This window comes from Megascapheus bottae, chromosome X, assembly GCF_031878675.1.
Source record: "Megascapheus bottae isolate mThoBot1 chromosome X, mThoBot2.hap1, whole genome shotgun sequence".
In the NCBI taxonomy this organism is placed as follows: Eukaryota; Metazoa; Chordata; class Mammalia; order Rodentia; family Geomyidae; genus Megascapheus; species Megascapheus bottae.
Window position 1 is genome coordinate 61,927,587 of NC_143547.1, and position 144,179 is coordinate 62,071,765.

The window sequence follows — 144,179 nt, forward strand, 5'->3', positions numbered from 1 at the left end:
ATCAAAAAAAGTATACACTATGATTAAACAGGATTCATCACAGGGAGGCAAAGCTGGTTCAACATACCCAAATCAATTAATATAATTCAACACATCAACAGGAACAGGGAAAAAAATCACATGATTGTCCCAATAGATGCAGAAAAGGCATTTGACAAGATCCAACATCCCTTTATGTTAAAAGCTCTGGAGAAACTAGGAATCCATGGAACATTCCTCAATATAATAAAGGCTGTGTATGACATACCCACAGCTAGTATTATACTTAACGGCAAAAAGCTAAAGACATTCAGTCTACAATCAGGAACGAGACAAGGATGCCCACTCTCTCCACTCCACTGTAACACAGGATTAGAATTCCTAGCCAGTGCAATAAGGCAAGAAGCAAGCATAAATGGATCCAAATAGGGAAAGAGGAAGTAAAACTTTCCCTCTTTGCAAATGACATGATCCTGTATTTAAAGAATCCTATAGGGGCCGGAGTTTGGCCTAGTGGTTAAAGTGATTGCCTAGCATGCATGAAGGCCCAGGTTCGATTCCTCGGTGCCACATAAATAGGAAAAAAAAAGCTGGAAGTGGTGCTGAGGCTCAAGTGGTAGAGTTCTAGCCTTGAGAAAGTCCAAGGACAGTGGTCAGGCCCTGAGCTCAAGCCCAGGACTGGCAAAAAGAAAAAAAAGAATCCTATAGACTCTACTCCCAAGCTCCTTGAGCTGATTCAAATCTTTGGAAGGGTAGCAGGGTATAAAATTCAACTGCCTTCCTCTCCACCAACAGTGAGAGGAATGAGGCAACAATCAGGAAAGCAACTCCTTTCGCGATAGCGTCAAAGAAAATAAAGTACCTAGGAATTAGCTTAACTAAGAATGCAAAGGAACTTTTTGATGAAATCTTAAAAACCTTGAAAAAGGAAATTAAAGCAGAACTGAGGAAATGGAAAAACCTCCCATGCTCCTGGATTGGAAGAATCAATATCATGAAAATGACAATCTTGCCAAGGGCTATCTACAAATTCAACGCAATACCCATCAATATCGCAATGTCATTCTTTAAATAAATAGAAGAGGCAAACCAAAATTTCATATGGAATAATAAAAGACCCCATATAGCAAAAAAACTTCTTAGCACAAAGAACAGCCCTGGAGGAATTTCAATACCAAACTTTAGACTCTATTACAGAGTTATAATTATCAAAACAGCTTGGTACTGGCACAAGAACAGGCCTGAAGACCAATGGAATAGAACTGAAGACCCAGATATTAAACCACAGACTTATGGCCACCTAATCTTATACAAGGAAACAAAAAAATAGAATGGACGAAACATAGCCTCTTCAACAAGTGGTGCTGGCAGAACTGGTTAAGCACATGTAGAAAACTAAAGTTGGATCCTTCTTTGTCACCCTGTACTAGAATTAATTTCAAATGGATCAAAGACCCGGAGGTAAAAGTCGACACTCTGAAAACTTTACAAAAAGGAATAGGAGATAAACTAGGCCTCCTTGGCACAGGTCGAAACTTTCTTAATAAGGACGAAGAATCACAACAAATCACAGAAAGTCTGGATAAGTGGGAATGCATTAAACTGCAGAGCTTTTCTATGGGAAAGGAGATAGCTAGTAAAATAATTAGGAAGCCTACAGAGTGGGAGAAGATCTTCACCAACCATACAACGGACAAAGGCCTCATATCTAAAACATATCAACACCTAAAAATTGAATCAATCCAAAAGTAATCTCCAAAGTAACAATCATCCCATTAAAAGATGGGCCAAAGACTTAAAGAGAGTCTTCTCTGAAGAAGAAACAAAAATGGCCTATAGACACATGAAGAAATGCTCAACATCTCTGGTCATAAAAGAAATGCAAATCAAAACAACTCTAAGATTCCACCTCACTCCAGTTAGAATGGCCAGGATCAAGAAAACTAATAACAACAGATGCTGGAGGGGATGTGGCCAGGAGGGATCACTACTACACTGTTGGTGGGAGTGCAAACTCATTCAACCACTATTGAAAGCCGTATGGCAGTTCCTCAAATGACTAAACATAGAACTCCCCTATGACCCAGCACTTCCACTACTTGGCATTTACCCAATCATCCAGAAACCAAGACATTCTAAATCCACCAGCACAACAATGTTCATTGCAGCGCTATTTACCATAGCAAAGATATGGAACCAACCTAGATGTCCCTCAGTTGATGAGTGGATCAACAAGATGTGGTATTTTTACACAATGGAATTCTATGCTGCTGTCAGAAAGAATGACATTGCCCCCTTTGTTAGGAAATGGAAAAGCTTATAAAAGATCACATTAAGTGAAGTAACCCAGACTCGAAGGAACTTAGGCTCAATGGTTTCCCTCATTTTTCATAATCAGTAGAAACCTTGGACTCTCCTAGCAGAGATTTGCAATAGAGCAAAATCTTGATACAAAAGGCTATACAGTAGGACGCTTAATGTAAGGATCTCTAGGATATAGTAACATAAGCCATATAATGAATGATTGTTGTTGTTAAGGTACTATGTTATCTCTCATCTCTTTTGCTGTCCCTTGGTTATCTCATATTGGTACAGTATCTCACTTTGTTACCTGATATATCGGATATATTTGTATTTGGTTATTTGAAATTGGATAGGGAACGGGGGAAAACAAGATGAGGGGTGGGGTGGGGGGGAGGGAATTGGGGACCAAGACATGTGAAAGAGTAATAATGTGTCTGAATTAATGCACCATCTATGCGGCAAATATCATGTAACCCCTCTATTAATTACAATAAAAATACATAAAAAGGAATAATTTGACTTAAAACCAGCAAGAACCAGTGAATATTGAGAAATAAGGAGAAAAGGAACATGAAAGAAATTATAAAAAGACTCTCTTTGCAGCCATATGAAGATGATTCTCTGCTGATCAATTACTGATGCTCAATTCCTACAACTTTCATCTTTTTTGAGGAATAAACCACGATACTACAATCAAAAAATAAATTTTGCCACAAGTTTAGCTTTTCCTTTTCCAGGGAAGATCTCTTTTTTCATTAAACAGAACTAATTTGGGAGTTTGTTCTTTCAAGTTCAATTGCTGTTGTGTTCTTTTTTAATAAAACATTCCAAAGTTAAAAACAACATGGCCACAGGAGAAGCATTAGGGAAAGCTGCACAGCTGAAAGTAAATTAAAAATAAACAAATTATGAGCACCACATGGTGTTAATGCCCCACTACCTACCTCTGTACTCTGTGCCATGCCTGCAGGTCAGGACCAATTTCTTCTTTCCTATTCACATTGGGAAATGTGTCTCCTGTGATGCTACCTAGAAATACCATTACCCTGTAGTCACTTGTTTTTTAAGAAGCATCTTTTCCCAACTGAAATGAAATAGTTGCTGTATTTGTTCTCGTTTTGTACCTCTGTTCCATTGGATCAAATGCTGCTTCGTTATTTACTTGATTAAAATAGAAAGGGAAGCAAGTGTGCATCCACGCATGTATGTGCACGGGCAAGCATATGCATTTGTGTTGGCTGCTTTGCCAAAAACAGGAGAATGAGAAGGGGTATCAAAATTGAAAACTAATGCACCACTACCCTCTATACATTACCCCAACAATAAAATACACAAATCAAAAACATAAACAAAAATAAAAAATTAGCTAGTAGTCCCTGAAAACTACCATTCTGCTTTCTGTATCCATAAATTTGCATCTTGGAAATATTTCCATACTTGAAGTGTTTGTAATATTGTGTTTGGCTTTTTCAGTTAGCCTAATGTTATCAGGGTTCACTGATGCTGTAGCCTGTAGAGAAATCTCTTTTTAAAGCTGGTAAATATTCCATTGTTTTTATATATCACTGTTTGCATAGTCATCTGTTCCATGGCTGTCTCCCTCTTCACTTGTGAATAATGGTTGTATGAAGATAGTTGCAACCCTGCTTTCATATCTTTTAGATATATATCCACAAGTGGGTTGCTAGATCACAGCAAACATGATCATTTCTTTTTGAGGAACCAGTATGTTTGTCACAGTAGCTATTTTGGATTTTGACCTGCAATATACAAGAGTCACAACTTCTCTAAATCCTCACTGTAAAGCCTTAAGAGAAACTGAGGCAACCATTGATTCTTTTAGTTGATAAAAGTAACCCTCAAGTAAAATTTATTTTTGCCAGTCCTGGGCTTGAGATCAAGGCCTGAGCACTATCCTTGGACTTCTCAAGACCAGAGCTCTACCACTTGAGCCTCAGCACCACTTCCAGCTTTTTTCTATGTATGTGGTACCAAGGAATTGAACCCGGGTCTTCGTGCATGCTAGGCAAGCACTTTAACCACTAGGCCAAACTCCTGGCCCCTCAAGTAAAAATTTTAATGAATTCAAGCATCATTAAATTCGTGATCTTTATTCTTTAAGATATCAAACGAATTTTTGTCAGTCCTGGGCCTTGAACTTAGGGCCTTGGCACTGTCTTGGGCTTCCTCAAGGCTAGAGCTCTACCATTTGAGCCAGAGCACCACTTCTGGCTTTTTTCTATGTATGTGGTACCAAGGAATTGAACCTGAGTCTTCATGCATGTTAGGCAAGCACTCTACTACTAGGCTAAACTCCTGGCCCAAAGATATCAAACAAGTTTTAAACAAAAAAAATACACAAATTAGATTGTGTCTTGCATCAGCTTTTTGTACCAGTTGTTTAACAAATATTTAGATTGAGCCCGGTGTGGTGGCTCATTCCTATAATCCTAGCTACTCAGGAGGCTGAGATCTGAGGATCAAGATTCAAAGCCTGCCCAAGCAATACAAAGCCAAGAGACTCTTATCTCCAATTAATCACTAGAAAATCAGAAGTGGGCCTGTGGCTCAAGGTTAGGGTAGCAGCCTTGAGCTTAAGAGCTGGGGACAGCACCCAGGCCTAGGGGTAGGGTGGTAGCATTGAGCAGAACAGCTCAGGGACAGTGCCCAGGCCAGAGTTCAAGCCCCATGACTCCGCCCCTCCAAATTTAGAGTGAGACAGACAATTTAGCAAACTCTTATAAGAGAAAGATTGTGTAAACTTGCTAATTTTGCGTTTTTAGTTCCTCTCCCACCTTCAATCTGTATTGAAATCACTAGTGTAAACCTTATCACTACCACCCCAAACATTCACAATGGGCTTGAAGTTTCTCATACTTGCAGTCATCAGTAGCTTCCTAGTTCTGTTGTGTCCATGACAGTAAATCTCAACTATTATACATTAAATTTGTGTTTCTATATCATTGATAGTCATCACCTTTATAATCTCCTATAATATTTGCACCTGCCTCTTCCTCTGAATCTTCATTTTATAATAACCCTCAGAAAATCTATGTCTTGATCACATAATTACTATGTGCATATCTACACATTTTTTATTTAAGTTTTGTATTGGTCTGCGGCTTTTATTTGCAACTAAATTCATTTGTTCGTGTATTTTTTATTGCAAGATTTAGATGTTCACCTAAGAACATGTGTAAATAGAAATCTTTGGTAGCTTTTATGAACATTTTATTCTAGGCAGATCACAGTGTATGACACATAAAAGAATCTCAAGTTATTTTAAATGAACAGAGGAGCAGATTGACTGATAGTTGCTGAACATACTATAAATGTGATAATAATAATAGCTAATATTCAAGTTACTGCATAAGTCCATAGTGTGAATGACTGAAATATTTATTCATTATGAGACCTTTGAAATGAGTATTGTTTTATTCTAACCCAAGATGATAAAACATTTAGGTTGAAAAACAAATTAGCATTATACAAAGTTACACAATTAGAAAAGAAGAATAAAACCAAGGTAAGAATTTTAGGAATCTTACTGTCTCTAACAACAGACTATAGAAGTGAGTAACATATATCCTGTAACAAAACTCTATTGATAAATTATTTTATACACCTTCTCAGTGGCACAAGACATGATGATTTACTAAATAAGAAAGAAAAGTTTTTTGTGTATATGTAAGTAATAATGAAACCGAAGTTTCTCACAGTATTTTTCTGATGGTTCAATTCTAAAAGAATAAATCTCAAGTGACAATGTCAGACATTATTACAGGATAATATATTTGTAAGGGTGGGTAGAAAATAATTGATAATCTTAAATAATTTTGAAGGATTTTACTAAAGAGGCTATTTAAAAATTGGTCAACATTTACTGGGTATCAGTGATTCATGCTAGTAATCATAGCTATTGAGGAGGGTGAGATCTGAGGGTCAAAGATCAAAGCCAGCCCATGTAGGAAATTCCATCTCCAATGAACTACCAAAAACAAGAAGAGGATCTATGGAACAAGTGATAGAGGACTGGCCTTGAGTCAACCAAAATCTTAGGGTCAGTGTCGAGCCCCTGAATTTAAACCTTGGGAGAAGTACCAAAAATTACTGGACGTGGAGTGAATATATTGTAGAATTCTGGTGTTGGTAACCTGGGGTGGAGAATGAAAGGATAGGTTACTTCCTTATATATGAAAGGACAAAAGGAAGGATTGATTAATGGACATTGGGGACACCAGTAACTATGGGTAGAAACCATTGAAGGCATAAGTTTTAGTTAATCGTTGCAGGCAACCCATAATAATTCATTGTCTCCTAATTCCTTCAATACAACTCTAAACCCAATGACAAAAGGGTCCTTATCATTATATGAATCACACAGGACAATGTCCTGACCTTAGGGAGGTAGAATGATAAAAGATACCCAGTAGAGTTGAAAATCCAATTTACACAGATTAAACCCCATCACTTTTTCTGCTTGTGTAGGCCTGTGTGGGTTAGTGGTACAGTGCTTGCCTAGAATGCACGAAGCCCAGGGTTCAATTCCTGGGCACCAGGTACACAGAAAAACTGGAAGTGGTGCTGTGACTCAAGTGGTAGAGCGCTAGCCTTGAGAAAGCTCAAGTACAGTGCCCAGGCTCTGTGTTCTGCCACAGGACTAGCAAAAAAAAGTAATCTTTTAGATACATATTAGATACATATTAGAACCAAGTTGTTCTGAACCATAGAATAAGTCATTTTAGCTTACTTGTTTTAAAGGGAATTTAAACATTTAGGAATGAGGGGCTATTCCCAATAGATTACTCTTTTTACATCAATGAACATTTAGAGTTTGGGATTTTAATCTGAAGATTAGAGAGAGAGAGAGACAAAAAAAGAAGACTTCATCTTTTCAGTTGTTTTCTACCTTACTATCTTCTCTTTAGATCTCAGTTTAGTTTGTATAATGATTGTTCGTCAATGGTTTTCTATTTACATATAAGGTACTAGGGGACATAATAACACATAGCTTGATTTCATACAGAGAACACAAGATAATTTTGTAATTAATGATTTAATGTAAATTCAAGCAATACTTAAAACCATATTAAAAACACTGAATAAGGGGCCGGGAGTTTGGCCTAGTGGTAGAGTGCTTGCCTAGCATGCACAAAGAACTGGGTTCTATTCCCCTGGTACCACATACATAGAAAAAAGGTGTAAGTGGTGCTGAGGATCAAGTGGTAGTGCTCTAGCCTTGAGAAAGTCCAAGGAAAGTGCTCAGGCCCTGAGCTCAAGCCACACAAAAACAAACAAACAAAAAAAAACACTGAATAAGAGGAGATAGATATTGAGGAGGACCATATAAAATAAAGCCATATTGAATTTAGGCTGAAATTTTTATTTGAAGAATTTCTGCAAATCTCACAAATTTACAGTAGATAATGATTTTAGTATGATTCCTTTGGTACTCTGATTGTAATCTCTTGGACATGATTGCAATACACAACATTTTTACATGAATGATACTAAATAACAATGTGACCAGATATTTTCAGACATTTCATTTATTTTTCATAATTTATCCTTTCTGATATCAGGGTGCTCCTAAAGTTGCAGTATGCCAAATTTTAATAGACAAGAGAGCATCTTATAAATAATAGCATTTTTAGATATGGGAAAATAGGGTATTAACCTTGCTATTTTTCCTTAATTCCTAGTATACTTTTGTTTATTTTTTGTTTATGCTCAGTCCTGAGCACAGGTCCTCAAACTCAAATTCTGGGAACTGTTCCTTAGCTTTTTCTCCAAAGACTAGGTCTCTGGCACTTGAACCACACCTTCACCTTCTGATTTTTGTTGATTAATTGGAGATAATAGTTTCACAGACTTGTCCTGCCTATGCTGATTTGAAGCACAATCTTGAGATCTCACTCCCCTGAATGGCTGGAATTACAGGTGCAAACTGCACATCACTATTGTTTGGTATGCTTGATATTCAAGCTTTTAGGAATGAAAAATTTCTGATCTTTTATTTTAGTTTAATATATTTAACTAGTTTGAACTCATACTAATTTAGTATAATGTTAATTTTCATGAACCATAAAATATTGTAAGGATTGACATAACACATTTGTACTCTAAAAAGCATTTTTTGTATGTGTAGGTTATTAGGCTTGAACTTGGCCTTGGGGCTGTCCCTGAGCTCTTTTTCACATAAAGGGTACCGCCCTACCCCTGGGCAGTGGGTGTTGTCCCTGAGCTCTTCAGCTCCAGGCTACTGCCCTACCCTAGAGCCAAGCCACACTTCCAGTTTCCTAGAAGTTAATTTGAGATAAGTGTACACCAGGGCAAAATCTAGATACATAAGGCCATATAAGATGATGCTAAATGAAAGGACCTCCAGAATAGAGAAACAAAAGCCATATAATGAGTGATTGTTGTCCTTAATGTACTATGTTATCTCTCATCTCTTTTGCTGTCCCTTGGTTATCTCATATTGGTACAGTATCTCACTTTGTTATCTGATATATTGGATATATTTCTATTTGGTTATTTGAAATTGCATAGGGAAGGGGGAAAAACAAGATGAGGGGTGGGGGTAGGGGGGAGGGAAATGGCTACCAAGACATGAGAAAGGATATTAATGTATGTGAATTAATGCACCTTCTATCTGGTGAATATAATGTAACCCTTCTACTAGTTACAATAAAAAATATATGAAAAAAATCTCACAGTCCATCAAATTGAATACCACGAAACTGGTATTTGAAAGATGGAGGGTGGAGTCTGAAGAGGGTCATGGGGAGTAAATAGGTGAAGAAAGGATGGGGAAGATAGAATGTAGTCATATTATTCAATATCCTGTGAAACTAGGAAATTGAGGGGAAAGGATAGGTTATGATGAATGAGGGAGGCTAATAAAAGTGGTAATAATAATCAACAGGTATTGCACTTATAAACCTATTTGTTGAATGATAATCCCTTTGTACAATTCAGTTAAAATAATAAAATATAATTAAAAGTGTTGTCACATTGATGTGAAATTATCTTGATAATGGAACTAAGGAGATTGTCTATGGCTGATGTTTGATCTTATGGTCAAGAATCAAGTGATGTATGAGGTTTAATAATACCAAATTATCAGGCTCCTACCTTCTTGTACAGTATGTATTACTTTGTGCACAAACCATAATGACCCTGTCTCATTCCTCTTTGCCCTGTTATTTCTTTCACAGTTTTCTCATTTGTGTTATTTCATGTTATACTTTTATCATCTTGTGTGATTTTATTTATTTTTTCATTTGGGCCAGTCTTGGGGCTTCAATCCAGGGCTTGGCCACTGTCCCGGATTCTGTTTTCCTCAAGGCGAGCACTCTACCACTTGAACAACAGCACCACTTTTGGCTTTTTCTGAGCGGTTTGTTGGACATAAGAATCTCATGGACTTTCCTGCCCAGGCTAGCTTCAATATCTGACCCTCAGATCTCAGTCTCCTGAGGGGTTAGGATTACAGTTGTGAGCCACCAGAGCTCAGCCATCTTTTTTTTTTTGTCAGTCCTGGGCTTGGGTTCAGGGCTTGAGCACTGTCCTTGGACTTTCTCAAGGCTAGCACTCTACCACTTGAGCCTTAGCACCACTTCTGGCTTTTTGCTATGTATGTGGTACCGAGGAATCAAACCCGGGTCTTCATGCATGCTAGGCAAGCACTCTACCACTAGGCCAAACTCCCGGCCCCGAGCTCAGCCATCTTATGTGTTTTTTTTTGGGGGGGGGGGAGAAGATATTCAAATATTATTTTCCAACAGCATCAGCAGGTACAAACCCCAGGGGACCTCCCACAGGCCCCCCATTAATTGGAAGTACGTTCAGCTTGGCTGGGCAGTGAGGAGGTCTTGGGGATGCTGGCCCTTGGAATGATGCTCACCTCACAAGGTAAAGAGCTGAGCCCCAGCAATATGAACACTTACAATTCTGGAAGGAAAGGCATGACTTGGTAGGAAACAATCCTTTTGGATCCTGAAGTCAGGTGCAATATGGAAGAGACAAAAATTGGGGAGCAATCTTTGTCCTCATTCCAATACAGAGGAGTTGGACACAGTAAAAAGGGGATTTCTCCCACCCCCCAGAGGCTGGGTCCCTCGGCCTCCTGAAACCAGTAGGCCAACCTCCCATTCATCCATCCAATATTGTCCTAGGTGCAAAAGAGGTCAATAATAAAGCCATCAAAGATGTCACAAAAGCTCTAAATGTTCCCATCCATAACATCTGAGCTTTTCAGATAAGGCCTGGGAAGACCTTTCTGGTCAAAGAGGAAAGAAAGAGACTGCAGCAAGAACAACAAAAAGAACTTAGTTTTTAAATAAAATGAGGTAGATAAATTCAAGCTATCATACACAGGACTTGGCCTGGCCCAAATCTTCAGCCTTCACAATTCTCAGGGCTAGAGGGTGGGGGGTTGCGGTATAAGGAAGGGGTAGAAGAGGGGAGAAAATCAAACTTCATGACTTGGCTTATGTTACACCAAGGAAACAAAAATCACAACAGCAAAGTTGGCATGGGAGCCTGGGATGGGGAAGAGTCTGTTGGTCCCACCACGTTTATACAAGTGCATCCCACCTATGTGAAAGTTGAAGTGCCTGGCACCTTCGTGGGCCCCTCCACGGCATCCCATGGCATGACACCCCTGCTTGCCTTCCAGCCACGCTGACAGGCCAAGCAACATGGTTGTACACGGTGTGGGAAGAGCTTCTCATCTGCTAGTGTCCTGCAGGTTCACAAGTGGACACACACAAGGGAGAAACCATTTGTGTGCAATATCTGTGGGTGAGCTTTCACCACCAAAGGCAACCTGAAGGTCCACTACATGACCCATGGCTCGAGCAACAATGCTGCCCGCCGCGGGAGGAAGCTGGCTATCGAAAACTCCATGGCACTGCTGGGTGCTGATGGCAAGAAGGTCTCCAACATGTTTACCTAGGAAATCGTGGCCCCCTCGGTGAGCGTGGACCATGTGACGTGGAACAAGTATACCAGCATGTTCAATGGTGGTCTGGCCACAAAGGCCAATGAGATCTCAGACATCCAGAGTGGTGGCATCTCCACCCTCCCTGTGTCCCTGGGCGCTGGTCCAGGGAACAACGCCGCCGTCACCAAGATGGATGGGGGGCAACCTTGGTTTCTACTCATGTGTTTAGGTCCTCTACCTTTCTCCCCAACCCCCATACTCCCCGTTGATTTGGGTATTTGGGGTCTGAACTCAGAACCTGGGTACTGACCCTCAGCTTTCACTCAAGGCTGGTGCTCTACTGTTTGAGCCATATCTCTCTCTCTATTTTCTGGTATGGGGGGGTGTTTGGTTAATTGGAGACAAGTCTCATGGGCTTTTCTGCCTAGGCTGCCTTTGAACTGTGATCCTTAGCTCTCTGCTTCCTGAGTAACTAGGATTACAGGTATGAGCTAGTAGTGCCTGTCTGGTTTTGCTTTTTGAATGTACTTAAAAAAATAGAAAAACAACAACAACAACAACAACAAATCCAGGGAGCTGAGGTTGTAAAATGAAAACTTGTTCCTCTGTAGAAGCTTAGTGTGGCGCCCTCCTCTGGGCTCCTTCCAGTCCTGAGGGAGCCCATGTGTGTATTGCTGCTTATTTAACTACAGTCCAAGTGGGGCCCCAAGTGTGCCTACTGTTCCCCATAACCCCAGCACCCTTGTCTTACCAGAAGGCAGAGCCAGGGGACAGCTATTGGGTGGGGGTCCTGGGTGAGGAGGGCCTGGCTCTGAGGAGCTTGGTCTGTTGAATAATCTCATGTGTTTTGAACATAAGAATGGTTAAAGAAAAGTTACACAACTAGATAACTTTAGAGAATATACTTATATTTATTTTAAGCCACCCCATTTGACTGAGGATTTAAGTATACTTAAATTGTAGTCCAACAGTATTACCTTTAGTGTTAAGGGAAGAGCCTGAAAGAATTTAAGAAATTCTTAGGAATTTCATTAAACTATATACACATATTTTTATAGTCTATAGATAACCTTGTAAGGTGATATATACAAGTGAAACATTAAGCTCCATAATAACTCAAAGAAAACTATACTTGAAACATTATTGGAAACATCCACAGTGACTGGTAGAAGTATATAGTCACATGTAATTTATATCACAAGGAGTTATAACTACTTCAAAAACACTTTGATGCAAATTATATCATACTGGGTTATAATTACTTAAGACAACACTGTGATAACATCTTTTAAATCCAGGTTTGTCCATTACACCTTTAACCTCAGTATTTACTCAGTATTAACTTCAGTATTCCAATTTATAAATACAGAAAGGGCAGTGATTATACTTATATCTAATGGGGTAGCAGAAAAATGGAATAATTTAAATGTTTTGTGGGTTCTCAATGTAAAACTTCAGGATCAAAACCATCATTTGACAATGTTAAGTCTGCGTTCTCTACGAAAGAACTATCAGGAATAGATTCATCCAGTAAGGTAACTAAAGAAATAGTTAAAGCTATTTGTCTCCCAGATGTCATTTCAGGATAACCACTAAGCCTCTCGTCTAAGACTCTGCTGGTCCTGGACAAAATAAAATACAGTGAGAACAAGATGAGGAGAAGGGGTTGGGGGAAGGAAATGGGGATAAGGACATGAGAGGGGGTATCAATGTGTGTGATGTAATGCACCTTCTATCTGGTGAATATATTTGTAACCCCTCTATTAGTTACAATAAAATATATGAAAATAATAAAATGCAGTGGAGTGTTAAATGCAACCTGTTTGGATTGATAAATACTTTTCCTCCAATGGAGGGCCCTGGAAAATGGAATGGAAAGCTTTCTCCTGTGTCCATTTGGTAAAATTTTCAGGAGCCCACTCAATTGGAAAAGGAGGTTGAATAAGGCCTTCAATTGTGTCGTGATATTGAGGGCAAAAACTAGCTCTAAACAGTCGATCTTGATCCACATCAGAAAAATCATTTTGAATAAGTCTAGTCTTCTGTAACCATATCCAAGAACCAGAGTAGAGAGACATGGCTCTTTACAATCAGGGCAACACCACTTATTATCAGCATTTTTTGAAGATTGTAGAATTAGCCAAGAAAAAAGTGCATAAAATTTTACAGATATGGAAGTTAACTTTCTACTTAAAATTGAAGTCTAAAAATACATCTGATACATCTGATATTTATTTTTCCCCTAGTTTGGAGCTTGTGTAACTTGAAAACTCCTGTCAGAGATATGGAATTATAACTCAACAACAAAATAATTATGATCTATTTAAAAATTGACTTTGTAAGCTCTCTATAAATTCATTCAGTGGTAGCTAAGTCTTTAGAGTAAAAAGAAAATAGAAATGGTTAAGTAGAATACAGTTAATATTAAAAAGAATATTTTAGCAATATGTTATAAGTCCATTTCATCTTGAAGAGTCTACAGCTCAGACAAATTTGATGAGGGCCAGTTGTCTTCTCTCAATTCTAAGCTCATTCTCAGTTTAGAAAAACCATTTCAAGACAGATTAGAAAACTGTCACTTGTCATTGACACTGTTCACAGATTTTGAATATTACTCCTTAAGATGAGGTGCTTTATGGCTGAATAGGAATGCTTTTTTTATTTGTACAACCACCTCAGTCGGTAGTATTATTATATCCATTTGATGTGATTTATTTAATAGTTGAACAATCTGTTGTTTTTTTGGGCAATGTAGCTGATTTTCACCAGTGAAGTGTAAAAGTCTGTACTGAATTTCTGAGTTTTGTGTGTAATGTGGAATCTATAGTCAGGCTTCTCAATATCTCTATCACAATTCTTTTTGATGTGCCCAAATCTTGACCCAATCCTGTAGCTGTTGTGGAAATAAATATGGTTGCACTTGGATTATCTTTAAAAGAAAAACTCATAAGTACTTTGAAAAATTCAATAACAATTTATATAAGAAGCTGCTGCAATTTTCAGAGTGTAATTATTGGCTTATGATAATTATAATATTAATTTATTTTTCCTAGTTGCACTATTGTTTAATAGTTGAATAAGCACAACTTTTAATTAATGCAAATGATAACTTTGTATAAATATGTGCCACCTGTTTATATCTCTTGAACTTTTAAATGAAGTGTTGCACTGCTTAATTTTAATCAATGTATTTTAAGAATCCCTCATACTGCTATGAAAAATTCAAAATTTATTGATTTTCATTTTATGATGCTTAACTTTAAATATATCCTCATTTAACCAACTGAAAGAATTTCTGTTATGGAAGCACTTGCAATAACTTATTTTTGTTGTTTTGATAGAGAATATATTTAAAATGTGATTTTATCATGGCATGGAGACTTTTTTTAAGGTGAATTTAAACTAAATGAGGAAAAGTTGTTGCCAAGGTGGTTTCAGGGGGCATGGGGAATTCTCTGATTCTGAGGCTGTCAGTGATGCTGAAACATGTTTTTGTTCTATGCCAGGTATTGATTTTAAGTGATCGATTTAAATATAAATGCAAAAAAAATATATTTTCATTTAGGCATGATTTTGACTATTAATCTACCTCAAGGTTAGTGAGAAATCTGTGTGTTCTAAGCTGATGCTCTAAAAAGGTGACAAGAATTTGAAAATGCTGAAAAAACAGTTTGCAAACTTTAAATGCTTTATATCTGAAATTTCAGCTATTTGAGGGGTTTTTAAAAACAGAACTTAATGCTAATATAATATAATTGCATAAACAAAATGGAATTTGTTGATGTATTTTCTATGACTGTATGCTATATAAAATGACTAAAATTTTTTTCCATATGTTTTTTATTATACTTAATAGAAGGGTTACATTATATTCATCAAATAGAAGGTACATTACTTCACAAATATTGATACCCTTTTTCATGTCCTGTTTCCCATTTCCCTCCCCCTGTCCCCCTTCACAATTTGATTTCGCCCCTTCCCTCTCTTATTTCAAACAACCAATTAAGCACATATAAAATATATCAGATAACAAGGTGTAATATTGTAACAATATGAGATAAACAAGGGAGAGAAAAAGAGATGAGAGATAACATAGTACATCAAAGACAATAATCACTCATTATATGGCTTTTGTTTCTATATCCTGGAGGTCCTTACATTTACTGTCATACTATCTGGCCTTATGTATCTAGATTTTGTTCTATTGTGAGTCTCTGCTAGGAGAGCCCAAGGTTCCTAATGATTATGACAAATGAGGGAGACTATTGGGCCTATGTTCATTTGAGTCTGGCTTACTTCACTTAATATGATTTTTTTCTAAGTCTTCCCATTTCCTTAAAAATGGGGCGATGTCATTCTTTCTGACAGCAGCATATAATTCCATTGTGTACAAATACCACATCTTGTTGATCCATTCATCAACTGAGGGACATCTGGGTTGGTTCCATACCTTTGCTATGGTAAATAGTGCTGCAATGAACATCGTTGTGCTACTGGATTTAGTCTGTCCTTATTTCTGGACAATTGGGTAAATGCCAAGTAGTGGAATTGCTCGGTCATAGGGGAGTTCTATGTTTAGTCTTTTGAGGAACTGCCATACTGCTTTCCATAGTGGTTGGACAAGTTTGCACTCCCACCAACAGTGTAGTAGTGATGCCTACTGTCCACATCCCCTGCCTAGGAAGCATATAGAGTGGGAGAAGATCTTCACTAACCATACAATGGACAAAGGCCTCATATCTGAAATATATCAACAGATCAAAAAATTGAATCACTTCCAAACTAATCTCCTAAGAAACAACCATCCCATTAAAAGATGGGCCAAATACTTAAGAGAGTCTTCTCTGAAAAAGAAATTAGAATGGCCTATAGACACATGAAAAAATGCTCAACATCTCTTGTCATAAAAGAAATGCAACATATTGTTGCAGCTTTTCCCTGGAATGGAATGTTTTTATTGTTCCCTCAGTTATGAATGAGAGCTTAGCTGGGTTCAGTATTCTTGGTTGGTAGTTATTTGACTTAAGGGCATGACATATATGCTTCCAGTCACTTCTTGCTTGCATGGTCTCTGCTGAGTAATCTGGGGTTATTCTGATTGGTTTTCCATTATAGGTTACTGAACCCTTTTCCCTGGCTGCCTTTAGGATCCTTTTTTTGGTTTCTATTGATCCAGTTCGGATTACGATGTGGTGGTGGGATGTTCTTTTCTGGTCAGGTCTGTTTGGGGTTCTAAAAGCTTCTTGTATCTGGATGGGCCTGCCCTTCTGGATATTTGGGAAATTCTCTGAGATGATTCCCTGAAGTATATTTCCAATACCATTGACCTCTTTCTCTACACCCTCCTCAATATCAATTAGCCTTAAATTAGGCTTCCTAATTGTATCTTGGACCTCCTGAAGCGCTCTCTCATTTTTCCTAGATTTGGATTGACTCATTTTCTGTTCTTTCTCTATAATAACTAAATTATCTTCAGCCCTGGAAATTCTCTCCTCTGCATTGTCTAACCTGCTATCAAAGCTATCTACTTTATTTTTCATCTCCCTTGCTTTTAATTGCTCATTTTTGATGCCTTGCATCTCTTCTTTTAGATTATGTATGGATTTCTTTAGCTCCTTGATTTCCACTTGAGTGGTTAGCTCAGTAGCTTTATTTTCTTTGAACATTTGCTGGAGTTCGGTCACCTTTTTATTTGTGGATTCTATTAATTCATCCATCTTTCTTTGAAAAACCTTTATTATGGCCTCCTTTATGGCTTCTTCTTTTTCACTTATCACCTTGTTTATGGTTTCCTCTTGTTCAGCTATGGCTTCCTCCCTTATCACTTTCTTTATATTTTCACATTTTTCATTAATGATGTTTATCAATTGCATTTGTACAGCACTTAGAAGACTCTCCTCTCGGATTGCCAGTGACTGTTCCATTGTCTGTTTACATTGGGTGGGGGATGTTGTTTCTTGATTTGACATTTTTCTTGAGTTTCTTTTTCTGCCCATTTGAAAATGGGAGCAAGATTAATACTAAACACGATTATAGTTTTTCAGATATAACCAACCTAGACCTCTGTAGCTGGCAGACTCTAGATGTTCACAAGTTTTGATTGGTGTTATCACTCTTTCTTTTTGTGCAGTTACCGACTAGTCTAATAATTCACTGATAAGTGATTTATACCCAAAACAATAAGCCTCTCAATCCAATCTCTATTGTCTTTAAGTCCCTCTGAGCCTAGAGAATAATTAAACACCTAGATATACAGTGTTGCTCAACAGCCATCAAGTGTAGATCCATGCAGTATAAGGGTTGAAAGATGAACAGAGGTCCAGAGATAGAAAAATAGAATGAGAGAGGTCAGGGGGTAAGTAGGTAGCGTTTTTGAGTACAAAGTTTGGAAAGTATTAGAATAAAACTTATGTGTTGCTGCATGACTAGCTCTTAGCCCAACCAGTGGCCTCACAGTGGACCATGGGATGGGTCTGCAAGCTTCCGTCTGAGCGCGGTTGGCAGACGTTTTATGTGCTGCTTCCAGGGGCGGCCCCAAGCCAAGGGTCTGGGGATTGAGAGTTTCAGGGGCTCTCAGCAGGACCAGCAGGAGACCCCTCTGTTCCCAGGGGCGGGGCCCAGCTGAGGAAGTGGGCTCCAAGGGCAGAGCCTCGCCTTTTTGATTCTCAGAAGGGGAGCTTGGCTGCTGGTTGGCCCTTCAGATCCCTGCTGTGTTTCCACTGCTTTGTCAGAGTCTGTGACTGTGGGGGGCCCCTAGGTGCTGTCTTGCTCAGGATTCCCAGCTGGAGGATGCCCCGCTCAAGAATTGAGGGGGGGCAGATGCTGGCTCCTATTTTCCCGCACCCCCTATCCACTGTTGTAAGGCAGGGTCGCAGCGCCTTCCACTCTCCAGATCCAGTGGCCTGGGAGAGGAGCCTGGTGGGCTGGTGGGAGCTGGGACAGCTCTGCCTCCCCTGGTGGGGTGCTGATTCTTAAGGTCTGCTCTCCAGTCAGAGGGCTGGGGGTTGAGCCTGTTGGGCGGGTGGGAGTTGGGACAGCCCCCCTCCCTTGGTGGGGTGCTGGGTCTTAGGTAGCCCGCCTGTCAATCTCCAGTCAATGGCCTGAGGGAGGGGGCTGTTGAGGGGAGGGACAGGATTCTAAATTCCTTGCCCCCCTGCTCCTGCCAGTCTTTCTCGGGCGGGGTGTTGGGGTCTGAGTTAAGTTCTATTGCTTGGCACCTTCTCTGCTTTCCCGATGTGTTTGGGGATGCGCTGTATTACTCACGCCTCTGCATCCATCTGCGGGTGCTCCACGGTGGTGGGGAGTCTTTCACTCCCCTCGGGTCCCCGCCGCCGCCTTGTTCCGCGTCTGTGTTCTGCTGCTTCCGCCGTTCGCTGGCCTGGTTCTGTGCTGGTTTCTGTAGCAGTTGGGCTCCCGGCCTGGAATTCTATGCTGCTGTCAGAAAGAATGACATCGCCCCATTTGTGAGGAAATGGAAAGACTTAGAAAAAATCATATTAAGTGAAGTAAGCCAGACTCAAGGGAACTTAGGCTCCATGGTTTCCCTCATTCCTCATAATCAGAAACCTTGGGCTCTACTAGCAGAGATTTGCAATAGAGCAAAATCTTGATACATAAGGCCATATAATGTGAAGCTAATTGAAAGGACCTCCAGGATATTGAAACAAAAGCCATATAATGAATTATTGTTGTCCTTAATGTACTATGTTGTCTCTCGTCTCCTTTGCTGTCCCTTGGTTATCTCATATTGTTATAGTATCTCACTTTGTTATCTGATGTATTGAATTTATTTGTATTTGGATATTTGAAATTTGATAGGGAAGGGGGAAAACCAAGATTGGTGGGGGGTGAGGGGGGGGAGGGAAATGGGTACCAAGACATGTGAAAGGGTATCAACGTATGTGAATTAACGCACCTTCTATCTGGCAAATATCATGTAACCCTTTTACTAATTACAATAAAAAAAGTGAAAAAAAATGAGTTGATCATATTATGATGTATATATACAATAAAAATCATACAGTCTTCCCTGTTAGTAAGTTATTATATTAAAGCAATTTAGGAAATAACAAAATATTAGAAATCTATAAAATATTTATAAAGGTATATGAAATACAAAATGTAATTTTATACCCATACTTGAATTATTTTACATTCCATGGCCTAGTTTTCAGACCAGATTTGTGAGTAGTCTGAAGGAAATACATGAAATCTAGTAAGTAATTTCATTCCCATATTTGAATTATTTCATACCCTGTGGCCTAATTTTCAGATCAATAGTAGATTTGTGAGTAGTTATGAAGGAAATAATGAAAGATGATGTCTGAGAAACTGATTTTGTTGTATGTCAGCTATTGAAACAGAAAGTCTAGATTTATGGATAGAAAATAGAGAATAATATGCTTATTTTATACTCTGACTACCAAGTTTTTTTCATATATTTTTATTGTAATTAAAAGAGGGTTACATTATAGTCACCAGATAGAAGGTGCATTACTTCACAAACATTGATACCCTTTCTCATGTCTTGGTCCCCATTTCCCTCCCCCATCTTGTTTTTCCCCCTTCCCTAAATGATTTCAAATAACCAAATACGCATATGTATAATATATCAGATAACAAGGTGAAATACTCTAACAATATGAGATAATCAAAGGACAGCAAAAGAGATGAGAGATGACATAGTATATTAAGGACAACAATCACTCATTATATGGCTTTTGTTTCTATATCTTGGAGGTCCTTTCATTTAGCATCACAGTATATGGCCTTATGTATCTAGGTTTTGTTCTATTGTAAATCTCTGCTAGGAGAGCCCAAGGTTTCTACTGATTATGACAAATGAGGGAAACCACTGAGACTGTGTTCCTTTGAGTCTGGCTTACTTCACTTAATATGTTTTTTTCTAAGTCTTTCCATTTCCTTACAAATGGGCCAATGTCATTCTGACAGTAGCTTTGAATTCCATTGTGTATAAATACCACATCTTGTGGATCCACTCATCAACTGAGTGACATCTGGGTTAGTTCCATATCTTTGCTGTGGTAAAAAGTGCTGCAATGAACATTGTTGTGCTAGTAGATTTAGTATGTCCTTGTTTCAGGACGATTTGTCTCCCAAGTTTTTAAAATCAGTCAAAACAATCAGAGGAACTCAAAGGTTTAAACACTAAAAGAATATAAAAATAAAACTGATAATATTTACTACTATGATCTTCAGTCCATGTTGTATTCATTCTTTGTATAACAGTGAAAGGATATAAGCAATATATAAAACATCCAGCATAACTTGTAGATTAAATTCTCTTTTGACATTATCCCATTGCTGAAATTTGCACAAAAATAGGAGGAAAAGATACAAGCATCATATCTAGAAGTCTTTCTGCCTCTTGCACTCTTATAATGAATTAACAGAAAAGCGTGGTTATTCCAGTGTCACTACTCAGATAATTAATTGATTTTATAAAAATATCAGAATTGTCTTCACAGAAGATGCAGATACGACACCAAACTGAAAGAGAACTTTACATCGCAAAACATCTACATTAGACTGAGGTTTATGCCACTACTAATTAATTCATTATAATGTCAACAAACTTAGTAAACCAAGTGATTTTGAAGCTCAAATTGAACATATGAATTATCTAGTAAGTTCTACTTATAAAAGAATTTCATGTTGGACACTGGTGTCTCACACTTGCAATCCTAGCTACCATAAGGCTGAGATCTCCGGATCGTGCTTCAAAACCATTCCAGGCACACAGTCAGTGAGACTTTTCTCTAATTAACCACCAGAAAACCAGAAGTGCCATTGTGGTGCAAGTGGCAGGGAACTAGTCTTGAGCTGAAGAGCTCAGGAACAGTCCCCAGGACCAGAGTTCAAGTCCCCTGATTGACAAAAACAAACAAACAAAATAATTTCATATTACTCCCACGAAATTATTGTATTTTCTAAGAGATAATTCATAGCTTGGAGAATGATTTAAGTTAATATAATATGGATGGCAGAAACTGGAAAAAGGAAATATAGCATAGATTTTTCTTAAACATAAAATATTCAGGAAATATTTTTGTGTAATATTCTCTCAATTGAATATTCTGTTATTTAAACAAAAACATGGCTTTTTAAAATAAATAAATAAAAGAAATGCAAATCAACACAACTCTAAGATTCTACCTCACTCCAATTAGAATGGCCAGGATCAAGAAATCTAATAAAATGACTAAAATTTTGACTTTTAGATTATTTGATAGTGCTACTAGCAATTACTACCTAATTATCAAGAATATTATTTTATTTTATAGTATAACTTTTATATTATGAACATATGTCTACCTATTTAATATGAATCATGTGTTTACACCAATCTTTTTTAGTAAAAACTCACTTGGTAAGAGAAAAAGCATATTCCAGTAGTGGACATGCTTTCCAAGACAGTTTTCTTTTCTTTCCTTTTCTTTTCTTTGGTTCTCTTTCTTTCTTTCTTTCTTTCTTTCTTTCTTTCTTTCTTTCTTTCTTTCTTTCTTTCTTTTTGGTGGGTCATGGGGCTTGAACTTGGCCTAGGCGCTGTCCCTGAGCTCTTCAGTTCAAGGCTACTTCCCTAGCTTGAGTCAAGCCCCACTTCCTGTTTTCTAGAGGTTAATTGGAGATAAGAGTCTCAGGTCTTTTGGTGCTTCAGCTGGCTTTGAACCTTGAACCTCAGATCTCAGCCTCTTGAGTAGCTAGGATTACAGGCGTGAGCCACCATACATGGTGAGAGATTTCTTTTAGGTATACAGTATTCTGGAATAAATATCTTTTTGTGTGGATTTGTACTACTTTATTTAGAAACCACAAAATTATAAGATATTTATTCTAAATGTATGTTTAGGGAATTAAATGAAATAGAAGAGTTGAGAAAAAGAAGCTTGGGCTTGGCAGATGGAACACAAGAGGCAATTGCCTCCAGTAGTCTCAGTGTGATTTTCATACAATAATTCTTAAGATTCTTACAAATGACATGGTAACTGTGCTGGCTGACCATCTCTGAAATTTGGTTAAGGTCATTTCTTATAGGGCAGTATCCTATTTGGAGTCTACCTCCTGTCACTCATAGCAGCTTGATACTTTTCTGTAGTCAGTATTGACAATATTGCCCAGTTTCTGATGATTTATAGACCTGTATGTTTCTCAGAGTATATAGACTAGTGGTATGAACTGAAGCTAAAATGTTCAGCTGTAATACAGTTTGTGCAATTTCATCCCATGTAACTTTGATTTTCTTGGCATTAAATTTCTTTCTTTAAGTTCTAGTGGATTTAGTATGTCCTTGTTTCTGGACGACTGGGTAAATGTCAAGTAGTGGAATTGCTGGATCATATGTTTATTCTCTATGTTTATTCTTTTGAGGAACCACCATAGTGCTTTCCAGAGTCATTGAATGAGTTTACACTCCCACCAACAGTGTAGTGGTGATCCTCCTGGCCACATCCCTACCAGCATCTTTTGTTATTAGATTTCTTCATCCTGGCCATTCTAACTGGAGTGAGGTGGAATCAAGAGTTGTTTTGATTTGCATTTCTTTTATGGCCAGAGATGTCGAGCGTTTCTTCATGCGTCTATAGTCCATTCTTATTTCTTCATCAGAGAAGACTTTCTTTAAATCTTTGGCCTATCTTTTAATGGGATGGTTGTTTCTTTGGAGATTAGTTTCAGAGTGATTCAATTTTGGAGCTGTTTATATATTTCAAATATGAGGCCTTTGTCCATTGTATGGTTAATGAAGATTTTTCTCCCACTCTGTAGGCTTCCTAGTTAATTTTCTAGCTATGTCCTTTGCCATACAGAATCTCTGAAGTTAAATGCAGTCCCACTTATCTAGATTTTCTTTGATTTGTTGTGTTTTGGGGTCCTTATTAAGAAAGGTTCGACCTGTGACAAGGAGGCCTAGTGTATCTCCTATTCCTTCTTGTAAAGTTTTCAGTGTCTTGGCTTTTACCTCCAGGTCTTTATTCCATTTGGAATTAATACTGGTGCAGGGTGACAAAGAAGGATCCAAATTTAGTTTTCTGCCAGTGCTTAACCAGTTGTGCCAGCACCACTTGTTGAAGAGGCTGTCTTTTGTCCATTCTATTTTTGGCCCCCTTATCAAAGATTAGGTGGTCATAGGTCTGTGGTTTAATATTTGGGTTTTCAATTCAATGCCATTGGTCCTCAGGCCTGTTCTTTTGCCAGTACCAAGATGATTTGGCTACTATAGCTCTGTAATAGTCTAAAGTTTGGAATTGAAATTCCTCCTGCACTGTTCTTTCTGCTAAGAAGAGTTTTTGCTGTATGGGCTCTTTTATTATTCCATATGAAATTTTGGATTTCTTCTTCTATTTCTTTAAAGAATGACATTGGGATATTGATGTGTATTGCATTGAATTTGTAGATAGCCCTTGGCAAGACTGCCATTTTCACGATGTTGATTCTTCCAATCCAGGGGCATGGGAGGTTTTTCCATTTCCTTAATTCTGCTTTAATTTCCTTTTTCAGGGTTTTAAAGTCTTCATCCAAAAGTTCCTTTACTTTCTTAGTTAAGTTAATTCCTAAGTACTTTATTTTCTTTGAGGGTATGCAGTCACAATGAATTTCTTACATGCTTTCTCTAACAAATCTCCAGCACGTTTCAATCTACTGATTGACTAGAAAATATTTTTCAAAATTAAAAAAGTTTTCTACAGAAGTTTGCAACTCCTTTTAGCAAGAGAATTTAAGCAACAAGAATATGATAGCAGTGAACAAATTCAAAATAGTAAAATATTAAACTGTTATAAATTGTGATTTATTAAACAAATTCATACTATATATTTCCTCTATAAAGTAAATTTTAATTAAAATATCAACGATGCAGGTTTCATTAGGTTTTTCATCATGATGAAATAAACAAATTAAATTTCCATTGCAATTCATTCAACTGGAAACCTAGTTTTCTTCCATCAGGAAGACAGGAATGCCTAGAAGAATTTTCTGGGACAATGTCTTCATATTTATTTATCCAGTTTTTAAACCTTTATTAGGGAGCACAGACTATAGTGTAGTTGGATAAACTATCTTCCAGAAAACTTGACCTAGATTCCTTTTTTCTATAAATCAATATGGTTCATGTACACTCTACAGTTTATGAAGCCTGATCAAGAAATCTTAAAATAGATAACTGTAAAAAGACTGCACTATGAATTTCCTTCATATCTGAAAGGAGATTATCCTAGCCCCAGTGACCAGTGAGACAGTAAATTATATTAAGTCTATGAATAAATTCTTTGAATCTCAAAAATACTAAAATGGGTTAGTATGTGACTTCTATTTCAATATTTTGATAACTGTAATTATATCACTAGTGTGCAATGAAAATCCAGAATTTAAACAAAGACAGAAGTGGTTCAGTAGACATGATGCTGAAATTGTGCTATACAACTCTGGGTGCAGCCACAGTGTGGAATTCTATGCTGTCATCAAGAAAAAAAAAGATATTACCCCATTTGTAAGGAAATGGAAAGACTTGGAAAAAAATCTTATTAAGTGAAGTAAGTCAGACCCAAAAAAACAAAGGCTCCATGATTTCCCTTATTTGTAACAATAAATTTATATATCTAGGATTCTCCTAGCAGAGGATCATAATAGCTCAAAAGCTATTTATATGTGTCCGTATAGAATGAGGCTAAGTGAAATGAGCTCCAGGATATGGGACAAAGAGTTTTATCTTTTTGTATGTTGTTCTTAATGTATTATGTGAAGCTATTTCTTTTCTTTTCTTTTACCCATATGGTTTATCTCATGTTGTTACTATATTGGAATGTGGTACCTGGTTTATTGTGTATACATTTACTTGTTTATTTGAAAAAGGTAAGGTAAGGGAATAACAAGTGTGTGAGAGGGGATGGGAAGAAAGACAGTGAGAGAAAAACAAGCTTAGGGGTAATTGTTCAAGAAGAAATATACCTATTATCTGATTAATGTAATAGTAAACCCTCTGTATATCACCCTGACAGTAAAAAAAACTTAGCAGTCATGTTTTAAAATATCATTTTCTCAAAATTAATTCCAGGAAATGAAAACCAGAGGTTTTCCCTTTTCGCTGGTTTTGTTTTCTTTTCCTCTTGTCTTGTTTGTTCATTAATATGTCATTGGGAGTATTAGGGAAGCACAGAATTGAAGAGACAAAAGGTAAACAAATGCAGAAGCGATATTCACTGGACACTGCGTTGAAAATGAACAATGCAACTTGCGGGTGGGGGAAGGAAGAAAAACTGGGAGAGAACAAGGGAAGGGGTAACATTATCCAAAAAGATATGTACTCATTACCTGACTTATGAAACTGTAACCTCTCTGTACATCAAATTTATTATAACTGCAAAAATTTAAAAAGCTAACAAGAAATAAAATACCAAGAAAACCCAACTGGGAGTGTGGGGTGGGAAAGAGAAACTGTGAGACAGTGAGGGAAGAGGTGACATTTTCCCAAAAGAAATTTACTCTTATCTGACATTTTTTAAAACTCTAACACCCTGCACACCACCATTGTAATAACAATAACAAACTCAAAAAAATGAAAGTCCAGAATTTATTGGCAGTTCTTGCAAGGAAAAAGAAATTCAGTCCAATGCAAAGTGCTATACTTTAATGATGCTATTGAGGTGCTCACGCATCATAAAATTCATCCATTTAAAGTACACAACTCATATGTATATATCACTATCTCATTTGGGTATTTTTAATTAATTTATTTTTTTTGCCAGTCCTGGGCTTGAGCTCAGGGCCTGAACACTGAACTTGGACTTTCTCAAGTCTAGCGCTCTACCACTTGAGCCTCAGCTCCACTTCTGGCTTTTTTCTATGTATATGTTAACAAGGAATTGAACCCAGGTCTTCATGTATGCTAGGCAAGCACTCTACCACTAGGCCAAACTCCAAGCCCCTCATTTGGGTAGTTTTTTATAGACAATATTTAGTGCATCTGTGTTTGCTGATTAAAATTCTATATTGTTTCTGAGTTCATTTACTGCATGGGGTTTTAAGTGATTTCCTTAGAATTCTCCACATGCAAGACTTTTTTTATTAATTTTAAATAAAAATAACTCTTCTTTACTTTTGGTCTGATGTCTTTAATCCTAGCTACTGAAGAGGCTGAGAACTGAGTGTTATTTTTGAAGCCATGGTAGGCAGGAAAGACTGTGAAACTCTTATCTCCAATAAACTAGCCCAAAGCAAAAAGTGGGGCTCTGGCTCAAATGGTAAAGTTCTAGCCTTGGTCAAAGGATGTAAAGGACAGTGCCCAGGCACTGAATGCAAGCCCAAGCCTGAGAAAGAATAAAAAGAAAAGAATAAAAGAGAAAGACTAAAGGAACTTGCTATAATTGAGTGATTTTTACCCCCCCCTTAAAATTCTCCTCATTATCTATGACAACCATTTAGCCATAAGTATATTAATTGCTATTTAACTCTATGGCTTAAATTGTAAAATGAGACCATATTGATTTTTCACCTCATGCTTTTTCATATTCTTACATTTTTATAGTTGCTACTTCTCAGTCCTTTATGCACAATTCCTTCATGTCAGCTTTTCACTCCCTGGGACCTTTATAGAAGAAACTTTTTCCCTGAAATATTTACCAATTCTTCATCAAAACTTCCCTGGCCTGTCTCACTTGCTTAAAGCTGACATCTAAGGAGAGTCTATTTGACAAGTTTACAAATTACAAGCTTAAAGGATGACAGCTTAATGTACCTTGATCTGTGAGTGAACTCTTAATTTAAACTGAAGCTACCTGGAGACGTAAGATAGGGTACAAGATGTATAAGTGGCTTGGGAAACTAAAGATCTTATTGTAATTCTAAAAAATTACTCTTTATATTATTGTTTTTCTGTTTATCTTCAGAGGTGGTTCTTGGTATTGAAAAATATAAGCAAAGTTACAAAATTCCCATTATTTTTCGATGGCTTCAGTCACAAAAATCATACATATAGCAATAGCCCCCAATGTGTATACATATTCCATTCATATTATATAGAGACTATATTTTATTCATCCACAATAGAAAAAAAGTGCATGCATAGGCTTTCTAAAGAACAATTTTTCTGAAAACACAAGAAAAAAATAAGATTATGGGAAATATATATAATTTTGAGAAACAGAATGTTCATAACTATCTTCTACTGCCCTAATTTGGGTATAAAGGCAATTGTTCTAAAAAAATCTCATCTCATTTTTCCTGCGAAGAACTGAAATTAAACTTCCTAAATTCAAATTGGTGTCAAAAACCACAAACAAACCAGAACTGAATAAGTCCAATATAAGCTGATTTTACTTATTAATTAAACAATTATAAATTTTCTCTTATATCCCAGGAACCATTCTAGGTACTGAGAGATATATCACGAAAGAAGAAAAAAGATTTATAAAATCTCATCTTATAGCTTCATCTTGTGTACAGTTGTCTTCTGTGTAGAATTTAAACAAAAACTACATAAATACATGTAAACTTCCAGAGCAGTGAACCTTTGAACATTAAAGAAAGAATCACATTTTCTAGAGTTGTTTTGTTCTCCTCACAAGAGTGAGTCTGGGATCAGGTGGTCCAATCATGTATGCATATGTATTATATGCAAATACAGGGTGTGGCATCCCAAGAAGATCTTTTTTTTGTAATCTAATATTTTAAGCAAGTATTTGGGAAACAGAACTGGAGAGGGAAGACAAATCTCTTAGCCAATCTACAAAATATAACTAGCCATAGATTTCATTTATCATAGGTTTCATTTCAAAACATGATGCTTAAATTATCTTCAAAATTGTAACCAAATTACCATATTGGGTTCATTCTAGATGCTGTATTTTTACTGCTAAATTTATTCTTTCCTTCTCACCAAACACTTGAGAAACTTTGAACCAGAAATGCATGCTAATGTTACAAATAATGCTTTTTTAAATGAAACATTAGACAAAATTGATTAAAATCAAATAAAATTTTGTTTAGGAAATTTCACTTTATAATCTTCCTTCACTTCCAGTTAAGTTACTGTATTTTTTCTTTTTATTATATATCTTTACTTGTACAAATGAGTTGCTATTTAACAAAATAGTTTATGGATACAATATATCTTGATCAATGTCACCCCTATCAACATTTTCAATGATTACTCACATTCCTACACCTTCCTTTACTCTTCTTAACTTTGTGGGTTATACATTGAATTTTTGACTGCATTCTCACCTTCTCCTTATTTATTTGTGTATCCCTGTTGAGCACCTTGTGTTTATTTTGCTGAATTTTGATTTTTATATTTCTTAGGAATTTTGCTATTTGAGATAAGATTTTTCCTTTAAAATATAGATTTTGGAAAAAAAACATTCATTTCAGGCATCCCATCAATTGCGGATATACTTATGTAAACTTCAAAATGTTTTCTCGAGGCCAGTGGACCATGTCTTAATCAGAACATGCTTAATTATTCAAATGGCTGAGATGTGAAGATGGTGATAGAAGCCAGTCAGGGTAGAAGAGACCATGATACCCTTATCTTCAGTCAGCCACCAAGAAGTCAGAAGTATAGGGTGGTAGAGAGACAGTTATCATTGAACACACACACACACACACACACACACACAAACACACACACACACAGAAAGAGCAAAAGGCCCTGAGCTCAGGCCCCAAACTGGACCCCACAAACAATCTCTTGTGTAGAAACTTTGGGATATCCTTTGTTCCAAAAATTATTTTCTTCCGAATTTATTTCAGTGATTTTCAATTGCTACCATATTATATAAACCCAATGAATTTAGATCATATTCATTGTAGGGTTATCACCTGCAAGCATAGTAGTGATCGGTATGATACGGCAATACCAAAGATAGAAATTTTACTATTTTTGTTACTTCTTAGATTGACATATTAATTGTACGTATTAATGAAGTTAAATGTAATATTCCAATCTAATTATTTAATGTGAACTAATCAAATGCAGCATCATTTATCCACCTTCCCCCCCGCCCCCCCCCCCCCGCATTCTCCCAGCCTCCGTGCTTGCTAGCTAGCATTCACTGGCTTTATAACAAAGACTCTAGATTCAACCTACCAAAATGTGGCTTCTCTGAATCTTACAATTAAATTCCCATATATATATGATATATGATATATAAAATAGAGATAAATATCCTCAAATATATCTCTATGTAGGCATGTATATTTTATCTATCAATCTACTTACCTACTTTATGGGGTTTATAAAATGTCCTTTGTTAAAATGGCATGTGTATATAATCTTTGATCTTTTGTATTTTTAAACTTTGTATGTTTTTATGACTTCATTAACTTATTGCCACCTTTTGTTCAAAGCAAGGTCACTTCTAGAGGAAAGATTTAGATTACAAATTTGAGTCTAAAATCTTAGCAGGAAGTTATTCAGGAAGTCACAGAATACAAAGGTAGTAATCATAAGCAAAAAAATATAACTTGTTCATTATCCCATGAATACGCACATGTATCTGATGCTAGAGTATTTTAAAAATTAAGCAGAAAATAATCTGTCAAACGCTAGTTTTATGTATGAAATTCCCCCATTAAATCTAATCCAGCCTTTTCATATATGTGTGCAGTTTAGGAAGCAAACTTTGCTCCCCGATATAGATATTAACATATTTCTACTATTTACTTGTTTGTCTAGATGAATTGATTTGGATGCAGAAACATTTTCAGAATCCGGGAATTTAAGAATTAGGATCAATACCAGAGAACACAAACAAAAGTGAGAGGAAATGAAGCTGTGGGCACAAATACACAAAACTTTGCATTGGAAATGAGAAGAAAAAAATTAAAATGAAGTTGCTTGGCAATGTAGGGTATCCATGCTGGCATCCTAATAAAGCTACAAGCAGACACATTGAATCTAGGGGAAAATGTTAACTCTATTCTGTGGCTGAACACAGGACACTGAGATTCTCTCGGATCTAGAAAAACAGTCATGTGAGGAACTTCTACAATGCTACAAAGTAGTCAAAGATTTGCTTCCCTGTCTTGAAGGAGACTACCATACAACTGATTCATGACCATGTCTCTTTAATTATTGTAAGTATAGGGACATACGGCTTTGTCTTCTCTATTTCTGGAGAGAGGTTATAGCTGAAAAAAACATTACTTAGTTGCAGTATAAAAATAATCCGTAAGTAATAGTATGTATTACCATTTATGTGGCCTGTCATCTGAACACTAGATTGTAGTATATAGGACAAAGGATGAAGAGATACTCATTTTGCTTTTGTCTGTATGAAAGTAACAAAAAAAACACATTTAAATCTACTGGGACTCATTGCTTTTTATTAGCTTATCTGCCTGTCTACTGAACAGCTTAATGGTGTCCAGTGGAGTTTTGAAGCAGCCAGCTCAGAAAACAAACCAGGGACATGTCATACTAGTCACCAAACCATGTAGTAAATATGTGCTTTTCATAATATGCAGCAACTTATGTATATCTTAATGTAAAACATTTATTGATCTTGACTAGTAGCTAGTTTTAACAAGAATCCAGTCATCCTTGAATAAGCAAATTATTTTTCTCAGGAATACAGGAAAGCAACTAAGGATGATGTAATGGATCTTTCCTACGAGAATGAAAGAAAGGAAGTTGCCAAAAATTCTGATACATAAGACTATATTCTGTGGGGCCAGGAGTTTGGCCTGGTGGTAGATTGTTTACCTAGCATGCACAAAGCTTGAATTTGATTCCTCAGTACCACATACATAGAAAAAATCCAGAATGGGGCTGTGGCTCAAGTGGTAGTTCTCTAGCCTTGAGAAAACCCAAGGACAGTGCTCAGGGACTGAGCCTAAGCCCAGAACAGGAAAACAAACAAACAAACAAACAAACAAATTATACTTCGTTCCATTAGCCTGAAGAACCATTTGGAATCTCAAAATGTTACTGGAATGGGTATGTTTACCAACATAATGTAATTTGCTTTTAGCATATTCTATATTTTTTAAAAATGTTTTTTGGGGGGACTTAAAAATTCCTCTTTAGAAATATTTTGAGGGCCAGGAGATTTTCCTAGTGGTAGGCTGCTTGCCTAGCATGCACAAAGAATGGGGTTCAATTCCTCAGTACCACATGCATAGTAAAAGCAGAAGTGATGCTGTGACTCAAGGGGGAAAACTCAAGGACCATGCTCAGGCCCTGAGTTCAAGCCTCAGACTGGCAATAAAAATGTATAGAAATATTATGAGGAAGAAGACTGAACTCAAATAATCAACACTGAATTTATGGTTAAACAGTAAATGTATTAGAATAGATAAGATGGACTACTAAAAGAATGGGTGACTGACATGAGGCAATGACAATGTGAAGTTCACAATTGACTCATCTTCCCTTCATTCATCTTCCCTTGCAGTCAAGTATAAACCATAGTAGGGCTACATTTACCCTCTTCTACAAATAAGAAAAAACCTACAAAAGAGATTATTAATAGACTGGACAGATCACTTGCCTTTTTGTCACCAAAGATACATGACTACTATGTACTCCCCTAAATCTTCTCTCTCATAAATAAACTCCAAAAAGGATTCTGGGAAAATATTCCTAGCTAATAGATTTATATTTTGAACATCAGTAGCAGATAAGTCAAGGGTATGAGTCCCCTTCCTCAGCAAGTTAAGGATAAATTTAAAGCTGCCAATTGACAGCAATTACCTTTCCTTGTATTTTCATCAAGCAAGAAGAAATTTGTTGTTTTAAAAAGCATTTTGGAAAAACATTTCTATTTCTGGGCTTCCAGGTTTCCTTGCATTCTGAGAAATAGATAATAGTTTAATTCCTAAAGATGAGTGAAGTTGACTATATTAACCAGTTTTGAACAGTCATGACTAGTGTTTGTCATTGTTATCATTTTAGTACACATTGACAAAGAAGGACAGATTTTTATCCTCCACTAAACTGGATCCACAGTTACAATTACCGAAGTCATTCAGGCCAAAAAATGTGCTTTTGCCTGCATTACCAAGGCAATTACACCTATCCCTAGAGTAGTTACTGATTAAAAAGTATAAGGGCCAGATTGTGACAAAGCTCTGATTTCTTTACTTTCCTTTGTCTTTCAGTATGTTATTCTTAATTTTCAATATTCAAAAACCTAAGATTTCAAAAGTTTCAGTACTGTATGAACAATAGAGAGCTAATTTGCAAATTAGAAATGACATGGCACTGTGAGGAGAACAACAAGAAGAAAAACTTTAAAGAAATGTTATCTAATTTTAACACCTGGGAAACTGTGTGTGATGTTACATGTATCTATGAAATCTACTGCTCTGTTGGGGAAAAAGTGGATGATATGTAGGGAGGTGGAGAGCAGGAAAGGTTTGTATTATTAACAGATTAAATGCATCATGGTCTCTGTTTAAATACAACCTTGATAAATTGTTCTTAAAAATGGTATTGATCTAGGTAATCAATCTTGGAGCTTTTGTCAAAAGGGATTTTTTCACCGAAACTACACTATCGATTACTCGCATCAGAACAGAACTTAAAAAAGGAGAAACATATTCAAGTCAAGGCTATTGCTGATGCTCTTGAAAATTCTGGAGTTGCACATTGACCCCCATTAAAAAAACCTGATTTCAGGAGCAGTCACTAGTGGGTCTCTGCATCATCCTCTATCTGTTCCTTGACAACTATTGTAAATCTTGTAACATCCAGCTAATTCCACTTCCCTTAAGGGTACAGGCCGCTGCAATTCAGCTCTAGCCTTGGAAAACAAAGGCAAAAACAAACCTACAATGATGTTTATTTAATGGTTAAAATAAGGATCTTACTAGCTAACTCCAGGATCAATACATATAAATTGGCAATCTAATTAGTCTTTCGGTTTCAGTATCTTGAATGATTCCAATATTAGTGTAAAATCCAAGAAAAGCATAGAAAACAAATGAATCCTGCATGCTATGTTCAGTTATTTGACAAATTTTCCTTGTTAGGTTAAGTAATCCGCAAAGGCCTACATTTTAATGGTTGTGCATTATAAGTTCTTTACAAAGTGAAAACAAGATGCTCCTGCCAGAAGTAAATGAATTGTGAATAGATAGACAGATCAATACATACATACATACATACATACATACATACATACATACATACATGCATGCATATTTACATGAGTGATACATAGATACATAGAAAGATAGATGGTGCCTGTCATGAGGCTTGAGCTCAGCATCTCAGTACTGTCCCTTACCTTTTTCACTCCATCATTTGAGCCACAGCTCAAATTCTGTTTGTGTGAATTTTTTTTGTTGTGTTTGGATTCTCATATATTTTCCTGTCCAGGTTGACTTTAAACCATGATCTTCAGATTTCAGCCTCTCGAGTACCTAGGATTAGTTGTGAGCTACTGGTACCTGGCTGTTCTGTTTATACTAAGTCCAATTATTGCTCTGACATTCACTCAAAGAATGATATCTAGGTACTTAGCACATAGAGGAAGTTTCAGAAAAAGGGGTTTGATTTAGATATTGCTAGTCAGTTATCTGGAAGGGGGCATAACATGGCTGAAAAACCTTATATTCTTCTAAGATCACCTCTAAATAAAATCAATATATGGAAGGGAACATATAGATCAAGTGGTAGAATACCAATCTTCAACAAACAATGTGAACTGAAAGTGTGAGGTACTGTGATATGAGACTACTTTCATCTGAATTCTTTTTTTTTTGCCAGTCCTGGGCTTCAGCTCAGGGCCTGAGTACTGTCCTTGGACTTTCTCAAGGCTAGAGCTCTACCACTTGAGCCTCAGCACCACTTCCGGCTTTTTTCTATGTATGTGGTACCGAGGAATTGAACCGGGTCTTCATGCATGCTAGGCAAGCACTTTAACCACTAGGCCAAACTCCCGGCCCTCATCTGAATTCTTGTACTTCACTGAATATTCTGAAATTCAAGCATGTAGTTAATACCATCTGTTTCTTTATAGTTCAACATAAAAATATTTGAAAATTTGAATCTATTCATAATCAGGCCCTTTAGTTTTATCTTTTGAGAAATTATAATCAACACTGTTACAAACATTCATATACAAGTCATGGTGTGGTAAAGATTTCCATTTCTCTTGGGTAGAGACTACAGGTAGATTTGCTAGGTCATATTATAAATACAACAAAACTTTTTCTTCTGAAAAAATATACAAACAGATTTCCAATATGGTTGATTATTTTGCATTCCTGTATTTAATGTATTAATATGTTATTAATGTTTTCCAATTCTCTTACTAGAATTCATAATTGTTTCTTATATTTGTTTTTATTATCATTCAAATTGATTTGAAATAATATCTTATTGTGATTTTAATTTACCTCTTTAAAGTGACAAATGATGTTCTACAACATTTCATATATAGGATGATCATTACTACATCTTTTTTTAATATTTTTTATTGTAATTAATAAAAGGGTTACATGATATTTGCCATATAGAAGATGCATTAATACACATACATTGATACCCTTTCACATGTCTTGGTACCCTTTACCCTCCCCCCCAGTATTCCCCCTCCCATCTTGGTTTTCCCCCCTTCCCTATCAAATTTCAAATAATCAAATACATATAAATTCAATATATCAGATAACAAAGGGAGGTACTGTAACAATATGAGATACCCAAGGGACAGCAAAGGAGATGAGAGGTAACATAGTACATTAAGGAGAACAATCATTCGTTATATGGCTTTTGTTTCCATATCCTGGAGGTTCTTTCAATTAGCTTCATACTATATGGCCATATGTATCAAGGTTTTGCTCTATTGAAGATCTCTGCTAGTAGAGTCCAAGGTTTCTATTGGTTATGACAAATGAGGGAAACCACTGAGCCTAAGTTCCTTTGAGTCTGGCTTACTTCGCTTAATATGATTTTTTCTAAGACTTTCCATTTCCTAACAAATGGGTCCAAGTCGTTTTTTCTGACAGCAGCATAGAATTCCTTTGTGTACAAATACCACAACTTGTTGATCCACTCATCAACTGAGGGACATCTAGGTTGGTTCCATATCTTTGCTATGGTGAATAATGCTGCAATGAACATTGTTGTGCTAGTGGATTTAGTATGCCTTAGATTCTAGATGGTTGGGTAAATGCCAAGTAGTAGAATGGCTAGGTCATAGGGGAGTTCTATGTTTAGCCTTTTGAGGCACTGCCATAAGGCTTTCAATAGTGGTTGAACGAGTTTGCACTCCCACCAACAGTGTAGTAGTGATTCCTCCTGGCCACATCCCCTCCAGCATCTGTTATTATTCATTTTCCTGATCCTGGCCATTCTAACTGGAGTGAGGTGGAATCTTAGAGTTGTTTTGATTTGCATTTCTTTTATGACTAGAGATGTTGAGCATTTCTTCATGTGTCTCTAGGCCATTTTTGTTTCTTCTTCAGAGAAGACTCTCTTTAAGTCTTTGGCCCATTTTTTAATGGGATGGTTGTTACTTTGGAGATTAATTTTGGAGTGATTCAATTTTTGAGTTGTTGATATATTTTAGATATGAGGCCTTTGTCCGTTGTTTGGTTGGTGAAGATCTTCTCCCATTCTGTAGGCTTCCTAATTAATTTACTAGCTATGTCCTTTGCCATACAAAAGCTCTGCAGTTCAATGCAGTCCCACTTATCCAGCCTTTCTCTGATTTGTTGTGATTTTTGGTCCTTATTAAGAAAGTTTCAACCTGTGCCAAGGAGGCCTAGTGTATCTCCTAATCCTTCTTTTAAAGTTTTCAGAGTGTCAGCTTTTACTTCCAGGTCTTTGATCCATTTGGAGTTAATTCTAGTGCATGGTGACAAAGAAGGATCTAACTTTAGTTTTCTTCAGGTGCTTAGCCAGTTCTGCCAGGACAACTTGTTGAAGAGGCTGTCTTTCTTCCATTCTATTTTTTTTTGCTTTCTTGTCAAAGATTAGGTGACCATAGGTCTGTGGTTTAATATTTGGGTCCTCAGTTCTATTTCATTGGTCTTCAGGCCTGTTCTTGTGCCAGTACCAAGCTGTTTTGAGAATTATAGCCCTGTAATAGAGTCTAAAGTTTGGAATTGAAATTCCTCCAGGGCTGTTCTTTCTGCTAAGAAGTGTTTTTGCTATACGGGGTCTTTTATTATTCCATATGAAATTTTGAATTGTCTCTTCTATTTCTTGAAAGATTGCCATGGGGATATTGATGGATATTGCATTGAATTTGTAGATAGCCCTTGGCAAGATTGCCATTTTCACAATGTTGTTTCTTCCAATCCAGGAGCATGGGAGGTTTTTCCATTTCCTTAGTTCTGCTTTAATTTCCTTTTTCAGGGTTTTAAAGTTTTCATCAAAAAGGTCCTCTGCATTCTTAGTTAAGCTAATTCCTAGGTACTTTATTTTCTTTGAGGCTATTGCGAAAGGAGTTGCTTTCCTGATTATTGCCTCGTTCCTCTCACTGTTGGCGTAAAGGAAGGCAGTTGATTTTTGAGGGTTGATTTTATACCCTGCTACCCTTTGAAAGTTTTGAATCAGCTCAAGGAGCTTGGGAGTAGAGTCTATAGGATTCTTTAAATACAGAATCATGTCATCTGCAAAGAGGGATAGTTTTACTTCCTCTTTCCCTACATGGATCCCCTTTATGCTTGCTTCTTGCCTTATTGCACTGGCTAGTAATTCTAATACTATGTTAAAGAGGAGTGGAGAGAGTGGGCATCCTTGTCTCGTTCCTGATTTTAGAGGGAATGGCTTTAGATTTTCACCATTAAGTTACTACATCTTTTTTTGTTTTGTTTTTTATTTATTTTTATTTATTTTATTTCATTTTTTTTGCCAATCTTGGGCTTTAGCTCAGGGCCTGAGCATTGGCCTTGGACTTTCTCAAGGCTAGAGCTCTATCACTTGAGCCTCAGTACCACATCTGGCTTTTTTTTTCTATGTATGTGGTACCAAGGAATCGAACCCAGGCCTTCATGCATGCTAGGCAAGCACTCTACCATTAGGCCAAACTCCTGGCCCTCCACATCTTTCTAAAGGGAAATTTCTACTCAACTTTTTTTTCCTGTTTTTGAAAACCTTTTAAAATTATTTAATTGTAAATACATGTTATATATCCTAAAGGGTTTAAAAATATTTTAGCTAGATGTAGACACTCATGCTTGAAATCCCATTTACATATCTGTAACAGATTTCACTCCAGTTATTTGGAGACACAAATAGAGGAATCATGGTCCCAGAACACCATCAGGCACAGAGTGAAACCTTAGCTGAAAAATTATCTAAAAGAAAAAAAAGTTGAGGGTATGAAACACGTATTCGTTTGCCAACCTATCACATGCAAGACCCAGAATTCATATCCCAGTACCACCAAAACCACCACCACCAACAAAAAAACAGACAGAAAGTGATATTTATTGTAATACTAGGCAATTCACAGGTAGACACTGGAAGGATGGAAGTTCAAGGCCTGTAAAAACAAAAAGTTACTAGAAACCCCGATCTCAGCCAAAAACTAGGTGAAGTAGTGTATATCTAGAGAATCTAAGTCTGGGCAAAAAATGTTTGTGATAACCCCCATTTCAACAGAAAAAAAATATATGGGTGTAGTCATGTGTGCCTATCATCCCAAGTATAGCAAAAATTATGAATAAGAGAATCATAAGCTAGGAAAAGCATATTTGTCTGAAAATGAGCAGAGCAAAGAGGGTGTGTATGTGGCTCAAGAAGTGGGTACTTGATTCACAAACGTGAAACCCTAAGTTCAAACACCAGTACTGACAAAGTGAAAATAATCTTCCTTGTGACTTCTCACTATCACCTATATGCTTTTGTTATCTGTAGTCACTCAACGGAATATAGCCACTCTATATTTATTTTCTGAATTTACAAAGAGGTTCAATCTAAAACTTTCTAAAATCCAAACAGATTCACAGTAAAATTGTAAGAAGTTCATATACTGTGGAAATCAAACTGATCCTTCTCAGGGTTTGGTGTTGATTTACTTTGATTGTTACTCCAATTTGTTTGTGGGATTCTTTATTCCTTCCTCCTTTTTGACTAATATTTGTAACCCTATGCCTTCTAGTCCTAAAACAATTGGATTTTTCTCCCTGTGTCTATGATTAAAATAGATACTCCTGTCAGTATTCTACAGTTCTTTAAAAAAAATTCATCTCTCTCTAAGCCAGAAATACTAGTGCAGTGCCCACATAAAATCCCAAATATTACACTTTTTTTGCACAATTTTCTTTTTTTGCATTTTTTAATTGAAGAATTTATTAACATTTATTTTTACATTATATTTCAAATGACATATTTAAGAAACAAGTATTCAAGAAGGGAATATCTGTATACAATCACTGGCACTTAGATTTTAGAACGTAATTAAAATTAGGCTAAGGGTTTATATGTCATAGATACATATTAATCTATGTAATAAAACATTATGTCTATAGAGTCATAGATTTTTATGTTTATGTAGCTGTGTTTATATTTCCGGTACCATGTCCATAGTATTGGGTATGCAAACATTGAGTCCTCGCTCTTGTACTGTTTGGATCTAATAGCCACATATTAAATACCATGCGCCTTATTCCTTTGGTCTTGACTTGTATCACTCAACATGATGTGCTCTAGATTCATCCACTTCCCTGCAAATGCCATTATTTTATCTTGTCTGTTGGCTACGTAGAATTCCATTGGATATATATGCCACATTTTTTGTTTCCATTCATCAGCAGTAGAGCATCTGGATTTTTTCCATTGCCTGGCTATTGTGAATAGTGTAGAGATGAATATAGCTGATCAGGTGTCCTTATCATATCCTGGGATATGATGTTCAGGATAGATGCCCAGGAGTGGTGTGGCAGGATGGTAGGGAAGGTCAATTTTCAGTTCTTTTTTTCATATATTTTTATTGTAATTAATAGAAGGGATAAATTATATTCACCCGATAGAAGGTGCATTACTTCACATATATTTATACCCTTTCTCATGTCTTGGTACCCACTTCCCTCCCCCCACCCCATGCCTCATCTCGTTTTCCTCCCTTCTCTATCGAACTTCAAATAACCAAATAGGCATATATAAAATATATCAAATAACCAGGAGAAAAATTGTGACAATGTGGGATAACCAAGGGACAGTGAAAGAGATGAGAGATAACATAGTATAATAAGGACAACCATCACTCATTAAATGGCTTTTGCTTCCATGTCCTGGAGGTCCATTCATCTAGCGTCATTCTATACGGCCTTATGTATCTAGGTTTTGTTCTATTGTAAAGCTCTGCTAGGAGAACCCAAGGTTTCTACTGATTATGACAAATGAGGGAAACCATTGAGCCTATGTTCCTTTGAGTCTGGCTTACTTCACTTAATATGATTTTTTTCTAGTCTTCTCATTTCCTTACAAATGGGGTTGTGTCATTCTTTCTGACAGCAGCACAGAATTCCTTTGTGTATAAATACCACATCTTGTTGATCCACTCATAAACTGAGGGGCATCTGGGTTGGTTCCATATCTTTGCTATGGTAAATAGCGCTGCAATGAACATCGTTGTGCTAGTGGATTTAGTATGTCCTTGTTTCTGGACAATTGGGTAAATGTGAAATAGTGGAATTGCTGGGTCATAGGGGAGTTCTATGTTTATTCTTATGAGGAACCGCCATACTGCTTTTCAGAGTTGTTGAACGAGTTTGAACCCCACCAACAGTGTATTGGTAATACCTCCTGGCCACAACCCCTCAGTATTTGTTGTTATTAGATTGCTTGATCCTGGCCATTCTAACTGGAATGAGGTTGAGTCTTGGAGTTGTTTTGATTAGCATTTCTTTTATGACCAGTGATATCGAGCATTCCTTCATGTGCCTATAGGCCACTTTTATTTCTTTTTCAGAGAGGCTCTCCTTAAATCTTTGACCCATCTTTTAATGAGATGCTTGTTTCTTTGGAGATTAATTTTGGAGTGATTCAATTTTTTGAGCTGTTGATATGTTTTAGATATGAGGGCTTGGTCCGTTGTATGGTTAGTGAAGACCTCTCCCAATCTGTAGGCTTTCTATTTAGCTTGCTAGCTATGTCCTTTGCCACACAGAAACTCAGCAATTTAATGCAGTCCCATTTCTCTAGACTTTCTCTGATTTGTTGTGTTTCTTGGACCTTATTAAAAAAGTTTGATCTATGCCAAGGAGACCTAATGTATCGCCTATGCCTTCTTATAAAATTTTCAGTGTTATCTTCCTTTACCTCAAGGTCTTTGATCCACTTGGAGTTAATCCTAGTGAAGGGTGACAAATAAGGTTCCAAGTTTAGTTTTCTGCAGGTGCCTAACCAGTTCTGCCAGCACAACTTGTTGAAGAGGCTGTCTTTCTTCCATTCTATTTTTTGGCTCCCTAATCAAAGATTAGGGAGCCATAGGTCTGTGGATTAATATTTGTGTCCTCGGTTCTATTCCATTGGTCTTCAGGCCTGTTCTTGTGCCAGTACCAAGCTGTTTTGGTAATTATAGCTGTATATTGAAATTCCTCCTGCACTGTTCTTTCTGCTAAGAATTGTTTTTGCTATATGTGGTATTTTATTATTCCATATGAAATTTTGGATTGCCTCTTCTATTTCTTTAAGAATGACATTGGGATATTGATGGGTATTACACTCAATTTGTAGATAGCCCTTGGCATAATTGCCATTTTCATGATGTTAATTCTTCCAATCCAGGAGCATGGAATGGGTTTCCATTTCCTCAGCTCTACTTTAATTTCCTTTTTGAGGGTTTTAACGATTTCATCAAAGAGGTCCTTTATATCCTTAGTTAAGTTAGTTGCTAGATACTTTATTTTTTTGAGGATATTACAAAGGAGTTGCTTTCCTCATTGTTGCCTTATTCCTGTCATTGTTGGCATAAAGGAAGGCAGTTGATTTTTGAGGCCTATTATTATAGCCTGCTATCTTGCCAAAGTTTTGAATCAGATCAAGCAGATTGAGTGTGATGTCTATAGGGTTCTTTAAATACAGAATCATGTCATCTAAAAGAGGGAACGTTTAACTTCCTCTTTCACTCTTTGGATCCCCTTTATGCTTGTTTTTGCCTTATTGCTCTGGCTAGGAATTCTAATAATAGGGTAAAGTGGAGTGGAGACAGTGGGGATCCTTGTCTCATTCCTGATTTTAGAGAGAATGGCTTTAGCTTTCGCCATTAAATATAATACTAGCTGCGTGTTTGTCATACACAGACTTTATTATACTGAGGAATGTTCCAGGGATTCCTATTTTCTCCAGAGCTTTTAGCATAAAGGGGTGTTGGATTTTGTCAAATATCTTTTATGCTTCTATTGAGACAATCATGTGATTTTTGTCCTTACTCCTGTTGATGTGTTGAATTATATTAATTGATTTGCGTTTGTTGAACCAGCTTTGCCTCCCCGTGATGAATCTTGTTTCATACAGTGTATAATTTTTTGATGAGTTGCTGAAGACAGTTGGCCAGTATTTTGTTGAGAAGTTTTGCATGAATATTATCAAAGAAATTGGTCTATAGTTCTTTTTCTTTGATTAATCTCTGTCTGGTTTTGGGATGAGGGTTATAGTGGCTTCATAGTATGAGTCTGGCAAAGAGCCTTCGTTTTCAATTTTGTTGAAGAGCTTGAGAAGTATTGGTGTGAGACCTGCTTTTGAAGACCTTAGAGAATTCAACTGTCAATCCATCTGTCCCTTGACTTTTCCTGGATGGAATATATCTCATTGCCATTTCTATTTCAGTGCTTGAAATAGGTTGGTGTAGTTGGATTAGGTCTTCTTGGTTCAGTGTGGTTATGTTAATATTGGCTAGAAATGCAACCATTTCTTCTAACTTCTCAAATTTGTTGTCATAAAGGTTTGAAAAGTATTCCTTTATGATGCTCTGCTTCTTGGTAATTTCTACCGTGATATTACCATTCTCAACTGTGATTTTTCTGTATTTGGATGTGCTCCCTTCTTTTTTTGGAAAGATTTGCTAAGGGTCTGCAAATTTTTAATTTTCTCAAAGAACCAACTCCTTGTTTTGTTGATTATTTCTATAGTTTTTTAGACTCCAATTCATTTAATTCTGCTTAGATTTTAATAAATTGCTTCATTCTACTGGGATTATGGTTTATTCATTGCTATTTTTCTGGGCACTTAAGGTGACACATTAAATTGTTGGTTTGCAATTTTTCCAATTTGTTGTTGTAGGCACTCAGAGCTATAAATTTTCTGCAGAGTACTGCCTTATCTGTGTCCCAAAGCATGCTATTTTTTGTGCTTCTTTTTATTAAATTTCATAAACTGTAAGTTTCTCTTCTTATCTCATCGATGACCCATTTGTGATGCAGCAAGGTGTTGTTCAATCTTCATGAGTTACAGAATTTTCATTGGTGCAGATTGGTGTTCAGTTCCAATTTGATGCCCTTTTGGTTTGAGAGAATGCAGGGAATAACATCATCTTTTGTGAATCTGCACAGGTTTGTATTATGCCCTAAAATGTGGTCTATTTTGGAAAATGTTCCATGTGCTGCTAAAAAAAGTGTATTGTGATGCTTCTGGGTGAAATAATCTACAGAAGTCTATTAGATCAAGTTGGTCTATACAGTTGTTCAATTCTGAGGTTTTGCTGTTGAGTTTTTGCCTGGTTGGTTTGTCCACAGGTGAGAGTGGTGTGTTAAAGTCACCAACAATCACTTTGTCTCAATCTATGTGTGGTTTTAGTGACAGTAAAGTTTGCCTGACGAAGTTCGGTGCTCCGGGATTAGGTGTGTAGATATTTAGGATGGTTATGTCCTCCAGGAGGAGAGATCCCTTCATTAATATTTGTAACCTTCTTTGTCTTTTCTTACTAATTTTAATTTGAAGTCTATTTTCTCTGATATGAGGATGGCAACTCCAGCCTCTTTATGGGGGCTGTTAGCTTGATAAACCTTATTCCAACCTCTCACTTTCAAAAGAAGGAGTTTTTTTGGCAAGCTCTGTCTCTTGAAGACAGCAGAAGGGGGGATCTTGCTTTTTTAGCCACCTGGAGAGTCTATGATGTTTCAATGGCGAGGTAAATACATTAATATTGTAAAATATTTACGAGTCCTTGCCATTTTTAAAAGCTTTCATTAGGGCCTGTGGCTTGACAGTTCTTGCGGTACTTAGCTGGTATGATTTCTTTATGTGCCACTTCTTTTTTTAAAATAATTTTTATTGTGATTAATAGAAGGGTTACATTATATTCACCAGATAGAAGGTGTGTAACTTCACAAACATTGATAACTTTCTCATAACATGATCCCCCTTTCCCTCCTACCCTCCCCCTGCTAGTCTTGATTGCCCCCCTTACCTATCCAATTTGAAATAACCAATTAAGCACATATAAAATATATCAGAAAACAAGGTAAAATATTTTAAAAATAGATGATAGCCAAGGGATGGCAAAAGAGATGAGTGATAACATAGTACATGAAGGACAACAATGACTCATTATATGGCTTTTGTTTCCTTATCCTGGAGGTCCTTACATTTAGTGTCATACTGTTCAGTCTAATGTCTCTAGATTTTGTTCTATTGTAAATCTCTGCTAGGAGAGCCCAACGTTTCTACTGATTATGACAAATGAGGGAGACTATTGGGCCTATGTTCCTTTGAGTCTGGCTTACTTCACTTAATATGATTTTTTCTGTCTTTCCATTTCCTTACAAATGGGGTTGTGTCATTCTTCCTGACAGCAGCATAGAATTCCATTGTGTATAAATACCACATCTTTTTGTCCACCCATCAACTGAGGGACATCTGGGTTGGTTCCATATTTTTGCTATGGTAAATAGTGCTGCAACGAACATCATTGTGCTTGTGGATTTAGTATGCCCTTGTTTCTGGATGGGTGGGTAAATGCCAAGCAGTGGAATTTCTGGGTCATTGGGGAGCAACAAGTTTGTGTTGGTTTTCAATGTGTAGAGCATCTTTGAGAATGTTCTGTAATGCTGGTTTCGTTGCTACATAATGTTGCAACTTTTCCTTGGAAAGGAAGGGGTCTTTTTGTTCCCTCAGTTATGAATGAGAGCTTAGCTATATATAATATTCTTTGTTGGTAGTTATTTGTTTTAAGGGCATGACATATATCCTTCCAATCTCTTCTTCCTTACCTGGTTTCTGCTGAGAAATCTGGGGTTGTTCTGATTGGTTTGCCTTTGTAGGTGATTGGTCTCTTCTCCTTTGCTGCTTTTAGGATCCTTTCTTTGGTCTCTATTGATCCTGTTCGGATTATAATGTGGTGGTGGGATGTCCTTTTCTGGTCAGGTCTCTTTGGGGTTGTAGAAGCTTCTTGTATCTGGATGGGCCTGCCCTTCTGGATATTTGGGGAGTTCTCTGAGATGATACCCTGAAGCATATTTCCAATACCATTGACCTCTTTCTCTAGATCCTCCTCAATATCAGTTAGCCTTAAATTAGGCTTCCTAATTGTATCTTGGACCTCCTGAAGCATTCTCTCATATTTCCTAGATTTGGAGTGACTCATTTTCTGTTCTTTCTCTGTAACAACTAAATTATCTTCAACCCCAGAAATTCTCTGTTTTGCATTGTCTAATCTGCTATCAAAACTTTCTACTTGTTTCTTCATCTCCCTTCTTTTAATTGCTCATTTTTGATGCCTTGTATCTCTTGTTTTAGATTATGTATGGACTTCTTAACTCCTTGATTTCCATTTGAGTAGTTAGCTCAGCAGCTTTACTCTCACTGGACATTTGTGGGCGTTTGGTCAGTTTTTTGTTTGTGGAGTCTGTGAATTCATCCTTTTTTTTGTAAATCCTTTATTATGGCCTCCATTATGGTTTCCTCTCATTCACATATCACCTTGTTTATTGTTTCATCTTGTTTAGCTATGGCTTCTTCACGTATCACTTTCTTTACTTTTTTTTAAATTTTATTAATCCTGTTTATCAATTGCATTTGTCTAGCATTTGGAGGACTCTGCTCTAGTTTTGCCACTGACTGCTCCATTGCCTGTTTATATTGGGTGGGAGATAGTATTCCTTTATTTGCCATTGTTCTTGAGTTTCTTGTGTTCTGCCGATCTGAAAATGGAAGCAAGATTAATGCTGCACCAGATTACAATTTTTAAGATGTAGCTCTTTAGTTGTCAGAAAATAGATGTTCACAATTTTAAACTGGTATTCTCTCTCTCTCTCTCTCTCTCTCTCTCTCTCTCTCTCTCTCTCTCTCTCTCTTTCTCTCTTTGTGCACTTACAGCCAAATCTAATACCACCACTGATCATCATTTTATGACCAAAAAAATCAACCCCTCAATCCAATGCCTATTATATTTAAGTCCCTGTCACCTACAGTATAATTGAATGCCTACATATACAGTATTGCTCTACAACCATCAACTGTAGATCCATGCATTATAAAAGTTGAAGGATGAGGAGATGTTAAGAGATAGAAAAATAGTATGAAACACAAGCGAGGAGTTAAGAAAGAGTAATATAGGAGAGTAAGCTTATTGTAGTAACGAAATTAAGAAGAGTAATAAGAAGAATATAGAGAGAAAATAGGAAGTGTATTTAGGAGACTTCAACGACAAAAATTTTTAAAGTAAAAATAAACAAAAAAAGAAAAGAAAAAAAAACAAGAAAAAAAGTGTGGGGAGATCCCATACAATTGTGAGTTCGTAGACAATAATTATTAGGGTTAAGAACCAACAGATTAAAAAGCAGGTGACTGTATCAATATAAATATCATTTGTATCCAGTCTGTGCCCAGTGCTGTCACTATGTTTCTAGGAATGACCACAATTTACAGAAGGAAAGTGGGGGAGGGGGTGAAGGAAAAGAATCATAACATTAAAAAAATGCTTAAGGTAAAATGGAAAAAAAAGAGAACACATGAAAATGCAAATAAAAAGGGTAGAAAAAAAGGAAGAAAAAATTTAAAAAAAGGAAGAAAGAAAAAGGGTATTCTTCAGCTTGTTTTTGGGGGGGGATGGAGGGCAGGACAAGAAACTTGAGTCTCCACTAAATTTGGGATCCAAACCCTTCAAAAAGTCTTTTTCTCTTGCTATTTGCCTTCGCAGTTTTTCTGATCAGTTTGCTTGATTGGGCAGAAAAAAAAAAGAAACCGGTGTAGTCATGAACGGCTTTGTTTACCAGGATTGTGGCCCTGCCCAGGGGGAGGAACTTTCACTAGCACCAGGGGCCGACATCTGGCTATGCTTCCTCTGTGAAATCCTTTGCCTTTTTGAGTGATGGCGCTGCCAGCACCAATTCTCAGGCTGAAGTTGGTTTGGCTGGGTCTTTGCCAGCAGTCAAGATGGTGCTGCTCTCGGCTGGTAGGGGAGGGGATTCCTTCCCAATGCCATTCCTTGAGCAGAAGTGAAAACTTCTCCACAGAGGTTCTCAAAAATTGCTGGGTTTTCTGGTTCCGTGAAGCTGGCAGGTATGCTCCACGGCCAGGTGACAGCTTTTGGGTCACGTAGGATCTGCCCGGCTCTGTCAGGAGCTGGCAGGTCTACGCTGCTGAGAAACGCTGTCTGCTCAGATTCCTGAGGGTGGCTTTGTCTCTGAGGCAGCCCCGAGTGGCTCTGAGCGGCTGGCACTGCCCCACATTGTGTTCTTATCCTGGTTTTCTGCCTTTTTCCTCTCTGGCTGAGATCTCTGTGGTGCTAAATCTTATTAGGATCCATCTCTGGATATGAGTTTTCGCCTACGATGCTAGAACTGGTATCTTGGCGAGAGCTCAGAAAGACTCACACTAAAACGTAGCCATCTATTTTCAGTTCTTTAAGAAATTTCCACACTGCTTTCCAGAGTGGCTGAACTTGCCTACAATCCCTCTAGGAGTGCAATAGTTTTCCTTCTTCTCCACAACCCTGTCAGCATCTGTCATTGTCTGAGTTCAAAATCTGTATCCATTCATCTGCAATAGGGCATCTGGATTGTTTCTATCGCCTGACTATTGTGAATAGTGCAAGATGAACATAACTGAGCAGGTGTCCTTATCATATCTTGGGTTATGATGTTCAGAGTAGATTCCCAGAAGTGCTATGGTGGGAAGGTCAATTTTTATTTCTTTATGAAACCTCCACACTGCTTTCCAGAGTGACTGAACTAGTTTACAATCCCACCAGCAGTGTAGTAGGGTTCCTTTTTTTCCACAACCCCACCAGCAACTGTCATTGTCTGAGTTCAGAATCTTGGTCATTCTTGTTGGGGTAAGGTGGTATCATAGGGGCCTTTTTATTTGCATTTCCTTCATGACCGTGGATAATGAGCATTTTCTCATATGCTTTTCTGCCACTTTAATCTCTTCTTTTGATAAGTCTTTAGTTCCCTTGCCCATTTAGTGATTGGTTTTTTGGGTTTGGGGGCAATTAGTTTCTTGTGTTCCCGATAGATACTGTATAGTAAGCATTTGTCTGATATATTATTGGTAAATATCTTTTCCCAGTTGATTGGCTGTCTTTATACTTTAGTAGCTATGCTTTTATCTGTGCAGAAACATTTGATTTTTAGGTAGTCCCAATTATCAAGTCTCTCTCCAATGTGTTGTAACCCTGGGATTCTGTAAAGGAAGTTTTTGCCAGTGCCTATGAGTTCCACTGTCTCTCCAACTCAGTCGTGTAGCTGTTTCAAGGTTTCCAGTTTGACACTGAGGTCTTTGATCCATTTTGAGTTAATGCTCATGCATGGAGAAAGACTAGTGTCAATTTTTAGTTTTCTGCATGTGGCTACCACATTTTGCCAGCACCAATAATTGAGTAGACTCTGTTTGTTCCACTGTATATCTTTGGCTCCTTTATCAAATACAAGTTGACTGTAGGTATGTGGTTCTATTTCTGAATCTTCTATTCTGTTCTATTGATATTCTGGTCTGTTTTTGTGCCAATAACATGCGGTTTTTGTTATTATGGCTCCATAGTAGAGTTTGAAGTCTGGTGTGGTAATTCCAGCTCCATTGCTCTTTTTTCCTAGAATTGTTTTGGCTATTCTAGGTATTTTCTTGTTCCATATGAACCTTTGGATTGTATCTTGTATTTCAGTAAAGAATTTCTTTGGGATTTTAATGGGGATTGCATTGAATTTGTATATCAATTTTGGCAGTGTGGCCATTTTCACTATATTGGTTCTCCCTTCCCATGATCATGGGATGTTTTTCTTTTTCCTGGTGTCCTGTTTCATTTCTTTCATTAGGTTTTTGTAGTTTTCATTAAATAATTCCTTTATATCTTTGGTTAAGTTAATTCCTAAGTATTTTTTTCTTTTGATTGCTATTGCAATTGGGATCATTTTCCTGATTTGGCCTTCCGTTTGTGAAATATTACACGTTTTAATGCATGTCCTACCTGATATTGCCATGTTGATGATATTAAAGGTATTCCATTGCTGCCTTCTGGAAAAATACAAGTTTTCATACATACTATTTGCTCATTACATGTTAGTCAAAACTAGTAATATATTAAATTTATATCAATTTTGCATTTTTCTAAAAGTCAGCTTCTGATAGTACTAGCAATCAGCTGTTACAGGAAAGTAAGAGAGATGATGCATTAGGAAATGGCTTCTGCAATAGTGCAGGGAACATGGGCAGCAAAGATGGTGCTGAGGGGAAGTTAGACTGGGGGAGCCCAAGTTGTTTACGTTAAACTCGATTGGACGCTGTGATCAGATGAGATGATGTCAGAGTGTGAACAGCTCATGGACAATGGGAAAAACGTAGGATGCCCAAGCATGTGATGGAATGACTTTTAAAATGGTTGTCTGGCTCCTTTTCCACCCCTTCATAACCCTGTGTTTTTTTTTGTTTTAAAAGATGCTCACTACTTGGTAATAAATGATTTCTTGTTTGACTTGCCCCCCCCCCCCCCGCTGCATCTGACTGTATCCAGGATCAAGGGAGGCTGGGGAATGGGAGAACATGCACTTACCTTTCCTCGGACCCAGCTCACTCTGGATCAGAATGGATAAGACCCAACACAACAGAAAATAGATAATTCTGATATTAATCTGTTAGGAAAAAACTGAAGACAGGATTGCCTTACCACAGATTGCAAAACATATACTACAATAATAATACATTTTAAAGCAGAAATATAAGGAAAGTTGTGAAAAGAAATCAATGAGAATCTTCCTTTGAAAATAATCCTCAAATAAGAGTGCAAAATAAATAATTGTAAACCAATGTCTGAAGCTGATTGTAGACAAAAGAACTTGCCTTGCTGAAAGAATGATGTGGATTTTGGTAGAGGAGAAAAAAAGATAAATTCCCATGTAAGGATTATTACTTCCTTCATTTGCAAAAGTATTCAGAAGTATGATGTTCAGAATTTAAAATGGCATCAACCCTTTACATTTGGATTGCTTAGCGTCTATCAGGCAATGCTTCTACGTAAAAGTAAATAATTGTCAGAGGATACAGTGAAAACCTTGAATTAGTTTGCAGCTGCCTACTTATTCACCATATTATTCATCAAGAGACGCTCTGTGTTTGTATTCTCAGCCCTGTTTTGATCAACAAGACAGATACCGAAGTATGCATTTTTTTTCTTGTCTCTTACTTCTTCCAGTTTTAGATGTACCTCAGACCTCGTTTTGTATTTAACCCAATTGTTTTGCTGAAGCATCATTAACCTTCCTGTGTCCATGTCTGTCAGGCTATTCTCAATAGCACCTCTGTTGTTGGGTTGTATTGATTGTACTTCTTAAATCTTTTCTTCGTGTCCTATGCACTTTGCACAAACTTTTGCAAATCGTCAATGCTGTGACTGTTCTTTCAATGATCTGCTTTGAATTTATGCATAGATTGAAACTAGATGGAAAGAGTAAAATGCCAGGATTGTATATATTCATTTTTAAAATTGTGTTCCCTTATAAAATCTGGAACTGCACTCCTACCATAATCATAACTGTAAATCATTAGCAAATTTTCTCTAGAGGAGATATAAAAAGGGTTTACAAGCAAAAAAAAGAAGACTAACTACTCTCTCAGTATTTTAAATATACCCAGAAAATAACTGAAAATAAGTTCATATTGAACAGTTTATAAGAAAATAATCAGCCATATTTTGGAAAACTTCAACAAGCATTGCAAATACAAACCTTTCTAGAGTAAGGTGTAAGGTACTAGATAATTTCACATATTTGTTTATACATTTGTTTAGATAGTAATATTGGCTAAACTAGATTTGTATAAGTTAATATTTGAGTAATACAGATTCAATTACATCAAGAAAACTGTGATCAAAGTCTTCCACCTTCATAACAATTATAAAGAAAATAATATAAGATGGGAGAGGATTTGTCCTCTAAAAAATAATAGTTAAAATAACAAGAAAAAACAGTAATTTATGGAAGAATCAGAACCGGCCATCACCATTATGAACTTTAATTCAATTTCACATAGGGAAACTCTGACATTTTTCTGAAAAATAAAAGTAAAAAATAGCTCTCTATATTTGAATTTGTCTTCTTATTTGTTCATCTATACAGTACTGAAAATTTCTTAAGATTTTAAAGAAAAAATTATTTTTGCCAGTCCAGAGCCTGAGCACTGTCCTTGGGCTTTCTCAAGGCTAGAACTCTACCATTTGAGCGACAGCACCACTTCTGGCTTTTTTTTCTACCTTCCATTTATTTTTTCACACCATTTTTATTCAGTTTGTCTATTTTTATCACAATGATTTTTTTCATATATTTTTATTGTAATTAATAGAAGGGCTACATTATATTCACCAGATAGAAGGTGCATTACTTCACATACATTGATACCATTTCTCAGGTCTTGGTCCCCATTTCCCTCCCACACATCCCCACCCCTCATCTTGTTTATCCCCCTTCCCTATCCAATTTCAAATAACCAAATACAAATACATCCAATATATGAGATAACAAAGGGATATACTGTATCAATATGAGATAACCAAGGGACAACAAAAGAGATGAGAGATAACATAGTACATTAAGTACAGCAATCACTCATTATATGGCTTTTGTTTCTATATCCTAGAGGGCCTTTCATTTAGCATCATACTGTATGGCATCATGTATCTAGGTTTTGTTCTATTGCAAATCTCTGCAAGGAGAGCCCAAGGTTTCTACTGATTATGACAAATGAGGGAAACCATTGAGCCTATGTTCCTTTGAGTCTGGCTTACTTCACTTCATATGGTTTTTTCTAAGTCTTTCCATTTCCTTACAAGTTGGGTGATGCTGTTCTTTGTGACAGCAACGTAGAATTCCATTATGCATAAATGCCACATCTTGTTGATCCACTCATCTACTGAGGGACATCTGGGTTGGTTCCATATCTTTGCTATGGTAAATAGTGCTGCAATGAACATCATTCTGCTAGTGGATTCAGTATGCACTTGTTTCTAGATGGTTGGGTAAATGCCAAGTAGTGGAATTGCTTGGGTCAAAAGGGGGCTCTATGTGAAGTCTTTTGAGGAACGGAAATACTGCATTCCATAGTGGTTGAACGAGTTTGCACTCCTACCAACAGTGTAATAGTGTTCCCTCCTGGCCACATCCCCTCCAGCATCTGTTGTTATTAGTTATTTTGGATCCTGGCTATTCTAACTGGAGTGAGGTGGAATCTTAGAGTTGTTTTGATGAACATTTCTTTTATGTTGAGCATTTCTTCATGTGTCCATAGGCCATTTTTGTTTCTTTTTCATAGAAGACTCTCTTTAAGTCTTTGGTCCATCTTTTATTGGGAGGGCTGTTACTTTGGAGATTGGTTTTGGAGTGATTCAATTTTTTGAGCTGTTGATATATTTTACATATGAGGCCTTTGCCTGTTGTTTAGTGAAGATCTTCTCCGATTCTGTAGGCTTCCTAATTTATTTACTAGGTCTGTCCTTTGCCATACAGATGCTCTGGAGTTTAATGCATTCCCACTTATCCAGCCTTTCTCTGATTTTTTGTTTCTTGGTGCTTATTGAGAATGTTTCGACCTATGCCAAGGAGGTCTACTGTGTCTCCAGGGTGACAAAGCAGGATCCAACTTTAATTTTCTGCAGGTGCTTAACCAGTTCTGCCAGCACAACTTGTTGAAGAGGCTGTCTTTCTTCCATTCTATTTTTTTGGCTCCCTTGTCAAAGATTAGGTGGCCATAGGTCTGTGGTTTAATATCTGGGTCCTCAGTTCTATTCCATTGGTCTTCAGGCCTGTTCCTGTGCCAGTACCAAGCTGTTTTGAGAATTATAGCTCTGTAATAGAGTCTAAAGTTTGGAATTGAAATTCCTCCAGTGCTGTTCTTTCTGCTAAGAAGTGTTTTTTGCTAAGGGTCTGCAAATTTTTAATTTTCTCCAAGAATCAACTCCTTGTTTTGTTGATTCTTTCTATAGTTTTTTTGGACTTCAATTCATTTAATTCTGCTTTGATTTTTAACAATTTGCTTCCTTCTACTGGGATTAGGGTTAGTTTGTTGCTCTTCTTCCAGGCGCAGGAGGTGACACATTAAATTTTTGGTTTGAGATTTTTCCAATTTGTTATTGTAGTCACTCAGAGCTATAAATTTTCCTCTGAGTACTGATTTGCTGTGCCCCAAAGGATCTGGTATTTTGTGTGCTCCTTTTTGTTAAATTTCATAAAATGCTTGATTTCTGTTCTGATCTCCTCGATGACCCATTGGTGATTCAATGATGTGTTGATCAATCTCCACGAGTTACATGGTTTTGGTTTGTGGAGAATGGTGTTCAGTTCCAATTTGATCCTTTTGTGGTCTGAGAGAGTGCAGGGACTAATTTCAGTGTTTCTGAATCTGCCAAGGTTTGTTTTATGCCCAAATATGTGGTGTATTTTGGAAAATGATCCATGTGCTGCTGAAAAAATCATATATTGTGTTGTTGCTGGGTGAAATAATTTGCAGATATCTGTTAGATCTACTTGGTCTATACAGTTGTTCAATTCTAATGTTTTCTGTTGAGTTTTTGCATGGTTGATCTGTCCATAGGGGAGAGTGGTGTGTTAAAGTTACCAACAATCACTATGTTTCGATCTATGTATGGTTTCAGGGAATGTAAAGTTTGCTTGATGATGTTTGGTGCTCCGGGATTAGGTGTGTAGATATTTAGGATGGTTATGTCCTCCTGGAGGAGAGATCCCTTTATTAGTATGTAGTAACCTTCTTTGTCTTTTCTCACTAATTTTACTTTGAAGTCTGTTTTCTCTGATATGAGGATGGCAACTCTAGCCTGTTTATGGGGGCAGTTAGCTTGATACAGTTTATTTCAATCTCTCACTTTCAAAAAAATGTTTGTTTTTTTTGAGCACAGTATGTGTCTTGAACACAGCAGAATGATGGATCTTGCTTTTTGATTCAACTAGACAGTCTATACGTTTAATTGGAGAGTTAAGTCCACTGATATTGAGAGTCAGGATTGAGAAATATTTATTAGTTCCTGCCATTTGTAAAAGCTTTCATTAGGGCCTGTGCCTTGAAGAATTCTTGTGGTACTTAGATGATATGATTTTTAGGTGCCATGTCTTTCTCTGTATTACATTTGTGTTGGTTTTCTATGAGTAGCACATTTTGGAATTTTTCTGTAATGTTGGTTTGGTTGCTATGTAATGTTGCAACTTATCCTTGGAAAGGAAGGGTTTTTTTTGTTCCCTCAGTTATGAATGAGAGATTAGCTGGGTACAGTATTCTTGGTTGGTAGTTATTTAACTTCAGGGCATAACATATATCCTTCCAATCTCTTCTTGCTTGCATGGTCTCTGCTGAGAAATCTGGGGCGATTGTTCTCTTATCCCTGGCTGCCTTTAGGACCCTTTATTTGGTCTCTATTGATCCTGTTCGGATTATAATGTGGTGGTGTGATGTCCTTTTCTTGTCAGGTCTGTTTGGGATTTTAAAAGCTTCCTATATCTAGATGGGCCTGCCCTTCTGGATATTTGGGGAGTTCTCTGAGATGATTCCCTGAAGTATATTTCCAATACCATTGACTTCTTTCTCCAGACCCTCCTCAATACCAATTAGCCTTAAATTAGACTTCCTAATTGTATCTTTGACCTCCTGAAGCATTCTCTCATAATTTATAGATTTGACTCATTTTCTGTTCTTTCTCTGTAACAACTAAATTATCTTCAACCCTGGAAATTCTCACTTCTGCAATTTCTAACCTGCTACAAAAGCTTTCTACTTTATTCTTCCTCCCACTTGCTTCTAATTGCTCATTTTTGATGCCTTGCATCTCTTGTTTTAGACCATGTATGGACTTCTTAACTCCTTGATTTCCATTTGAGTGGTTATCTCCGCAGGTTTATTCACTTTGGACATTTGTTGGAGTTTAGTCACCTTTTTGTTTGTGGATTCTATGAATTTGTCCATTTTTCTTTGAAAAACCTTTATTAAGGCCTCTTTTATGGCTTCCCCTTTTTCACATAACACCTTGTCTATGGTTTTCTCTTGTTTAGCTATGCCTTCCTCCCTTATCTCTTTCTTTATATTTTCACACTTTTCATTAATGGTGTTTATCAATTGCATTTGTATAGCACTTGGAAGACTCTCCTCTAAATTTACCAGTGACTGCTCCATTGGCTGTTTATTTTGGGTGGGAGATGCTATTACTTAATTTGACATTTTTCTTGTGTTTCTTCTTCTGCCCATTTGAAAATGGGAGCAAGATTAATACTAAACAAGATTATAATTTTTCAGATATAACCAACCTTGATCTCTTCACACTTCTGGCTTTTTTTCTATGTATATGGTACTGAGAAATCAAACCCAGGCCTTTGTGTATGCTAGGCAAGCACTTTACTACTAGGCCAACTCCTGTCCCAGTATTGCCAATTTTTTTATATGACACTGGCTAATCAGGATGGGAAAAAGTAAAATGAAAGACACTGGTGATTTATTATTATTCATGTTATACACAGGTAGTTAGAAAATGGTTTTCTATTCTTTTTATGCTATATCCTACCCCAACCAAGAATAACATAACCTCTGGCATACCCAGCAAAACGTGTCTTAATGAAAACTAGAGACCTATGATATCAGAGTAAGATTTTTTATTTACTAGACATGGAACATTGTTCAGTACATTTTGAAGGGGAAGAATAAGCTTAACTTCCAATAATTTGCTTTATGATGTTAAATCACTTCTGAGATTGTTATAACTGAACTGCCCATTTTAAACAGCATTTCCAAGATAATTGCCTGTTTGAATACCTGCACATGACTTGTGAAGTAGTCTTCATAGCAAAAAGTTTATGTTAATCTTCCTGTAATCCTACATTCCAGCATATTAATATTCTTTTTTTAATATTAGCCTTCTTTACAGATGACAATGAAGAGAGTTTCAAGGATTCATGTAGGCCGAAGTCCAGAATCCAGATTCAGCAGTTAAAATATTTGATGTCATCGCCCCATTTGTTAGGAAATGGAAAGACTTAGAAAAAATCATATTAAGTGAAGTAAGCCAGACTCAAGGGAACTTAGGCTCAATGGTTTCCCTCATTCGTCATAATCAGTAGAAACCTTGGGCTCTACTAGCAGAGATCTGCAATAGAGCAAAATCTTGATACATAAGGCCATATAATGTGAAGCTAATTGAAAGGACCTCCCGGATATTGAAACAAAAGCCATATAATGAATGATTGTTGTCCTTAATGTGCTATGTTGTCTCTCATCTCCTTTGCTGTCCCTTGGTTATCTCATATTGTTATACTATCTCATTTTGTTATCTGATATATTGAATTTATTTGTATTTGGATTTTTGAAATTTGATAGGGAAGGGGGAAAAACCAAGATGGGTGGGGGGGTATGGGGGGGGAGGGAAAGGGGAACCAAGACATGTGAAAGGGTATCAATGTATGTGAATTAATGCACCCCCTATCTGGCAAATATCATGTAACCCTTTTACTAATTACAATAAAAAAAAACTAAAAAAAAAGTTTGATGTCAAATTAAATTTCAGTCTATGTCCATTGTAGTCCGTTCAGCTCTATCATTATTTAATATACTCAAAGTTAGTAGAGAAGAGCATTTACTAAATGATCATTTTTCAAAGTGTCTTTTCCCACTCTCAACTTTATTTAAGTAATGGGCACTGGCAGTTTGTGTGGAAAATGAAGAGGAAAAGAGTAAGGAAATCTCATTTCATCAAACAACCAACTAGACCAAGTATGTCAAACACATGCATTTTCATTTTAGTAAAGAGAACAGGTTCAACAGAGCATTAAAGAACACATTACCACAGAGACAGCTCTATGCCAGCATATCAAATCAGAATGCATTCAGGTTACTTTCCTGATTTATGATTCCCATAGCATCTTTCTGCCAAGGTTGAATCCTATAATAAGAGAAGCAGATTAGTTCTAAAGGCATACGTCATCCTTCATCTTACCCCGAATTCCCCAACAGTTATGAATGGATATAACAGGCATCACCTAAAGACAATAAAACATACCCAAAACAGGTATCCCATGTTCCCCAAAATTATGATAGCCACAAGAACTCAACATTTGATTTTTCTACCCCGAGCAGCAGCAAATTCTTAGCTTCTACATTTTTTTGCCAGTCCTGAGGCTTGAACTCAGGGCTGGACACTGTCCTAGAGTTTTCTTCAGGCTAGTGCTCTACCACTTGAGTCACAGCACCACTTCTGGCTCTTTCTGTGTATATGGTACTGAGAAATCAAATCCAGGACTTCAAGTGTACTAGGCAAGCACTCTTCTACTAGGGCAGACTTCTGGCATTTCTTATCTTCTGTTTTTTTTTTAATACTTGTTAGTGTGTATTGGTTATGCAAGGGAGACCAATGTCTATGCAATACATTCAATACATCCTAAACTCAACACCCGCATCCCTCACTGTCAGTCTACTTCAAAACTTATAACAATTTCAATAGGCTTCATTGTTCTGTTGGTAACTGTACAGGGACCTAATATTCATTCATTTGTTTATTAATTTCTCCAGTAAGAACTCTCCAGTGGCTTCAGTTCAGTGTGTTTTGCATTAATGAGGAATAAGATCAAGTATTGGTCCATAAGAAAAGGTAACAACAGAAATGTGATGATAATATTTCAACTTATAAAGGACAATAAGTAGTTGTGTGGCATAATTGCCACACATAAGTAATGCTAAATATCCCTGATATTAGTTTCTTCATCAGTGGAAAGGAGCTCTATCAAAACATTTCAAACAGCTAATGATCATGAAATGTCTATGTGCAAGAAGAAAGCTTCAGTAAGCATATATATTTCCAATTGAGGATGAAGACAAAGATTTTTAGAACCATTTCTTTTCCCCACCTTAAAAATAAGTACTGTAATAATGTAGCATTCCTACGCACCTAGAATGTACTCTTCACCCAAATGAATAGGGTAAATGCTTTGGCTATATATCCAGAAAGAAGGATAATTTTTAGATTGATTCATTGTCATGCCTTGACCTATTACTTCCTTGTGAACCAGAGAACAAAGGATTAGGACTATGGTAAAGGGGCTAAAGGAGAGTGAGTCACATAATAATACAACTAACCAGCCTACACAGAGGTCGAAAGTGTATCATCGATAAATTGCTAGCCATCAGTACTACATTAATTTAGAAAAATACAGAGCATATAAATTAAAGTTCATCAACAGATGACATATAACAGATTGGGAGGGGCCTTGTGGGGGAAGAGTGTGGAGTGTAGAGCCTTTTGCTATTTGGTAATGCTGTAAGGGGCAATGATACCAAGGTTGTGAAGAAGTATAAAGTACACTTTGGGAAGACAACAGAGGTTTATAGGATGAAAATAATGGTGCATGTGAATAATGAGAGAGGGGAAGCAGGCAGTGTCTTGACCATCTCTCTTGACAAAAATATAGCGAATCATAAATATAAGTTTTATGTATCATTTTAAATTTTTATAAGCACATTTTAAAAGCAAAAATATCATTTGAGAAATATGTTGTATTTAATATACTATAATCAAACTTATAACACATAACAGACATAAATATTAATAATGACACTTTTCATTGTCTTTAAGCTATCAACTCAAGGGACCTAGGTTGTGTTAGAACCAAAGGGAAAAGTAACTCAAGCTAACAGAGGAAGGGGGCTGAGACAGGACTGTGGTGGATTCAGTAAAGCAGTCACATAAACAATATAATTGAGTGCATATTTTTCTCTATAAGAACATCTATGTTACAACATGTGTGAATAATGTCTATCAGTAGACCTACATTTCATGCTGAAGAAGATTTGATAGATATTAAATATGTAGTATATCCTTAACATTCAGAGAGTACTAGAATCTTGAAATCATTTTTTGCTTTCAGATATTTTCTGGTAAGAAACAAAGACAAAGATGAAACCCACAAGCTAATGATTATAATATGGAGGAAAAAATCAAATTTACTTAGATTCCTCTATGCATTGATTTTGTTAAAATGCAAATATCCTGATGGCAAAAATTAATTTTTCTCATATATTTTTTGTTGGTTGTGAAGCTTGAACTCTGGGCCTGGTTGCTGTCCCTAGCTCTTCTGTTCAAGGCTACCATACTACCCCTAAAGCCACAGCTCCACTTCTGGTTTTCTGGTGGTTAATTGGACAAAAGAGTCTCATGGACTTTAGTGCCTGGGCTGACTTTGAACCCCAGTCCTCAGATCTCAGACTCCTGAGTAGCTAGGATTACAGGTGTGAGCCACTACAACCAGCTTCCACTCATATTTTTATTCTAATCTAGCAGAATCTTTTGTACATAGTAAGAACTTAAATATTGAATAATAACATAAAGCTAGTAAGTACACATTATAGAAAAAGATGAATACATAGAAGACAATGTAAGGAAAGTGAGCTTTAAAAATAAAAGAAAATTTTATTATCTTGAAGTTGTAAAAAGGAGCTGGCAATTATCGAAGCAGTTTATGAGTATAATGTATCTTAATCAATGTCACCCATTTTAGCCCTCTCACCCACCCCTCCTATCTATTCCTTCCCTCAGTCTCTCAACTTTTTACAATATATGTTGGATTCGTGACTTTATTTTCCCTCTCTTCTCTTCATTTATCTACCTCTTTCCCTTTGATCCTTGCTTTCTGTGTTTTATTTTGCTGAACTTTGATTTTGGATTTCTAAGGTATCTGCCTTGAATAAACTATATTTCAGTTAATACATTTGTATACATTTACATAAATCTCAACATATTTATTTCTGAGTTTGTAGGCTAAACCTAGGTTTTACACATAAAGGAGACTAAATGGATCTTCTTTCTCTCTTGATCTCTCTGGGCCTGGTTTACTTGACTATATATTTGAGTAAGATTTGAGATTTGATGATGGGAGAATTTTAAATACATAGCATATAAATGGATTTTACTAAGAATATAAAGATTAGGGTAGGGATGGAATAGATATAGGGGAAGAATGATGGAAGAGATGACACTGACCAACATAGAGTTTGAAAAAATGAATAAAAAGTGAAATGAGATTTAAGGGGAGACAGTAGGTAGGAGTGGATGAATGAAAAAGGAACAAGGGACAAATAAAAGAACACAATATACATATGTGACAAAAGATATGGGAAATGAGTCTAGTGGGAGAGAACAGATGAGATGGGGAAGAATGATCAAAGGGGTGATCCATTAAATTGTAACCCTCTTGTAAAAACTTTGAAGTCAAGAAAATAATTCAGATTGAAATCAGAAGATAAAAAAATTAAAACCACTTTGAGTTCAAAGGCTAAAGATAACAAGGATAGAAAGAAAAGGGACCACATATACACTGTTGGTAGGAATGTAAATTTGTATACCTATTACAAAAATAGTATTTTATTTTAGTATTTACATTTTTTGTTAGTCCTGGGAATTTTTTCACTCTTTTTATGTTTATTTAGTATTATTATATATCTGTTTATTTGTTTGTTGGAAATGGGGAAGGGAAGGAGAAAACAAGATGATCGGAAAGTCCTGGGTCTTGAACTCAGGGCCTGAGCACTGTTCCTGAGTTTTCTCAAGGCTAGTGCTCTACCACTTGATCCACAGCACCAGTCCTAGTTTTTTCTGTGTGTGCTACCGAGGAATCAAACCCAGGGCTTTGTGCATGCTAGGAAATTACTCTACCACTAGGCCATATTTCCAGCCCCCCAAAATTGTTTTGAGCAGCCTCAAAAAGTACAACTTCCATATAATCCAGTTATTCCAGTGTGAAGTATTATCACAACAACTAGGATATGAAAACAGTCCAAGTGGCAATTGATGAATGAGTAAAGGATATGTGATGTTGTGTCTATATAAAAGGGAATACTGTTCAGTTATTTAAAAGGATGTGATGGTCCCGGCACCAGTGGCTAATGCCTGTTATCCAAGCTATTCACAAGGCAGAATTCTAAGAATCCAAGTTCTAAATCAGCCTAGGTAGGAAAGTCCATGTGACTCTTATCTCCAGTTAACCACCAGAAAACCAAAAGTGGTGATGTGGTGGCTTAAAGTGGTAGAAGACTAGCTTTAAACAAAAAAGCTCAGAGACAGCGCCCACGCCCTGAATTCCCAACACCAAAAACAGAACAGAACAAAACAAAGGAGGATGAAACTATGTAATTTGGGGGAAAATGCACTGTACACATAAATGGATATGTTAAATTGAAACCTGTTCATGTAACTTTTTGAAAATAATAAAAATGAAAAATTGAAGAATATGAAGACTAAATTGAATAACAAAACTGAAATTGTTCTGGAAAATATAAACAAATATAGATATATTTATCTACATCTGTATCTGTATCTATGTATCTGTACACGTATCTGAAACGACATGTGGAGATTCTGATATTGGCTGACCTTTATATTCAGTGTCATCTTAAAAACAATAGATCAGTCTACTGGGCTGATTAAGATATTGCTCCAAATAATAAATAAATCTTCATGTTGTGTTGCCACAAAGCAAAAGGGAATTCCTAAGTAACCTGAGAATTGATAAAAACTAACTGGTATATCATAAAGTAGCCAAAGTAGATTAAAAATTATGAATTGTTCACATGTTTGCAATCAGATCAAAGAACCTCATACAGATTTGTCCTGCAGTAAGATGTAGGTGAAATCTGTCTTAATTTACCAGAGTTAACTAGTTGAACTCAGGTGAATTTTGATTAAGTGCTCTTATTTCTGGACCCATACAGAATTAGCTACTGAAGCAAACAAAATATGTTTATGCCAATGTTTATTTCAACTAAGGAATTAAATAGACTTTCAGGGCCAAGAGTTTGCCCTAGTGGTAGAGTACTTTCCTAGCATGCATGAAGACCCAAGTTGAATTTCTTGGTACTACGTACATGGAAAAAGCCAGAAGTAGTTGCTGTGGCTCAAGCGGTAGAGCTCTAGCATTGAGAAAGCCCAAGGACAGTATTTAAGCTGAGTTTAACAAGTTCAAGCCAGTTCACAAACAGTGTAACAGATATTGTAACATTTAAGGTTTGTTCTATAGTCTGATTCCGGTTTTAGAAGTTATGTAAGTTTTACTTTTTCAGTTCCAGTAAGTGTATTAGTCGCTTTTAGTTTTAGAACATAGGAGAGAAAAGGAGTTCAACTGAAAAAGCAGGGTTATTTAAGAACTCTATATATTGGATATATTTAGCTAATTTGCACAAATTCATTATTTGTCTTTGGTGGGCTGAGTTCATAATCAGTTCAAAGTTCATGTGGCTACACATTTTATCATCAATTATGTTATATAATGTTATTAAATTATGTCAAATCAACTATTTCTGTTGATAGTAGTCTATCCAATCAATGCATACACATGGAATATATGTAATATTACATATATTTACATGTTGAAAATGTGAAAGTCCACCTTTAAATGAGTTAGGTACTTTCTATAAGAAACAATAGTGGGATCAAACTTCATCTTACAGTTTCATAAAGTCTGGACTAACAGTAGGAATGCATTTGTACAATTACTGTATGTGCTCTTGACCCAACAAAATGTTTTATGTCCTGATGCTTCAGATTTCTTCTAAAAGACTGGTTATTAGTTAACCTCATACTTCTCAGACTTTTTCTACTATCAGTATCCTTATCTTCATATTAAGAGAAAATAAATTCCTGAGCAGAATAAAGCCATTAAGCAATTATAACATTAGAATAAAAATATTTGAAGAAATTAAGTTACTAAAAACAAAAGAGATAAACACTTGTGAAATAATCAAGTAAATGTAACTCCAGATTGTTGTGAATATCTAATTTAAATAGAAAAGCAAAACTGGATGTTGTCATGTCTATAGTCAATGTATAGTCCAATTTTGTTTAGGAAGTAAAAAACATCTGTATGAGTTCCTGGGTAATTAGTTCCATATGCACATTATATATTGACTTAATTGGATCCTCATTTCTGACAGTACTTAAGAGATAAAATTTTACCACATTTATTTGGCTTTGGTTGAAATTCATCATTACCAAATCAGCTTTTCATGTTAATCAGCAGAAATATCTCCAAGAAAATTCCCTTATTCTACCATTCCTAAATAATATGATAAAGTAGAACTAACTTGAAACCAAGAATCTAATACATGAAGCTCCTTAGGTGCTTCCATATATTGAATACACTTAGCAAATTATCTTAACTGCATTATTTCTCTTTGGGGGACTAGGTTTATAAGCAGGTCAAGTGTGTCTACATATGTTAGTTCAGTTCATGTGTGGTTACTCATTTTAATGATTATACTATGTGATGTTATTACAGCTATGACAAATCAAATATTTCTGTTGATAACAGTCCAATTAATCTTCAAAGTCTGGTGCAAATGGCTCACAGCTCTATTTTTAGGTACCCAGGAAGCTGAGATCTGAGTATCGCAATTCTAATCCAGGGTGAGCAGATGCATCTTAAGGACACTTATCTCCAATTACCAAAAAAAGCTGGAAGTGGGGGGTGTGGCTCAAGTGTTAGAATACCATACTTGTGTGAAAATGTTAAGAAAGAACATGAAGTCTGAGTTTATGCCCTAGTAGAAGCAAAAATTATCTTCAAACAGTTATAGTATTCATTTTTGTGTACACACAAATACATTATAAGGATGAGTTTTAATGATGAGTCAGACATAAGAATCATCATGAAGATAGCACTTTAAACCTGTGGATACTTAATTTTGTGGTGAGTATTGTAGGAAAAAACTCACCAAATTCTAATGTTTTAATATCATTTGTAATGGGTTAATATGAATATATGAATCAATCCAATTTTTTTCAGGTGTCAGCACATCAAAATTCTTTACAGAAAAGCAGAGAAGAGTCTCTTCTAGTTTACTGTGAGAACACTCAGCATCACTACCAGGTATATAAACTCTATTAGTGTAATAAGGCATAGCATTTTTCTATGATAAACTTTGAAATGGAACAAACTTGGAATACACAATATTTCTAATTTATGGAATATTTGCTAATTCTATAGATGGAGTCTTATGAAGAAAATGACTAATCTTCCCAACTGCCTGCTGAGAAACTACTCCTGAAGTACATAGGAGTCTATAATTTATGTCAATGAGTGCTTAGAATCCTTTCAAGTAACTCATATCTTTTAAGCATTCCTTCTCTAGTCAGGATTCCAAATACAAGTTATGGACAAATGTTTGCCAAACACATGCTGCAAGAATTTTGATGTGATGACACCTGAAATGGATCTTGTTGGTTGTTAGAGCTGATAAAAGTGCACTAATATCCATATATTCAGTGAAATGTTTTATGGTCACTGCTGATATTGAAAGGTAATGATTGATAGGCATTAATTACTTCCCTCCATTTTCACATTTTCTGCAATCTGCAACATTCTTTCTCACAGGCAGAAATGTGTTAAAGGGCAGACATTTGTAAATAATATCAGTCACTTTTTCCCAGCTGTATTTCTTGCCATAAAACTATTTAATTCATTGGTCTATAGAAGAACTATGTTATAAAATATATTAAAAGATCTATATAAATGCAAATACCACCAAAATGCAGTTGATTTTTATGGATTTTAAGTCCTAAATGTAAGTAAAAGCTCTGTAGACTAGTAGACTCAGTCTGATAAAATTTCGAAATGGTTCCCCAAGGGGAATCAGAATGATGCTCCAGAATACCATTTCAAACAGTTCCTTCTGTTCTTTGTTATTCCTTGATTTGCTTAGAGGAAGGGCTGTCATAGAAGTGCTAAAATAGCTCCTAAAAATAAAATCATAAGAAAGTGCTTACAGGGAAAAGATACATGGTAGCTGTCTGGAATTCTTCTGCAGAAATTCACTTTTTTAATTCCATTTATATAGTCTCACATGCACACTGGGGGGTTTTATCTCATTCACTTAAAATTCTAATAAAGATTTCACTTGAAGAAGTAAGAACAGCCACCACTCAGTATTTATAGATTACTGTAAGGTCAACAACTTTAACAGAAACTAATCAGCTAATAGCCATCGCTACTCCTCAGGTAGATGATTTATTTCTGTCCAACTGAGATATTGAGAAATAGAGAAAGGTATGAGTAGTGATCTAAGCTTTTAGAAACAATATCAAAATCCATTGGCAACTCTTTATATCAAGTGATAGAGCATGTCATTATTTCTCCCTCATCTTATTAGCTATAATACAAAGTAAGAACAATAAAACAAAGTTACCACCGTATTTTGAGTACCACCTATTTTCCAGATCGTACTAGATGTTTTATCTAGTTTAATCCTCATGATGTCCACTTTAACATAACTGATGGTTTCGATCACATGATTAAAGAAGTTAATTATTTGTACATAGAAATATAGGTAGGGAATGGGAACTCACTTTCCCCAGGGCCTGTTTGATTATTTCTGTATGATACCTCCATGCTGAAATTTCTGGGCTAATTAAGTTAGAGTAACATATTCAAGTTCTTTCAAGAAAAAATATTCAAGTAAAGAATAAGGTTCAGAAACAGACTATAGTGGTTAGGAAATGAAAAGATGTAGCAGTCATAGCAGTAAAACTCAGTTGGAAACAAAACATTCTTTGAAATGCAAATATATATATATGCTTCTAAATCCTGGAACTGGTATGAAATTCAGATTTTCCTCTCTGTCTCTGTGTCTGTCTGTCTGTCTGTCTGTCTTCCTCTCGCTCTCTTTCCCTCTCGCTCTTTATGTCTCTTTTTCTCTCATCCAGGTTGGCCTTGAACTGCAGAGTATCTTGCTGCAGCCTCTCAAGTGCTTTAATTAAAGGCATGGGCCATTCAGGTTTCCCATAGAAAAGAATTCACTTCCAAGAAAATATATAATGCAATACATTTGTTGTTCCATTCAGATTGCTCAACTGATTCAAATGTACTACAGAAAATGTGTTATATTTGTTCAAGGAGGAAAAAGGACACAATAATCCCTTTACTTTATGATAGGAAACTTAATTTTTAAGATTTGTGAAACACCATCAGTTATCTGAAATTATAAAAGAGAGATAATGTGTGGATGAAAAATAGAGAGGAAGAAATCAAAGAGAAAAGCTCTTTGACGTTCCCTTTTCAAGATACTTTTTTCACATAATATTCCTAATTCTAGTATGTTATCTTCTTTATACTTTTATTAAATTACTCTTGCATTTTGACTATATCTTAAGATACTTATCTTAAAAGCTGTTTACAATAACATATCACAAACTACGGAAGTTTCTCCTAAGTATTCTAACCTATTCGTAATGAAGTGACTTATACCACACCCATCTTTGTTAATATTAAGCTGGATCCCCAAACTAGACTTATGACAGAGATTTGTTTTAAAGCAGTACCTTCACTTATACATGAGTAAATATGAATATATATATATATATATGTGGCCACACACACACACAGATTTATTTCAAGCTTGAAAGCTGGAGCCGAATTTGAATAACAGATTTCTTCAGTGAAATGCAGAACACAAACTATGCCAGGAGAGGGTTGTTTTAGAAGCTTGAAACAGAGTGAATTAAAATCCCTGAACAGGGACTCAGAAGTCTCTTAAGACAACAACTACCAACAACTAATGTCTTTGGAGAACCCCCTTTCTACAGATAGTGCCTGGATAGAAGAAAGAAAATACTGTAACAGAAAGGGGGATTTGTTGAAGCTGAAATACTATTTCTGCCACTGAGTCAGCTTGGAAATAACAGATTCAGAGAAAAGTATTTTTGTGAATAGATATATGGCAGGGCATGGAAAGATATGTTCGTATATACATATCCACACATTTTCCTAAAGAACTTCTGAAGTCTCAACTATCTACGCAATTAACTGCTATCAATGGAAAACTCATATTCTTGAAAATTAGCTGAAAATGCCATTAATTTCAATCCTTTTCAAAGTCAATGTCCTGGATAGATTTTGAGGTTATTTGAGAAAGTAATATTTGTGCTGCCTTTGAGTGTATCATGGGACAAGCAAACCAGACAGAGCCAGGTAGGAAATGAGAATCCTTTCAAGTTTGGCTTTAAAAGAAAGAAAAGGGCCTGGAGTTTGGCCTAGTCGTTAAAGTGCTTGCCTAGCATGCACGAAGACTGGGGTTCGATCCCTCAGTACCACATACATACAAAAAAGCCAGAAGTGGTGCTGAGGCTCAAGTGGTAGAGCTCTAGCCTTGAGAGAGTTCAAGAACAGTGCTCAGGCCCTGAGCTCAAGCCCAGAACTGGCAAAAAGAAATATTGAAATGTAAGGAGCATTAGACACTGCAGCAGAACAAAATAAATTGGAAACAATGTGATTTTACATAATCAATAGGAACAAAGGATGTAATACTTGATATTTTTATGCACTGAAGTTCTGTTCCATCATAAAGACAGTCTGAAGTATCTTTAACATTAAAATGTTAATTCTCTATCCATACTGATCTACAGAGTTATCACAAGGATTTTTACTGAATTTACAAAATTTCATTAAGCATTGACTGCAATGATCCACAGACTGCACCTATATAATGTCTGTGACCTGAAGTGTCATATTGTCAGCATACTCAAGTCATTTGGTCATTTACAGAATTTCTAGTGGATGACTTTTGCAACCATAGCTCAGGTGTGTGTGTGTGTGTGTGTGTGTGTGTGTGTGTGTGTGTGTGTGCACAAAGAAACCAATTCTGTAAGTAGACAAAGGTATTATCCACAGTATTGGGAAGATTACAAGTTAGCAGGGGAAATCACAAAGCCTCCAAGAATAAGTCTAAATCGAATTCCTTAATGGATTAGAAAATATTTTTAAAATGTAGCCTTTAGGGCCAAGAGTTTGGCCTAGTGGTAGACTGCTTGCCTAGCATGCACAAAGTTCTGGGTTCAATTCCTTGGTACCACATACATAGAAAAGCTGCAAGTGGTATTGTGGGTCAAGTGGTAGAGATCCAGCCTTGAAGAAAAAGCCCAAGGACAGTGATCAGACCCTGAGTCCAAGTGCCAGAACTAGGCCTCCTGGCACAAAAAGAAAAAAAAAAAACAAGTGGACTTTAAGAGACTAATGAGAAATAGATACATAAATACACAGATGTATGGGTAAAATCCATCAATGAACACAAAATCTACAGGGGCCAGGAATAGTATATTTTAATGGTCTTAAGATGCCCTCCCAAAGATCACTTACGATTATTAAAGACAAAGAAACTGGGATAACTAACACAGGGATGGCTCTATCCTTAACCTCTGTTATATGCAAGCAAACTTAAACTCAATTTACAGATATTTTTTGAACCTCATGAAATTTGAAAAGGAAGAGTCCACCAATATTGGCTGACACCTGTCATACTAGCTACTGGGCCAAGGAAGGGATGGGGTGGTAGACTGAGATCTGAGGATTATGTTTCACAGCCTGGAAAGCCAGAAAGTCTATGAGACACATGTCTCCAATTAACCACTAACAAACCAGAAGTAGATGGGAATCAATTGTAGAGTGCTAATCCTGAGAAAGAAAAGCCCAGGGACAACATCCATCCTGAGTTCAAGCATCAGGAATGGCATACACACACACACACACACACACACACACACACACACACACACACATATTTTAGGAAGAAATTATGAATTAATTTTTAAGCAATTACAGCATAATAGGTTTTAGTGATGTAAGCAGATACTTTATCCCATCAAAGAACTTTTTTCTTCTTTTCCTTCTTTTACCTTGACAATACTGTGTTTTGAACTGAGGGCTTCGCATTAGCTAGGCAGGTGCTCTATCTCTTGAGCCACATTGTGCTTTTAACGAATACTTTGAAGGATTTTTTGAGTTGTAATGGCGTATGATCTCAGGAATCCACACTTTCTGGCAAACATTCTTCCACTTGTGCTTTCAAATTCAGTCTATTGCTCACACTGTTAAAGTGGATCTCTCTCAAGCTTTTCATGAGTCATTTAAGGCTCAAATACTCCCCAAATCACTTAAATGTATTTTTCTGAAGTTTTCCTTTGAACACTACTTTCAAATAATTGCAGCTATCAAGTGAGAAAACAGTAACGTGTTCTTTAAATAGTAAAGTCAAGGATCATCACTGAGGTGCAGACAAAAATTGTGTGCCCACGGATAGCAATCTAGGAAGCATGCTTCTTTTACATCATACTATATGTTGGATTACATAACTGAGCATCATTTTCTTTTTTTTTTTTTTTTTGAATGTCACAGCAGACTCGTTTAATGGGAAGATACCAGGGGCTAAAGTAAGAAGCAGGAATCTATTAACATAAAAGTAGGCAGGACAGGGGGAGGTAGGTGCAGTCAGAGAGGGCGGGGGTGGGGGGCAATCCATGGGATTAAGGTAGCCTTATTTTACATCACAAACCATAGCCAAACCTCCCAACCAGGAGACAGGCAGGTTGGATCTCCAAAACCAGGAAGTGAGCACTGGGCCATGAGGTAGGCCTTTTACCCTTGAGGTGATGTGCCCCACATCTCCTCCCTTTTGTTTTATTAAGCAGGTATTTGCCTTACTCGAGAAGTGTGCCTGTCTTATGTTGTCCCCCTCTGGAGATCTTACCCGTCATTGACTACCACTCTAGCACTTCAGGCAATTTACCTGTAGGGTTGGCAGACCCAAACGGAGGTTTGAAATAGGGGGATGGCCAACGTCAGCAAAGGAAACCCTTCTGTACACCTGCACATCCTGGTAAGGGCCAGGGTCAATCTCACAGAGTTCCCAGTCTGGAATCTCATAACACAGCATATTGTTGCCAGACCACCATTAGCTGAACAGCTTTCCCTGATCCTGCTTTCTAAGACACTTATTGATTACACAAGATCTGAATGTGAATACAAAACCCACTGTAACCAAGGGGCCCACCCACAAAGGGGAGAAGGTAAGGGAGCCAACCATAGTCCATTGAGCATCATTTTCAATCTTCTTGAAACAAGAAACATATTCCAAATGAGAAACATTTTTTATTTGTCCTTTTTTCTTGTTTTTTTTTTTTTTTTGCCAGTTCCAGGTCTGAGCACTGTCTTTGGTCTTTCTCAAGGTTTGAAGTCCACTACTTAAACCACAGCATCACTTCTGGCTTTTTTGGTGCAGGTGGGTTTTTATGCATGCTAGGCAAGAATTCTAACACTTGGCCAAACTCCCAGCCCATTCCTCAAAACTCTACTCATTTTAGAAACAAAGTGAAAGGAACTAAAATAACATGAATGAATGAATTTGAAAAGACAGTATAGGGATGGTAAACTAGAAAGGAAATGTCCTTATTCTTAGTAAATACAGATGAAAACACTTGTGTGACTAGCTAACTGGACATGGTGTTCACAACTTAATTTCCAGTGCTTTATGAATATATGAGCAGATGTTGAGGAGAGAAGACATTTCAGCAACTTGTTTACAGGTGAATCTCATATTCTTTACATTTCTTCTGAAAATTCTTTTTGTGCCAATACTGGGGCTTGAACTCAGGACATGAGCAATCCCTTACTTTTTCTCTCAAGACTGGCACTCTAATATTTGAAACACAGTACCCACTCCCTTCCACATTTATCAAAACTTTACTAGCTCTTGTAACTTTTATCAAAATTTGAATTTATTTCCAAATTAAAAATTTTAAAGGATCAATTATACTCACTACACTACACACTATGCTGGAAATGAACTATACAACTTGTAAGTAGGGATAGCAGGATAAAATAGAGTGGCAGGAAAGGAGTGACATTGTTAAAAAAATTGTACTGTTTATCTGACTTATCTAACTGTACCCCTATGTATAACACCTACACAAAACCAATAAATACATTTTACAAATAAAAGCAATAAAAGAGTCAATTAATATTCTTCCTCATAAAAATACATTCTTCCTCAACACCACATACCAACAATATTGGACTATTCTTTTATTCTGTACTTTGGTTGTAACTCTACAGTTGTTCAGAAGACCAAGCCAGAAACTTCGAAATCATAATTGAATGCACCCTTCTATCTCCTAGCTTCCTAAATTTTATTTTATTCGTTCTTTAGAACTATTAGCAAATCTATCATTCACAAACTTTATCATGCATCTGTACAAAAAGACAATATCATCACAGAATCATTGTTCCCTAAATAAATTTGTAAATATGGAATCTATTAAGTTACTGATAAATTTATAACTAGACAAGCAGATTCTAGAGTTCCTGTCAAAAATAAGCAAATAATAGTAGTCATAAATGTTCAAAAAGAAAAGCAAACAGTAGAAACTCCCTACAAGGTATTAAAATGTAATATAAAAACTCAAAATAATAGTAATTTTGTTGCATAAATAGACAGACAACTCAATGCAACAGGATAGGAATTGAGCCAATGTATAATGATATGAAAAATATATAACCAATTGACAGTAGCTAAATTTGAAATGTGTTTGTTATATGAATTAGGTACATAGGAGCTAGTGATAAAAAGACTTTTCACCAATATCTGTTTGTAATTGTTCCTTTTGAAACCATGTAAATTTATTCATAAAATCAGCCTAGTCACTTGCAAAGATTTTAAGATAAATAAAATAAAATAAAATTTAAAAACAAAGCATTGATTTTTCTAGCTACTAAATCTATAAATGTGGCAGAAAAAAAGTAGCCTTTCAATGAGCCCAAATGCAGTATCCTTTTCTGAATCCACTTCTGATCAGACAAGAACATCATCTGACAATTGGTTTAAATACACTCAATTCACAGAGCAGTCTAAAGGAATGTAATACTTAATTTACCTTCCCTAAGGCAGAACACAAGGAAGGGACTTTTAATCATGCATACATTTTTGAACAGCATCACAATATTATCATAAAAGTCTAACGTTTAACAACCTTACTATTTTTTAACCCTTTAAGAGTCATTTGCATGTAGGTTTGACAGCAAACAGATTACCAGTTTTTGAATTTGATGTTTAAATTTAATATGGTATTTCACATATCATGTTTGTTTTCAAAAATGTGTTACTTTCTCAGATACTTCTTTAAGAGAGATACTTCAGCTTAAGAGGAAAAAATAAGGAGATGGCAGCTGAAAATTTTAGAACCTTTAATTATATAAATACATGCTATAACTTTAAAAAAAGATTCCAACAGCCTAGTCACTTGTAAAGATTTTAATATGCTACAGGAGTTTGTTATTCTTTATTTCATGTCAGGGTATTTGAATTTGATTTTCAGATAGCATACTTTCCATTGTACAATGTAAACAGCATTTAGAGTGCCTGTGATTTAATCACATTACTCCATCCAAAAAATCTGAAGTACTTAAATGAACTGTGGTTAAATAGTAAGGCCTCAAAGTTGAGTCTGTCCTAAAACAGTAGTTACTGCTATAGTATTAGTGACTCATCCTTAGAAATCAAGTGTAGTTTATAACTCCTATTGCTTCAACCACAATATGTATGTTTATGTAAATTTAACTACCCCCAAACTTAGTAAAAACAAAAAAGTCACTAAACTATGAATTTGTGGCATACTCCTGTAATCTCAGAGAATGCTGAATCTTGGAGAATCACCATTATAAGTAAGCTGGGTTACAAAAGTCTGTCAGACATCTTATACAACTGGCAAAATACCAACTGAATGCATGGCTTAAGTGGAAGAGTACCAGCCATGAGTGAAAAAAACAAGCAAGAGACCAAGGTCCTGAATGCAAGCTCTAGTTCTAGTTCTCTTTCTCTCTTTCTCTTTTTCTCTCTCTCTCTTTCTTTCTCTCTCCCTCTCTCTCTTTCTTACACACACACACACACACACACACACACACACACATACACACACACGTATATGTGCTCACCCACACACCTATGCATCACTAATGTGAATCATCAAAATTAAAACTACATTCCTAGATCATCTTTCCAAGATAATTCTTGTTTGCTGATACTAGGGTTTGAAGTTTGGGCTTTGTGTTTGCTAGGCAAGTGTTCTCTCATTGTGGAATTCTCCAAACAGACGTTTCTCTTCCAGTTCGTTTATAGTTTTTATTTTTCAGATGAGGTTTCATGCTTTAACCTGGGGCCAATCATGATATGCCTATCCCTGCCACCATCATAAATGGGATTACAAGTATGTATTTATCACCACACCCACCTTGCGTTTATTTTGTGAAAGATATTATTAACAACTTACTTCATATTTCAAATGTAATGTTTAACAAACAAGTATTCAAGAAGGCAATCTCTATATGCAATCACTGGCACATAAATTTTAGAACATAATTAAAATTAAGCTGAGGATTTGTATGTCATAGACACGTATCAATCTATATAATATAAGATTATGTGTGTAGAATATCTATCCCATCATAGATTTTTATGTCTATATAGATATCTCTAAGACCATGTCCATAATCTTGTGTACCTGATTATTGAGTCATTACTCTTGTACTGTTTGGGGCACACACACACACACAGCATAAAAGAAAAATTAAAAACAAGTAGACTTTGTGTGTGTGTGTGTGTGCCAGGATTGAGGCATGAACTCAGGAACTTGAGTTCTTGCTTAACTTTTCCATACATGCCAGCACTTGCAAAGTACTTCCACTTTTTGACTTCGTTGTTTGATTGTAGACTTTTTTTTATAAGTTTATTTTCTCAGATATTTTTTCACAATGCAACACCGAGTAACAGATTAACAGCTGCTTTATATACAACTGCTCTAGAAAGTTACTGTGAGATATTTCCTTACTGGCTTTGAAGAAATAAACTGCTTTGTTGGGGGTCCCCTGGAAGAAAGGAACTTGGTAAGGAATTGCAGTATCTACGTGGTTCTGAGAGTTCTAAGAACTCTTTCCAGAAAATAACCAACAACAAATAAGAGATGTCAGTTCTATAACTAGAAGTAACAGATATCTATAAGCACTTAATTACATTTTCTCCAGAAATGCACTCAGCATGGCCAGTATAAAGAGTGAAATCTTGAGATGTCCTAAGAGCTGTGATTTTCTAATTCAGATCAAAGAAATGATTCACCACATCAAGGTTCCAACATCACAATGTGCACAGAATACTAACTGTCCATCCTTTCAAAGGCTCTACATTTAGGGTTATTTGTTAAATAGGGATTTTAAACAAATACTAATATAGTCATTAAATCCTTCTAAGAAACTTTTATTCTTCCAGTCAATGAAATCTCACTTTGAAGAACCTCTTATTAAATAACAGGAAGATGGCTAAAAACATCTTCCAAATTTCTAAATTACCAACACCTAAGACATGAATTCAAAATCCATTTCTTGTGACATAACAATGAAATGAGGCTTTACAGAGGAACTTGTGTATCATATATAAAACCACTTTTCACATATCATGCAGGAGCCATGTAGCCAGCATGATGGCTCACGCCTGTAATCCTAGCTACTCAGGAGTCTGAGATCTGAGGATGAAGGTACAAAGCCAGCCTGGGCACAAAAGGACCTGAGACTCTTATCTCAAATTAACCTCAAGAAAATGGAAGTGGGGCTTGGCTCAAAGATCGGGTGGTACCCTTGAGCTGAAGAACTCAGGGACAATGCACAGACTGAGTTCACGCTCCATGACCCACAAAAAAAATGGAGCCATGTAATTAAAGAAAGGCTTTCATTTTGAGATTTTCCTATTGTAGTCCTAGATTATCACTTCAGCCTTCAACTTGTGAGAGGTATAGTCCCAAACTTTGACTTAAATTTCTGAGGTTCAGAGTTCTACATTTAAATTTTTTTCTCAAAGAAAGTTATAATTGATGTACTAGTACCACTGGTGTACAGCTTTGACTATCAGTTAGCTATACACATAGGAAGCTTTTAAAATTTAGCACAGCTCCACTCAATTAATGATGAATCTCCTGTTTTACATCCAGACATAGGATGTAAAAAGCTTCTAATGTGATTTTCTGTGGTGCCATGGTTTAGTATATTGTTTGAATACAAATGTTATAGCCGGTTACTCAAGAAGAAGTTAAGCAGTGGTTACTAAACTATTCTGTAGATTGATATTTCTTTCACAAACTAAAGAAAAGATGAAGGCTAAATACTTACTATACAAAGAGATATAGACACGATATCCTCAAGCCTGGAGTTTGGCCTAGTGGTAGAGTGCTTGCCTAGCATGCACGAAGACCCGGGTTCCATTCCTTGGTCCCACATACTTAAAAAAAAGCCAGAAGTGGTGCTGAGACTCAAGTGGTAGAGCTCTAGCATTGCAAAAAATCCAAGGACAGTGCTCAGGCCCTGAGCTTAAGCCCAGGACCGGCAAAAAAAAAAAAGACGAGCTATCCTTAGGAAAAAGGAAAAGGGAAGATAAGGTAGATTCACTCGTTGATTTCATTGACTATAACAAATTTTACCATTCTTCCAGGCATCATTTTTGTCTTTTCCCTTTAAATTTATTTTATGATCTGTAGTAACTTTAACTGTATATACCATATTTCTTCCTCTTATTTTCTTTGTATTTCAGTTATATCATAATGCAACTTATGGAAGATTTGGCTTCATGCACTATTTGCTCAAGGTGAGTTTCTTTTTCATTTGTCATATGGCTGAGGAATGAGAAGAGCCACCCAAGATAACAGCCAGAAATGAACCAAAGACTTCTATAAGAATAAAATATAAGATATAGTTAAATTGTGGAAAATCAAATAATTATATATCAACTCATATCTAATATTCATTTATTGACACTACTTTCCTTTGCATTGCAGCTGCTGGTGGTCAGATTTCCAAATCTTGGGGAAGACTTTGAGTCTACACTGAAATCCATGTAAATATTGATTTGTACGTATTTCTTGACAATCATGACTTTCTTTCTACTTACATCTTACCTTTTATGTCTTATTTGTATTTACTCTAAAAATTTATTTCTGATTTATAGGATTCATTTCCCTCAGGTAATTTTTGACTTGCTTTTCTTTCAATATCTGCAGGTTAACTTAGACCAAGGAGAAACTAGCATTCAGCTTAGTGATTCAGCACATATTTCTTAGTCTGTACAGCTTTGCTTCAACTTCCCAATAATTTTCTTACTTTTTCTCATTACTAAAATCTCTATCATGTCTGAAGTTGTCCAATAATTTGATTCCAATCTTTTGCTTGAAAAGCAATTCACCTGAACAAACTCCTTGCTCTGATCAAGGCATGGCTTGATAAGATAGGAATATTTTCCATTGCTTTTCATTCTAGCCTATTCTCCTGCATTTGGGCTACTATGTTGGCTCTACAGCAAAATTCTTATTTCACATTTGACACCACTATTTACTTGAGACCAAACTCCATCCCTGCCACATGTACATGCAATATTTTTGTACCTTCTTGGAAATGACTCTTTGATAATTACTATTTAGAGAGAGTGATTGATTCTTAGCCAAGTGTCAAGATTTGTGAAATATACATGCTTGTTATACAAATTCTCCATGAATAATCATGTAGTATACCAGAGAAAACATGTATTCTACTTTTTTCATTAGTTTAATGGAAGCTTTACTTCTAATTATCACTGTTTTTTTTGTTTACCTCATACTAGGTAAACATTAGTCTCAGCTCATGTGAAATGGTCCTGCTGCTTTTTACTCAAACTTAATTTGTAGTCATGGTTTGTCTATATGTAACGCTTTGATGCCTTTTATGTGCAAACCTTAAAAGGCGTATATTTCATTTTCACTGTTTTTCTGAAATCTTCTCTGAAAACTTGATTTGATGTTGGTAAAACAAAAACTCTAAGCCTTGCTCCATTCCCTTAGGCAATTTAACATTATTATTTTATTTTCTTGCACATTAGAATTAGTGGACTGAACAGAAAAATCTTTTGATGTTATCCAATGTTTATCTTACTTGAATCTTGCAAAATAAATGTAGGGCCTTGCTATAGTTGACTGATTACTCAACCTGCATCTCTGCTCCCACTGAATACTAATTTTACCATGAAGAAGATACATGACTTAGTAACAGAAATGGATGCTCACTGGGAAACTTTTCTTAAAGGGATGGTCTGAATATCCTCCCCAAATCCATATTTGGAACCCTGAACATCAAGGTAATTATATTAGAAAGTGGAAAATTAGGAAATGGAAGATCATGCAGATACAGACAAATGGGATTAATGTCTCCCTAAATAGGAACCTAGAGGGACTCTGCTGTCCATTCATTTTTTTAAGTTGGTCATAGGGCTTGAACTCTGGGCCTAGGTGCTGTACCTGAGCTCTTCAGCTAAAGGCTAGAGCTCTACCACTTGAGTCAGCACCTCTTCTGGGTTTCTGATGGTTCATTGCAGACAAACTTTTGTGTCTGGGCTGGCTTAAACCGTGATCTTCAGATCTCAGCTTCCTGAGTAGCTAGGATTACAGGTGTGAACCACCAGCACTATGATTGTCCCTTCTAACATATGAGAACATAGCAACAAGACCACTGTGTGTATGCAGAAAGGAGACTCTCATTAGACACTGTATCTGTTTTGATTATTTTGTTATAGCAGTTTAAGCAGAATAAGAGGAACAAAGCTCTGCCTCACTCACAATAACAGGGATATACATTTATATACATAAGCATTTCAATATTTTGGTACAATTGTATGACTAAGGGAAAGGTTTAAAAAGATCTATACACTCATAAAACTCAAATAATGTGTTGAAATCATACAAAATTGACCTACCTCTACCTGATGTAGGTCATCATAATATTATGAAAAGTTCAAAGAGGTGTCAGGAGTTTGACCTAGTGGTAGAGTACTCACCTAGCATTCAGGAAGACCTGGGTTTGATTTCTTGGTACTATATACATTAAAAAGCTGTGGTACTCTGGCTCAAATGGTAGAGCCCTAGCCTTGAGAAAGCCCAAAGACAATGCTCAGACACTGAGTTCAAGCCCCAGAACTGACAAAAACAGAGCACTGACCACAAAAAGAAATGGTACACTTTATGCTTTGTCAAGTGCAAAAATAACATTTGTAGGGATCTCTACTACCTATAACAGAAGCACAATTCCTAAATTTGGATTATCATTGCTGCTTAGTATACTTTTCTCTCAATTTAGCAAAATAAAGAATGAAATCCAGTATAAAAATATAGGCAAATATATAGGCAAATGATTGTATTTATGTTACACTAAGAATGCTTTCCTATGGATTGTGGAATATGAGGATTCAATGGGATAGTTCTAAAATACTAGTAACAACCTTGCATGTGACAAAGTAAAGGAGATTTTTCGGGCAACAGTACATTTACCTAGATAGTATTTGAAAATATTCTTCACAGTAATTAAGTAGTATTTGTACCCTTAGGGAAAGTATAGCATATTCATTATCTATAAAGAAAGTACATATACCACTAAACTACTATGAATTCATAGCAAAGAAGTACTAGACAAAGAAGAACGTAAGAAGAAATGGAACATATAAAAATGAGAACACATTTTGGAGAATTTATTTTCATCACATGAAAAACAGGTAATAAGCAAATTGCTTGTCATTTCAATAATTCATTTGGTGCTAGCTGTTTTTAATCCACACACAGAATACAAACATGCACAGTCTTGGCTTTATTTTTTCCTGAGTTATTTATTCATTAATTCTTTTTTTTTCTTTTTTTTTTGCCAGTCCTGGGCTTGAGCTCAGGGTCTGAACACTGTCCTTGGACTTTCTCAAGGCTAGAGCTCTACCACTTGAGCCTCAGCACCACTTCTGGCTTTTTTCTATGTATGTGGTACCGAGGAATCGAACCCGGGTCTTCATGCATGCTAGGCAAGCACTTTAACCACTAGGCCAAACTCCCGGCCCCTCTTTAATTCTTTTGCAACAAAACAAGAACAGTTTTACAGTTAATGAACTGGCTTCCTCCTGTGTGGCATTGATCATCTATGGAACCAGCTACATTCAGCAGAATGAATTGGTGTCTCATCTTAAAAAATTCATTGTGACTTACAAAAGATCAGTGAAATGTGGTTTACTGCCATTCATGAAAGCCATAAAATGCCACTTCAATGTTGTCTAAGTAGTAAATAATTTTATCATAACTTAAGCCGATTTTTCTCACTTAAAGGACATAAACATTAGCACAGCAACAGAGTAAGTTTTTAAGATCTGAAGGCCAGAGTTCAAATTTATATTTCTGCCTTATTTATATAAAGATATCAACATTCAATAGTTACTGCACTCTTTAATTTTTCATATCTAGAAGCAATGAAACTCCACAGAAAATAAGAATGCTAGTAAAAACAAATATATCAGGACTCACTGTTGCTTTGGGGCAGGAGGCACATTAAAAACCAAAGGCAGGGAGGAAGGAAGATGGCGCCGAGACAATAGGGACGCTGCCTACCTTTCTCTGAAAAAAAGAGAAAACCAGGGAGTCCCACGAGCCAACTACCTAAAGAAATCCACAACAACAAACTCAAACAGCAACGGAGAAGGACTCAAACCGGAAAAGAAATCCAGATAAAGCTCACATCCAACTTTCTCAAAGAATTCGGAACGCGAGGACCCCTCCCCCACCTCTCGCCCAAAGCCACGGAAAGCCGCGGAAAGCGGCAACTGGCGCCAGACCAAGCCGTGAAAAGCGGCTTGAGCGGGTACCGGCTCCACCCGGGGAAAGCGGCGGCGGGCACCGGCTCTAATCCACGAAAAGCGGAAGCAGTGGAGGGCACCAGGTTGGGAGACCAAAGGCTGCAGAAACCGGCACAAAACCTGGCCATCGAACGGCGGAAGCAGCTGAACCCAGACGCGGAACCAGAACAGCAAGCAGCGGAACCCAGACGCAGAACACAGGCAACAGCAGAGACCCGAGGGGAGTGAAAGACTCCCCACCACCGTGGAGCACCCGCAGAGGGACGCAGAGGCGTGAGTAATACAGTGCATCCCCAAACACATCGGGAAAGCAGAGCGGGTGCCAAGCAATAGAACTTAACTCAGACCCCAATACCCTGCCTGAGAAAGACTGGCGGGAGCAGGGGGGCAAGGAATTTAGAATCCTGCCCCTTCCCTCAACAGCCCCCTCCCTCAGGCCATTGACTGGAGATTGACAGGCGGGCTACCCATAAGACCCAGCACCCCACCAAGGGAGGCGGGGCTGTCCCAACTCCCACCCGCCCAACAGGCTCAACCCCCAGCCCTCTGACTGGAGACCGACAAGCGGGCAGACCCTAAGACTCAGCACCCCACCAGGGGAGGCAGAGCTGTCCCAGCTCCCACCAGCCCACCAGGCTCCTCTCCCAGGCCACTGGATCTGGAGAGTGGAGGGCGTTGGGAACCTGCCTTACAACAGTGGATAGGGGGTGCGGGTAAATAGGAGCCTGCATCTGCCCCCCCTCAATTCTTGAGCGGGGCATCCTCCAGCTGGGAATCCTGAGCAAGACACCACCGAGGGCCCCGCCCCACAGCCACAGACTCTGACAAAGCAGTGGAAACACAGCAGGGATCTGAAGGGCCAACCAGCAGCCAAGCTCCCCTTCTGAGAACCAAAAAGGCGCGGTTCCGCCCTTGGAGCCCACTTCCCCAGCTGGGCCCCGGCCCTAGGAACAGAGGGGTCTCCTGTTGGTCCTGCTGAGAGCCTCTGAAACTCTAAATCCCCAGACCCTTGGCTTGGGGCCGCCCCTGGAAGCAGCACAGGAAAACATCCGCCAACCACGCTCAGACGGAAGCTCGCAGATCCATCCCATGGTCCACTGTGAGGCCACTGGTTGGGCTAAGAGCTAGTCGTGCAGCAACACATAAGCTTTATTCTAATACTTTCCAAACTTTGTACTCAAATACGCTACCTACTTACCCCCTGACCTCTCTCATTCTATTTTTCTATCTCTGGACCTCTGCTCCTCTTTCAACCCTTATACTCCATGGAGCTACACTTGATGGCTGTTAAGCAACATTGTATATCTAGTTGTTTAAATATTCTCTAGGCTCAGAGGGACTTAAAGACAATAGAGATTGGATTGAGAGGCTTATTGTTTTGGATATAAATCACTTATCAGTGAATTATTAGACTAGTCGGTAACTGCACAAAAAGAAAGAGTGATAACACCAATCAAAACTTGTGAATATCTAGAGTCTGCCAGCTACAGAGGTCTAGGTTGGTTATATCTGAAAAACTATAATCGTGTTTAGTATTAATCTTGCTCCCATTTTCAAATGGGCAGAACAAGAAACTCAAGAAAAATGTCAAATCAAGAAACAACATCCGCCATCCCCCCCAAACCAATGTAAACAGCCAATGGAACAGTCACTGGCAAACCTAGAGGAGAGTCTTCCAAGTGCTGTACAAATGCAATTGATAAACATCATTAATGAAAAATGTGAAAATATAAAGAAAGTGATAAGGGAGGAAGCCATAGCTGAACAAAAGGAAACCATAAACAAGGTGATAAGTGAAAAAGAAGAAGCCATAAAGGAGGCCATAATAAAGGTTTATCAAAGAAAGATGGATGAATTCATACAATCCACAAATAAAAAGGTGACCGAACTCCAGCAAATGTTCAAACAAAATAAACTACTGAGCTAACCACTCAAATGGAAATCAAGGAGCTAAAGAAATCCATACATGATCTAAAAGAAGAGATGCAAGGCATCAAAAATGAGCAATTAGTAGCAAGAGAGATGAAAAATAAAGTAGATAGCTTTGATAGCAGGTTAGACAATGCAGAGGAGAGAATTTCCGGGGCTGAAGATAATTTAGTTATTATAGAGAAAGAACAGAAAATGAGTCAATCCAAATCTAGGAAAAATGAGAGAGCGCTTCAGGAGGTCCAAGATACAATTAGGAAGCCTAATTTAAGGCTAATTGGTATTGAGGCGGGCGTGGAGAAGGAGGTCCATGGTATTGAAAATATACTTCAGGGAATCATCTCAGAGAATTTCCCAAATACCCAGAAGGGCAGACCCATCCAGATACAAGAAGCTTTTAGAACCCCAAACAGACCTGACCAGAAAAGAACATCTCACCGCCACATCGTAATCCGAACTGGATCAGTAGAAACCAAAAAAAGGATCCTAAAGGGAGCCAGGGAAAAGTGTTCAGTAACCTATAAAGGAAAACCAATCAGAATAACCCCAGATTACTCAGCAGAGACCATGCAAGCAAGAAGTGACGGGAACCATATATTCCATGCCCTTAACTCAAATAACTACCAACCAAGAATACTGTACCCAGCTAAGCTCTCATTCATAACTGAGGGAACAATAAAAACATTCCATTCCAGGGAAAAGCTGCAACAATATATCTCAACAAAACCAACACTACAGAGAATTCTGAAAGATGTTCTATACATAGAAAACCAAAATAAATGCAATATAGGGAAAGAAATGGCACCTAAACAGCATACCATCTAAGGACCACAAGAACTGTCAAGACACAGGCCCAAATAAAAGCTTCTAAAAATGGTAGGCCTAATAAACATCTCTCAATCCTAACTCTCAATATCAATGGACTTAACTCTCCAATTAAACGGCATAGGCTGTCTAGTTGGATCAAAAAGCAAGATCCATCATTCTGCTGTCTTCAAGAGACACATCTTACCCAAAAAAACAATCATCTTTTGAAAGTGAGAGGTTGGAATAAACTCTATCAAGCTAATGGCCCCCCAAAACAGGCTGGAGTTGCCATCCTCATATCAGATAAAATAGACTTCAAACCAAAATTAGTAAGAAAAGACAAAGAAGGTTACTACATACTACTAAAGGGATCTTTCCTCCAGGAAGACATAACGATCCTAAATATTTACACACCCAATCCCGGAGCTCCAAACTTCATCAAGCAAACTTTACTTACACTGAAACCATATATAGATCGAAATATAGTGATTGTCGGTGACTTTAACACACCACTCTCACCTATGGACAGATGAACAAGGCAAAAACTCAACAGAGAAACCTGAGAACTGAACAACTATATAGACCAACTAGATCTAACAGACATCTGCAGAATATTCCACCCAGCAACAACACAATATACGTTTTTCTCACCAGCACATGGAACATTTTCCAAAATAGATCACATCTTAGGCCATAAAACAAACCTGGACAGATTCAGAAACACTGAAATTATTCCATGCACACTCTCAGACCACAAAGGCATCAAACTGGAACTGAACACACATCTCCACCAACGAAAACCCTGTAACTCATGGATACTGGACAACACATTGTTGAATCACCGATGTGTCATCGAAGAGATCAGAACAGAAATCCAACAGTTTATGAAATTTAACAGTAAGGAGCACACAAAATACCAACTCCTTTGGGACACAGCAAAGGCAGTACTCAGAGGAAAATTTATAGCGCTGAGTGCCTACAACAACAAGTTGGAAAAATTGCAAACCAACAAGTTAATGTCTCACCTTAAGCTCCTGGAAAAAGAGCAACAAACCAACCCTAATCCCAGTAGAAGAAAGCAAATTATTAAAATCAAAGCAGAATTAAATGATTTGGAATCCAGAAAAACTATAGAAAGGATCAACAAAACAAGGAGTTGGTTCTTTGAAAGAATTAACAAAATTGACAAGCCCTTAGCAAATCTTACCAAAAAAAGAAGAGAGCATATCAAAATAAACAAAATCGCAGATGAAAATGGTAATATCACGACAGAAAGTACCAAGATCCAGAATATCATGAGGGAATACTTCTCAAACCTTTATGCCAACAAATTTGAGAATCTAGATGAAATGGATGAATTCCTAGCCAATATTAACATACCCACACTGAACCAAGAAGAACTAAGCCAACTCAACAGGCCTATTTCAAGCTCTGAAATAGAAATGGCAATTAGAGAACTTCCACCTAAGAAAAGCCCAGGGCCAGATGGATTCACAGCTGAATTCTATAAGGTCTTCAAAGCAGAGCTCACACCAATACTCCTCAAGCTCTTCAACGAAATTGAAAATGAAGGTTCCTTACCAAACTCATTCTATGAAGCCAGTATAACCCTCATCCCCAAACCAGACAGAGATTCATCAAAGAAAGAGAACTATAGACCTATATCTTTGATGAACATCGATGCAAAACTTCTCAACAAAATACTGGCCAACCGACTACAACAACTCATCAAAAAAATTATACACTATGATCAAACTGGATTCATCACAGGGAGGCAAAGCTGGTTCAACATACGCAAATCAATTAATATAACTCAACACATCAACAGGAGCAAGGACAAAAATCACATGATTGTCTCAATAGACACGGAAAAGGCATTTGACAAGATCCAACACCCCTTTATGTTAAAAGCTCTGGAGAAACTAGGAATCCATGGAACATTCCTCAATATAATAAAGGCTGTGTATGAGAAACCTACTGCTAGTATTACACTTAATGGTGAAAATCTAAAGCCATTCCCTCTAAAATCAGGAACGAGGCAAGGATGCCCACTCTCTCCACTCCTCTTTAACATACTACTAGAATTCCTAGCCAATGCAATAAGGCAAGAAGCAAGCATAAAGGGGATCCAAGTAGGGAAAAAGGAAATAAAACTATCCCTCTTTCCAGATGACATGATTCTGTATTTAAAGAATCTTATAGACTCTACTCCCAAGCTCCTTGAGCTGATTCAAAACTTTGGAAGAGTAGCAGGCTATAAAATCAACCCTCAAAAATCAACTGCCTTCCTTTACGCCAACAGTGAGAGGAAAGAGGCAATAATCAGGAAATAAACTCCTTTCACAATAGCCTCAAAGAAAATAAAGTACCTAGGAATTAGCTTAACTAAGAATGTAAAGGACCTTTTTGACAAAAACTTTAAAACCCTAAAAAAGTTAATTAAAGCAGAACTAAGGAAATGGAAAAACCTCCCATGCTCCTGGATTGGAAGAATCAACATTATGAAAATGACAATCTTGCCAAGAGCTATCTACAAATTCAATGCAATACCCATCAACATCCCAATGTCATTCTTTAAAGAAATAGAAGAGGCAATCCAAAATTTCATATTGAATAATAAAAGACACCGTATAGCAAAAAACACTTCTTAGCAGAAAGAACAGCGCTGGAGGAATTTCAGTTCCAAACTCTAGACTCTATTACAGAGTTATAATTCTCAAAACATCTTGGTACTGGCACAGGAACAGGCCTGAAGACCAATGGAATAGAGCTGAGGACCTAGATATTAAACCACAGACCTATGGCCACCTAATCTTTGACAAGGGAGCCAAAAAAATAGAATGGAAGAAAGACAGCCTCTTCAACAAGTTGTGCTGGCAGAACTGGTTAAGCACCTGCAGAAAACTAAAGCTGGATCCTTCTTTGTCACCTTGCACTAGAAATAACTCCAAATGGATCAAAGACCTGGAGGTAAAAGCTGACACACTGAAAACTTTACACGAAGGAATAGGAGATACACTAGGCCTCCTTGGCAAAGGTCGAAACTTTCTTAATAAGGACCAAGAATCACAACAAATCAGAGAAAGGCTGGATAAGTGGGACTGCATTAAACTGCTGAGCTTTTGTATGGCAAAGGACATAGCTAGTAAACTAATCAGGAAGCCTACAGAGTGGGAGAAGATCTTCACCAACCAAACAACGGACAAAGGCCTCATATCTAAAATATATTAACAGCTCAAAAAATTGAATCACTCCAAAACTAACCTCCAAAGTAACAACCATCCCATTAAAAAATGGGCCAAAGACTTAAAGTGAGTCTTCTCTGAAGAAGAAACAAAAATGACCTATAGACACATGAAGAAATGCTCAACATCTCTGGTCATAAAAGAAATGCAAATCAAAACAACTCTAAGATTCCACCTCACCCCAGTTAGAATGGCCAGGATCAGGAAAACGAATGACAACAGATGCTGGAGGGGATGTGGCCAGGAGGGATCACTGCTACACTGTTGGTGGGAGTGCAAACTCGTTCAACCACTATGGAAAGCAGTGTGGCAGTGCCTCAAAAGGCTAAACATAGAACTCCCCTATGACCCAGCACTTCCACTACTTGGCATTTACCCAACTGTCCAGAAACAAGGACATACTAAATCCACTAGCACAACAATGCTCATTGCAGCACTATTTACCATAGCAAAGATATGGAACCAACCTAGATGTCCCTCAGTTGATGAGTGGATTAACAAGATGTGGTATTTGTACACAATGGAATTCTATGCTGCTGTCAGAAAGAATGACATCGCCCCATTTGTTAGGAAATGGAAAGACTTAGAAAAAATCATATTAAGTGAAGTAAGCCAGACTCAAAGGAACGTAGGCTCAATGGTTTCCCTCATTCGTCATAATCAGTAGAAACCTTGGGCTCTACTAGCAGAGATCTGCAATAGAGCAAAATCTTGATACATAACGCCATATAATGTGAAGCTAATTGAAAGGACCTCCAGGATATTGAAACAAAAGCCATATAATGAATGATTGTTGTCCTTAATATACTATGTTGTCTCTCATCTCCTTTGCTGTCCCTTGGTTATCTCATATTGGTATAGTATCTCACTTTGTTATCTGATATATTGAATTTATTTGTATTTGGATATTTGAAATTCGATAGGGAAGGGGGGAAAATCAAGACGGGTGGGGGGTGTGGGTGGGGGAGGTAAATGTGTACCAAGACATGTGAAAGGGTATCAATGTATGTGAATTAATGCACCTTCTATCTGGCAAATATCATGTAACCCTTTTACTAATTACAATAAAAAAAACAAAGGCAGACAGATAAAAGTCGGAAATTATATCTTACCTATAGGCTTGACTAAATAATTTTATTCATGGCATAGTGGATTGGTCATTTCATTGTTTTTAGAACAACAGAAAGCCATAACAATTGAGTCTATCAACTCTAAAAGAATTCATTAAATGAGCTAAATGAAGATATAAAACTTATAGGAAAGTACCCAATTTAATTTTGGATTTTATAATTCATTTTTACTAGATAAAATTACTCCCTTTTTGACTGTGTCTATTAACTCATAATACAAATATGATGCTCTTAATGCCTATTAAAAAGGGAGGTTGATGCATTTTAACTAGCCTATTTTGGTAAATACAGACAAATACGTTATTCTATTTCCAGTTTCTGATTTCACTGTCAGTATCCTGTCTTTCATTTCAGAATCTTGGATCTATTTTTTTACATAATTCATCTATTGTTCATTTTTACATTTAGGTACTCATTGTACTGTTTTCCTACTTCCTAGAACAAGGTATATATGCTCAATGTTGTTAACTTTTAAATGAGAGCCCTGCTTCTTAAAAAGTGAGATTATGGGCTTTGGGTGTGGCCTAGTGATAGAATGCTTGCCTAGCATGCAGGAAGCACTGGATTCAATTCCTCAGTACTACATACACAGACAGAAAAGCTGGAACTGGTACTGTGGCTCAAGTGGCAGAATGCTAGCTTTGAGAAAGCTCAAGAATGGTACACAAGCCAAGAGTTCAAGCCCCAGGACTGGCAAAAAAGTGAGATTATTTGATCAGCCTCTTCTAACTGCAAAAACTCTTGAAAGATGAAAACTTTCTCAAACTGATAACAGGAGAATAAGACAGGAAGAGAAGTAATTGGGGCCTAAACAAAGAGTAGAACTTAGCTATTGTTCATTTCAAGATGGAGTGAATTGCTTGAGCAGAATTGTGAGCAATATGGATCTGAGAGGATCTCAGGTGGCAGCCTGAAAGGACCCAAAGCTTTAACTATAAGAACTGAATTTGGCCAAGAAGTTGGATAAGATTAGAAGCATTTTTTTCACCCTCAAGAAGTTCCAGGTAAAAAAAAAATCAACCAAACTGAAGGCTTTGTGAGACATCATCAGCAAATAATCAAATGAAAATTACTGTACTTCAGACCTGTAGAACTGTGAGCTAATAAATCTGTGCTGCTTTTAAGCTACGATATTTGTGGTAATCCATTGTGCATCATCGAAAAATTAATGAGTGAATTAGATCAACGAATCCCTTCTAATGTTGAATGTGTAAGCTCTTTGATAAATACTACATAAATACACTTACAAATCCCATGTTGCAATGATGCATTAATAAAACTCCAAAGCAAAGTGTCTGTGATGTCTTTATGATTATAACAAAAGTAAAATTTAGAGCTAAATATATTAAAATAGGTAAGAAGCATTATTTTCTAGTGATATGAGCTATAATCAATAATGAAGAGATGGCATTATTAAAATATACATGCTATAGAAGATCCTTAAAGAATGAGCCTAGGCTGAAGAATTAGAATCTAGGTTGGAATTGGTCTTCAAATCACCCCAAATAGGCATTCTCTTCCACCTTTGAACAAGGCCAAACTTTCCCACATGAAAATTACAGAAGATAGTTCATGCACAGAAAAGCAAACAGCACCAAAAAAAAAAAGAAAAAGAATGACTACCTGTAAATCACATGCACAAGATTAGGGTAACAGAAGAATACAGCTGATTTACCATGGTATTGCAGTCATTTGCACAGCTCACCTGAATTAGCAAAGGCTTGCTTAAATTCCATGAAAATATCTGTCTTCATATGTGGTGACTGCCGAGTAGCAAGTCCTATTGATTTCACTGACAAAAATTTACACAACTCTTTAAAAGTAATAACTGCCTAACTCCAAGAATTTGAAAATCAGCAAAAGCCAAAGCAAAATATAACAGCCATGCAAAAGGAAATCGAACTGAAACCTGATGAGAAAGATAGTCTGCTATATTAAAAAGAACAATTTAGCTTTTATACCTGTGCAAGCTTAAAGTATGTGAAGTGCTAGATCCCATTTCCCCATTGGTAAAATGAGAAGGTTACAGCAGAAAGCATGAAAGCCCCTTCACCTCTGACATTTATTTCATCAATGTCCCTTAAGATAGGCAAAAGAGGGCCGGGAGCGTAGCCTAGGGGCAAAGTGCTCTCCTCACATGCACAAAGCTCTGGATTCAATTTCTTGGTACTATATACTCAGAAAAAGCCAGAAGTGGCACTGTGGCTCAAGTGGCAGAGCACTAGCTTCGAGTAAAAAGTGTCCATGGACAGTGCTCAGGACCTCAGTTCAGGCCCCAGGACTGGCAAAAAAAGGCAAAAGGCCTTTAATCAACTAACTTAGCCAACTTCTTAATGTGCCATCACATATCCTTTACAATGTCTAAAATATATTCCTAGGTTCACTTGTCATTATTTATTACACCAGGTTATTTGCTCTTTCCCAAACACAAACTTCTACGCCTTTATTCATACATGTCTTTTTCCACATTTCAATTTGTGGTAGAGCAAAATTCTATAATACTCTTCACTTCTAGGTTAAATATCACCTCCGATAGGAAACTACTGATAGAGAACTCCAGATAGAGGCCCAGGTAGAATTTCAAAGGTCATTTTCATAAATCAAACATTTGTTTACTCATTATTCACAAGGTCTTTACACCACAGAGTGAACTAAGAGGTACTGGCCCACAGATTAGTTTTATTTGGATATTGTACTATTTTCTTACTGAATACCTTCAGGCAGGCATTATATAGTCTGGATTGCTATAGGCCCCAGTAATGCAACAGTGTTCTCACACACCTGTGTCATTCCTGGAGTAGAGAGGAATTTTAGTTTGCTCTTTCAGCCTATTTTCTTTTATTCTCTTTTTCTTTTATTCTTTAACATTCAAACAGGCAGTATCTTTTGAATTCATCTATGCTCAATCCTAGAAATGGACTGAAATGCAGTTTCCATAATTTTCAATGCAACTTCAGAGCCCTCTTTTAAAATGTTTTTGCTGTGTGAGAAGTAATACATCTACTACCTGGCGAATGTAACTGTAACCCCTCTATACATTTCCCGGACAATAAAAAAATAAAAAATAAAAGAAATAAATGGTTTTTACAGTTGTTTATAATAAGGAAACAGAGGGGGTAAAAAAAGTAAGTGAAATGAGGATTAACCAGTACCTCCTTCAATCCATCCTTCTCTTTAGTCTCCTGAAGCCATTTACTGTCTTCCTGGGAAGAATGGGGTTGGACTGGGGAGTTGTTATACCTTGCTGTTTCTGAATCAAGCATTATTCTAAATGGCATTGTTTATAATGGAGACAGCCTACCATCTGCTAGTTTATTGTCTCTCTACAGACAAAAGAAGACTCCATAATAAAAGTGACTGCTAAAATGACTATAGAAGTATTGTGTTCTTTTGAGCAAAAACTGAAGAAACTACAGTATGTGACTCTACCTTTGACTACTCAAATCCAGCATTTCTTTCACTGAAACTTTAACCTATAACCCCCACTTCTATTTCTTCTTGGGACTCAGTCTCATATCATGTCATGGTTTTAGGCATTGCACAGCCAGTGGTAATGATCTAAGAGTGTTTCATTCCATTCACTGCTGTACCCCAAAAGGCATATATCACATTAAATGAATTTCACTAATGGAAAGTATTTTTTTCTGTTCAAAGGATCTTAACCTAGTGCAGATTAAGAAGTGGGGTTTTTGAATTGCAGCAACAAACACTTATACCACACTTCTTTTACAGGGCAATTTCTCTTTAGAATGCTCCTTTTTATTGGTGGTTTTACACTAGCTTTTATTTTGTTAAGAAGCAAAGATGTATTTCTTGAACTCACAGTAATCCCTAGGCAATCAACATCTCTCTCAACCAAATGTAGAAAAAACTTTGTATTTTCGTGAGCAGAGCTGCATGTAATTAAAATTTGGCAAAGACAGAGCAGGTGTCACAAGGATCTGCTAAACTTAACACTACTGTGAATTACAACTAGTTTGATAAAATTCTTGGCAGAATGACAGGTTCTTTTATAAGCAGGTGACAATATAGCACACTGGGGGTGATGTGGACAACAGATTTTGATCCTCAAGAGGATTTCTATAACTAAAAAGGCTACAAAGTCCCCATTACAGATACAGTGAATAATTGATGTGCTTATTAAGTTAACCCTAGGAAAATCTGTGAGACGTCTGGCACTTTTTAATTTCCCTATTACCAACCAGTATCCCTGTCTCTCCTTTAACTCATTCCAAATTTCTATCAAATCGTCTAAAATTAATGGTTGAAAATTAAAGCTCTAATGAAAAACAAAATATTTACTTTTAAATAACCTGTGTCTGAAGTCTGTAAACTTCAGAAATGCCCTAAATGTGGATTATTCATTAGAAGTTAGCATTTTCTCAAAGCCCATTCCTCTTCTAACTAACTTTAACACTTTTTGTTTGCTTCAGGCATGTTATAGTATTCCTTTGTTCCTGCCTCTAATCTAAAAATCTTATCTTTTTAAAAGTGGCTTATTTTCTAACAACTAAGCCCAATTTACAAAGAATTTCTGTGTTCCTCCATCATAAGATATTTTTTTTCTTAAGGCTTTAAAATTGACTAATCTATTCACAAAATAACTGGTCGTTGATAAAATCCATATCATCCCAATTCTTTATATTTTAACATATGTAGGTATTTTTTCATGTTTGTTTTTATTCTTGGTAAACAAAGCTACAAGTAAAAATTATAGCTAAGTATCACTTTACTTCTTCCCAGACAAGTACTAAATGCTCTAATGTTACAAAATATTTGCTCTCAATGTTAGCAATGGATTATTAGGAAATCTATATAATTAGGACTCCCTCACAAACTTCTCTGAGTATGTTTTAAGATGAAACACTAAATTAATTGAATAAGGAATAAGAAAATCTCTCTATTTCCCCCCTCTCACTCTTTCTTACTACCTCCACAAAAGATCGACTTTCTTTTTTTGGGATTGAACTCTTGCATGAAAAGTCCCTGAGGACTATATTCTGGGAATAAGAACTCATGCTCTTATAATTCTAATGATATAGCAAACTTCATGACCTCAATGGGTCCTTTTATGGAGTCACAATAGTTTTAACATATCTTAACAGAGCCATATGGTTTATCTAAAATTTAATAGTATACACTAACTTCCAAATAAATTTCCTAGGAAGTTAACAATTGTATAGCTTTATAGAGAAAATAACAATGGTCATTTTGGCACCACAAAAACTAAAAATGGAGTGATAGAGAGGAAAAGTTCATAGCCCTTGTGCAAAGGAATGATGAACACCCTAAAGGGCTTTGAATAAAATCAACAAAAAGGAACAATTATTTGTGCTTTCTTCTGGTTATTTCTTAAATATATTTTGAATAGAGATTTTTTAATGTACATAAATTTTTCAAACTGTTAGTACATAAAATACAAGTACAAATAAACATAGCATATATATAAATATATATATATATAGAGAGAGAGATAGTATCTATATGCCTATGTGGCATGAAACATGAAATCTGAATAATAAATTATTTGAATTAAATGTTTTTAGCATGAAAATCTGAACAAAACCTGACTTAATCTAAATGGTGATTTTTAGAGGGGAAAAATCCCTCACAAATTTGAATATATACACAATAACCATTCTTAGGGGGAGCACAATTCATGAACACATCTTCAGATTATCTAAAAAATGAAACTATTTATGTGGCTTTTTTCCAAAGCCCTTCAGAGTGCTCATTATGCCTTTGTAAATACATATATATATGATAAGTGTCCAAGATTTATGGACTATGTGTCCTGTTAAAGAAACTAAAATGATTGCTTTTTACAAGGCATTTGTCATAGTTTACAAAGGCTCATTATACTTCACAAAGGAATGTTACTATTATATCCATTAAATGAAAATGGAGCTTCCATTTAAGGAAAAAAATCAAGAACTCTAATAAGTGATGAGTAGTTCCTCTATCCTTTCTTTTCTTTGAGATAAGCATGGAAAACATTGATTGCAGGAGGTACAATGTAAGCATGGAATGAATGAATCTTGATTGGTGTTCAAACTGAGAATTACAGAAAAGCTATATAATTCCTGTCCACTCAGATGCAAACCTAGTTAAGTGGTCCTTTGTTTAGGAGTGTTAAGTGACTGGATAGGGACTCAGGTAAATTTAGACATGAAAACATTTTGAAAGTACCCATTTTTTTTATATTTTCTAGTCCTAATGGCTGATATCCTTAAATATGTTGGGAATTTATTCATTATTGAAAGTATAACTGCTATAGTTTTTGCATTCAAGCTGTACTCTTGCTGGTCTGCAAGCTTGAATTCAGAGCCTGGACTCTACTTCTGAAATTCTTTGCTCAAGATTACTACTGTACCACTTGAGCTAAAGCACCACTTGCAGATTTTTGGTGGTTAATTGGAAATTAAGAGTCTCACAGACTTCCTTGCTCAGGCTGGTTTGAACCATGATTCCCAAACCTCAGCCTCCTGAGTAGCTAAGATTCAGGAGAAAGCCACTAGCACTGGATTTATGAGTTTCTTTGTAAGAGAAATTTATCCCCATCGTTAAGATATATGAAAATAATAAGCTATTATAGCTACACTTAGAAAATTTATCAGTACAATTCCTTTTCTCATTCCCTGTAATATATGCCATATTTCTATTACAAATTTTCATAATTTTATATTTTAGCCAAATAGAAAAAAGATGAATCATGCAACACTGTAAAAATAAACAATGCTAATCAACGTAATTACATTAAAATGACCATGTTACTGTCTGTTTCTTCATCGCTAGTTAAGTGGTAAGAAAACACATTCTCAAATTTTGTTCTATACTTTTAAAGACATAGGGAATATAGCCAAACAGACCAAATCAGCTCTGGAAGATTTGGGGTTTGCAAAAAATCAGCCTAGTTTATTTTGTTAATATTGTTCTGTAAAGTGGGTTTCCATCTTCTAGTTATCATAACCTTTACAATTCTATGCCCGATAACTGCTGAATATTTTACTCTGGTATACCTAAGCACAAAAAGTTCAAATCTAAAAACTTCTAGTACTTTTACTACTTGTCTAATGGACCATGGACATTTAGAAATTTTATTCAAAGATAAGCAATAAGACGTCAGGATATGGAAAAAAGAGGTTTATCTTTGTGGTTTGTTGTCTTTAATGTACTATGTGAACTTATTTCTTTACCTTTTTTTCCTTTATGTTTTATTCCCTAGTATTGCTGTATCTGACTTTGGTACCTGGTGGATTGTATACATTTATTTGTTTATTCGAATTGGGGAAGGGAAGGGGAGAAACAAGTTGATGAGATAAAGGACAAAGGGTGACCAATGTAATAGTGATAATCACAAGACAGTATGTTGAAAACGAACTTTACAACTTGGGAGGGAATGGAGAGACAGACAGTGGAAGAATAACATGGGAAGGGGTAACAATATTCAATAAGTAAGGTACTTGAGCTGGGCACAGTGACTCATACCTGTATTACTAGTTAATCAGGAGACTGAGATCTGAGGATCGCAGTTCAAAGACAGCCCAGGCATTAAAGTCTGTGAGACACTTTTGTCCAATTAACCACCAGAAAACTGGAAATGGTACTGTGGGTCACAGTGGTAGAGTGCTAGTCTTGAGCTGAAGAGCTCAGGGACAGAGCCCAGGACAAGAGTTCAAGCCCCACAACTGACCAAAAAAAGAAAAGAAAAAAAAATTAGTGAATAAAAACGATTGGCTATTGTGCTTTGTCAGTTCCTTTCCTTCATTGTGTCTGATAGATTCCATTAGTCAAAGAAGATGGTGTTCAGATGTTGTCATTGTTGCTATTGTGTTTCATTTTTAACCTATATTGTCAATATCTTAATACATTCAGGATGCATTCATTAGAAACTATGTGAAAGTTCTCAATAGAAATGTGGTAATGGAAGCAAATTCCTGTAATGGAGGACCTCAGTATGATATCTATATCTCAGGATGATAGTTGGATTGGTTTAAAATTATCACAATAATTCTAGGTTGAAGGCATTTACTTGACATTTGTTATACATGTGAATGTTGTTGTTTTAATCTTTTATTATTTCATTCTCGTCTATTTAAAAGTTTTTAATGGGAACCCTGGGGCTAGGGCATACTGAGAAAACTATTAACAATACATATAACATTGGAGATATCAGGGGAAACAAAACAGCCAACAGTTCTTAAACAAGCCTTTATATTACAATAAGATCAAAAGAATATATTCATCTGTTTCCCTAGCAAATGAAACATGATAGCTGGCTTATATATAGAAATTGGATTTTCTCCAACTTTTTGCAGAGGCTGATTTAAAGCCTACCTTTTTGATCTCAATCATGCAAGTAGCAGCAATTATAGATGTGATATATTCTCAAGTATATAAGCCTCATGCCACATTCTTATGACATTCTTCATAGCTTAAATTAGAAAAGTTGTGCCAAGCAATTACCATCCACTTTAAAACTAAATGCCATCTCTGGTAACTAGTCAAATGATTTCATAGTTCACATGTGAAAATCATATTACAAATGTAGTACATGAAATATGGTAAATTCAAGAGAATTCAATGTAATTTCTTATAAAGTTAAAGTTAAAGCTCAACAAAATACAGTAGGAAATAGATATTTGGAAGGAATGGGATGGAACCAACCCAGATGCCCCTCAGTAGATGAATGGATCATGAAGATGTGATATATTTACACCATGCAAGTCTATGTGACCATTAGAAGGAATGACATTGCCCCATTTTTAAGGAAGTGGAAAGACTTGGAAAAAAATCATAAGTGAAGCCAAACCCAAACAAGCATAGGCTTCATGGTTTCCCTCATTTATAACAATTAGTATACATTTCAGATTCTCCTAACAGAGGACTGTAATAGCTCAAAAACTATGTACATATGCCCATATAGGATGAGGCTAAGCCAAATGGACTCCAGGATATGGAAACTAAAGATTTATCTTTGTAATTGTTGTTTTTAATCTACTTATGTGAAGTTCTTTCCTCTTCTTTCCCCCTTATGGTTTATCTCATGTTGCTACTGCATCTGACTTTGGTCCCTAGAATATTGTGTATAAGCTTATTTTTTTATTTGGAAAAGAGAAGTTAAGGACAAAGAGATGAGTGGGAGGGAGTGGTGGGAGAGAAAGTGGGAAAAATATGAGAAGGGGTAACAGTATTCAAGAAGTAATGTACCTGATGAATGTTACTGTAACCCTTCTGTACATTACCACAACAATAACAAAACAAAAAATAAAAAAAAGATTAAGGGATGGATGAGTTCAGTGGGAAAAAGGTAGACCAACGAAGCAGAGAAGACAGGGGGAGTGCTGTCAAGCATTCAATGTACATACAGAAAAATTAAGGAAAGTAAAGCAAACTGTTTTGATTTTAACCATTAAGTATAATGCTGGCTTGTAGGTTTGTCACATACAGCCTTTGTTATATTGAGAAACATTCCACATATTCTCAGCTTCTCTAGAGATTCTATCATAACTGGGTGTTGGATATTGTGAAAAGCCTTTTTACATTTATTGAGAGGATAATGTGATTATTTTCCTTGCTTTTGTTGATATGTTGAATTATATTGATGGGTTTACCTATATTGACCCTGCTTTGAATCCTGGAGATGAATTCCATTTTAGATAGGGTATGATTATTAAATTTTGTTGGCCACAATTTTATTGGGAAGTTTTGCATTTATATAAATCAAAGAGATGGGTCTATAGTTCTCTTTCTTTGATGGGTCCCTGTCTCATTTGGGAATGAATGTAATGCAGGTTTCACAGAATGAGTTTGGTAGTGATATTTCCCTTTCTATTACATTGAAGAGTAAGAGGAGTATGGGTGCCTGTTCTCCTTAGTAGCCTAGATGTGCCTCAATGGACAAATGGATCAAGAATATGTCATGTGTGTGTGTGTGTGTGTGTGTGTGTGTGTGTGTGTATGTATGTGTGTGTGTGTGTGTGTGTGTGTGTGTGTGTGTGTACACACAGTGGAATTATACTGATCCATCAGAATGAATAATATTTTACCATTCATAAGGAAATGAAAAAATTTTGAAAAAGATATACATTAAGCAAAGTAAACCAGACACAGAGAAACAGGTTGAAAGATTTCCTCATTTTGGTAGCTAGAATACACCTGTAAATATACAAGTATACACACTGGGTTGCAACCAATACTGGGTGGGTTACAAATTAAGTGTGTAGTAGACTCTATAGAGAGTGCAAATAGTATAATTCTTTAAAAGACTTAGTCAAAGCGCAACAAAATAAGGATCAGGAAAAGGGTAATTTCGAGCTGCTGTGGGGAGACAAAGGAGAAGGTGTACAAGAATGAAGGTGAAAAGGTGAGAATTAATTGTGTATACCAAATATTGAAAAATGTAAGGGAAAGGTGGGTCGAAGGGGGGATGAAGATGTTGAAGTGATGACACAGATCAAGATGCGTTAAACATCTAATTACTTTTTTAAAGGCAAAATAAATAGCCTAAAATTAAGATAAATAAGGGAAAGGGTTGGGAGGGTTGGGTGAGAAGGATGAAAGGTATGACATTGATCAAGATGCACTATATTCATAAATAGCTTCCGTGAAGGGCAACATATTTGTACAACCATTTAAAGAAAATAAAAATATTCTAACAATAAGGGATGTAGTTGATTGGAAGGGAGGAGTAACAATGTTGTAAGGGGGTGACAATGATCAAGATATATTACTTTGGGGGTAGGGTTATGGGGCTTGAACTCTGGGCCTCGTCGCTGTCCCTTAAGTCTTCAGCTCAAGGTTATTGCTCACCCCCTGGGTCCGGGCATTGTCCGTGAGCTCTTCAGTTGAAGGATACTGCCCTACCCTTGAGCCAAACCCACTTTCTGTTTTCTAGGGATTAATTTCAGATAAGATTCTCAGGTCCTTTTGTGCCTGGGCTGACTTTGAACCATGATCCTCAGATCTCTGCCTCCTGAGTAGTTAGGATTACAGGTGTGAGCCACCATGCCCAGCAAGATATATTATTTTTTTGTCATTCCTGGACTTGAGGTCAGGGCCTGAGCACTGTCCTTGGATGGTCTCAAGGCTAGAGCTCTACCACTTGATCCTCAGCACCACTTCTGGCTTTTTTCTATGTATATGGTACCAAGGAATCAAACCCGAATCTTCATGCATGCTAGGCAAGCACTCTACCACTAGGCCAAACTCCCAGCCCCGAGATATATTATTTTAAAAAACCTCTTTGCATAGCTGTTTAAAAATCGATTTAAAAGTTGTTAAGAAAATATCTAAGAAATCCCTATAATAGCAGCTAGGTTGTGCTGTAGATATTCCCATATTGCAGAGATTAAAATTCTCAAGCCTCTTTGGATATAATTCTTGAATGTCAATGCTACATAAGTTAAGTGATTACAATCAATCACAAACATTGTGAAGGGTACATTCTTTAATTTTTTTATTAAAAAGTTAGTAACACTGAGTTTTACATCATATTTCAAATGACATGTTTAACAAACAAGCATTCAAGAAGGGAATCTCTGTATACAATCACTGGCTCTTAGTTTTTAGAACATTATCAAAATTAGGCTAAGGGTTGGTATATCATTGATACATATTAATTTATGAAATAAAACAATATGTCTATAGAGTCATAGGATTTATGTCTATTTAGTTATGTTTATAATTCCAATACCATGTCCATAACATTGGGTATGTAAATGTTGATCCTCGCTCTTATACTGTTTAGATCTAATAGCCACATATTAAGGATACCATGCACCTTTTCTTCCTTTGGTCTTGACTTCTCTCACTCAACATGATTCGCTCTAGATTCATGCACTTCCCTGTAACGCCATTATTTTTATCTTGTCTGGTGGCTATGTAGAATTCCATTATATATATATCACAGTTTCTGTATCCATTCATCTGCAGTAGGGCATCTGGATTGTTTCCATTGCCTGGCTATTGTGAATAGTGCAGAGATGAACATAACTGAGAATGTGTCCTTGTCATATCTTCAGTTATGACGTTCAGGGTATATGCCCAGAAGTGATATGGCAGGATAATAGGGAAGGTCAATTATCAGTTGTTTAAGAAACCTCCACAATGTTTTCCAGAATGGCTGAACTAGTTTACAGTCCCACCAGGAGTATAGTAGAGTTCCTTTTTCTCCACAATTTCACCAGCAACTGTCATTTTCTGAGTTCAGAAAATTGGCCATTCTTGTTGGGGTAAGGTGTTAGGGTTGTTTTTATTTGCATTTCCTTTGTGACGAGGATGATGAACATTTTCTCATATGCTTTTCTGCCATTTTAATCTCTTCTTCTGATAAGTCTCTCTTTAGTTCCCTTGCCCATTTAGTGAATGGTTTGCTGGGTTTGGAGGGGATTAGTTTCTTGAGTTCCCTGTAGATACTGGATATTAAGCATTTGTCAGATGTATTATTGGTAAATATCTTTTCCCAGTTGGTTGGCTGTCTCTCCACTGTTGCAACTATGTTTTTATCTGTACAGAAACATTTTTATTTTTAGGTAGTCCCATTTATCGAGTCTCTCTCCAATCTGTTGTGACCCTGGGATTCTGTTCAGGAATCTTGTGCCTGTGCCTATGAGTTCCAGTGTCTCTCCTACTCTATAATGTAGCAGTTTCACGATTTCCCATCTGACGTTGAGGTCTTTGATCCACTTTGAGTTAATGCTTATGCATGGTGAAAGGCTAGGGTCAATTTTTAGTTTTCTGCATGTGGCTGCCCAGTTTTGCCAACACCAATAATTGAATAGACTGTTTGTTCCACTGTATATTTTTGGCTCCTTTGTCAAATACAAGTTGCCTATAGGTATGCGGTTCTATTTCTGGGTCTTCTATTCTGTTCCACTGATCTGGTCTGTTTTTGTGCCAATGACATGTGGTTTTTGTTATTATGGCTCCATAGTAGAGTTTGAAGTCTGGTATTGTAATATCTCCAGCATTGCTCTTTTTGCCTAGAATTGTTTTGGCTATTCTAGGTATTTTCTTGTTCCATATGAACCTTTGGATTGTATCTTCTATTTCAGTAAAGAATGTCTTTGAGATTTTGATGGGGATTGCATTGAATTTGTATTTCAATTTTGGCAGTATAGCCATTTTCACTATGTTGGTTCCCTCTAACCATGAGCATGCGATGTCTTTCCACTTCCTAGTGTCCTCTTTAATTTCTTTGGTTAGGCTTTTATACTTTTCATTAAATAATTCCTTTACATCTTTGGTTAAGTATATTCCTAAGTATTTTAATCTTTTGGGGGCTATTGCAAATGGGATCATTTTCTTGATTTGGCCTTCTGTTTGTGTATTGTTGGTGTACAAGAAGGCTACTGACTTCTGAAGGTTAATTGTGTATCCTGCCATATTGCTAAAGTAGTTTATTCATTCTAGGATTTTGGGAGTGGAGCGTGTTGGGTCACTCGGGTAGAGGATCATGTCATCAGCGAATAGGGAGAGTTTCCCTATGTGGATCCCTTTGATGGCCTTTTCTTGTCTTATTGCCCTGGCTGTGGGTTCCATAATTACATTGAAGAGAAGTGGAGAGAGTGAGCATCGCTGTCTAGTTTCAGATTTTAAGGTAAATGGTTCCACTCTTTCACCATTTAGTATAATACAGGCTGTATGTTTTTCATATATGGCTTTAACTATTTTGAGGAATGTACCTCTTATTCCTATTTTTCCTAGTGCTTTCAACATGAATGGATGTTGTATTTTGTCAAATGCCTTCTCTGCATCCAGAGAAATTATCATATGATTCTTATCCTTAGCTCTATTGATGTGATGTATTACATTGATTGATTTGCGAATGTTAAACCAGCCTTGCATCTGTGGGATGAAGCCTACTTGATTGTAGTGTATATTTTTTTTAAATTTGTTTCTGTATTCTGTTGGCTAATATTTTATTGAGGAGTTTTGTGTCTGTGTTCATTAGAGAGATAGGTCTGTAGTTTTCGTTTTTTGTTGGGTCTTTCCCTGGTTTGGGGATGAGAGTGATATTAGCTTCATAAAAAAGAGTTTGGTGTTGCTCCTTCTGCTTGTAGTTCTTGGAAGAGTTTCAAGAGTATAGGTGTTACTTCATCTTTAAAGGTCTTTTTGGTTGGCATTTCCGTGATTGCTTCCACAATTTCATTGTAAGAGATTGGTTCGTTCAATTTGTTTACCTCTTCATTGTTCAGTGTGGGTAGTCTATATTTATTTAAAAAAAACATCAATTTCTACTAGATTTTCTTGTTTCTTTGAGTATAGGCCCTGGTAGTACTTATTCATTATGGACTGAATTTCTTGGATATCAGTTGTGATTGTTCCTGTGGGATCTCTAATCTTGTTTATTTCAGTCTTCCCTCTCCTTTTTTGTTGATTTTTACATCATATTTTAAATGACAAGTATAACAAACAAGTGTTCAAGGAGGGAATCTCTATTTACAATCACTGGGACTTAGTATTTAGAACTTAATCAAAATTAGGCTAAGGGTTTGTATGTCATAGAAACATATTAATTTATGAAATAAAATATTATTTGTATAGAGTCATAGGTTTTTATCTCTATGTAGTTATGTTTATATTTCCATTACCATGTCCCTCTCCTGTGTTTGATTAACCTTGCCAGTGGTCTGTGTATTTTGTTAACTCTTTCAAAGAACCAACTTTTTGATTTATTAATTTTGTGTATAATAGATCTTATTTCAATCTCTGATATTACTGATTTCATTTTTGTTATTTCTGTCTTGGTAGTTGTTTTAGAATTAACTTTTTATTGATTTTTAGGTGATTCAGTTACTTTTTAAGGTAATTTAATGCTCTTCTTCTGTCTTTTTAATATGTGTTCCTAGTACGATAAATTTGACCCTTTGACCTGCCTTTCCTATGTACCATAAGTTCCTTTGTGATGTTTCTTGATTATCATTACATTCAAGGAAGTTTTGAATTTCTTCTCCGATCTGATCTGTAACCCAGGAGTTGTTCAGAAGTGTTTTGTTCAGCTTCCAAGTGTTTGAATGTTTTTTGACTTTGACTGCATTGTTCAGAACTAGTCTGACTCCATGTGGTCAGATTGAATGCATGGGATTATATCACCCCTCTTGTATCTGCTTAAGTTTTCTGTATGAACTATTATATGATCTATTTTGGAGTGTGTTCCATGTACTGCTGAAAAAAATGTAAAAAGTTTCACCATTGGGTGAAAGACTGTGTATATCTGTTAAGCCCAGCTGGGCTATGGTGTCTTTTAAGTTGATGGTGTCTTTGTTTAACTTTTGTTGAGTTGACCTGTCATTTCGTGAGAGTGGCATATTGTGTTCTCCCACTATGATTGTGTTTGAGTCTATCTTGTTCTGTAATTCTTAGAGAGTTTGTTTGACGTATTTGAGTGCTCCCATGTTCAGGGAGTAAAAGTTTATAACCGTAATATTGTGGATGTTGAGTGTACCCTTTACTAATTAGTAGTGGCCGTCTATATCTTTATGTACTGATTTTACAGAGAAGGTAATTTTGTCAGAGATTAAGATTGCTACTCCTGTTTTTTTGCATGGTGCATTGGAGTGGAAAATTCATTTCTATCCTTTCACTTGAAATTTGTTTCTGTCTCTTGGAGGCAACATGTGGATGGGTGGTGTTTCTTAATGCAGTCTGCTGCTCTGTGTCTTTTGATTGATTTTTCAGCCCATTCACATTTACAAAATTATGGAGAAGTGGTCAGTGTCCATTGTCATTATTTATTTTTACTTCTAAGTTGCTTTCTCTCTCTTTTTTCCCCTTTTGTGTTTAGTGAACTATAGGTAATTGCTTCTTGATGGGGGTTCTTGATCTTATGCAATTTGTTCTCGTTTAATTAATATTTTTATAATGTTGGTTTTGTGTGCACCTATTCATATAGCTTCTCTTTGGAGTGAAATATTCATGTTGCTCCCTCAAATGTAAATGCTAGTTTTGCTGGATATATCAGTCTGGGTTGGCAATTGTTGGTTTTCAGGACATGAATGATGTTTTTCCATGATTTTCTTGCATTTAGGGTTTGTGTGTAGAGGTCTGCCGTTATTCAAATTTAATTCCCATTATAATATAGCTCTTTCTTTGTTTTTGCAGCATTTAAGGCCACCTCCTTAGTATTTGGGTTTAGTGTTTTTATTATAATGTGTCTAGATGAGTTCCTTCTAGGATCTTGCCTATTTTTAGTCCTGAAACCTTCAATAATGTGAGTGTTTTCCCTTTTGAGGTTGGGGAAGTTCTCTGCTATGATTTTGGTGAGTAAGGCTTGCATTCCTTTGTCCTGGCACTTGGCCCCCTAATCAATCCCTATTATACGAAGATTAGATTTCTTAATTTGCCAGGTCCTGGAGTTCTCTTTGGTGAATTCTGACTTATTTCTCCAGACTGATGATTCTCTGTTCCAGCTCTTGCATTCTATCTTCTGTTCCTGATGTGCTACTCTCCATCTCAGTCAATCTGTTGCTTAATGCATCCATGTTTGCTTGAATTGTGGACACTGAGCTTCTCATGTCTGCTGAGAGGGTATTCATCTTTGATTCCATTTCTCTTTTGAATTCAAGGAGCTCTTTAGTAATTTCCTGCTTATGTTCCTAGAATTGATTTTGTTATTCTGCTTTAAATTCTTCAGACATGTCCATAATCAACTCCTTGAATAGTCATATTTCTTGTCTCTTCAGGTGTCATTTTTTGGGATGGTGACATCTCTCTCATCCCTTCACTCATGTTTCCTTTTAGGCTTTGTGTGGGACTTTGATTATTTATATATGTCATAATTCGCATTGTGCTTTCCGAGGCATGGAAGACTGTTGTTCTAGGTTCACTATGTGGTTGGTAGGTAACGGTCTTTACTTGGTTTGGGACTGGTGGTTCTGGGAATCTGTGTATATGTGTGGTTCTCAGCCAAATTAGTTCCACCACTGACTAGGTCAGAATTTGAAGCTTGTACATGTGTTCGGCCTGTTCCTAGAGGTTATGTGCTGCTGCACGGCTAGCTCTCAGCCCAACCAGTGGCCCCACAGTGGGCCGTAGGATGGAGATGTGCACTTCAGTCTCAGCAATCCCGGCAGATGGCTAGTTTTCCTGCCCTGTTCCAAGGGGAGGGGCCCAGCTGAGGGCCTGGGGTTTGGGATTTTCTGGTAGTTCTCAGCTAAACCCGTCTGAGAGTATCAGTGTTTGTGACGTTATGCACCTTCTATCTGGTGAATATAATGTAACCCTTTTTTTAAACACAATAAAAAAAGAAACTGAAATAGCAAGAAAAAAAAAAGAAACGAATTCTTCATGTGGCTATGTATGCACTGAACATCACCTTGATAATCACAATAAAAAATTCATTAAATCAACAACAACAAAACAACGGTCTGATTTGTTTCTGCCCCATTCCCAGTGGTGTGGCCCAGCCTAGGACTTGGGCTCTGAGGACAGGTGGAGCCCAGCCTTTCTGACCCTCAGGGGTTGAGCTCTGCCACTGCTGTTCTGCCCTTCAGTTCCTGCTGTGTTTCAGCTGCTTTGGCAGAGTCTGTCTGTGACTCTGTGGGGGGCCCCCTTGTTTCTGTCTTTTAGGAGACTCTCAGCAGGAGGGCGCCTTGGTTAGGATTGGGTTAGTCAGATGCTGGCTCCCAGACTCCTGTGCACCCCCACCCACTGTTAGAAGGCAGGGTCTCAGCGCCCCTCAGTCTCCAGTTTCAGTGGCCTGGGAGAGGAGACTGTTGGGCAGGTTGGAGTAGGGACACCTCCGCCCCCTTCGGTGTGGTGCTGGGTCTTAGTGTCCTCCTGCCTGTCAGTCTCCAGTCAATGTCCTGGGGAAGGGGGTTGTTGGGGGAAGGGACAGGATTCTGAATTCCTTGCCCCCGTGCACTTGCCAGTCTTTCTTGGGTGGGGTGGAGGGGTCTGGGTTAAGTTCTGTAGCTCACCACCAGCTCTGCTTTCCTGATGAGCTTGGAGGAACCCACTGGGCTACCTGCTGATGGTGTTACATGTGAGCTGCTCCATGGTTTTGGTGGGTCCTTTGCTTCCCCTCTGGTCTCTGCTGCCGTCTGTGCTGTCTACGCCTCGATCTGTGCAAGTTCCTGTGCCTGGATTCTGCCGCTTGCTGGCATTGCTGGAGTTCTGGGCTTCCCAGGCCGGCACCCTCTGTGGAGGCTTTTGTGGCTTGGAGCCGGCGGTGAGGAGTAGGGGAGGGGTCCTCGTGTTTCTGATTCTTTGAGAACGTGGATATAGGCTTTATCTAGAATTCTTTTCCAATTTGTGTACTCCTCTGTTGCTTCTTGAATTTGTAGTTGTGGGTTTCTTAAGATAGTTGGCTCATGGGATTCCCTGACTCTCTTTTTGTGGGAGAGACTAGGCTGGGTCCCTATTGTCTTGGCGCCATCTTCTGACCCCCACATTCTTCAGTTTTTAAAGTAATATTTAAGGCATGGGAATATGAACAACCTAGTAAAAATCAGATGAAAATATTCTAGCTCTGTATAGGCAATATTTATTTTCGTAGGAATGTTCTGTGTTACTTAATACCATGCATTTTCCTACATTAAATTTTTATTTTAGTGTCAAAAGGTAGGTACAGCTCGTCTCCTTTGTTCTTCTCTCACTTTTTCAACCCTTGAAAAATCTGATAATTTGCTACTTTTTCTTCCATGTAGATTCACTTAAATGTCAAATACACTTGGCATTTGCTAAAGCCATAGCTTTTTTCTTGGATATTCTCTGCAAGCTTGCATTTCATTAATAAAATTCGTCTCTGGTAGCATAAAATTCACAATTTCAATTCTTTTTAAACATTGAATGACAAATTGTTCTATTATCACATTTCTTTCTTGCTTCATTTGACTAAACAAATGCCCTACAGTAGGAACATTTACTTGAGAAGTAAAGACCAATCCATCTTCTTAAGAACTCTGTAATAAAATCTTAATAATTTTCATATCAGTGCAAGTACTTAATACTTCATATCTAGGTCTACCATTCTGTTAAAGACATCATATTCATTTTTGTAAAGCAGAAATAGAAATTCAGAGCATCTATCTGTTTTTCACTGCCCAAATATAACATTTTAGTTACTTCAAAATGTATAAGCAGCCCATTCAGTAGCTTTCTTTTACATTTCTAATACTATGTTTCTTTACATGCTGAATGGCACAGAATATCTTGAGAAACCAACTTTGTTTTAGCCTGAAGAAGAGAAAGTTCATCCAAATACCTATTTATTATAGGCACACCTCATAATCTGATCTGAGAAAGTTCAGTGAAAATGAAAGTATTGCACTATCTATTAAGTAATGACTATAGAGTAAAGATAGTTGGAGGCAGTAAGATAACTTCCCCTTTTCCTGTCTTTCAAGGTTAAGTAGAGGAATAGTACTTGGAAACATTTTAACAGGAAAATTCCAAAATTAAACAAATCTGTAATATTGATGTTTTCATGTATTTTGTATTAGAATTCTGCAGTAATTTATTTATATATAAATATTTTTTTGCCTTTTGCAATCAAAAGCTTCCCACAAATACTGAAAATGTAGGAAGTAGAGTATTTCAAAGCACATGTCCACACTTCTCTACTGTGTTCTACAAAATGAACAAGTTCAGTCCCTATATTAGTCTGAATAAATGACCACACAAAATTATCTAGGGCTAATCCATGCAATCTGTAAATTTCACCTGATATAAATAAAGCGACTTTGAAGATGTGATTAAGTTAAGGATCTTGAATCAAAAGATGTTTTGGATTATCCTGATGAGTGTTAGTTTCAAGTACAATGGAGAAAGGCCCAGGAAGATTGGGTAGACTTAGAAAAAGAGAAAGGATCGTGGCCACATAGGGAGAGATTTGAGTGACACATCCATGAGGGAAACAAGAAAAGTAATGTTGGCAGCCACACGATGTGAAGGAGGCATAGAACTGATTCTTCCACATAATCTTTAGAAGGAGCACAGCCATGTTGGCATCTTGATTTAGGCCCAGTGATACTTTCTTATATCTGGCTTGTAACCTTCAGAATTGTGACAATAATTTTCCATTCCATAAGGCCACTAAGATTTATTATTGTAGAATCCAAACAATTCACTGCTTTGGCAAATTTTAATTCACCTTTCCACAAAGATGCTCACATTCTAATTCCTAGAACATGCGAATATATTGTGCTACAGAGCAAAAGGGACCAAGCATTCCATAGGAAAGCAAGTTGCTAATTAGCCAATGTTCATGTAAAGACATTATTCATGGCTATTCAAACAGTCCCAATGTGATCACAAGGTTGTTAACAAAGGTAAAGAGTGAACCATGAGAATTAGAAGAAATAAAATGGTTTCCTGAGGAAGACCACTGAGCATTGTTGGTTTTGGAGACAGAGGAGGGAACAATGAGCAAAGAAATACATATGAACTCTAAAAGTTGCAAATTGCTAGAAAATGCATTCTTTACTAGAATATTCAGAACAGAATGCAGTCCTCAAACATTGATTTTTCTTTAACAAGTGAGACCTATTTGGCCACCAGAGATATAATGTTTATCTTATTATAATTTATCAAGTTTGTGGTTACAACAGGAATCTATTGAATTGTCCAATACAATATATATGTATAAGTAATCCGAAGACAAGTGCATGCATATTAAAAGTCTAATTCATTAAATAAATACATAAAAATTATTTGATAACATTTGTCTGCCTCTATAATATCCCATCTATCCTCCTGGGATCCTGTGGTTTCTTTATCATAGCTAACTGTATCTAACTATCATATACAAATATATCTTTCATGACTATAAAATTCCAGGAATTTCACTAGTTTCTTAGAAGTTTACCTTAAAATAGGTAATATGCTAACAGTTATAAAAACTACTTGGTTTGGATATAGTTTCATGCAATGGGAGCTAGTCCCCTGAGTTGTGATATGAAGAGGTGATGGAAACATTAAAAGGTGAGGCTTGGGGGGAGGTAATTGGATTTTCAGAGGTTCTCCCCTCTGGAGAAATTAAGGTAGTTACTGTGGTGACCTGAATTAGTTCTCTTGAGAGTCAGTTTTTGTGAAAGAGAAAGCCTGATTATGGAATTGTTTTCTGGTTTCTTGTGATCTCTCCCTCTTGCACACATTCCCACCACAAGGCCATCTACCATGATATGGTATTAGAAATGTGAGACCATACCGAAAATAACACAGTGTTGAATGGAGTTTCATATGCCCAAGCTGGGAAGTAAACCAAACTTTGTTGTAGTACCCAGTTTAAGGTATTTCACTTTAGGAATGGAAAACGCTAACACAATCAGTGCATCATATTCAGAGATAATGTGAACAAAGCAAATATTTCAAATAAATTCTCTTATTATGTGCCATGCTTAATGCAGTAGACCCAAAATAAGAATGCATTAATAGTGAATGGAATCAGAAGTTTGATATGCATAGTTATTTCTCTAGAATATAGAAACCAACATTCTTTATGACAACAAGGCTGGATTTTTTTTGTTGTTGTTGTATTTAATGTACTATATTAAGTTCTTTCTGTTTTCTCCCTTTGATTTATCCCCTTAGTTACTGTTTTTGATTCTGGTATCCTGTATTTTGTACATATGTTTATCTGATTTGAGGAAGGAAGGGAAATAACAAAATGATGAAAAGTAGAACAAAGGGTGAATAAATGCAGCACCAATACTCACAAGACACTAGGTTGACCTTGGAGGGCGGGAGTCTGGGGGTGGAAGGAAGAGTTAGTGGGAGAAAAATGAGAGAAGGGGTAACAATTGAACTTATTTGTATTTGGATATTTGAAATTTGATAGGGAAGGGGGGAAAACCAAGACGGGTGGGGGGTGTGGGGGGGAGGGAAACGGGTACCAAGACATGTGAAAGGGTATCAATGTATGTGAATTAATGCACCTTCTATCTGGCAAATATCATGTAACCCTTTTACTAATTACAATAAAAAAATAAAATTTAAAAAAAAGAAATATACTCATTACCTTACTTATGTAACTGTAACCCCTCTGTCCATCACTTTTACAATGAAATAAAATTTGAGATTTTGTCAAAGGCTAGAGTTTTATCATTTATTCAAACAAGCGCATAAACTTAACACACCAGCAGAAATAGCCATTCCTCAAGCAAACACAACATACAAATTTTGTTATCAGTAACGTGTCTTACAAATTTGTAAACTTCTGGGGTAATCACGATCAGGTACTATAAAAAAAACTATCACCGATGTTTCAATATTTTAATTATAATCAGAATATCCAGTTGTGTAACATTTCAGAGTAATCAAACATGCTAAATGCAAACGCATAAATCAAAAGTTCTAATCAGAAAACAGCTTTCCCTAAAACTAGCTCTTATTTCTAAATTGTTGTGTATCTTGCTTGGACTTTAAGGATAACATTTCTCCTACTTGGCTTTCTGGAATTATTATAGGCCTAGTATTGTACATATATCCATTCCAAATTTCTCACTGCTATCAGACCTGTGATTACTAAGTTATTTGAACATTTCTTCCCAATATATGAAAAAGAGAATGCTACCAGAAACATATCTTGATTTCCTTATTACAATCACTGTTTTTCTTATGCAATATGAATTTATCCTATACTCCTCATGTGTCTCCCTTTAACTTTGCATTATGGATTTGTGTCTTAATTCTACTCATGTTATCAAGTAACTGTATAATTTGCTTGCCTTTCTGAAAGGCTTTCCTGGGAAGCCACACATTCATCATAGTCAACTGTACTCTAATTTTTCAAGATAATGCCAAATATTTCTTCAATTTGGCATATGTGAATACAACAGAACCAACTCTGTTTCATATGAAGTTTATTTTTTAGACAAAGAACTACCATATAAAATCAAATTTTTGATATTCAATTCGAAAAATCAGAACTTTTTGAAATTCATATTACACGACTCAGTGCTCCAAGGACCTATTGGATGACATCATGTCATAGTAGAGTGGAGCTTTCAATTCAGCAATTCATTTCAATAGTGCTGTCAAAACATAACAAGATTGTGGGAATGGTTCTAAGTGGGCTCTCAGAATATTATTGATGATACAGATACTGTCAGTGAAGTTTCTCTGTTTATATTGATAAGCTAGTTGGGACAGGGAAGGAAAAATGTCATTTGTAGGAAGGATCAGAAAACACATCAATGTACATTTTACTTCTAATCCTCTTTTCCCCATGAGCTATACTAAATATAGCAGCATAGTTGAACAAAATTTTAATAATAGATAAACATATTCTTTTTCAAATGTTATGAGACAGTTACACAAAATAACAAAAAGAATTTGGTTAATAAATAATAATTACAGTAACAGGTGTAACACAACTACGAATCCCCCAAGTTCAACATTTTAAAAGGTTCAGCTCATTTAAAACAAAAATGTATATATCCTCAGACTGAATGATAACATCTGCGAAGAAGCAACCAGAAACATTATGAAGTTAAGAATATCTAAATGAGACACTCAAAACAATTACAGATCATAAGCCAAGTTATTAAGAAAGTAGATTTTTCTAGGAGACAAAATTTATCTGGAAAGAGTGCAAAGCTCTTGCTTCACCTAATATTTAAATCTCAAGTATCTGTCTAAAAAAATGACTCATTCTTTTAATCCTCCAAGATTTCTCCATCCAACAATAGTTATTTATGGAACTGGTTTTGTGAGTTCCTTATAAAATCACTAGCCAGAATGGATCAGTGAAGTCCTGTTCAAAATTGCTAAGGTAGCAATTACAGATAAATGGAGTGTTAAGGACCAAAGAAAGTAAAACTTGTATTTATTTCATCATTGTAAGAGAGAATTTATTTTATCCTTGTAAGAGAGTAATTGAGACTGTATACAGAAGGGAGCTCAAAATAACTGGTCCCCAACTAGTTGGCTTACAAATAGAACTACATTAATAAGCAAAGAAAAAGAAGTATATATATATATATATATATATATATTAGAAAATAGAGTAGTATATAAAATAAGCCAAGTGCTAGTGGCTGTTTTCTGTAATTTTAGGTACTCAAGAAAGATCTGAGGATTGCAGGCTGAAGTCACACAATGTGGACAAATCCAATAGTCTCATGTCTAGAACTAATCAGAAAAAGCTGGGAGATATGAGGAATGTAGTCAGCCAAGGAAGACAAATAAAACAGTCTCCAATTAATCATCAAAAAGCTGGAAGTGGAACTGTAGATCAAGTGGTAGATTGGCAGTATTGAGTGAAGAAGCCAAGGAAGAGCTCAAGGCCCTGAGTTAAAGTTCCAGTACTGGAAAAAATGTGAAATATATATATATATATATATATATATACACATATATACATATATATGTAAGTGTGCATGCATATGAGAGAGAGGGCTTCAGGAGACATTGTCTTGAGTTTTGTGAATGGGAGAGAATAAACAAGGAATATAAGTATTATCACTGTCAATATTGTAGCAATGAAATGTGAATCAAAGTTCAAAAGGAAATATGGGAATAAACCAAAACAGACATGCAAACCCAAGGCCTGTTTAGTAAGTTATGAAGGGAACAAAGAAAAGAATGAGGTCATTCAAGTCATGAAGATTATAAAGGGACTATAAAGAGACTTGTAAATATGTCACAAATGTGACAGAAAAAGTAGCCAATGAATATTTAAACAGAAACTCTAAACTAAACTGCATTTTATAAAGTCCTTAGATTTAATTATAGATTGATGGTTTTTTCATATATATATATTTTTTTTTTTTTGCCAGTCCTGGGCTTGAGCTCAGGGCCTGAGCACTGTCCTTGGATTTTCTCAAGGCTAGAGCTCTAACACTTGAGCCTCAGCACCACTTCCGGCTTTTTTCTACATGTGGTACCGAGGAATCAAACCCGGGTCTTCATGCATGCTAGGCAAGCACTTTAACCACTAGGCCAAACTCCCCGCCCCTGGTTTTTTCATATATTATTATTGTAATAAATAGAATTAATTATATTCACCAGATAGAAGGTGCATTACTTCATAAACATTGACAACTTTTCTCATGTTTTGGTCCCAATTTCCCTCCCCACAGCCCCACCCCTCATCTTGTTTTTCCCCATTTCCTATCCTATTTCAAATAACCAGATAAACATATATACAATATATCAGATAAGGTAAAATGCTGTAACAATAAGATATAACCAAGGGACAGCAAAAGAGATGAGAGATAACATAGTACATTAGGAACAACAATCACACATTATATGGCTTTTGTTTCTATATCCTGGAGGTCCTTTCATTTAACCTCATCCTACATGGCCTTATGTATGTAGGTTTTGAGCTATTGTAATCTTCTGCTAGGAGAGCCCAAGGTTTGTCCTAATTATGACAAATGAGGGAAACCATTGAGTCTATGTTCCTTTGAGTCTGGCTTATTTCTCTTAATATGATTTTTTCCAAGTCTTTCCATTTCCTTACAAATGGGGTAATGTTCTTTCTGATGGCTGCATAGAATTCCATTGTGTATAAATACCACATTTTCTCTATCCAATCATGTACTGAGGGGCATCTTGTTTGGTTCCATATTTTTGCTATGGTAAATAGTGCTGCAATGAACATTGTTGTGCTAGTGGCTAAAGACTCTCTGTCCTTGTTTCTGGATGATTGGGTAAATGCCAAGTAGTGGAATTGCTAGGTCATAGGGGAGCTCTATGTTTAATCTTTTGAGGAACCACCATATTGCTTTCCATATTGGTTGAATGAGTTTTCACTCCCACCAACAGTATAGTAGTGATCCCTCCTGGCCACATCCCCAGCAGCATCTGTTGTTATTAGATTTCTTGATCATGGTCATTCTAACTGGAATGAGGTAGAATCTCAGAGTTGTTTTGATTTGCATTTCTTTTATCCCAGAGATATTGAGCATTTCTTCATGTGTCTATAGGCTATTCTTATTTCTTCTTCAGAGATGAACATTTTCACAATGTTAATTCTTCCAATCCAAGAGCATGGGAGGTTTTCCATTTCCTTGGTTCTTGTAGAAAGCAACTTTAAGGAAGCAATGAAATAAAAATAGAAATAGCTGAACTCTAAATGAGGAAATACAATAGCAATCAAAAATAATATTGAGAGTTTTTCCTAGTGGTAGAATACTTTGTAGCATGCAGGAAGACCTGGTTTGATCCCTTGGTGCCATAAACATAGAAAAAGCCAAAAGTGATCCTCTGGCTCAAGTGGTACAGCGGTAGTGTTGAGATAAGCCCAAGGACAGTACTCAGGCCATGAATTGAAGTCAGGACTGGCAAAATGGATATCTTTTTTAAAAACATCAGAATGGTTATAATTTTGTGTAAGATTGGTGAATATTTAATTTATAGAATATTCAAACGTAAAACTGAAAAGACATCTATGTAGATAATGTTGAATAGAGTTCCATCTTTGTGATGAATAAAATGGCCTTTTTACATGTAAAATTTTAACAGCAAATATGAAAATTTATATCAAAAGTCAAAGTTTAAGTACAAAGCAAGGAAGTCTGATTTGCTATCTAGCATTAGCAAACCTTCTATAGGTTGTACTTTCTCTTTCTACATAATTTGTATTCACAGTTAAGTGAACAAATCGCCTCCTCCAGAAATAAAACTCTGTCTCTGAAAATGTCAAGAAAATAATGATGTGCTGATTAGAATTCCTCAAAATTTGAAGTTAATCAGGTAATAAATATGTTTTTAAATTCTCTGGATTTATAGGGTCAGTACAAATTTAGCCTTATCCAATGAATCTTTCTAAAAGTATAATGTGGCACAAGGATCACAATGCTTAAATGGTATTATAAGTCATTCATACTATAAGGACCCACATTTTCTATCAATTACATGGAACTTAGAAGAATCAGATAGCAGAAGAATACACTTCACAAAGATTTTTGATACTAAATCATGTAATAAAATGTTGTACGTTTATTTACTCCTTAGTTTTCTCAAGGATTCTACCTAATCAGGAAGTCCAGCAATGTATATTCCAGGAAATCTTAGCTTTATAACATTTAGAAAACACCTGTAGCTGTCAATGTAATTGTTGACCAAATAAGGACAAGAAGGCTTGTTTATTTGCAAAGGTTAAACATCAAGGAGAAAGGAATCCAAGAGGAGTAATGAGGTGAAACTGTACAAGGACGTTTTCAAAGCAACTTATGTGTGTATTTTATATTAAACCGTCTCTAAGAAGACATAAAATCCTCATTGCTTAGTCATTTAAAAATCAGAGCATATAAAGCCAGTCTTAATATGTTTAATTATACTTCTGATTTTTTTCCTTAACAATTAAGTGGATCTTACAGTAATCAACTATTGGAGAATTCTTAGATTAAAAAAAATTCAGGATAAGCATCTTGAAACTTATTGAAGAGATCGAAGATATTATTAGGAGACTTGGAAAAAAATCCTTAAGTGAAATAAGCCAGATCCAAAGGAAAATAGGCTCCATGGTTTCCTCATTTGTAATAATTAGTACACATCTAGGATTCTCCTATCAGAGGATCACAATAGCTCAAAAGCTAGGTACATACAGCCATATAGGATCAGAGTAAGCAAAATAAACTCGAGGATATGGAAACAAGAGATTTATCTTTGTGATTCTTGTTCTTAAAATTCTGTGTGAAGTGATTTCTTTTCTCTTGTTTTCCTCTTATGGTTTATCTCATGTTGTTATTATATCTGACTTTGGTGCCTGTTATATTGTATATAGGCTTATTTGTTTATTTTAAATAGGAAAGGGAAGGGGAAAACAAGATGATTGGGAGGGAGTGGGTAAGGGAAAATGGGAGAAAAACATGAGAGGGAGTATCAGTGTTCAAGAAGTAATGTAGCCACTACCTGACAAACGTAACTGTAACCAATCTATACATTATCTGGACAATAAAGTACAATAAAATTTAAGATATTTAAAAAGAATGTCTGCCTGAGTCATTAAATGATTTTGAGTCATAGCATGATCCAGCAAAAATAGTTTGTGATTTACCTATTCAAGACATTCTACTTTAAATAAATGCTGCTTGGAACTGTATTGGAAGCCAGGTGCAGTGGCTCATGCCTGTAATCCTAGCTATTCAGGATGCAGAGATCTGAGGATAGCCATTTAAAGCCAGCCCAGGCACGAAAGTCCATGAGACCTTTATCTTCAATTAACCACTAGAAAATGGGAAGTGGCACTGTGGCTCAACGGGTAGGGCAATAGCTTGTGCTGAAGAGCTCAGGGACGGCGCCCAGGCTCAGAGTTCAAGTCCCACAACTGACAATAAACGAACAAACAAACAAAAACCTTTACTGGAAGAAGAGCATGACATTTCAAAGGTTTAACTATGCTTATTTTATTCATTTTATTTATTTATTTATTTGTTTGTTTGTTTGTTTATTTATTTATTTTCTAGTCCTGGGGCTTCAACTGAGGGCCAGAGGACTGTCCTTGGGCTTTCTCAAGGCTTGAGCTCTACCACTGGAGGCCCAGCATCACTTCCAGCTTTTTCTGTGCATGTTGTATGGATGAATCAGACTCGATCCTTACTGTATGCTAGGGCAAGCACTCTACCTCTAGGCCAGACTCCTGGCTCCAACTATGTTCATTTTACATATTACTAGGTAATAAAAACTAATTTTGAATAAATTTGACATACTACTTTTCTTTGCTTATTTATTTACATAGACCAGATGCTCATACTTAATTATTCAGGGATTAAGGTTGATCAGATTTTTCAGCATGTCTTTTGATCCAACAATAAATCACTTTACTGATGGCTCAATCAATTTTTCCTATTTATTATGCCATTTTATCACCTAATTTATTTTCTAAATCAATATTTAGTTATAAAAGGCTTGTCCTCTTCCCCTTCAGTGTCAGAGTGTTATGCTATAGATTTTGATCCCTGTAGAGCAAAAACAGAACCAGAATCAGAAAGTAGATACAGGGCACAAGCAACAATCTTAATTTATCTACCAGAGTGAGGAATGTTGTATATAATTTCAATTACAACTTCATTTAAAGAGAAACTTTCATTGTAATTATTACTCCCATGTTTGTGTTATTGAAGTATATATTAATAACACTATGTAGTTTGGCAATAAAAATAATAAACTGCATTTGGGTACATAATTTCATATCCAAACTCCATTACCACATCTATGATTCATTAAAAAAACTAATCTTGTGGACCAGGAGTGTGGCCTAGTGGTAGAGTGCTTGTCTATTATATATGAAGCCCTGGGTTCGATTCCTTGGACCCACATACAGAGAAAAAGCCAGTAGTTTTGCTGTCTCTCAAGTGGTGGAGCACTAGCCTTGAGAAAGCCCAAAGGATAGTGCCCAGACCCTGAGTTCAAGCCCCAGAACTGGCAAAACAGATAGATAGATAGATAGATAGATAGATAGATAGATAGATAGATAGATAGATAGAGAGAGATAGATAGATAGATAACTTATATTACATATATATGTAAACACACGCACACACACACACACACACACACACACACACACACACACATATATATATATATATATATATATATATATCCTGAAATAACCAACTTTCTTTGCTCTTCTTTTTTTGCAGTTAGATTTGCCAGGTAGTAGGTGTATTACTTCTCACACAATGATACCCCTTCTCATGTTTTTTCCCCACTTCCCTTCCTCCACCCCCAACTTATACTGCCAAAGTCAGAAAGAAAAAAAAGTATGATACCCAGAGCCTTCTATTCTGCAAAGATTAAACAGATTTTTTGCAATGAGAGCTAATTTATTGCTGTAGTAGGGAGTTTTAAAAACTAAAATGAGAAAGAATGAGCTTTGCTGATATTAAAGACAATCAATAAATACCTGTTGAATAGCTCCAGATTTCATGACACCACACTCTCAAGCTGAAATAGAATCTTTCACATTACTTTCAATAACAACTGTACTGTATTCACAAGAGTTTAGAAAAACTCTTCCTTAAGGTGAATTAATAAAACTTTCTAATGTCAGCAGAGATGCAAGTATAGAAAGCAAAACAGACTTGATGTAGCAGATTTTGGAAATGGGAGCACAGTCGCCAATTCCAGTTTCCTAAAGCAGTTCTTTCAGACTTTTCAGAATGGGTTATGAGGAATTAGATGAACAAAGATAAATTTCTTCCAAGAAAAGAAACACAGACCCTCTCTCTCTCTCTCTCTCTCTCTCTCTCTCTCTCTCTCTCTCTCTCTCTCTCTCTCTCTCTCTCTCTCTCTCCTCTTTCTCTTTCTCTCTCTCTCTCTCTCTCTCTCTCTCTCTCTCTCTCTCTCTCTCTCTCTCTCTCTCTCTCTCTCTCTCTCTCTCTCTTATGAGGGTACACCTGCTTTGGGTAAGATGGAGATCTAACTGAATATTCAGTTGGACAATTTCATTTTAAATACTCTCAAAGGAACTAAGGTTAATTTCTAATTATGCTCTTAAATTAGATTATTACTACAGAAAGTAACTATTTTCCTTCAATAATCACAGGAGGAAAAGTATATATTACTTTTTTCGTAATGAAAATTTTACTTCTCCACTATGTCTAGAAAAATACTTCTGTTTATTCTAAGTTTAATTGTAGACTCATTACTACCCTCTATGACAACCAAAGTATACCAGTTAACTCTCATTCCTTTTTTATCTTTGTGTATTGTAAAACATACGACATTTTTTTGGAAAAATTCAGAAGCATCAAGATGAAGCAGAGAATTTTAGTATCATCATTTCATATAATGTATGCAGCTAAGTTGAAATAGGTCTGCTGTATTTCCTGATTGCTTCAATTTAAGGTAATTTGTGTTGAACTGTAATTCACAAGTTGTTGAAATCGAATCAATATACAGTTCAGTTTCAAACAAAATTTAAAACAAAGCCATTTATTATAAATAACTAAATGAAAAGACTGAGCATTCTACTGCTTCATATTATTTTAATTTGAATGTTCCCTTATGATTGATTTGTAGGTGTTAATGACCTGCAAATTAGCTTGTCAGAAAACTGCCTTTATGACCCAGTGCCCAAACTTTCACATAGCTCCCAATGAACACTCTAGAGTTTGAAGCCTCAGACTTCATTATTTGTGTCCAAGCTGAGAATGCTTTTTTTTGCAGACTATCCAAGAACAGCACTAATGAGTACTGTCAGTCTACCACTTAGTAGTTAGAGAACAAGAGGTTAACTTCTCTGCCTCCACACTAATTTACTAGATGAAGTGTTTGACCAGGAAATTATTTCTTTTCCTTTGCAGTGTCTTCTCAGTAAAACAGATTCTTTCCTTTTAACATCAAATGAATATCATAGAAATTCTGCTATAATACAGTACAGCCAAACATAAAATTTTAATTTACATGAAAATGGTGCACCTCTGGCATTAATTAATCATCTTCTAACTTCACACAAGGGTTTCTTCAGTAAGTTTTTTTAGTTTTATATATGAACAATGATTCAAACAAGACTTTTTAGAAGTAATAAAAGAAGCTTAATCCAATATAGAACAATCAGCCATGTGATCATTCTAGAGCTACCTGAAGATTCTGTGTATTCCTTTTTAAAAATATATTCAAGTGGGGCCGGGAGTTTTGCCTAATGGTAGAGTGCTTGCCTAGAATGCATGAAGACCTGGGTTGGATTCCTCAGTACCACATACATATAAAAAAAGCCAGAAGTGGTACTGAGGCTCAAGTGGTAGAGAAAGTCCAGGACTGGCAAATATATATATATAAATTTCATTTCATTTTGCTTTATTTTTTCATTGTATATATATATGTGTGTGTGTGTGTGTGTGTGTGTGTGTGTGTGTGTGTGTGTGTGTATGTGTGTGTATCTGTGTGTGTGTTCTAGTACTGGTGCTTGAACTCAGGGCCTTCAGCTTGAGTTTGCTTTATTATGTGTTATTTTGGTTTGCTATCAGCTGACATTCTATTGCTAGAGACACATTTACAAATTTCCTGAAATTCTGGCTTAACATTTTATGCTTTTTCTGGAAGTACTGATCTACTTTTCTTGTTGTACCTAAATGTGAATGTGTGCATAGAAAAACAAGTGGCAATAGGATACACAGAGGAGACAAAGAGATGATTATTCATAATTGCCAGTGGGATCTATTCACAGTTTTTGACATGCTTAACTTACTTTAATTTTTGCAACAGAATTAAAATGATTACTTACACATGTTTTCTAGTTGTTGTAGGAGCTACACAGCCATTAAGTATTAATACTATGGATAATTGCAGTTAAGTTCCTTCACCTCAAATTGTTAATTCATTTAGAAACTCACCTTCCCTTAATATCAAGTCTGCTACCAACGTAGTTATTTTAACAAATACTCTCATGTGCATCATTCTGTGTTCCAGGTTATCTGTCCATACATGTTTCTCTCACATTGTACTTTGTACTGTAAGAAAAGTAAGACTGTGATCTTATCTTCAAACTCTAGTGGGTCTAGTACACTTTTTGACACATAACAGGTTCTTAATAAATGTTGAATGGACCAAATGTCTCCAAAACCTATTAGAATTTAAGAAATCTTCCATTTCTGTTTTTTTTTTATTTTTTGTTTGTTTTTGTTAGCCTTGGATCTTAAACGTGGACCCTGGGTGCTGTCCTTGAGCACTTCAGCTCAAGACTAGTTCTAGCCACTTTGAGCCACAGCGCCATTTCCAGCAATCTTCCACTTTCCTAATTTCTAGACTTCATCCAATCAGAAGTAATCATTCCTTATTCTGAACATGTCAAATAGTTTGAATTCTCCGAAGGCACTAACTGCTTCTGCACTATAGTTAGGTTTGCACTTGTCATACACTCTTTCTTTGAAGCTGCATTAATCCAATTTCTTAGTGACTGATTCTTATTGGTACAATAGTGATGGTAATCATTTGTCAATTTTTTCATCCTTTTCTCTGCCCTAGGTACTTTTTAGGTAGTAAATAAGGGCAATTCAAAGCCAAAGAAGATATGTTCCTTCCTCTCAAAGGATTATCATGTGGTCTCAATTGTCTAGTTACAGTAAAGTGTTATAAATACTGTGATTGGAGTATGAACAAAGTGTGATGAGAGTAGCCAGAAGATTATGAAATGAAATTTAGTTGTAGCATTCAGCTGGTGATACAACTTAGATCTATTCCTATAACAAAGATCTTTGAAAATAGTTTAAAATCAAATAGTCTTTCCTCCACCAACAAAATTGGCACTTTGTATTTCTTATAATCATGAAGTAAAATGTGGGTGTATAAGATGTGTGCGGACTGATTAATACATAGCATTAGGTTCTAATATTACTCCAACTTCCATATCTCCAACTTTGAAAAGTTTACTTACACTCTGAGTTTCAATGTTTTACTCAGTGTAAAGTGAAGAAAAATAGCATCTCATTGAGTTGGGGAAAGCACACAACCATCTAAATTATGTAAATAATTAGTGCCTTGTAGGTACTTAATGCAGATTACTGCCTGGATAAAAACTTCTATATTCAATAATGAAAAGTCTGCCCTTCCAACTTATCTTTCCTGCCACTTTTCTATCCTCTATTGAATACATTAGTCTTCCTTGTGTATACAAACTCTCTAGGGCAGGAGTTATCTATTGCAGTCTAACAGCCTAATCTATGGATTCTTTTGATCAGTCTATACATTACTTACTGTTTATAAGATTTAGATTGCATTTAACATGTATGTGATAAAATGCTCAATGGGTGACAAGTGTCTTTATTTAAATTTCAACATTTCAGTTATGACTACAGTGCATTTTACTCAATGCCACCTAATTCACTGTAAACAATTATAATTCAAAAGAGTACATGCCAGTTGATCTCTGTATGGTAAGGTCAATCTGGATTGTAACAGTTCTAGGAATGGTAAAATGTAGCTAAGCATCAGTGCCTCATACTTGCAATCCCAGCTACTCAGGAGGCTTAGATCTCAGAATCATGGTTCAAAGTCATTTTGGGCAGGAAAATCCTTGAGACAATTATTTTCAATTAACTACCCAAAAAGCTAGAAGTAGAGCTGTGGCTCAAGTCCTAGATTGCTAGCCTTGAGCAAAAATGCTCACAGTTTAAGTTCCAGGAATGGAACAAAATAAAATAACAAAGTGATAATATTTTTATTTACTAATAGAAGACCTCTTAGTGTAGTTTACATATTACTTGGAGCTTAAGGTTAAGAGAAGGTCTAAAACAAGATGATGAGGCAAAGGGTGAAATGTAAACCCATGTAATAGCAATATTCATGAGACAATATATTGTCAATGAACTTTACAACTTGGTGGTTGGTAGAAAAACATGGAAAGAGGTAACAATGTTCAAGACGTAATGTACTCGCTATTTTACAAATATAACTGTTACCCCTCTATACATCATCCTGATATTTTTGAAACTTAAAATTCTTAGGTATAAAATGGGATATGAAGGATACCTTCCTCACAGAGTTGCTGTGGGATTAAAAGTGGTAAGTATGCAAAGCATTTTATACATGCTTTATATAAGATAAGTATTTCATAAAGAATAGTCTTATTACGAGCAAACATGCAGGTGTAAAATTCAAAAAAAGTATTCCTACAGTATAGTAAGTCAAGTATTTTTTCTTCAAAATGGAAGTATCTAAGTAAGTGCAGATGAAAAATCTGGAAAGGAAATCTGCAATGAGTGATAGACCAGTTTGTGAAAGCTGTGAGTGTACGTCAAGCTAAAAGATTTAGATTCTCCTCAAAACTGTACATAAAGTGCCCCGTCAACAATTAGAGCCTTTAGTTTTTTTTCACACCTCACTAGTAAAGGGGATACAACCTCTGGAAGAAGATTTCAAACTCACAGTCATATTGCCATGCAGTCTTGTTTATGATTCTGCTGTTTTATTTATGATTTTTATAGAATGAATAAATAAACACATTTTTAAAATTTAGTCTTTGTCCTACTCTACAAAACGTTTGTAAACTCTGTTCATTTTTACCTGCTTTCTGTTAGACCAAGGGATTTCTTGATCTGTTTAATATGGTACTGTAAACTGATGTTAATTCCTTTTCAAACACTTTAGGCATCAACACAACACTCATTTCATTCTTCAAGCACCATTAACAGTGCTGTAAAGTGTTAGTAGCACATGTAATTATAAGTCTTTGGTGTTTATCAGTGGGACACTGTCTTGAAATGCCCAACTACCTAGGTGATGGCTCCACTATCCCATATAATGAAGACAGGGAATTGCTAAGGTGATATACAGTTAAGTGTGTCACCATCTGCACTGCTGACCCTGGAGGGAGGGGTAAAGAGTACACTGGAGAATCTCAGTAGTGTTCAGTTTTCCTTATAGCAATTAGACATGTGGCAGTATAACACTGAAGAGCCCAAGAAATATATATTCAGATCTAAATTGTTTAATTCTGATCAGTAAAATGTCAACGTTTAATTTAAAAACATATTAGTATTTAACCATAAATATTCGCAAAGGGGAATGGGTGCTTTTAGTGAGGGCTGAATTAAAGCCTGGCTTATTTCTACCTCTTCAAGAGGATGTTTTACACACAATGAAATCACAAGTAACTTTAATGCAAAGGTAGTATCAACCAGTAATATATTATGCCTGATGAGAACTATGTTTGATTTACCAAGCCTTCTGACATTTGGCAGTCAATTTAATTCCTAGTCATCTCTCAGAATGTGAATTGTATATTCATTATATGTGTTCTGAACAGTCTGAAATGGATCGCTATAAAATATATTGTGGCTGTATATCTGTGAGCTGTGATATATATATATTATATGTTGGTTGTGTGTGCTATATTAACATTTAAATAACCTGCATCTCAGATAATATAATATGGATCATCAAACTTTGAAGAGAATCTTTTTTTAAATTTATTGTTCTGCTATCAAGAATTTACCTTAGTAGTTTCATATTGAATGATTTACGTAAATGAAATACTTTCAGCTCTTAGAATTCTTCCATCTTCCATTGAAGTCTTTACATCCATATACATATATATATATAAAAGCATAAATGTACTGGTAGTACAAACTGAAAGAGAATCTAACATGAAATATGAATTATACTAGCATAATTCATCAATTTTCAAATTTTATTAAAATTCAATCAAATAATTTTCCTTAAAAATTTTTGCCTAGAAGACAAAATCAGTTAATAAGTTTTCAATCAAAGTTTTAGAGGGGTCAAATTGATTGAGAAGTGAGTATAAGAAAGTGCAGATGTGACTTACCAAAAAAGTGAAGGGTTAGCATAACCCAATATAGAGGGAAATGTTAGGTATAGAAGAAAAAAAAATCCAGATACCCATAACAATACATGTTCACACAGATAGGTATGTACATACCAGTACTTTGTCTTCTTTGTACTGTTAAGACATGAAATGAGATCTTAACATTTGATCATGACCGAGAAATAAAAGACAACTCAGTGTAAACCAGAGACCGTTGGAGAAACTGTAGAAGATAACCAACTCTGCATTCTAAGATAAAGTAAATACAAAGGAGATCAATGGAATAGATGAATCACAGAGATGAACTTCATCCATAGCCAGTAAAAGTGAAATGCTACATGACAATGAACTGTAGAGTTATAAGCAGAGGTTTTAGACTCAGAGAAACATGAATAGGAACCCAAGCTTATTGCTTCTATGACCTTGGATAAAGTTTCAGATTTTTTACCAGTGAAATAGAGATACCTAGTTTTACAGCACCTTACGCCACAATGATTGTTCAATAAATAGAAGCCATAACTATTGTGATCAAAATTGAATGATATGCAGAAGTAATTTTTGATTAGGAAGTTATGAACTAATGACAATCATGTTGTGATACTTTCAAGCATTTTTCAATTTGTTTGGAGATATGGCATAACAAATGGGTCATAAAATAATTGCCTTGGAAACTCATGGAAAGTTTAATTTTAGGTAGGTGATAAGTAAAGATAAATTGTATCAATATTAAGGTGAGTCTGCACAGAGATTAATTTATCTCCATCCAAAAACCCTAACAATTTGTTTTTGTGGGTCATGAGGCTTGAGCTCAGCCTGGGCACATTGTCCTTGAGATCTTCAGCTCAAACTCCCGCCCTACCCCTGGGCTTGGGCACTGTGCCTGAGCTCCTCAGCTCAAGGCTACCACCCTACCCTTGATCCAAGTCCCACTTCCCATTTTCTCCAGGTTTAATGGAGATAAGAGTCTCAGGTCCTTTTGTGCCTGGGCTGGCTTTGAACCTTGTTCCTCAGATCTCAGCCTCAAGATTACAGGCTTGATCCACCTTGCCTGGCTAACCCTAACAATTTTTAAAGAAAATCAGAAATAACATAGGAAGCTATGCTTAGTGTCCCCAGAATTATATTCAGCAGGCTAGAAATTTAGAGTGGCATAAATACTAATTTAAAAATATACAATTTCTATGAACATGGACTGAATTTCCAATGAAGACATAAAGAAATACATGTGGTCATTTCTAACAACATGTTCTCAAATTAAAGTGATAAAAACACTTTTCCTGTTGTGTAAGCATAGTGTGTCACAAAACAGAAAAGTTATATTCATAAGTAAAGAAATTTTATTTCACAAAATCAAATGTGTTTCTGGCCTCAGGATCCCAGATTCTGTTTTTTAATATATTTTTATTGTAATTAATAGAAGGGTCACATTATATTCACCAGACAGAGGATCCCAGATTCTTACCACAGTATTATTATAACAGACTCAGAGCTCAGGGACTGGCTCAAAATTTGGGTATAGTGACATTACTGGGTCACGTACATAAGAAGAACGAGCCCATATTACTAATTAAGATAGATGATGACTGGGTGTCAGGGGCTCACATACATAATCCTAGCTACTCAAGAGGCTGAGATTTGATCATCACGTTTCAAGCGAGCCCAGGCACTAAAGTCCCTGAGATTCTTATGTCCAATTAACCATCAAAAAAACGGGAGTGGGTCTGTAGCTCCACTAGTAGAATGCTAGTCTACAGCTGAAGGGCTCAAGCCCAGACCCAGAGTTCCAGCCCCACGACTGACACACAGACACAAAAAGGATGATGTAGCATTCCTTTTGAGCAAAGTGGTCCATTTATGTGAATCACTTGAACTACTGAACATCTCACAAAGCAGTGATATATAGAAGTATATGTATGGAGTAGATCATGAAGGGGTACTACCCGGTCTCTTCACTTGATGTTTCTCAAGCATGAAGGAAGGAACTGATTGGGGAAGGAGAGAAAATGAATGCTCATTTTAAGTTTTAGGTGCCTATAAGATTTTAAGTGAAGATGTTCCGTAGTCATTTCAAAGGTATGCAATTTGAAGCCAGGAGCTGGTGACTTAGGCCTGATGGTCCAGCTACTCAGAAGTCTGAGATCCTAAGATTGAGTTCAAATTAAGACTTCCCAAAGGCCATAATACTTTTATCTCTAATTAACTAAAAAAATAAGCTGAAAGTAAAGCTGTAGCTCTGCAGGGGGTAGAATGCTAGCCATTGAGAAATAAAGTTCAGGGGCAGCACTCAGATCCACAGTTCAAGCCCAAGAACCAACACACACACACACACACACACACACACACACACACACACACACACACACCTTTATTTTTGCCAGGTGCCAGTGGGTTATGCCTTATTCTTATATTTGGTTGCAAATGTATTTTGAAGAGAATTTGAAGACACTATTTCATTGTTATTGGGGGTTCCAGTGTTGAGTCTGAGACATGTCATTTTGATTCCTAAGCATAGTTTTTATGGTTCAAATGAAATCATTTTCTCTGGCAAGTTATTAAAAATGTTTTGTTCCACTCCCCTCCTGGTCTTGGCAACTTTCCTGAGTTATAGTTATAGGTTGGCATGGGGACAACATCATGCCATGACCCAAGCAGCACTTTAGTTTAATAGCTCTGTTTGAGGGGTTATGATAGGGGAAAACAATAGCGTGAAATGTTTTCACCCTGCCTTATTCCTGGCATGGAATTACCGTTGCATAAGTCAGAGCAAAATGGATCAGGGCTCAGTCTTCTCAGTGGTGTCACAATAAAGGCAAATCCTCTGACAAACAAAAGATCAGTATAAGCTGGGAGCCTCTGGCTCTGCATTACACTCACCAGGAAACTGATAGCCCTAACAAAGAGCTGGCAATAGGAAGAAAAATGTTGATGTTCTTTTCTTATTGGGACCTCAAGTCAGAACCTGGGTGGGAGAAAATTGTATGCTTTTGGCTATACCAGTTTGGAGAGAGGTCTCTACTTTATTGACTTGATGTCATCTAGGTCAAGATTGTTAAATATATTGGCTCGGTTGTGTAGGGTATAAATTTACAGATCAATATGATTTCTTGTCTTGACATCTGGGGAAAACTAGGATTGTTTCAAATGGCCTAACCACAAGTTCTTACTTCCCACTAGGTGTACACAAAAGTCTTCTAATCAAATCATGCTTCTTATCAAATAGATCAGCTTCAGATCTTGATTATATATATGTAGAACAATTTTCAGTCCTCTGCAAGCCCATAAAACTATTCAAGTAAGCCCATTTTATTTTCCCATGTGAACAATAGGTCACACCATACTTTCTAATGCAGAATGCTTCCCACTGCCCCTGGTTGTTCACTTTGTTCCCAATTGCCAAGTCTTTTGTGACTTGTCCCTGTATACCTAATAAAATATACATACATACACACACACACACATACAAACACACACACACACACACACACATATATATATATATATATATATATGTATATATACATATATACATGGGCATAAATTTAGAATTTTCATCCTCCAAGCTGTGAAAGGTTGCATTAATTATTTGGTATTAAATTGTATCTTCTTAATTTTAAGTGTCATGTTTCTCATCCTCAGAACTCTAAGATATAGGCTGCTGAGCTCCCATATCTTTCATCTGGACAGAAGAAGAAACTGAAAGCCACCACATAGTGAATCTAGAAATCCAAAATATTCTTAGAAAAATTATACGAATAAAAGAGAAGAACAAAATAGGATACTCATATTCCATAGCAAGGAAATACTTTGAATCTGAAGACGTATGCACCTGGATCCCCTGGTACACATAAGGCACAGTAAAAGGACAATATCCAGGGCTCTTAAACAACCACTGTGATGACGAAGACCCTTGACTCTGATGATACTGACTTCAGGAAGTCTAGAGGAAGATATTTCAAAATACTGACTAGAATGACCCCCATATCCCAAGTATATTTATCTACTAAGAAGGATGAGAAGGAGAAAATGAACGTGATGAGGGAAAGGAAGCAAGGAAGGAAGGCAGGAAGGCAGGAAGGAAAGGAGAGTGGGAGGGAGAGAGATAGAAAGAGAAAGAGAGAAAGAAAGAGAGGGGGGAGGGAAAGAGGAAGGAAGGAAGAGAAAAGTAACCTGGAAAATGGGATTACAAACAATGTGAAAGCCAGGCACAGTGGCTCACACCTGCACTCTTAGCTATTCAGGAGGCTGAGTTCTGAGGATCGAGGTTCAAATCCAGCCTGGGCACTCTTATTACCAATTAATCACCAGTAAACCAGAGGCGGCACTGTGGCTCAAGTGGAAGTATGGTAGCCTTGAGCTGAATAGATCAAGAACAGCACTCAGGCCCAAAGTTTAAGTCCCATGACTGACCAAAAAAGAATGTGAAAGAAAAAAAAATTACTAACTGTATACATCAAAAAGAAAAACAGGCAATGAATGACATTGATATCAATCAACATATTATTTTGAATTATCTTTAACATCCAGTGAAACTTACTATTTTGCGAATCATAACCTTAATTGATACTGGGGCTCAAATTATGCTATCCCTAGGATACTATGAAATATAAACATGGCATCATTCGTATCTTACCAATCTTATTGAATATAAAATACAGGAGAGTTCTTTTTATATTGTACATTAATCATCAGAAAAATTGACTTGTCTAAATTCCATATACTCAACAGCACCTATAGACCTAAAATATTCCAGTAGTGACATAAATGATCTTAGTGAGAAACACATTAAAATTAAATCTATGGCATTAAATTAAATTTATGGCTTGACATTCTCCACATGGTGAAAATAGTTAAGATGGTCCAAATTAAATTAAAATCGGTTCTTCAAGGATTGAAGCTTATTCGCTAAGACTTAATTAGTGAAGGGGTGATTATCTCCACTTCTTCATTTACTGTCCTAAGTTATCCTGCTCACAAATCTGGAAAGATGAATGATACTGCATAGCAGAATACCTAAACCTAATTCTATTCTCATATCCATTCTGAGTACAATATAAACTATTATTGAAATTAACTCTATAGTCAAAATTTCTTAAAATCATTCTATAAGCAAATGAAGTTCCATATTTGACAATATCAAAACAGCTATTGACTGTCTCAACACCAACAAAGTGAAAACAAACAGTATCTTTTAGGCCACTGGGGGGACCATTTATGAATTTAAGCTTATTTATGCCATTGTGGGTAAATCCTCCTATTTTGAATGCAGCCTTCAAACAAAAACAAGAAAAGAGGCTTTTAGGTCTATCTGAATTGCTTTATAATAGGTGCTACCATAATAGCTCACTGAGATGCCCTTGCTGCAGGCCTTTAGCAACCCATTCTTTTGCTTCAGGGGGTGTTCCTGGCCTTCTAGTGCAAGCCATGGCTCTTCAGCTTTGGACTCCCACCAATTGCTGACTACACAGTTGGATCTCCTAGAAATAGATTTCTACAGAGACTGAGCTGAGTCCCTCTGTATACAAATGTTCATATGCCTTAAATTGTGGAAGCAAGCTTGCTATGGCTATCAGGATCTTCATATGCCGGGCACAGTCGCTCACACCTGTAATCCTAGCTTCTCAGGACACTGATATCTGAGGATCAAGGTTCAAAGCCAGCAGGGGCACAAAAGGACCTGAGACTCTTATCTCCAATTAACCTCTAGAAAATGGGAAGTGGGGCTTGGCTCAAGGATAGGGTGGTAGCCTTGAGCTGAGGAACTCAGGGAGAGCACCCAGGCTGAGTTCAAGCTCAATGACCCAAAAACAAACCAACCAACCAACCAACAAACAACAACAACAAAAAGATCTTCATAGGATGGAGCCAAACCTGAGTCCACCTGCTAGAGGGTATGTCTACTCTTTTCATCAGTCCCTTGCCATGATTTTGGAAAAAGTTATCAGAGTCATCTGAATAATGAATGAGAGTTCATACACTTCAGAGTTAACATGCCCATTATTATACACAGAGCTTATTGTAGACTTGATATTTCTCATTTTTTAACCAGAATATCCCTCACAAAGGGTGAGATCTAGGGATTAGCATATGTGATTGAACTTCAAATGGTATTTTTAGCACTGAAATTCTGGCCAACAAATTTAGTTGTACATTTTTAAAAACCTTGGCCATCCCTTAATCTTGGCATTAGTCATGGGTTGAATTGTATTCTCCCAAAAAAGTTACACTGATGTCTTAACTCAATATTTCAGAATGTGAGAGTGATTTTAGTTTGCAAATAGGATCATTGTAGATGTGATGCAGTAAGATAAGGGTATAATGGAGCAAGGGTGATCATAATCCAACATTACGTTACAAGACAAGGCTTATGTGAAAAGAAAGAAATAGAAGGATGTTAGCAAATGAATATAGGGAATAAATAGGAATTTTTCTGCTACAAGTGTAGTTACTTGGGGTTGAAAAAGGGACGGAAGAATCCTCCTTTAGGAGCTTTATCAAAAACACAACCCAGTCTACCTTGACTTCTGACTATTAGCCTCCAGGTCTGTGAGAATAAATTTCTTCTCTTTAAAGCAATTTATTTTATAGTACTTTGTTACAGTAGCCCAAGGAAATACATATATTCTCTTTGGACTAAAAAAACCTCTAAAGTTATCCAAAAACATAAATTAAGTTAACAGGTGTCTCTACAAATGCTAAGGCCATAAGATGTTACAAGGATACCCTTATTCCTTATTGAATTCTGGGCATCACTGACAGTGAACAAGACACCAGTTCTCAGAGTACATAATACTGCACTCCTGCAGAAGCTATTCAATGGAATTGCCACCTTCCCCAGAGTTCCTAGCTGCCAATTTAATTGAGGACATTACGTGAATACCTCAAAATATTTCTTTTGAGTTACAAAGTTGCAATTCTAATTCCAACAATTGGTATCACTATTGCTATTGTTAGCAATTAATCTGAATTTGTACCCATGAAAGACACATACATACTCTCTAAACTATTGCTACACATATCCCCATAATTAAATTTGTTGACCAGACAGTTACATATTCTTTATAATCTCTTCATCACACGGATTTCAAGGCTGTGGTAAAGTATTTAGTTTACTTTCCTAGGGATACACTTAGCTTATTCACTAAAAATTATTGCTGTCATAAAAGTTTAAACTGGTGTGATAGCATCAAGGACTCAATTTTAGTATAAAGACTAAATTTAGGGCAGAATATTATGGGCCAATTCCACATTGGGGAAACTGGAAGGGCTTTCTATAGCCCAATTCAAAGTTGCCTTCCTTTCTTACTAGTTTTCAAATACTCACCCTTATCAAATGTGCCAGGTACACATTTTTCTTGGCTCTGAATTGTGGGGTTTCGGTACATGCCAATATGCAGAATTATCATTCAAAGATATTATTATTATTGTCCCATGTCATCAATATTTATTTAAATTTACTTAAGTAACTCTTGTATTCTTTTAAAACCTGACGAATGTAACTGTAACCCTTCAATACCTTACCCAGACAATAATATATATAGGATCAGTCTTCTTGAACTACAATTCTAGTCACTTCTATCTCTAGGAAGAACAAAATTTCATTCTATTTTTCCAAAGGTTTCTATTTACTTTCTTAGCTTGTAAGTTTGTATAGCTTACTGTTACCGTGAATGCCTGAACAGGAAGCCCTGGCATGTTAGCCTCACATTTCTGTTGCCATCTTTCACTCTGGATTCTGAACTCCTCAAATTTTGGCTGAAGTGGCATTCTTTTATTTGTGAGTCCTGGGCTTGAGCTCAGGGCCTGAGCGGTGTCCTTGGACTTTTCTCAAGACTAGAGCTCTACCATTTGTGCCTCAGCACCACTTCTGGCTTTTTTCTATTTGTATGATACTGAGGAATCGAACCCAGGTTTTCGTGCATGCTAGGAAAGCTCTCTACCACTAAGCCAAACTCCCAGCACCTGTAGTGGCATTCTTTTTTTTCATATATTTTTCATTGTAATTAATAGAAGGGTTACATGATATTTGCCAGATAGATGGTGCATTAATTCCCATACATTGATACCCTTTCACATGTCTTGGTCCCCATTTCCTCCCCCCCACCCCCACCCCTCATCTTGTTTTCCCCTGTTCCCTCTCCAATTTCAAATAACCAAATATAAATATATCCGATATATCAGGTAACAAAGTGAGATACTGTAACAATATGAGATAACCAAGGGACAGCAAAAGAGATGTGAGATAGATAACGTAGTACCTTAAGAACAACAATAATTCATTATATGGCTTATGTTTCTATATCCTAGAGATCCTTTCATTCAGCGTCCTACTATATGGCCTTTTGTATCAAGATTTTGCTCTATTGCAAATCTCTGCTAGGAAAGCCCAAGATTTCTACCGATTATGACAAATGAGGGAAACCATTGAGCCTAAGTTCCTTTGAGTCTGGGTTACTTCACTTAATGTGATCTTTTATAAGCTTTTCCATTTCCTAACAAAGGCGGCAATGTCATTCTTTCTGACAGCAGCATAGAATTCCATTGTGTACAAATACCACATCTTGTTGATCCACTCATCAACTGAGGGACATCTAGGCTGGTTCCATATCTTTGCTATGGTAAATAGTGCTGTAATGAACATTGTACGCTGGTGGATTTACTATGTCCTTGAACTCTACTTTTCTCTCTCTCTAGCCTTTTGAGATTGCCTGAAATTTTGTTTAGCCTCTTTCTCTCTTAGCTTTAAACTCCTGAGAAGATTCTCAACTTCTTTATAGCAAGATTTGAAACATTTTTACATGTGGAAAAAGTTACATAGAGAATGCTAACTTACCTCTCTAAAGTTTCCATCTCTTCCCTCTTTGCCTCTATAGTTTTCTGATGCTTTTTTAAAAAAAAACTTACTTGGACTAGGATATAGTTATGTTAAATCACTTGCCTAGTAATGTACTGGATTCAATCCCCAGTACCAAAAAGAAAAGACCAAAAAATACAATAAAAAAACACCACATAATCTTGTGTTAGAGCCAGTTTTCTAGTTATCCATAGCAGGAATTGTTGTGTTCTATAAAGTACTTCATTATAGTTGAAATACATGCTCTTCCTACTCTATTGTTGGTTGCAGATTATGACATTCCTATTCACTGAGTCCCAAACCAGAGATAAATAATATCTACTGTTGCTCCTCCAATAAATTTTTAATAATCTTTCTGATTCTACATAGGCAATATCTCTTAACAGGGTGTCTTCTCCCAATTTCTATTTATTATCTTGCTTCATTTTTTTCATTCTAGTTCACTTTGACATTTTATTTTTTTCACAAAAAATAATGTGATAAGACAAAGTATTACTAACAAAACATTGATACTCACTTGACACTATATTGTAAATAAACTTTACAACTTAGTGGGTAGAGGAGCTGAGAGGAGTAAGTGGGAAAAAACAAATGTACTAATTACCTTACATTTATATAACTATAAATCCTCTGCTCATCACCTTTTTAATAAAGGTAAAAAATTGAAAATAATATAATTCATATTCTTGATTAGAAATTTGGGAATTCTTCTTTTCTCACTAGAATGAAGTAAATTTATTTAGTTCTGACTTTCACAATCTGTGCTGAAAAAAATCAGTGTGGAGTCAAATACTGACTGATACTTTCCTCTATTGCAATCTATGATCTGAGTTTAAAAGTTCTTGTAAACCATTACTTAAGTTTGGTTTTTCTGCTGGTAATGATAACATGTCTACTTCTTTGCTGACATCATTTTGTTCTAAAGACTCAAATCAAATGTTCATTTTTTTCTTTTTTTTGTAATTAATAGAAGGGTTACAGTTATATTTTCCAGATAGAAGGTGTATTACTTCACATATATTGATACCCCTTCTCATGTTTTTGTTCCCATTTCCCTCCCTCACCACTCCCTTCATCTTGTTTACCCCTTTCCCTTTCCTATTTAAAATAAACAAATAAACTTATATACAATATACCAGATAACAAGGTAAGATACTATAATAATATGAGAATAACCAAGGGACAACAAAAGAAGTGAACTCGGGATATTGCTGTAAAGATGCCAAGATAGACATAGCTTTTCTATGGGCCACATCAAGGTCCTCTATAAGCTTTTCTGTATCCAATGGCACCAAGAGTTTGCTCAGGAAAAATGCGCCATGAAATAATAAATTAGTACAAATCATTCTAGTTATCAATGGAGAGTACCTTTTAAAAATGGAAGAAGGAGGCCAGGGTGGGAATGTTAGGACTGGGAGAAAAAAAAGAAAGGGATAATATTGTCCATAAAGAACTGTACTCATTACCGGACTTAACTTCTCTGTACATCTCCTTTATAATACCAGTAAAATATTTGATAATAAAAATCAGAAATCATAAACAATGGAAGAAGAAGAAAAGCACATGCATCTAAGTATTTGTAGTGGCCTTTATAAAGCACTGGCAGATTTTCTGTGTACCTCCAAAATGGGGTAAGCAATCTATGACCTCAAACTGAAGCTTTCCAAGACTTCTCAGCGTGCTGTATATATTAGAAGAGAAGTTTTCCTACTGAACAAAAGGAGTACATGGAAGACCAATTTTAAGGATGCACTTCACATATGAAGCATCTTTTGATATCCCAGCAGCCCTTATAGGGAATGGTCTTGAAACTAAGAAAATGCAGGCCCAGCAGATATAGATTGGTCATTGCTGATTTTGGATACTAAGGTAGAAAGAGTAGGGATATTTTATTTAAGAGGGAATGTTCAGGGAATCATTTAAATTTGGAAATGATACCTTGTAATCTGCCTTGCTTTCCAGTCTGTGTAGGATCAATTATCACATGTTACCCAATAAGCAAGTAGTGGAACAAAAAGGAAGAAATACTGAATCCAGAATGGAACCATAAAACTATGAGTTTGTCAGAATAAGAAGAAAAACAAAGTTATTTTAGAATGATAATGAAAATTATCTATTGAGTGTAGTGAGTAGAAAAAAAGATGATACTTGGGTACTTTTTAATTTTTTTTGTTTTATTTTGGGGGAAGATCTGTCAGTATTACTTTGTTGTTGTTGGTTATGGGTCATGAAATCAGGGCCTGGGCACTGCCTCTGAGCCTCTCTGTGCTCTAGGCTAGCACTCTACCACTTGAGCCACAGTGCCACTTTTGACTTTTTCTGTGCATCTGGTACTGAGGAGTTGAACCCAGGGCCTCTTGCATGCTAGACAAGCACTCCAACACTGTCATATTCCCAGGCCTATAGTGTACATTTTGGGGAATCCACACTTGAGTATGTATATCAGTTAAAAGGGTAAGGCTAAGGAGCTGGGAGTAGTGGCTCAAGCCTGTAATCCTAGCTATGAAGGAGGCTGGTGTCTGAGGACTGCAGTTCAAAACCAGCCTTGGCACTAAAGACCATGAGACTCTTATCTCCAATTAATCAGTAGAAAACAGGAAATGGGGTTGAGGCTCAAGGCATACTCCGGTCGCCTTGAGGTGAAGAGCTCAGGTACAGTGCCCAGGCCCAGGGGAAGGGTTGTAGCCTTGCACTGAAGTGCTCTGGAACATCACCCAGACCCAGAGTTTAAGCCCTATGACGCACAAAAAATGAAAAGAAAAAAAATACTTAGGGTCAAAGAGAGGAGGCAACTCAAAAAGATCAAGTTCATGTGGTATGACATAAAAAATTTACAAGACATTACCTCTTCAAATGAAATTTTTGTAAGTGGGAAGAATGGTTAAACTGCTACAGATCAACAGCCACAGTAATAGCATGACCATAGACATTGATGAACTCCAGAGACATTGGTAACTTCATTATTAATTCTGCCATGAAAAATAAAGGTTTTTTTTGCCAGTCCTGGGCTTGAGCTCAGGACTGAGCATTGTCCTTGGGATTTCTTAAGGCTAGAGCTCTATCTACCACTTGAGCCTCAGAACTAATTCGGCTTTTTTGTATGTATGTGGTACTGAGGAATTGAACCTGGGTCTTCATGCATGCTAGCCAAGCACTCTCTCACTAGGCCAATAAAGAGATTTTTAATGTTTCAAAACTAGAAATATTGTACAATACCTTATAAAATAATTTAAAGAACAACTAGAATTCAGATATGTTCATAGGCAAAAAAGGATAAAGTGAGACACGTTTATATTTTATAAAAATAAATTATTGGTTTGTTGCTGAAAGTGAACTCTGTTTCTTTTAGACAGTGACTCTTCAAGGGGGACTACTTTTCCCACGTGTTTATTCTTGTTAGCCATAATCCTCTTGCCACTTTCTTTCTCGCTACATTGCTAGAATGGAATTCTTGGAGGTTACAGTCCCGGCAGCTTGAAGTCCAAGTTCATAAATACATTTGATTTCAGATGTATGTAGTTTTGGTGGCTGGAGTTGGTTAAGAGTCAACTATTGCATTTATATGGCTATCTTATGAGATAAGCCAAACCAGCTCCTACTCCAGCAACATCTGCAAAAGCCAGCAGCACATTTCTGATGCTGCCTTCTAGGTCCTCTACATGGAAGAACTCCACAAACCCATCCCAGCCTCTTTGTTTGACTAGCCAGTCTCGTTTTGTCCTTACGAGAACATCTGTGATACTTTCTGCTAGTGGTTCGATGCAGCTTTCTTGGTTTATACTCTTCAAGTGTTTGGCCACAAAGGCACCAAAAGAAATTAGAATCACAATCCTACCCCAGTTTGTTACGCCATCACTGAAAACATGGATCATTACTTGAGATAAAGTTTTGACATCGTCTTTGTTTTTGATGTCCAGTTTCCGAAGCATGCCTTGGAAGGCTGTCTCGTGGTTGCGCTGCACCCCGTCCCCGACCCACCGCAGGGTCTCCAGCGCCTTCTGGCTGGCCTAGCCGGCCCCGCCCAGTGGCTTTGCGTCCTTGGCGCCAGTGGCCTGTTCCCCAAGGTAGCGACAGATAATCTCCAGCGACTGCTGGTACAACTCGTCGTCCTCCTCCTCCGCGGGGGGGGGGGGGGGGGGGGGGGGGCGTCGAGGGGAGCGAGCCGTCCATGCTGGAGTTCTTACTGGCTTCCCCAACCAGCTCTAGCAGGGGAAGGATGGCCGGCCTCTTCCCCAGGGGCTTGGGCTAGTAGCCGTCCAGCTCCTCCTCAGGCGACGTGATGGCGCTGGCGGCTGCTGCTTCCATCTCCTCAGGCGTCGGAGCATGGTGGGTGGGCGCGAAGAACGCCCACTTCGACGGGATCCCGGTGACTTCGGGGAGCTCGGCGCCAATGGGCGCGGGCCGCGGGACCCTCCGGGCGTCCCGCGCCAGAGTGGCCCAGGGGCTCTTGCCAGCGCTTCCGACAATCCCCACGCCGGCTTCCCCTCCCCCGCCTCCCGCTGGGCCGGGGCCTCCTCAGCAGTCACTGCCAGTGGCCAGCCTGGCCGCCCCCACCGTAGAAGTTGAGTCCGATTACCGCGTTCTTCCTGAAGCCCAACATCGCCTGGCCCTCAAGCTGCCGCCGCCGCCCTGCGCAGAACGGGGAAGGCCGCGACTATTTACTTTGAGGAAGAGCAAACTTTGATTGGGAGGCCATGGAGGAAGACGTGGATTTAGTGAAGATGGTAGGGTGGAAAGAACATCTCGTCTAAAACCAGAAATGTGTCCAATAACTAGGCTAGCCAGAATTCATTCAGTATGCCCACCAAATTCATTACTTTCCTAAAGTGTTAAAAGCAAAGCACTAACAACGCCAGTGACCTTTGTAAAATGGACTTAAGCTACAGGTAATCTAACTATGACTAGAAGCCTCAGTTCTGTACAACAGTGTGTGAAGGGAAGCTTTTTGTCTTTTCAATTAGCTTTCCCAGGTATATGTCTTGAAGACAAAGTCAAAAGTGTTCAGGACTTTTATGCCTGTTCTATTTTGACTTAGTTTGAATGATTCTTAGTTTATTAGCCTAGTAATGGCCAAGAATACTTGACTTGAAGTTCACTAATTAGTTACCAGTGCAGAATATCCTCAATTTTTAAGACGGAAGAACTTCTAAATCTATTTGTCTGTAAAAATTGTATATATTTTTACAGTTTATTTCTTTGAGCAACATAAAAGGGACAGAAGTTTTTAGTTTTTTTTCATACCCTTTTGAAATTTGCAACTTCTGTAGTTAGGAATCTATTTCTTAAATCTTTTCTAAACTTTGTCCTGGTCTGTTGTAGAATGTATACAAAACCAGTTGATGTAAGTGTGTGCAACCTGGTTGGTAACTGTATGGGCTTAATTTTCCAATCTGGTTTTGGTAAGTATTCTTTCCATAGATTTTTCTTTTGAGAACATGATTGAGAGATTGAGGAATTAAAATTAGTCCTTCTGCTTTGTTGTATGTAGGTTTTCAATAATTGAGTGAAAGTGGAGTTTTATGGTTGAGGAGGGTTGGAATGGGCGGATAACTTAAAAATAATGGGCTCTGATTAGGCAACCACTCACTGGAGTTCCTTCCATTTGACCTAATTTAACTAGGGAAAACTAAACTGAATTTATGAGCTCATCTTTAAAGCTTTTACTAAAAAGATTTTCAGCTGTTCCAAGTTGGACTTACTGGCAGTGTGTGTATAAAAAGATCACATGGGGGGGGATAAGAGACATTTGATCCCTGTTTACTTAATAAATTGTAAAATGACAGCTTGGAAAAGCAGGCTAGAGTCTTAACCATGGTGCTATTATGTGGCTTGCTTGTTAAACACAGGTTTAAGCCTGGTATTATCAATAAAACCTACTTATTGTTTCTTTTCTAAAAATAAAAATGAAAAAATAAAATAAATTATTGGATATTTTATACTATTTTGCCCAATGTTTAATAGTATCTCAGTGTATTGCTCCAAAAGAAATGTACTCTTGGGCCAGGAGTTTGGCTTAGTAATAGAGTGCTTGCCTAGTATGCATGAAGACTTAGAATCAATTCCTCCATACCATAAGCATAGAAAAAGGCAGGGGTGGTGCTATGGCTCAAGTGGTAGGACTCTAGTCTTGAGAATGCCTCAGAACAATGCACAGGCCCTGATTTCAAGCACCAGGACTGTCGAAAGAAAGAAAGAAAGAAAGAAAGAAAGAAAGAAAGAAAGAAAGAAAGAAAGAAAGAAAGAAAGAAGAAAGAAGAAAGATACTCTTTATCTGACATATAACCTAATCCCCCTAACATCACCATTAAAATAACAATAAGAACATACAAAAAAGGGACATGTGAAAATGAAAAATACATGTTTATATTTATCTCAAAACCTCCCTTAGTATGGGGATGTATTATTTGACATCAGCATTGTCAAGTGATTTCATCTTTGAATCAAAATGAACTTAAGTCATCTGATTTATAAGTAATCTTACATACTTGTGATAGGTCACTTGTAAAACAAGACCATTATTTCTTATGAATTAAAAGCTTCTAAAGTTGCCATAAAATTTTCGATTTATTTATTTATTTATTTATTTATTTATTTATTTATTTATTTATTGCAGGTCCTGGGGACTGAACTCAGGGCCTGAACACTGTTCCTGAACACTTCCTCAAGGCTACTGCCCTATCCCTTGAGCCACAGTGCCACTTCCTGTTTTCTTGTGACTAACTGGGGATAAGTCTCACTGAATTTTTAGTATCAAGGCTGGCTTTGAACAGCAATTCTCAGATCTCAGCCTCCTGAGTACCTAGGATTACAGGCATAAGCCACCATGCCTGGCTAAAAATAGTCTTTCCTTTACATGTATTTGTGAACCGACAAAGAGTTAAAATGCAAAATATCAAGGACTCTGTTTTTTATCACAAAGAATATAATTTATAATCCTAGCCACCTAGGAGGATGAAATCTGTGACAATCTCAATTTGAAGCCAACCTGGGCAGACAAATTTGTCAGTCTCTTATCTCCAATTAGCAATCAAAAAGTTGGAAGTGAAGGCATGGCCAAAATATTAGAGCACCAGCTTTGAATGAAAAAGTACAAAAACAGTGCCCAGGCCCTGAGCTTATGTCCCAGGACCAGAAGTTAAGCAAAAAGAAAGGAAAAAAACACATATAGGAAACAAATAAGGAGAAATTTGGCATAGTAAGCAAAATACTCTTAAATGAAATACTTGATCATTTTTTATTTTGTTTAATGAAATTTGAAAGTTCAAACCTAAATCAAATTTGAGATTCAGGTTTAAAAGTCACCGAAGTTATCTGCAAAAATCCGTTTCTAGCTACAACTGCTGGCTGATGATCTTTACCTATAAATTTTGTTGATTGAGCGATGTGTCAGAAATTACAGGGCCACAATTCTAAGTATGTGGTACATAGACATTAGCCAATCATTTATAAATGTTAAGCTATCAATCAATATTCTTGATTCTGGTGAGGTATTTTTTAAATAATATGCCACTTGTGCATGACTTTGTCATATAGAGTAATATCTATCACTCATTTTCACAGTGTTTGAAATAGTCCTATTTGTCTTTTTTAGACTCATGATAAATGTAGGGATGTGTTATTGTTTTCACATCCTTAGAAAAGATGACAATTTGTCTTGCCATATATGCATATTTCAGGAAAAATACATACTTTTAATGGAGCACTTGAAAGTATTTTCGGCTAAATGTCCTTTATATCTAGTACTTTACATCCATCACAGCAAGTAGTCTTCAAGATGAGAAATTTGGCTTTCTTGTTAGGCATTTCTTTTGTTTTCAATAAATAAAAACACATAACTTACTTTTCTTAAGACCATATTCCTTTGCATGTATGTGTATATGTGTATATGTGTATCATGTGCGTATATGTGTGACTGTGTGTGTTTATGTGGGAGGGTGCAGGAAGGCGGAGGTAGAAGGAGATGGAGAAGGAGTGGGAGAAAGAGAAGAAGTGAGAGAAAGAGAGATTACTGGAGCTTGTACTTCATCTGGGTGCTCTCCCATCACTTTTTCACTCAAGATTTCATATTGTTGCAATATTTCATCTTGTTACCTGATATACTTTATATATGCTTAATTGGTTATTTGAAATAGCATAGGGAAGTGGGGAAATCAAGATGAGCGGGAGGAGGGGGGGAGGGAAATGGGGACCATGACATGAGAAAGGGTATCAATATTTGTGAAGTAATGTACCTTCTATCTGGTGAATATAATGTAACCCTTCTATTAATTACAATAAAAATATATGAAGGAAAAAAAGACTGATGATATACCACTTGAGTAATATCTCACTTTCAGATTTTTTTGCTGGAGAATTGGAGACAAGAATCTCACAGATTTTCTTGTGGAGGCTGCCTTTGAATTACGTGATTTCAACCTCCTGAACAGCCAGAATTACAGGCATGAGCCACCAGCATACCTCTTATTCCTCTCCTTTTAATTATGCTTACACAGAATTTTAAAAAATGGTCTTGATCAAGACATTTTGAATGAATAAAAATGAATAGTGTAATATTAAAAATCTAGATCATAGTGTATCAGTGCTTCATTTTCTGCCTACCATAGTACTGAAGCAGAGTACAAGAAATGCAGGTAATATTAATAAACATGTCTACTTATTTTTTAAATCCCACCCTCACCTGAATCCTTATATTATTTTATTTACATATCTTCATGTTATACATTCATTACTGTTGTGTATAATACTAATTTTCTCTTTAAATGTATTCATTAAGACACTTGTATACAACTGAAAACACATAGACATTAGGCAGAGCAGTAATGAAAGTCTGATTCTACCTCTTACTACCTGTGTAATTTTAGAATTGCCATTCTTCTCAGCCTTAATTTCACCATGTGTAAGATAGATATAGGTATATTTGATGAAAATCCATGACTCAGATTATATGAGTATATAAACTGTTCAATATAACTATTCATTATATAATACTCTATAACAACCTAAATATATATATATATATATATGTTGTCCATAACTGCATATCTGTTTTAAAATTGATTTTTAGTGCTTCATCTCATCCTATTTGCTCTATATTAATTCTTGGAGAATAAACAAATAAATTCTATATAGGTTTTTGTCCATACTTTTTCATTTCTAAGAAAATTCTGTCAAAATCTAGAACTCTATCATAATATCATGATATTAGGTAGCAAATTTTGTGGGTCATGGGGCTTGAACTCAGCTTGGGCACTGTCCCTGAGCTCTTCAGCTCAAGGCTACCACCCTAATCCTGGGCCTAGGTGTTGTCCCTGAGCTCTTCAGCTCAAGGATATCATCCTACCCTTGAGCCAAGTCTCACTTCCCATTTTGTAGAGGTTAATTGGAGATAAGAGTCTCAGGCCTTTTGTGACTGAAGTGGCTTTGAACCTTAATTCTCAGAACTCAGCCTCCTGCCCAGCGAGGATTAAGGGCATGAGCCACTGCGAGCTGGCTTTTTTTTTGTGTGTGTTTTTAGTCAGTTGTGAGGCTTTAACTCTGGGCTTGGAAGCTTTCCCTGAGCTCCTTAGCTCAGGACTATTGCTCTGCTATGTTGAGACACTTCTGGCTTTCTGGTGATTAGTGAAGCTAAGAATCACATGAACTTTCTTCAATGAAATTGGAAGTGAAGACTCTGCCAAACTCATTCTAGGAAGCCACTACAACCCTCATACCAAACTAGAGATTCATCAGAGAACTATAGACCCATTTCTTTGATGAATATTGATGCAAAACTGCTCGACAAAATAATTGCCAATATTTTCAGCAACTCATCAAAAATTATACAATATGACCAAATAGGATTCATCACAGGGATGCAAAGCTGATTCAATATATACAAGTCAATTTATATAATTTATCACATCAACAGGAGCAAGGACAAGAATCACATGAAGTCTCAATAGATGCAAAAAAGGCATTTGACAAGATACAACACCCCTTTATACTAAAAGCTTGGGAGAAAATAGGAATCCATGGAACATGCCTCAGTATAATAAAGGCTGTGTATGACAAAACCACAGCCAACATTATGCGTAATGGCGAAAAGCTAAAGACATTTCCTCTAAAATCAACAATAAGACAAGGATGGAACCTCTCTCCATTCCTCTTTAACATAGATTTAGATACTCTAGCCAAAGCAAAAAGGCAAGAAGCAAGCATAAAGGGGATTGAAATACAGAAAGAGGAAGTGAAAGTTTTCCTCTTTGGAGATGACATGATTCTGTATTTAAAGAACCTTATAGATTCTACTCCAAAGTTGCTTGAGCTGATTTGACACTTTGGCAAGGTAGCAGGGTATAAAATTAATCCTCAAAAATCAACTGCCTTCCTATATGCCAACAACGAGAGGATTGAAGTAGCAATCAGGAAAGCAACTCCATTTGCAATATCCACAAAGAAAATAAATACCTAGGAATTAACTTTACTAAGAATTTAATGAATCTTTTTAATGAAAACTTTAAAACCCTGAAAAAGGAAATCAAAGCAGAACTGAAGAAATGAATTAGCATCATGAAAATGACAATCTTGCCAAGGGCTATCTACAAATTCAACACAATACCCATCAATATCCCAATGTCATTCTTTAAAGAAATAGAAGAGGGAATTCAAAATTTCATATGGAATAATAAAAGACCCCGTATGGCAAAAACACTTCTTAGCAGAAAGAGCAGCACGGGAGGAATTTCAATACCAAATTTTAGGCTCTATTACAGGGCTGTAGTAACCAAAACAGCTTGTTACTGCACAAGAACAGGCCTGAGGCACAATGGAATAGAACTGATGATCCTGAAATCAACCCACAGACCTATGGCCACGTAATCTTTGATAAGAGAGCCAAAAAAATAGAATAGAAGAAAGACAGCCTCTTTAACAAGTGGTGCTGGCAGAACTTGTTAAGCACCTGCAGAAAACTAAACTTTGATCCTTCTTTGTCACCCTGTACCAGTATTAACTCCAAGTGGATTAAAGACCTGTAAAACTAATTTCCAAAGAAACAACCATCCCATTTTACGATGTGCCAAAGACTTAAAGAAAGTCTTCTAAGAAATAAGAATGGCCTATAGATACATGAAGAAATGCTGGACATTTCTGGCCATAAAAGAAATGCCAATCAAAACAACTCTGAGATTCCACCTCACTCCAGTTAGAACGGCCAAGATCAAGAAACCACAGCACTACATGCTGGCTGGGATATGGCCAGGAAGGATCACTACTACACTGTTGGTGGGAGTGTAAACTCGTTCAATCACTATTGAAAGTAGTATGGCGGTCCCTCAAAAGATAAACATAGAGCTCCACTATGACACAGCAATTCCACTACTTGGATTTACCTAACTATCCAGACACAAGGGCATGCTAAAGCCACTAGTATAACAATGTTCATTGCAGCACTATTTACCATAACAAAGATATGGAACCAACCCAGATGCCCTTCAGTTGATAAGTGGAATTCTCTTCTGCTATCAGAAAGAACGACAACACCCCATTTGTGAGGAAATGGAAAGACTTGGAAAAAATCATATTAAATGAAGTAAGCCAGACTCACAATCCTTGAAAAGCTGTGGTTTTGGGACAAATAGACTGCAAATATTTACAATTATAGGTGAATGATGCAAAAGACCTTATATCAAAATATGCTTATTTCTTTTATATCTCTCTAGTAAGATATATTAATAAAGTTCCTTCCTTTCAATAGCTTTCTGAGTTCTGATATACATTCTATACCCCATACTATAATCTGAGTCCAGAGACTTCACAAACTACTCTATTTATAAATTCTGTGTCAAACTCTGATATTCTTATTTTTCTATTTTGAAATATAATGGACAGTTGTAAAGCAAATCAACAAGAGATAAAGCTAATACAGTTGAGCAATTCTGATATATGCCTCACAAGGTTATTGCAAATTATATGACTGAAAACTGCAGGCAAAATCAATGCTATTCCTCTATCACTTCACAGAATAAGAATGTGCAGGGGAATCACAAGCATCATGTTTTTGGTAGTTAATATTGCATTTCCTCAAGAAGGAAGGAACATAGAAGTGACATTTGTTTATAAACTTTATAGAATTTGTGTTCCTATATCTTGTTTCCAATTTATTTTTATAGAAGTATTTTTAAGTATGCCTCTAAGGCAGTTTAGAAGTCTTAGGGACATGTATTAATTGCTAAAGTAATATATTGACATTTTATAACCTAATTCTTAAACAGTTTATCACATTCAAAACAAATAGATTGCCTAATTGATAGCACTTCTAGATTTAATAATAGCATTATGCAATCATTAACTGAAAACTTGTAATGGATTGGTGCATTACATATTCCCATTCGATTATCTCACAACAACATCAGGAGGAAGATACTATTTACTGTCCCCAAATTTACGAATAAAGAAAATAAAACATGAATTTAAGTCAGTGGCTCAAGTCAAAGTTCCAAGAGATAACAATTAATTACCAGAAAGTCTTTTCTTCCTCTAGAGTGAACATAATATGATCCTAATTTCACACCGATACTAAAATAATTCACTTTATTAAAATATTGATTCTATTGAGGAAAGGGTCAGACAAAGTATGTTTTTGCAATGTTATTTGATAATAATGACAGTTACATGAGACTGTGAGTTCAAGAATAAAGGACAATCTTTGGAACCATAAATCTGATGAAGATGTTTGATTCACAACATTTCTAAATTAGTGCCACTGAGGTAAACCATAAACAAATAGAACATGGAAAATGTCATATTCATAAGCAAACCACTCCAACTACCACCTGAATTATTGTAGCTATTTCACAAATTCAACTTGATTACAGGGCAATGAACAATTTTTCTTAAAATTTTTCTTAAAATGCATTTCACAATATAATACTGATATTTTAGAGAAAGTTTACCAACTTGTGGTTTCCCTGGAGTTGA

The 144,179-nt window shown here is 36.5% G+C and overlaps 2 pseudogenes; one reads left to right on the forward strand and one right to left on the reverse strand.

The window, feature by feature from the left end:
- The first annotated feature begins 10,822 nt into the window (after positions 1-10,822).
- Positions 10,823-103,288, forward strand: LOC150041181 (sal-like protein 4 pseudogene; annotated as a pseudogene).
- Positions 103,289-134,578: 31,290 nt separating this feature from the next.
- LOC150041182 (induced myeloid leukemia cell differentiation protein Mcl-1 pseudogene) lies at positions 134,579-135,822 on the reverse strand (annotated as a pseudogene).
- Positions 135,823-144,179: the final 8,357 nt, after the last annotated feature.